The 144,179-nt window shown below is 32.2% G+C and overlaps 6 protein-coding genes and 1 long non-coding RNA gene across 12 annotated transcripts in view; 3 read left to right on the top strand and 4 right to left on the bottom strand.

Annotated features, from left to right (window-relative positions):
- LOC129953656 (uncharacterized) overlaps nucleotides 1–13,060 on the top strand; it is a 32,758-nt gene extending 19,698 nt beyond the window's left edge. The window contains exons 2-3 of the long non-coding RNA XR_008782566.1: nucleotides 12,348–12,585; nucleotides 12,645–13,060. This is a non-coding gene — a long non-coding RNA (uncharacterized LOC129953656). The remainder of the gene's footprint in view (nucleotides 1–12,347; nucleotides 12,586–12,644) is intronic.
- Nucleotides 1–44,312, bottom strand: part of LOC129953652 (hemicentin-1) — a 403,952-nt gene extending 359,640 nt beyond the window's left edge. The window contains exon 1 of one of the 2 annotated variants that reach the window (XM_056066975.1): nucleotides 43,402–44,312. The gene's annotated coding sequence lies outside the window, so the exon portion shown is untranslated. The remainder of the gene's footprint in view (nucleotides 1–43,401) is intronic. The other variant, XM_056066976.1, reaches the window with a different exon arrangement.
- Nucleotides 44,313–78,321: 34,009 nt separating this feature from the next.
- On the bottom strand, nucleotides 78,322–109,006 carry LOC129938685 (gelsolin). 5 transcript variants are annotated; one of them, XM_056046373.1, is made up of 12 exons: nucleotides 108,803–109,006; nucleotides 102,367–102,469; nucleotides 101,763–101,973; nucleotides 96,520–96,715; nucleotides 82,108–82,182; nucleotides 81,839–82,031; nucleotides 81,481–81,774; nucleotides 80,352–81,409; nucleotides 80,029–80,277; nucleotides 79,857–79,967; nucleotides 79,663–79,788; nucleotides 78,322–78,509 (listed from the first exon to the last, which is right to left on the bottom strand). In XM_056046373.1, the coding sequence occupies exons 3-12, from the start codon at nucleotides 101,822–101,824 to the stop codon at nucleotides 78,432–78,434; spliced, it is 2,442 nt and encodes an 813-aa protein (XP_055902348.1). In that variant the 5' UTR covers nucleotides 101,825–101,973; nucleotides 102,367–102,469; nucleotides 108,803–109,006; the 3' UTR covers nucleotides 78,322–78,431. The 5 variants fall into 5 exon arrangements, with proteins under 5 accessions (XP_055902348.1, XP_055902347.1, XP_055902349.1 ...); XM_056046372.1 differs by lacking the exon at nucleotides 102,367–102,469 and having other exon boundaries at nucleotides 108,679–109,006; XM_056046374.1 differs by lacking the exon at nucleotides 102,367–102,469 and having other exon boundaries at nucleotides 108,780–109,006.
- Nucleotides 109,007–114,830: 5,824 nt separating this feature from the next.
- On the bottom strand, nucleotides 114,831–116,919 carry LOC129941542 (ATP-dependent RNA helicase abstrakt). The gene is made up of 2 exons (XM_056050215.1): nucleotides 116,011–116,919; nucleotides 114,831–115,937 (listed from the first exon to the last, which is right to left on the bottom strand). Exons 1-2 carry the CDS (start codon nucleotides 116,824–116,826, stop codon nucleotides 114,903–114,905), a joined length of 1,851 nt encoding a protein of 616 aa, XP_055906190.1. The 5' UTR covers nucleotides 116,827–116,919; the 3' UTR covers nucleotides 114,831–114,902.
- A 2,442-nt stretch (nucleotides 116,920–119,361) lies between these two features.
- Nucleotides 119,362–133,702, top strand: LOC129939246 (uncharacterized). The gene is made up of 6 exons (XM_056047194.1): nucleotides 119,362–119,772; nucleotides 119,873–120,140; nucleotides 120,199–120,325; nucleotides 120,507–120,694; nucleotides 120,746–120,904; nucleotides 133,377–133,702. The coding sequence occupies exons 1-6, from the start codon at nucleotides 119,469–119,471 to the stop codon at nucleotides 133,585–133,587; spliced, it is 1,257 nt and encodes a 418-aa protein (XP_055903169.1). The 5' UTR covers nucleotides 119,362–119,468; the 3' UTR covers nucleotides 133,588–133,702.
- On the bottom strand, nucleotides 133,690–135,147 carry LOC129939247 (pre-mRNA-splicing factor RBM22). Its single transcript, XM_056047195.1, has one exon. The coding sequence runs from the start codon at nucleotides 134,995–134,997 to the stop codon at nucleotides 133,747–133,749; it is 1,251 nt and encodes a 416-aa protein (XP_055903170.1). The 5' UTR covers nucleotides 134,998–135,147; the 3' UTR covers nucleotides 133,690–133,746.
- A 916-nt stretch (nucleotides 135,148–136,063) lies between these two features.
- On the top strand, nucleotides 136,064–138,431 carry LOC129941911 (uncharacterized). The gene is made up of 5 exons (XM_056050678.1): nucleotides 136,064–136,427; nucleotides 136,490–136,769; nucleotides 136,831–136,953; nucleotides 137,100–137,261; nucleotides 137,402–138,431. The coding sequence occupies exons 1-5, from the start codon at nucleotides 136,201–136,203 to the stop codon at nucleotides 138,212–138,214; spliced, it is 1,605 nt and encodes a 534-aa protein (XP_055906653.1). The 5' UTR covers nucleotides 136,064–136,200; the 3' UTR covers nucleotides 138,215–138,431.
- The last annotated feature ends 5,748 nt before the right edge of the window (nucleotides 138,432–144,179 follow it).

Here is a 144,179-nt window from a genome sequence, read left to right as displayed (position 1 = left end):
GTGGTGACTGTTACCTATATAACTCCCGGTTTGTTCTTAGCCCTTGGCGATCCCATAGCTCTGACATTTTTGAAAATAAATGAGAAAGGAAGTGAAACTTCAGATCCACGGAGAATTCTGAAATCAGAAATACAAAAAGGAAACAAAAACTAAATAAATGAAATGTATCTTCGACTACATTTTGGCCTCGTACATACAAATATGTATATAAAAAAAAATCCAAAGCAAGCTGTGAACAATCATCTGTGATACACAACAGAGACTTTATCGATAGCACTGAGTGGTGGCACGGGTACACTGGGGAATTATAGTCCGTGAAACTGATGCTCTATACGGCCACTTGCCACACTTACTATGGTATCGACTTCTCTGCTCCTTACAATTTGTTCTTTAGTGTCAAGTAATAGTACCTATACACTTTTTCAACAGCAAAAGAATAAAGGTTTATATAGCAAGGATATACCTACATATATACATAAGCATAGGGTGTATTTGGAACTGTACACCCATTCTTACTACATAGGGACAATGGCTTGAAGCAATTTCATTACAAAAAAGAAACGCAGGACGAACAAATTTTCGTTCATCTGAAAACCAAAAAGAAAAAGAGACCAACAAAATAGGAAAAAACGTTAAATGTCCTTCGCAGGACAATAATATACTTTCTTTTCCATTCAACTTGTTTTACTTTTATTTTGACTTGTCCTCTTGTTTTAAACTGACCATCCCTTTATTTGACTTGCTTTGTCCCGGCTTGTGTGTCTATTTTTGGCTTAATGAATGAATAAAGTGCTGGGCCAGATGCAATGAGGTTCTTACGCAAAGCGTATGATTCACAAGAGACGTTGAAGTTGAAGTTCTTTTTTGAAATTAACTATAATTGCTAAGTAACTTAACGTCCATGGAAGAACATGAATATTTAAAATATTTTAATTAAAACAAACATTCCATAGTTGGCTTAGCTTTATTCCCCAGGGGTTGGCATCTTATATTTTTTTGTGATATTTGTTTGAACTTTTTTTGTCCTTTCCTTCAAATTTCACAAAATTTAATAAAAAAATGTATGTTTGTGGAACTTATTGAAAAAATAATATCCAGATTAGTATTTCTTTGTGTCCTTTATATAAAAAAATCCTAATTAAATTATTCTGAGGACAATTAAACACATGTCCTAAGGGCTAAGATGTCAATTTTTCTCAGGAAGAATGTTGAATGTTTTATTTTGTACTCTTGATAGAATAAGAAATTTGTATTATTATACTGAACATGATTTATGATTTCCACCAATTCCAATTGATTTACATAAACTACAGAATTAAGGTTACTCTACTGCGTAACAACTTCTGTAGAATATACTGATTTGAAGCAGACTTATACAAATTAACTAAGTAATGAAAAATTGCGAAATTTTTAAAATTGAATTACTATTGCAAAATTGAGATTTATTTAATATTCAAAATACGAAAAAAAACTATAAGTACACTATACACTTCTTGTAGATACTTAACGTGGTTTAGAATAGCGTCTAAAACCATACTAAAGACTATTTAAAATCTCTCACGTTTCTTAGGAAAAATAAAATGCACGACTGGGTCACACGAACTTGCTCCAGTATGCAAAGATTCTGTTTTAAAAAGTACCTATATAAGATATAAAAATATACCTGTTTGTCTTCAAAGATATAAATGACATTTGATATGTAAGAAAAACCTCCATTTTTCAATTTTTTTGTTTGAAAATCGTTAAACCGGTTTTATTTAAATTAAAGTTTACCATTTTTTCTTAAAAATATTTTTGTTATGCAGTTGTTTAGTGATTGTAAATATACGTTTTAGATTTGAATTTAGTAAAAAAAACATGTGGATCCTTTTTCGCGATATCGGATTTTGAAAAAAAAAGATATATTTTCAAAAATCTAAAAAAATATACACTTTTGATCATCAAATATTGAAATCGGTTCATTAGTTCTTGATTGAATTATAAAAACAAAATTACGGTTCTATGAGATGAGCGGTACCCTTCCGGAGCAATACATCTCGATTTTTTCCTAAAATATGTATAGACTCCAAGAATTCGACAAGATCGAACGTGGGTATTTAGCTTCTGGTTTAAATTTAGAGAGCCGATAAGTTGAGACATAAAATATCAAATATCAAATTTTACATTGCATATTCCATGCACGTTCTATTTAAATTAATTGCATCCTTTTCCCTCAAAATTAAGACAGTATTCTAGTTCTAGAGTCGAAGACGAATCATCATCATATATGCATATTATTTCGTTAGCATCTGTGGCTTTTACGGCTCTAATTTTAACAAATAAGGTGTCAAAACAAAGAGAATTTTCCGTAGCCTATGTAAATTGTATTTTATTGAATATTCATTTATAATTTGTTGACATGACTTAACTTTTGATGGTAATAAAAATATGAAATACTCGGATAGTATTTTGTTAAGGGAAACGGTTTGTGTATTTGAATGAAGTTTTCGATTACACACCATTTTTTGTCGGTAAGCTAGTTATCAGGTATTTCCTTTGTATATACAAAGGCGCGATTCATCCCAAGACACAACTCATCCTAGGACAACTCATCCCGGAAATGAAATATACTTGTAAGCATACTTAACGAAAACAATTGTTTGTGTATTCAACTAGTTCGTTCAAAGCTTTTTCCTTTGGATAGCTTTATTTTAATTTCATATAAGAAGAAGCAGGATGGAAAATAAATTATCTGGAGATAAGAAAGAGGAAGAACATGTATGTTTAGATTGTAAAGCGATCGCCTATTGGTTGTGTAGTTAGGTGCTCAGCTTTATGCAGATAGATATAGATAAAGACATGTTTATAATGGTAATGAAGGAATGTTATTGGTAGGTAGAAGGTACTTATCGAATCACATTCCTTCTTTCCTACAAGTTTTCAGCGCAAACATGAAGTTGTTACATCCAGTTTATTTTTTTCGTTAAAGTTAAAAAAAAAACAAGCATACGAACAGGGGCAAGAAATTGCTATTCATGTGTTGTTTACAGTCAGGCTCTTATGCGTTTTGAATTTTAGTTTAAGCTGTTGTGCATTTTGGATTAGTTATAAAGGGACACGTAAGCAGTAGGTTGGAAAAGTTATTCTAATAGAAAATACATATACTCTTTCTGGCCCGTTTCTTTAATTTGTACTGAGAACTTGTTCTTTGTATAGGCGAAGGCAAGTAAAATATGTGTAAAACAACAATACAAGGTAATGTTTCTTTATAGACACTTTAAAATAGATTGTTGATTAAATATATCATATTCGTTAATCCGATGCAGTGGCGTTACACGGCCATCGTTGGTATTTACAATAGTTATAGTTAATAAAATACATAAATATGTACCAAATTTGGATACAAGATAGGAATGTAATTAAAATTTTGTCAAAATAATGCGCTCTTTTGGGCACATGCACAGGAGTTGATCTGGAGAGATGTGACTAGGTTACATTCAATACAAGTAAAATAATTTAAAAAAAAAAACTAATTTAAGGTTCAAAGTTTTACCTGGAAAATAAATTTGTCTTCAAAAATGTAAATTCCATTTCATAAATCATAAAAGCTTTGATTTTTGAAAAAAAAAAAATTCGAAAATCGTTGTAGCGTTTTTTTTTTTTAAATTTTTTAGATATAAAATGTTTCAATTTTGTTCTAAAAATATTTTTGGTATGTAATTGTTTATTGATTGTAAATATACGCACTACGTTCGAATTTCGTAAAAAAATGTTGAACCGTTTTTGAGATATAGAGTTTTGAAAAAAAAATTCAATATTTTTTAAAAGTCCAAAATTGTACTTTTGATAATCTAATAATGTTAAAGCAATATAAAAGCTCGTTCAAAAAATTGATTGAAATCGGTTGATAAGTAGCTGAGAAAATTTAAAAAAAAAAACGGTACTATGAGCGATACCTTTCTGAAGCAATAAAAAAATATGTTTTTCTTACTAAAAAATACCACGTTAAATAATAAAATTAAAAAAAAATATTATAAAAAAAACCTATCGATTTGTTAGTTTTGATCTTAAAAACAAAAAAAAAAAAAAAAACGCCTAACACGAATCTGCTCAAAACCTCAACCTCCAAGTTTGAACTCAATCAAACAAAACTGACTAGACGGAATCGCGGGATCCACTTTTTTCAATTTAATATCAGTTTGATTAAAATCTTGAGTTCGAAATTTTGCACGAATGCAAAACTTGCCATATAGTTCCTATTATGTAGCAAGTAAAAACACTTTTTTATTTTTAATCAAATATTTGTTCAAACAAAATTGTACGTTTTTTTCCTCTATCTCCTTAACGGTTGAGAATATGAACAAATCTTTGAGACGGAAATTCTTGAAATTTATTAAATTGAAAAAGTTGAAAAGTGTTAATATCTTAACCGATCCTTTCTTCATTCTTCTTTTCAAAAACAGACAAAACCAAAACCTTCTGCTTATTCACTAACTATTTCATAATTATTATTATTATCATTAACTTGTAGTAAGTTATTGTAATCGGTCCGATTTGTCGAATTGAAAATTTTGAAATTTCTCGACATTTTTAAGGTCCTAGAATCGTAAGCGAATGAATTAAAAAAAAAAAAAACTAAATAAAATATTTTACTAACAAAAAAGGACTTCATCTCCAAAATAATTGTTTGCAACAAAGAACAACGTATTTGACATGTGGTAAAATTTTAAAATAAATCGAATTGGCAGTTTTCTTACAAAAAATAAAGAACTAACAAAAAACAAATCTACAATATAAATGGTAAAAATATATTTTCGATTTAAATATCATATAAATTTAAGATATTGACTTCAAACTATACAAAAAAAATGTTGTGTTCCACATTCATTACAATTTGTATAAGAATCCAACAGTCAATTTTTTTTCATAAAAATCGCAAAATTGTTGTTCGATTCTTGAAATCTCGTAAATAAATGAAGGTACGGACTTCAAAATGATTTAATTCAATTAGTAATAAGATATTTTATTAAGGTCTTTTGGTCTTTTTGTTTTTGGAATGCAAATAAGAAACTTATTTCTTTGTTTTCCCAACGTTTCGTAAGTGTTCCTTACTTCTTCAGGGGTGTCTTTATTCAATATTTTGTATGAAATCACATTAATTTTATCAATTTTGCTCCCATTACTGCATCCTTGCAACGACGGCACTGACACAAAATAGTAATAAACATAAACAAGAAAAACAATAAAACTAAACAGAATTGACACTTATATCACAGAATTTTCGCAGATACGTTTTTGATAATAATGCTAAAGCAAAGCTTTATTTTGTTAGTAATTGTTCATATAAGAAACAAAAACTTTCAAGAAATTCTAAAAAAGTTGGTAAAAACCATTTGACTAAAAATCTTGTTAGCAAAAATTGATTTTGAAATCAAGCAATTTTATTGAATGGAAAATAATGTTGGTAATTTTTGGTAATAATATAAAATAAATATAAAAATTCATTTGACAACTGTACTAACAAAATACGAATACCTGCAAAATCAACAAAAATCTTGATAAGAAATGGTTTTCGACTACAGTATTAGAAGAACAAAGAAATATATTGACTTCAAATTATTTATCTCACACAAAACATTGTTATAAATATTTTGTTAAAGTTTTAAGCAAAAAAATCGACAGCCGGGATGGGAAGTTATTAGTGTGGGTTGCACCCCTTTTTGAAAATAGTTTTAATAGGCCACTGCCATCCAGTTGTGCAATTTTTGTATTTATTTTATTTATATCAAAGGATCAATTTTTTCTAATCGCATAATACGTTCATTTGATCTATGATTTAACCATATTAACTGGCTTCGTTGTATAAACCTACTTTTACTGATGGCAGCTCTATTTTTGGTTTAGATAAACTATAAAGCTGCTATTGCGTTATCTGGTGGTTTTTTATTTCTGTCAATTTAATTCTTAGATTTAGTGCACTGTGTCCTTTCTGCACGTCTTTGTTATAATAATATAAGCTGTGTATGTATGTATATGTAAATATAATAACGGTTACCACCTAGGAATACATTCTTTGTTTCGCAATGAATTTCGCATGGCGTTAAGTTGTGATCTTTATTAGAAACGGGCTTAGAATTAATGCTACCGGAAAAGCTTTAACTAACATGCGGACCACACCCAAAACCTCGATAAAATGGTCAGGCAAATTTATCCTTGTTCGACTTCTGGCTACTAACTAACTAACGCATCGGCATACATACATACGGGATCACGATGACAGGACACACATGTGTATGTATGGCCAATATATATTTCTGTGATGTTCATAGTCACACGATGATGAAGACAACAAGAACTTAAGAGATGAGAACATCCACAACACACCCACATACAAACACTTTTATATTCCTTTGTCATTGTGTTTTTGCCTTTATTGCTTCTTTAGTTCTTTTTATCCTTCGCACGGTGTTATCCGTTTATTGTTTTCTGCCCTGACTGAGATAGATAGTGGCTCTGACTACTACTCTACTACTAAAGGCGATGGAATTGATGGCGATTGCCTTGACTTTGGATATGATATGGTATTTTGTCCAATTGCGTTTCTATATACATAGGTTCGTTTATTAGACTTTGGCATGATGGCATAATGGTGATGGAAAGATGTTATGTTTTAGTCGAGGTAATGAGAATGCTTAGTCTAAGGACAAGCTGATGACGTATCAAAATAGAGTATACTATTTGGTAGATAGACAAAAAAGGAGTTTGATCTGTTTATAATAAAAAAAAACAGAATTGAGGATTAATTTTGTTATTTTACTTATTCAGTTCGTCTTTACAATGTATAGAATGTATATTGAGTTTACCGATGGAATAAATAAACGAATGTCCTTTAGTTTGAGGTGATGATTATGGGATGATAGCGATTGTATTTACTTTTATGAAAATTACAGATCAGGAAGAGTATCATAAGGGTGGAATCAAGGATATTTAGAAAACCAATTCACACATCGAAATTAGGCTTTCATGTTTCATTAGTGATATGAGATTTTTGATTGTATAGTTTGTATGTTACGAGTATGTAGTACAAGCAATTTTAAAAGCAATGATTCTTTAAGTTTTCAAAATGTGGATATTTTGTATGATGGATACGACCTTTCTCTTTGAATATAAATGTGTCATACGCAGCTGATTCATTACCGGTTAAAAATACATTATATTTTTAGGAGTGCAATGATTGAGGGTAACTAGATTTTGTGCCGAAATATGTAGAAGTCATTTTAAATCCCAAACTAAACTGCAAATGGAAAGTAAACATCGAATAATGTGCAGAGAAAAAAAAAAGTGTTGGCACTTCAGGGACCCTTCAATCCAGCCCAATTGATGCCTTAAATGTTATTTTGCACCTCCTACTAGTAAACCTACACATTCAAAATTTAGTATCGTGCAGCGTGCTAAGGCTTAAAGAATCAAACTGTTGGTTTTTAAGGCCCCAGTAAATATTGGATTTATAAAGGGCAACAATTTCTCAATTTTTCTGACTGAATCCAACCACCATTTCCAGGAAGATATGGCCTATCTATATAACGAAAACCGTTCTATCGAACTTTTATGCAAACCCAGGCATGATATAGCCAATGTCACTACAATATGTACAAGGCAATAAGTATCCCTCACAATACTCACTGCTGTAATTGCAAAGAGCATCATGACAGGGCAACTGTTATTCACTTTCTCTGTAAATGGCCTGCCCTGGCCGAATCTAGAATGTAAAGGATGTAAAGGTTTGGAAGGGCATTCCGTAAAGATCTTGATAAACTTTCCGAGTTAAAAACAAAGACTGATTTCCTTTCTGAATGCCACAAAATAGCTCTAGGATCGCAAATTTTGTCAATATAAATAGGTCATAACAATCATAATATATGAAAAGATTTTTTGTTGCCAAAACGGAGGTTTCCAGTTCTTATTAAAATCAGGTACATTAATTACACCAGTAAAACATTAATGAATAAAGACAATATAATAATTAACCCTTCTTTGTGATAGAGACTGCATTTGAAGAAGCCTTATCCGATGTTCATAACAAAGGAGGTTGTAAGGATCAGACAATAGTAGCCCACTTAAGGCACTTGAAGTTGTGTTGAACAGATTCTATCCTATTCTTATGAATCTCGTTAAAAGGAGGCAATAACTGCGTTTCGTACATAGTAGAGTAAGAAAGGATACTGTGAGTGAGTTAGAGTTATATTCAACTTATTTTAAGATCGAAGAGTTATGTATGGATAACTGAAGGGAAGGGAAGTTCGACTTAGAAAGAGTTCTTTTAAGGGATTGTCAACTGTATATGCAAAATTACCTCTCAAACTTATTAAAATCCTTAACGAGAATATTCAAGATGAATAATTGATTTTCGCAGCTACTGTTTCCTTTGAATTCAATCTTTGTTTTAATCAAAATCAATTTTAATAAAATTGTTAATAAAAAGAAATCATAGGAGAGAAAATCTTATTAAGTCGCTCATGTATCATTGGCCTTTATTTTTTAAACTTTTGTAATTCTGAATTGGTAATCTCCATGTTTCAATTAATATTTTATGATAAGGCTGTTAAACTTACCTACTGGTATGGTATGGCCGTTTTGAATTATATCTCCAAACATAAAACTCCGTTAAAATTATACAATGAATCTCTGAAAATATAAGTACATTTACCTATCAAAAGACCAGATTTTCTTGCTGTGGCTTCACTCAAAAGATAATACTCTTTTTTTATTTAAAACGAAACATAAAACAAAGCACCCTTAAGTTTCGCTTTGTTAATTACATTTACCCGCCATTGTATTATTCCCTTTGTGGGAATTAACTCTCAGTAAATACACTTATCTTATAATTCAGGAGCCATCATGGGCCGTTATTGCTAATAAAATCTATACTTGCTATACATGCATGTTTATATAAATACATATGTGTCGCTGTAACGGTTTATAAATAATGGGGTCAGAACCATACAGAACGTGGGGATAAATGTAAAACGTGTTTCTCTTATTGCATAATTAATTTATCTTACTAATTTGGACACAAAGCTCTAAAGGTAAATCGGCAACGAACCAATACCCTACCCACTTTCACTACACTTATGTGTATGATATATTATGGTAGGCTTTATTATTATATCCTCTTGTACAGAGAGTGTCCTGGATATTTTATACAGTGCAAAAGCATCAACTGCCTTTTCACCAGTTAACAAATTTTGTTTTTGTACACATACAAATGAACATATCTACATGTTATCTGTTTTTGAGATGTGACCTTAATTCAATTTGAAACAAAATTTACGCAAGGCTGCATATCAGTTCTGCAGTTGTTCGAAACCTGCATATTATCGTTTCTCAATACACAACAAGCTTTTGTTGTACGAAGATGGACATAGGTAATTACTTTTTTTGTAATTTGTACGGTTGCCTTTTAAACTTTATTTAACATAATTTTTATTTATTTTTGTAAATCAAAAAAGAAGTTTTAAAATTATTATCTGAAACTTACACTTTATAGAGGTTCAGAGTTCAAAAATAATATGTATGTAACATTACAAAGAGGCAGTACAGAATAAAGTGTCTTAAAATATGCAACTATAAATAACACTGAATAATAATACTTAATAAGTATATATACTAAATAAGAATATAATATATGTGTATAATGCCATTTTTGAAAAGTTGCATTCTTCATCCTCAAGAATAAACCTTGAATACAAGATCGAAAATTTGATAATTTGATATTAAGTTACCTCAAATTCCTGAAACTCTTCTTTAACTCCATCTTATTTTTTTAAGCACATAGATAGTGTAAGGCTTTCTTGAAGTTTTTATTTCTTTCAAAATTGATTTTCCATTAAATAGATAAAAAATCTTTTAAGATCTTAAAAAATTAACGAAATCTACTTTTTGAAGTGGCTGAAGTGAAGATGCTCTAGAACTGAGTTTGAATAACGAATTTTAAGAATATACTATAAATGTATCAAAAACAGCTAAAGTGAAACTAGCCTTAAGCTAATTGCTAATTGAAAAACATAACGAACATTTCATCTATTAATTTAATATAAAAGCTTTAATTTTAGGTTGCAATTTACGAAAATCCTTTTTTAGTAAATTAATACGATTTTATTATAAAATGAATTTACATATAATTAATTTTATAATTTGGTAATTATTATCAAAAGTCATAATTCGAGCTCGTTGAAATCAAAGTAAATTGCAACTTTTGAGTAGCAATCTACTACTTCAGGGGAATAATTTAATTTGACTACTCAATAATCTTGTTTTGCAAAATGTATACTGATTTAAACTTTCTCAATCCTAAAATCAATAAAATATAATCACGATATAAATATTGATTGCGAAATACTTATTTGCTTATTTAAGAAAAAAACTAAACAGTAAATTACAATTGAAAAATTTCAGCTCACAATTTTTAGAACATATATTGTTCTTACTTAATCGAGTTCAACAACAACGAAGAAATACCAAAGAATTTCGAAGAGTCATCAATTTTAGCGATCTATAAAAAAGGAGATCCTAATAATTTCCCCGAAAACTCTGTTCTCAATTCTTTACGAAAACTGTTTACTCAGATGCTATATCTAAGTTGAAACAAACAACAAAAAAAGTTGTTATCAGGCTGAGTTTCGAGCTGACCTCTCTACAGATGATCAAATTTTTACTCTAACTAAGGTCTCTAAACGTTTTTTGGATAAGAAAACTAATTTCTTTGCTTTTTTGTACATTTTACAGCTGCCTTTGATACTATAAACAGAAAGCTATTACTTTTCAAACTTGCAGGTGTTGGATTATCAACAAAATTTTAAGAATATAATATGAGAAACTTCTTTCAAATACAACAGCGGTAGTTTCTAATGGTAGAACTTCTTCGAAGAAATTTAAGACTGAAGTGGGTGTCCCGCAAGGTTGCATTTTGAGTCCTTTGCTCTTCTTACGTTTTATTAACGAGATTGGAGACAGTGTTCCAGGGGGTGTATATTATGGTGATTTGCTTATTAAGGTGCTTTTATATGCGGATGACTGTGTCATTCTTACTGATAATACTGTAACTCTGCAAATTAACAATCTTAAAAAGTATTGTTACTCTTGGGATTTTCAAATAAACAGTTCCAAGTCGATGATTATCGTTTTCAGATCTCATAATCATAATGTCAGAAATTACCGTTTTTGGAACCTTAATTGTGAAAGAATAGAGGTAGTTAAAAAACTTAAATACTTAGGTTTTACAATAACACAACATTTAAACATCGGACCTCATATAAAAGATAAAACATCAGTTTCGAAATCAGCCATTAACTGCATTTGGTCAAGTTTTTTTTAATAACAAATGTAACGAACCGATATTGTAAAATTCAAAGCATTTGATGCAACAATTAAAACCAATTCCTGTCGAGTTTTAATTAATTTTTTCCGTTTTTTTTTTTTAATTTTAGAATTTCAAATAATGTTATATACCTACTCAAGGTCTTGAGACAGTGAAAGAGTTGAACTTTGTTTACAAGCTACTAACTAAAGCAAACTGAAAATCCCCATTAAAGATATATAAGTTAGAAAAATTAAAACTGAACCATATAAATAGATATTTTAAAAAAATGTATCGAAAGCATTCTGGGCTACAAATGGAACCTATGACACGATTGTACCGATTTTTGCAATGATGTAACTTAAAATTTATTTGTATATACCTATTAACTCAAACAGATTTATTTTAAAACACAAACAAAGAATGGGTAACGGTTTTTAAAAATGCTATAACATGATATAAGGTTTTATCCCTTTTTTTAAATATTTGTTTCCTGTTTGAAGTCATTTTTTTTAAAATGTCATCTTGTTTTAACTTAATCAATTTACTCGATCCTTTTGGTGCACCTTATACTAATCATCCTATTCGTAGGTATATAGATTTTGTCCTCTCGTTACATAAACTCTTTTATAGAAAACTAGTTTTTCCATAAGTACAATTCAGAAGCGCTTTAATCTTAAATCAATATTTAATGTTTTGCATGGAGTAGATTAATACCTTTTTTGTTCATCAACCAAATTTTATCGAATTCAAAAAAACACCCACCGCACCGGCCGCGGCCTCCGCCGCGGTAACCTAGTACCTAAGTCTGAACGTGTATACTGTAGTAAAAATGTTTAATTTGGGTTCTAAAATTTGTATATTCTCCTTCTCCTCGATGACCTTCTAATTTTATGTATTAAACTATGTATATACAACACCTTCCTTCATACATGAACTTATGTAGTACACATGTACGACGTACGTATATAGATATAGCATGTTAACCTTACCTTTAATTCTTTATACCTAGATGGTGGTTGTGGCGATGTTGGTGACTGGATGAGCGTTGATGAGGGTAGTCGAAGTGATTTGTCGCATGCTATACCAAATTTGGCATTATACCTACCTATTACCCTTTTATAGTTTTGGAATACATGCAAAGTATGAGGGCTAACGGCGCTATTTAGCAGCAATTAAAATTTGTCACGAAATATCCTTAATTTGTTATCGGTTGGACGAAGTTCATTTGTAATAGTACACAGACACAGGTAGGTATAATTTGACTGACCATCTCCCACATCTGGATAAAACTGTTTTTATTTTTAAGTGATAATCTATGCACGTAGTTACATACGAGTACATACATATATGAATGATTATCCTGGCAATAAGGGTATGGGGGTTGGTATCATCAAACTGGACACAATTTAACAAAAAGGGCAATAGCTATGGCGAGGCGAGGCAATGTAGTTTCAATAATATTGAGCATTTATGAGAGGCTAACCGTTATCCTGCGGCCATGTTACAACCTGGCTATGCTTATATATGCAAAAAACGAGGTCAGTTGCGGCTTGTGAATAAGGGATTCGGTTAGAACACATTTGAATATGGTCACTGTGCATAAAATGCGATCATACACGAACAAGGAACACAAATAAAACAGTCTTGTTATTGTAATTACACTTTACAAGAACAGCAGGCTGGTGTCTAATTTCACTATAATAATTTAGTTTCAGCTATAAACACTGTCAATCAATAAAAAAACAGCTTTTTAAGACCTATTTTCTTCCTTTTTTAACTAAAATAATGTTAAATTTTGTATTTGCTCCTCGTTTTTATTGTCTCCTTCTGTAAAGGTCCACGGCGGCGGCGGCGGCGTGGCGTGGTGGCGTCGCTCGAGGCGTAAGTGAAACTTAACCAAAAAGAAGCAAAAATAGCAAAGCACAAACACGTACTTGCACTACAGGTATACGCGGTGAATTGGGGGCGAGAAAAGGTGAAATGGCAATGACAAATGGGTTTTGTAAATAACATTGGTGGCTATTGTTTGTTTTGGTTGTTTTTGCTTTTGATGGGGGTGCTTAAGCCACATATAGTTTGCTGGCAGTTTATTACCTGACATTTGTAATTTGTGAGCACATAATGCCCGAATGCGTATAAGGGTACTTTGAAAATTCACGAGCTTTAGGTTCTACTTTAAGTTATGGATAATAAATACGGCATGTACAATGTATAGATACGCTTAGGGACACAAATCCTAATTTATTTTAGTCCAGTGAAAATAAAAAGGTATTTGATGAAGCAAAATAAGAGCGTTGCCAAACTATCCAAACGAGACAGGGAATTTGACAAAAATGTGGATTATTTTGATAAAAATCTAACCTTTTAAAAATAAAAAAATATGTATTTCAATTAATGTTTTTGATTAATTAATTTTTTTCTTCAATTTTTTGGTATGTAGGTATGGACAATTGCTGTGTATATGTTTTAGGATGGTGTGTGACACAATTAAATCTTTAAAGAATCAGCCAGTAATGTGATGAGTACAACATTTCCTAATCAGTAAAGTTTGAGTTCAATTGTATATGCGTTGATTAAATACATTTAAATTCCTCATGCTATAAACAGTTTCGGTAATCCGTCATTCTTTTATTATTATGTGATAATTAAAGCTTGTAGATCTTTTTATTCACTCATCAAATGCAGTTATTTTTTTAACGAAATTATAAAACAAAAATTACTATAGCTTTCTGTGATGAGTACATGCTTATTTTTTAACTATACGTTCTATTGAATCATTACATAAGTTAAAATATTGATTGTAATTGTTACATAAATATCTTAATTTATTAAGAACACGCACAGGACACTCATCACAAAAATGTATCACTTGATAAACACATGTACTCATTACATAAATATTGAAATAATTTGTGTACTTAATACCTATAGTGATCTCGAGATTTCTATCACAAGTTGCTTGGACTCATTCTATAACTTTGCGGATCGGTTTTAAAGAAAAGTACATAATACTGAGGTTTATGTATTTTTGTGGGTTGGATGTTTGTTTCTCATTTTATGTAGTGAATACAAATCATTCTGCATTCAATTGATACCTTTTTAGAGAACTCATGTTTTCTGTTTTGTTTCGTTTCAATTTGCTTTCATCGACAAGAGTTACATTTGGCATATAAATTAAAATGTAACCAACGCACGGCAACTTTACAAATTAAAAAAGGAATACCACACAAAATTATGTACAAGCATTTAACATAAAAGCCTCTAAACTGACTCTATACATTTTTCCTCAGTGTATAATCTGAATGAAATAATATGTTATTCTTCACGAGTACGAGTACTCTAAACGAAAACAACTCAAATCGATTTTTCATTTTAAATTTTAGATCATAGCATGTACCTATCGTAAATTCTTTGGCTTCATTAAAGTTAAAATCTTTCGATTCTCCCTCGGGTACAAAAAACAAATCACAGCAAACTCTACCAAATTCATATTTCTCAACTTATCCCTGGCGACCTCAAACCTAACACAAACAAAAGTTATAAGAAAATAAAAAAAATAAAACGTTGTATTCTTGTTTTTGATAATAAAAACGCCCAACACACACAAAAACATATTTATTTTCAATTATCTTCAAAGCCACCCTTTGTTCCAACCAAAAATCATACACCATCATCATCATCATCTCATCACCATCATCATAAGGCTTAGAGTTTAAAATGTAACAAAGAGAAATCATCCCAAGCAAAGCCGCAAGTCCCGAAAACAATATCCATATCCCTCCACGTGCTACAGCAACAAAGACCAACAACGCTGCTGCTTCTACTTACATAATTTTCCAATCAAAAATACAAGTACACAAAGAAAAAGGATGATATTGAAGAACTTTTTATCGATACACAGCCCAAAGGATATTGTTTAATTAATTTAATTGCATTTCAAATGAAAACAAAAAAATACGTCGCGGGCACATATTTTGTGGAGATTAAATAGCTGTATACACTAATAGAAATGTGTCTATACTGGTAAGGTAAGGTTAGGAATTAACAAAGAGAATGAGGAATTATGATTCTTGAAAAACGAAAAAATAAATCCCTTAAAAATATAGGCCGCCTCCTGGTTTTCACAGTTCACAATCTGTGTACGTTATCTATGTGGGAATTTTTTAGAATGTCAAGGTTCTTAATAATCGGTTAAGAACTTCATTAAAATTCCATGAAAGACAGCATGTGTGGCATCTATAAATAACTGTATTAACAATTAAAGAATTAAAATCAAACATGACAATTAAATATATAAATATACTTACATAAAATTATTGACATTTATTGAACTGCACTTTAGTTAATACTAAATAAATATAAAAAGACGCTTGAATGCGACCAACACTGATAACTTCCCATCCGGTCTGTAAATTTGATTTGCTTGAAAGGTTTTTCGGTTTTCGTGCTTTGTTAAATAAGTAGTCAGTAGAATTATTCTAGTTTGATTTCGAAATCTTTTAGTCGTTAACCAAATTTAAACAAATTTGATTAGCATTTTTTTAATGTTTTTTTTTTCTTATATATCCAAATACTAATTGTACGAATGAAATTACTTTGAGGTCAATGTCTTCTACTGTTCACGAGATATCGAGGACCGAACATCAATTTTTTCCAATTTTACAAACTATTCTTTGAAGATTTTAATTTTTATGAAAAAACCGACTGTTAGATTTTCATAAAAAAAATACTCAATGTTAAAAAAAAATATTTTGTATAAAATAGCCTTTATCTTAAATTTTTACCAACTTTGAGAAATGATTTTTTAAGGTTTTTATTTTTATAAAAAAAAATGTAAATTCGATTTTAATCAAAATTTTACCAGATATTGAATGCGTTATTTTTTGTTGCACAAAATTGTTTTGAAGAAAAGATCATGTTTTATTCGTAAATTTTTTTAGGTGACAACATTTTTTTTCCAGTTTTTTTTTTTTAATTTATAAAAAAACCGTTGTTTTGATTTTTCCAAAAATATATTTGATTGGTATCACGTTATGATATATAATATAAAATTCAGTTCACGTCTCTAGCGTTTTTTTCGTGAGATATTTATTGTTAACCAAAATTTTCATTTTTTTTAAACTGCTATGGTAAAAAAATCACACTCCCAACTTTCTTGAGAGCCCTTTCTGCATATTTCTGCATTATTATCTGTTCAATAAAATGTATATGAAGTTTATATCTCTTCTTGTTTTTGAGCTATCGACGACGGAAAAAACGTCGCGGAGGTACGACCGTACCTCCTCAGACATCTTCATAAAAAAATTTCATTTCGACTCTAGGGACCTTGAAACATCGAGCAATGTCAACATTTTCAATTCGACAAATCGAACGCGTGGCATGATAGTTCGTGCGTTGGACTGTCATGCCAGATATCTTGGGTTCGATTCCTGCTTATGCCATCTTAAGTCTTTTCACGGGTGCTGCCTCTTGCGAGGAATTGACAAATTCTCCAAGAGTAACTCTTGTCATGAAAAAGTGTTTTCTCAAATGAGCCGTTCGGATTCGGCATATAAACTGTAGGTCCCCTCCATTCCTGACAACATTACTCGCACACAGGAATGGTTGAGAGTTGTATGTAACTAGGCCCTAGTTCTCAACGGACTGTTACACCACCCAATTTATTTTATTTTTTAAATCGGACCGATCGCAATAACTTCATATGGGAAGTTAATAATAAAAAAAAATACATAGTTGGTGTATTCGATACCTCAGTTAGTTCTTACCTTATTTCCGATTTTAGAATGAGCTAAGCCAGGAGATGAACCCTGCGGAAAGTATTTGAAGCCGGTTTTAAAGCAGATCATCTCAGTCAAACAATACTCATCTGAAGAAAAAAGTAACACTGGTATTCGAAGATTAATGGTTTCTCTTTCCTGTTCTCGCTTGGGCTCGGGGAAGTGTCTGCATACTATTTTTAATTTTTAACAAGAATGAAAAACGGTATTGCTTACTTTTTATAAAACAGAGACGGTTTCAGACATTTAATGAGGGGGGTCATATACCTTACATAAAAATGAGTTTTATTAACCTAAAACTTACATATTTCAAGGGCTAAAGCGACAACTCAATTTATTTAATTATTTTAAAACACTGTTGTCCAGAAGATATGGTCTCACTATATAATTAAGACATCTCCTTTCATATGAAAGTATTCCAAGATTCTAACAGTTTGCTAAATATACCCAATTTAATAGCTTAAATACAATAGCTTTGATGGTTTTTGGAGTCTTAAAGAAGTCAACAATTAAAAATTGTTAAAATAAAAATATTTGATTTTGAATTTAAGGAAATAGGTTCATTTGAGTGCATACATAATAAATAAAATAAAATTAAGATAAGCAAATAAGTTTCAAGAAACTTTAGTGTAACATTTACAAGTTACAAGTTGCAGAATCTCTTTTCACTTCTGTTCTCTAGAGATTCAAACAGGGGCGAACGCAAGGGGGGGTTTTGGGGGTTAAAACCCCCTCCGAAATATCAGAATATGTGCAGTAAACAAATATCCATTATTGTATAACAGAAATCATACAAAATTAATTTCTCAAACTATGTTAAACGAAAAATTTGAATAAATTTGCTACAATTTCAAAATTCAATCAAGCAATCTACGGGAAATTTGAAAATGCGAAAACAAAAAAAAGAGATCTGTGAAAATAGAAAAAAAATTATACGTGCATAATGCATATGAAAATTAAGTTTTAGCTTTCAAGTCAAAGTCAAACTGTTTTGAGAATCGTGAAAGCAAGTCATTTTTTAGCATTTTTTGATATTTGAATCTGATTTATATTTAGTTTTTGAAAACTTAGAGTAAAATGAGTAAAAATAATATTCTGAAGTTTTTTAAACCGACAGTGAACACAAATGCTACAAGTGCAGCAGTTACGAATGCTGACGAAAAAAGTCCCCCCACAAAAAAGCAAAAACTAGAGGTGTCACAGAACAGTGAAAACCGAAATGTAAGTTATTATACTGCAGTATACAGCTGCTGTAAAAAAATATCACGAAAAACATATTTTCTTGTCTTTTATGAATAAAGTAAATCAATATCTATGAAAAAATAAGCAACTGACTTCTAAAAAAATTAAATTTTGATCATACATATAATTTATTCGAAAACTTTTTTTTCAAAACCTACTCTAAAAATAGCACCACTACTACATTTCTTAACAAATTATTACTTTGAAAAACATGAAAAAACAATCAACAAAATTGTATTCTAAATAGTGTGTTGAAATAAAATTAATACTTCGTGACAAAGTTTTTGTTGGCTATTACCAACTCACATCACCTGGTCATCGATCCATATCCTGGAATGTTCTCTAGCGAAATATTTTTCCAGGAGACCTTTATTACGTCCCACAGTGCTTCGTTGCTAGTTGGTTTCATTTCTGGAACTGCTTTGTATAAGTCAGCCCACCACATTCTCAATTGGATTGAGATTAGGCGACTGGACTGGCCACTTTTTCACATTTATTGTATGGAGTTGAAACCAAACAAATAGCCTTCTTGCTCATATTTTTGGGTCTTTAACCTCTTGGAAGACCGACAAAAGCGGAATTTATTGATCTTCATAGGATAGCATAATGTTTTTGAAAATGTCAATATAAACGTGTTGACCCAACATTGGTTCAAAGCCATAGTAGGAAAAGCAAGCCCAAACCATTATGCTTTATCCTCCATGACCTACCATTTTGAGAGTGAAATTTGAGTTGTTCTCCGCGTGATCATTTTCCTCCAAGCAAAACAATTTTGCTTTCGTCCGTCCTTAAAAATTACGCCATGTTTCTTATGGTAAAAAATGTATTAGTGGTACTATTTTTGTTACCGGCACTGTACGTACACTCTGACTGTATTTAAGACACACAATATTGAGTTTGTATTTAAAGTAGAACAAGTACTGAGCAAAAGCTATATTTGTTTGTAAGATATTATACTGGTATACAGTGATAACAAAAAAACAAAGCGACATCAATTTAAAAGATAGATAAGTAAATTGATTAGTTTTGTTACATAGATTTTTAGTCGAAAACAAATTTTTACCAATAAGTAGCATTTTCAAAATTTTTACAAGTTGGATGAATGAAATTGATTTGAGAGATATCAAGAACCAAACATCAATTTTTACCAAATTTGCGTACTATTTCTTGTAGATTTTATTTTTTTATGAAAAAACGGACTGTTGGATTTTTATAAAAAAAACTACTGAATATCGAAAACAATATTTTCTGTGAAATACAAAAAGTTTGAAGACAATATTTTTAATTTTTGAAAAGCTATTTGAGTCGAAAGTAAATTAGTATTTAGTATAGTTTTTACTGTTTTTTGTTAGGTTTTTATATTTTGTAAAAAAAACTGAAAGTACTCATACGCCGTAGTGTGTGTGTCATCATCATCATAATCATCAATTAAATTCAAATAAATCAGATTGCAATTTGACAAAATCTGTGTCATCAAAGAGGTTGTTAATTTGTTCAGAATTTAAAACAAAGCAGCTACAATTTTAAAAGACCAAATACACGCTTTCTGTCCAAAAGCAAAACAAACCTGGCTTTTAAAATTTTGCGAAACGCGTTGGGTTGAGCATTTAGACTCCCTTAGTTTGTTTTATGACGTTTATGAGCATATCTGCTGTTGGTTAGAGATCCTGGATGAACAAAATTTGAAAAGTGACGGAGTCAAACCTCACACTTTACTAACAGCAATACAAAATGCTCAATTTATTGTTTCCTTAACATTGATAAAGCCAATTTTTAGCCTTTTTAAGAATCTTAGTGAGTTTCTCCAAAAAAAAGATTGCGATCTCAGCAGCTGCGTAGAATATGCCAACCATCCTTACGAAGAAATTGTCGAAATGCGACATAATTCCGAAACAAGATTTGGTAGCATATTTACAGAAGCTAAGGAAATGGCTGATAAACTGGGCTTACAATTGGTAGTCCCACGAATTATTGCCAAACAGACAAAACGAGACAATTATGCGGGCGGTCCGGAAGAAAATTTTCGTCGGTCTATCTATGTTCCTTTTTTGGACGATTTGTTGGTTCAGTTAAAATGTCGGTTCCTCGACCATCGTGAATTAATTTCCAAAATTCAAAATATTTTACCAGAAAAATGTTGCAAACTTCATGAAGAAGACATGAAAAGAACTGTTGAAGTATTTACTCATGAATGGCCATCTACAAAGAAATAGACATCGATTATGAGGATGTAATAAACATTATGGCAAAAGTACCAAGGCGCTTGGATTTCACTTTGTAAGTATTCTGTATATATCTAACCAAAAATGTATGATATGTAGATAACTACATACGAGTATGTATGTGTATGTATTTAATTTTTATTCAAACATGTTTATTAGTACCTACATTTATAAAATAGTGCCAAAAAAGCAAAAAAAAAAAACACTTGAAATTTAAAATAAAAAAAATAATATAACATATATTTATTGAAACCCCCCCCGAAATTTTTTTCTGCGTCCTGGATTCAAAACTTTTGTATTAAATTAATAGATTTCATTGTTTTTTAATTAGAAATTAGTTAACCGAAAGTGTCACTTTTGCAGTGTTTGGAAAAGGTAAATTCTTGAAATTCGTGTTTTATTCTTAGTTTTAAAGCATCCGAAGCAAATTCGCTTCAAAAAGTAGATTTCTTTAATTTTTTAGAATCTCAAAAGTTCAGTAGAAAATCAATTTTAAAATATAAAAACACATTAAGAAAGCTTTACTTTTTATGTTCATCAATCAAAAATAAGATGGAATTGTAGATCAGTATCAGAAATTTTATAGCAACTTAATATCAAATTGATGATCTTTTATTCAACGTTAATTCTGAAAATTTAATCTGTCTCTTAGAAAAGATCTTATGACAAATTTTAAAGTATTACAAAAGTTTTTTCCAAATTCTAAATTGTGTGGAAAAATGTAAGTTGTTTTTGGCAGCAAACCGCTTTTTGGTGAATATCGTTAAATTATTAACACATCTCTACAAGAAGTCTTAAATCTCAAAGGAATTCCTACGAAAATCAAAAAGCAATCTCCCAATGTCAGGTTTTGAGATATCACTTTGTCAAATATAAAAGTATATAAGGTTTGAGGCTATCTAAATTTATGCAGTACATTTTTCAATAAAACCCGTGAGGTTTTCCAAATCAATAATCTTTTTCTTTAACATTCAGTTCAAATATTTATGTTATTTCATATATTATTCGAAAGAAAACTTTAAAAGATGTTATATTTAACCTGTCCTACAAAAATCTTAAAGAAACGCTAAGCCATCTTTGATAAAATCATTTTCTATAGAAAAAGGCAAAACGGTATGATAGTATACTAATAAGCTTTAAAATTATAAAAATGATGTTGAAAACAGATATTTTCCAAAACTGTTAAAGTATCAACTTCAAGTTTTTGTCGAAATTTCATTTTGTTTTAAATAAAGACTCATAGCTAATGAGAATTTCCAAAAACTAAGTGAGATACTAAAACACTTTAAATTGTATCTAAAAAAGAGGGATTTTAACTTTTCAAAATCATCATACAATTCATTGTAAACGGATATTTTGAATTTTAAATAAGGGTCAAAACATCGTTTTTGGTTGTTTTTTAGCATTAGATGCGATAGAAAAATGATAAGGGCAGATTTGAATTAAGGACATCTTATTCTTTAAAAAACAAAATTATTTCGTGTGTGTCATAAATCCTAGAGGAAAATGTTACTTTTTCCCTTTATTGTTGATTTGATGTTGTTCTTGATTTTGTTTGATTTTTGCTGATTAAATGTATTATTATTTTTGGAATTATTAATTTTTTGAATTTATCATTTTTTTTGTTTAAATTTTTTGTTTAATATTTTGCATTCATCAGTTCTTTTTGGAATGCATTAGTCGTGTCGGGGACGGGGAACATGGAAGGAATCACAATAATTAAAGCACAAATCACAACATCAATTCCCCTCCATACTAATTTTCACTGACTACTTAACATTAATTTCTCTTCAATCTAAATAAATCAAGAGGGGGTTTCGTTTTATTTCACCCTTCAGTGTCCATGATTTGTTATAGTTAAATTAAAATATAAAAAATGATCCAAATTTATGCATATTTTTATTTCCATTAGATAGATTGGCTTAAGCTTTATATTTTTTAATTTATTTATATTATTTTTATCAATGGAATATTTTGTGTTTCTGTGTATGCAATTTATTTTCAATTCTATACATTTTATGTACTGAATTGAATTTTATAACAAAAAATATAAATATATCCGGTAAAGATCTAATATCATTTGCTTCGTCATGTAATTATTATTTTGGTGCATTTGTGTGCGAAAATATTTATTTTCACAAAATTAAATTTATATTTAGTTAGATATAGGATGTGTATATAATCATGTTATTTAAATGCATAATCATATTTAAATTCATGAAACATTGAAGAATGTTTTGTAACCAGGGATAAAATGGTTTTATTTGCATTAATGAACATAATATGCATAAATGTGAACAGTATATATATTGTGCTTAGGATATTTTCAAAAAATAAGCAATGTACACTTTTTGTTGCTTAAAAGTAAATCTTCTTTTGAAATAGAACTAAATATATAACTAATTAAGAAAACAATTCATCCGTATTTTCTTAAATTCAAATATGGTATATTCGTACTTAATTCTTTTCATATTCGAATCTCCCTTTTGGGGTCAAAATTAACTATTTTTTTAAATTGGATTAACGTTTTGCAAATTTATTTCATTTTTTTGTACATTTGTAAACTTTTTGGAAACTAAATAGTTGTCTTTGTTTTCTATTACTCAACTACAAGGCATTCATTTGAATTAATGCATTTATTGGTAAGGTTTTGCACTTACGAATATTCCCAAAATTAATGTAATTTAAAAAACAATAAGCAGTATTTTCCAGATCCATTGGGAACTTGACACGTCCAGAGTTGCAAAAGCTTAAGTGTCTTTTTAGCTTAAGTTTGACTTTAATGCACAAGCCAGTTAGTGATTTATGAATTCAAAAATATTTAATTCGTAAGTCAGATGGTGACTTATAAATTCAACAAATTCAAATCACGAGAAACTAAATTACTTTTGGACTAAACAATTTTATTTCGTAAGCTTATTGGTAGATAATAATTAGAAAAGAAGAATTATTAAACGGCAGATGTATCAATTTATGATTGAATTATTAAAAAATTATGTAATCTGCTGCACAAAGCAACTTTTGAATCCAACAAACGATGCACCATTATCAATTATGACGCTTTTTGATAACGATAGATGTAAGGCATTTTATAGGAAAATGTCCAATATTAAAAAAGAGTTACAAGGGAGCTTTCTTGGCGAGTATGAGATTCATGGTAGTGATGTTATACCGATTCTTAACTGCAACGAAATATAATGAATCCATATCATCCAAATATATGATAAGTTCCGAGCAATTGATTCTGTGCCAACCTTTTGGCTAACTCCTTTCACAGTCCAATTTTTAATGAACTCCAGGAGCACAGATTCATTTATTTATACTTAGTCTGAACGACATTTCACTAGTCAGATAGATCATTAAATATCAGAATTCATGATTTCTAAGACTTCGTAGCTTTCTATAAAGTTTTTAGTTTGATGATAAGAAAATATTTGTAATCATACTTTCATTAGAGAAATATCACAGAATGTAAAAAAAATTGTATTCATATTTTTTTAGAAAGTACAAATGCACAATTTTGTATATTATTTCCTGTTTTAAGATCAACAATTGGAAAAGCAACGAAGTTTTCCATAATAAATGAAATAAAACACAAGTAAAATTTGTATTAATTTTCCTCGTATCCTAAGTAATTTATTAACTTCCCTTAGGAAGTTATTATAATGGGTACGATTTGTCGAATTGAAAATTTTGACATTTCTCGACGTTTCAAGGTCCCTAGAGTCAAAATAAAAGATTTTTAGAAAGATGTCTGTACTACTCTCTCCACTACATGAAGGTCACTGGAGCGAGAACAGAATGAAGCAAATGTCTCGTCATTATTGTTGGTAGCCTGGGATCGACGACGCCATCCATCGAACCGTTTCCCAGTGTTTTGTTGCCTGGGAAGCCTGGGAACACATACATGTTGATTTTGTGGGCCCGTTCGAAAAACACATGTGGATGATAGTGGTCGACTCTTTCTCGAATTTTCCATTCATCATATAAATAATGGCTTCTTGTACAGCAACAATTACTATAAATGCGCAAAAAACGGGTTTCGCTCTATAGGGGTTACCGACGACGATAGTTTTTGACAACGGCACTCAATTTACTTCATCCGAATTTCAACATTTTTGTAACCGCTTCTCTATACAACACATCGCTTCCACTCCTTTTGGCCCAGAATCAAATGGAACTGCTGAACAAATGGTACGGACGTTCAAAACATTGCGAAAATTCTTTGTAAAAACACCCGATGTGAAGACGCTCTACAGGTATTTTTACCTGATGGGGAATCACCTGCGGAGAAGCTTAATGGAAGGTGCCATCGAACTGCGCTATCTACCTTGTCACCAAATTCGTCGGTGACCAAACCCTTCTCGTCTGACAATATTGCCATAAAACTAAATGGATCAAAGCTGTCAATTTGGAAACATTAGGAAGGAGAATGTACAGAGTGGAGACTGAGTATGGTTCCATTTGGCATCGCCACCAAAACCAAATTGGCCAAAGAGAAACCTCTGAAAATGATCACCCTTCTTTGAAAGTTCAGAGGAGTAGGAATTCAGTTTAACTAATCCTATCTCTTATTCTAACCTAGGTGTTTCCCAACCATCACAATCAAAAAAGAAAAGTCATCATCATTCAGTTATCGAGACGAATCCACAAACACCACTGATCTTACATCGCCAGTTCACTCATCGCCAACTTGCTCAACATCTATACTGAAGCTGACAAAGCCGATCCTGCAAGTACTTCATCAACTTCCAACATTCCCTCGACACATGGCAGGAAAAAGTGAATTCGTTTCAGTTTCAAAAAAGGAGAACCAAGTCAAAGTCCAAATAAGTGTGGAGGAAACTGTTGTGTCTGACAGCAAAGAAAGAAGATTTTCTCCTTGTGTCAGAAATTACACCCTTTTCCGCCGCTGCCATCCGTTACCTTTACTTTTCCACCGCATCTTCGGCCACTTGCATCCTGGACATCATCGCGTACACCTGTACTCGCCACCAATCTTCTTCATTAATTGATTCATTAATTTTCGCGTATATTAGTAAGTATAAGCATCAAAGTAAAGTAATAAACCTTGAATTATATAAACCCGCGTAAATTCTTCACCGTGCGTGTGTACGTGCTACTTTCTTTTATTCGTCGTTTATAGCTCAAAAATCAGAAGAGATATCCACTTCAAATAAATTTCGTTTTACAATTAATAATGTAGAAAGATTTCTCTCAAGAAAATTGCGTGGGTGGTTTTTTTTACCATAGCAGTTTAAAAAAAAGATTTTATATAATATATTGTAACGTGATACCAATCCAATATATTTTTGAAAAAAAACAATTAAGCTTTTTTAATTAATCAAAAAAACTGAAGAACAAAAATTTGTCACCTCGAAAATTTTACGAATAAAAATGATTTTATCTCCAAAACAATTTTTTGGAACGAAAATTGAGTTTTCAACATCTAGTAAAATTTTGAGAAAAATCGAATTGACAGAATTTTTATAAAAAATAGAAAAATAAAAAAAAACAATACTCAAAGTTGGTAAAAATTGAATTTGGACTCAAATATCTTTTTAAAAATTGGAGATAATGGCTTCCAACTAATTTAAGGTTATAAAAAATATTGTTTTCAACATTCTGAAAAATTTTGAGAAAAATCGAATTGACAGTTTTCTTAAAAAAACTAAGCTAAAAATGTTGACAGTTGCTTTTTACAAGTAGTTTTTTTTTTATAAAAATCCAACAGCCCGTTTTTTCATAAAAAAATAAAATCTATAAAAAATAGTACGCAAATTTGGTGATGTTCCGTTCTTCATATCTCTCAAATTAATTTCATTCATCCAATTTATAAATATTTAAGAAATGCTACTAAAATTGGTATAAATTTGTTTTCGACTAAGAATCTATTTAACAAAACTAAACTATTTCTTTATATATATGATAAATATGGTTAATAATTTTAAAATTTTTAAGAATAATTCAACTAACAACTTTTTTAACCCAACACGAAAACCTACAAACTTTTAAGCAAGTCAAATCGACAGACGGGGTGGGAAGTTATCAGTGTGGGTCGCATCCCAGCCCCTTTTTTGTTCATAAATGTATAGCAATATTTTAAACTAAAGTCAAAGCTTAAATTCTTAAAAACTCACGAAATGCATCGAGTTGGAACTGCAAATTAATATTCAAGAGACAAAACCTGACACGAGACCCAAACAAGACTAACATTTTTCGTAACTGCTCTCAGTAACACAAAAATACTAGTTCAATTTTGAAGAAAAACATGTCCCGAAAAATATATTATGATATTTTAAAATTTAATACAAATCGTTTTATGAATGATTACTTAAATTATTTCTTATATGCATTAAGTTCAAACCAGAAATTTGTTTTCTAAATATTTAATTTTCAAATGGACTTATTTTCAACAATAATAATACTTAACTTTCAAAACGTTACAGTTTCAAATTTTAAATATCCCAACTTAATAGAATTTTCTAAATACTTATGCATCATATACATTTAAAAGTAATATTTATTAACACCCACCGTTTTATTTTTTTTGCAATTTCATTAAATATAATTTAAATTATTATTCTTTAAAAAGGATTACACAAACTGTAGGTAAAAGTTCAATGAAATTACATGTTTAATTAATATTTTAAAACCCTGGAGTGAAAAAGGCAACTCGAATATTAAATTAAAATACAAAATGAATCAAAATTAAATTGAATTAAATAATATCCTTCCGGCATTAATGCATAATGAAAACATTGACTTAATGCCATTCAAATACCCTAACAACACCAATGTTGAGCAGATCATCAATAATGTGGAAATAGCTCAGTTCGGGTTTTGGTAATTGTCCAAACGAGTACACATTTGCGCTATAATGATTGTTTGTATATGTGTTTATTTAATCAAATGCCCACACCTTAAACACTACAGTTACGTAGAGTGGCGGCTGGGGCGACGTGGCGTCCTTTTAATTTACCAAACTAATATAATTGACACAAGCTAATTATTATTATTATTATTATTATTATTATGCAGATATCAAACATGTGGTGGCTAGAGTAGGCTGCACTTTTATTTCTTTATATATTTATGCAGGTATTGATAATAACACTGACTTCGTTCTTTGCAAATTAACAACCGATATTTATAATTTGTATTGAGGTTGTTTTTTAAAAGTGAATAATTATTGAATTTAAAATTTAGAAATTATAATATCTGCATTAATGAAGCATTTTTTTATTTTTTTTAAACTTTAAAATCAATACCAAAGGACTAATGCCTTATATTACGCTATTTCCAGAAGTATCCGACCTTGACCTACGAAACGAAACGCAGACAATTTGGGGAAACTATCATTATTTCTTTACATAGTCTCCTTTTAGCTCTATACACTTTTCCAAGCGAAGTTCAACAGCTTCAATACCCTGTTTATATAGTGAAAACCGTCAAACTCCTCAATATAGCAATCAACCGCTCTGAGCTATTTTTCAAGTTTGGAAGCATAAAAAATACTAGGGGACTAAATCTGGCGAAAAGGTCGCGTGAGGAAGCAATTCAAAATTTAACTCATTGATTTTCGTCATAGCAGAGGCTTTTTAACTCAAACTATTATATCATATAACGATGACTAAATTTGTCCATGTTTACAAATTACCTGAGAGCGTTCATTACTGATTGCTGCAAAACAAATACTGAACAGCGTGCGTATAGCGTCTTTAATCTTCAAACTTTAGCTTTATAAAGTAAGTGCTCTCAATCGTAGTCATTCTTTCAAACAGCAACCGCCATCTACTTGTCAGGTAAATTGCGTTCAAATATCAATCTATGCTCTGCGTGATAATATCAGCATTCTACAATTTCTTCATCTAGCTATACGTTTTGAAGACCCTTTAAATAATACTTAAATTCGAAAAGTAATTATACTCTAATTGGGTCATAAGGTAAAACTGCACGTTGCTTGCTTCCATAGATGTATAAATATTATAAATTTAGAAGCCACACAAATTATAGCTAAGGGCCATTATTTTTCTTATCTTTTTGAATATAAAGTGAATGGTTATCTTTAAGAATAAAATTTTCCTTTAAAGATTTTGTGTGGTGCGTGTTGCTTTCAACTAGTGTCCTAAATTGTATATACCAGCAGCATGTTAACAATTCATTTGACAACACTCCTTTAATTGTTAGTTCCTCTTGAAACCATATTGTTAAGGCTCCCTTTTAAACTATAACGACTTCCTTTTCTATACGCAAATAGTGTCTTAAGCTAAGGCTCTTAATTGTTAAAGTTTTCATATTAAGGATCAAACTTACACAAAATTACACTTTGTTGTACTTTGTACACCATTCACTTGAGTTTCGGTAGTCCCATACGTATCCTTATGTAGGTTCACTATAGATATAGACCCATAATCCTTCTATTTTGCAAAACTGTATCTATGCATATGCGACCTTGATATAGATGCAAAACCACCCAGCCCAAATCCCATCATCATAAATGTACAAAGTTTACCACACCCCGAAAAATAGTGTGTTATGTTTCACCCTTAGTTTTGTGTGCTTCATCTGGAGAAATGAATACAGTATAGGTACTTCTACATACATAGCATATCTGCCAAAAAGTGGAAATTCACAATTTTCTGAACCCTATGACGATGAGAGTTTAGAGGTAGGTACTTATATAAATTTTCCTCAAGAAGAATTTTCATTTAAACCGAAGAATCCCGAATACCGCCTCTTGAATCCTTGTAAAACTCTTAGGAGTTTTTTTTTGTTAAGCTGCTAAATTTTTGTGTCAAATTTTCTTCTTTTTTCGTTTTTTTTTACGAACATCCGTTATTATTCATTTTGTCTTTTTAATACAAAAAAGTTAATGATTTTCTTTGCCAAAGATGAAGAGAATTTTGTTGAGGTAATAATAATATGCGGGAAATGCTGTTTTTGTGTCCTTCTTTTCTTTCATATAATACAAAAGGACAACAGAAGGATCGTTTGAAAATCCTTTGATGGAAATTATTTATTATATGAAAACAAGCTAAAATCCCTGTAAGTATGTAGACATAATATTATAAAGATTCTTTTTGCCAAGAGAGGACTTATCGCATATGATTACGTATAAGGCGAATATAGTGAAAGTTAAGAAAATCGTTATATTTTTCGTATCAGCTTATAACTATGGATTATAGTAAACTACATTACAGTGATATCGCTACCAAATTCTAGATCACAAAAATTCCTGACCGTTTTTGATGTTTTTATTTATTTCTTTATTTATTTTAATTCGTTAAATACTAACGGGGACAATACTTACACATAATACATATAATTATTACTTATTCTAAGCTGTTAAAAACAAACTAAATTGAAATCAATTGATTGAGGGGGCTATTTGCACCATATTTTGATCTACTAAATGTATAGCACAATTGTAATTGTTGCTATAGGTACTTGTACGACTAAAACTAAAATTTAACGGACTTAGATGATATTAATTCATTAATAATGCGAACTATAAAACAAAATTTCAAATTCTTTCTACGACTGATGAGTGTTGGAGGGTTTATTAAATCTAGCCTTTGAGAGTTAGAGGGAAGGTGAAAACGCATAAATCTTTTACGAATTGCTTAATGCCTTGTTACATAAACTGAGTAGTGAATTGAGCACACTACACAACGTTATTTAAGTATAGGTCTTACAAATGACACAAAGAGAAGCTTAAGAACTTAAGGGCCACAAAAACTGCGATCGAATCTCACTGTGAATGCAAGGATCCAATTAGCTTCCTTAACTATGTAGTTTTAATGTTCTTTTTAAGTTAACTTGGGATCAAGAATAACAAACACATCAGAAAACAGAGAGACTTAAACAACATGTATTAACCATTTAATTAAAATCAAAGGAAACTTTTGTACGAGTAAAACTCATGGTTTTACACTTGTTAACATTCAACACGAGACGATTTTTACTCCACCAAAGGGAACTTTTGTACGAGTAAAACTCATGGTTTTACACTTGTTAACATTCAAAACGAGACGATTTTTACTCCACCATTCACCAAATATTTACCAAGTCTTCTTGCAAAAGTAACAGTCAGAAATTGGTTTTATACTTTTGAAAAGCTTAATGTCATCAGCATAAATAAGGCAGATGAATTTTGTATGATCGAAACCAAGCCATTTATAAAAAATTGGATCTACTTGCTTGGAATTACTTGCCAAAAAGAAGTCTTTTCTTTTCCAAGTAAAAAAGATAGCCTGCGTTTTTAAACATTTATCTTAATCTTCCTACCCTTAAAATATTGTTAAAGTATATTCAAATAAGATTGGAAAATGGATTCAATAACGAAAAAAGTGAATCAGATGAAAATACACAGATGTCATCCGCAAAAATAGCTGTATTGCAGTTTTGCACATAAAGAAAACCAGCAGTACAAACCTTATAAAGTATTGGGGCAAAAAACAGATCATTGAGCCTGCAATACACACAAACATTTCCAAAAGATTTATGTTAACAGGTAAAGACCTTGATGACAGAAAGTTGAGCATCAAAAATTTGCGTAAAACTTCATCATGTCAACAATAAATAAAACTATACGGGTACTTTTGGCCATTATTACGAGAACGTTCGATTTTAAGAAATCCAATATAGAGCAAAAAAAAACAAAACAAGTTGACTTTTGAAGTGTAGAAGTGAATATTGAAATGATATTCGTGAAATAAGTGATTTCAAAAACTCTCGCTTTCAAACGAACGTTCAATTTGCTTCTTGTCCTTACCATTGATAAAATTGATTTAAATCATTTTATTTATTCGATCCATTTGGTGAACTGTACTGTGGTACGCGTGAAATCCAAATTGTCCAGGAGGCACAATATTATTATTATTAACGTGCACCATGGGTTTGTTTTTAATTATTTTTTCAAAACACGTACTTAGAGAACTAAGTAAGCTTATAGGACGATACTTCCACAGGACGGCTAACGTGTTTTCCAGGTTTCAAAGTTGGAATAATTTAAGCCTTCTCCATTCTATTGGAAAGTAACTTGACTTGAAAAAAGCATTAAACAATGAAAGTACACGTACCGAGTCCAATATCAAAAACATTGAAATGATCTGAACAATTGTATTTTGATTTATCATTTGATGTCAAATCTTTGTTATGAAGTCTATTAGTCGAAAGTTTTAAGCTGGTATGACAAAAAATAAAATCTTTCTGAATTTTTTCTACGCCAAGCGTATCAATCATTTCTTAAAGCTTGAGCTACTGCATTGTCAGATTCGTCCCTGGTTGTGGTTATATTGACGATATTCGAGTACAATATTCTTTGAAATGAGGGTCCTAGTACTAGAATCAGAAATGGATTTTTAAATAATTATTTTGATAGCTGGGATTATAAGATTTAGGTATATTCCATGAACACACATACAAACATATACACATTTCGGTCAGCATTCAACTCTCAATTTCTTGAAAAAATGTATTTGTTTGCCTAATATTTATTGTGTCCCAGCATGGAAAATGTAAATAAAAGTTTATGCTCAAGATTTTTTCTTTTTTTTTAAGGTGGCCAACTACAGTTATTTTACTTTGAAGAAGTGAATGTTTTTATTTTTATCCAACATTTTAGCCATTACCGGAGGACTTATTGAAGCGAAAAAAACACTGCCCATAAGCCAAGAGCGTGTTTATGTTTAATATTAAAGAAGAATTCAGGAACGATAAAATGCTTATACAACATAGTGTGTATAGAAAGGAAGGATGAATGGGCCAGCTCCACTTTTTAAACAAAACCTCACTTCCATTGTTGTATATAAATTGAGCTTATTCATCTGTTTTCTTTGATATCTTGTGTTTTGTTGGGTTTTGAAGGATCATAAGACGCACACACATATCACAGGGTTTTATTAAGTCATTAAAGTTTGGATTGTTGTTGTTGTTCTTTTTCATTTGAGACTTATGTTCGTTTTTTTATTAACTTTTTTTAATTTCAACACTGATAATATTTTGATTTTTTTTTCACTATGAAATTAATGCGTTTCCAAGAAAAGAATAAGAATGTTCATCCTTTTTAAAGAGCGCACATACGTATGTATGTATGTAGCTACATTTTGAAGATTATTTATTCACTTAGGGTTGAGGGTTTCTCGTTCCCCAAGAAAATTTAAACACCAAGTGGAATTCATAAAATGAAATATGAAAGAAAAGAGGTTCTTAAGTTTAGTGCCCATATTTTTTGGCAGCCATTGAGTTTCTTTTTTAAAGAAAGGTACCTATATAGAAGTTTTTGTGTTTTTTAAGAAGAAAAAACAAAGACTGTGTCTAGATTCATTTTGGTAGGTATGCACATTGTACAGTGTACACATAAACATCAATTGCAAAAGAATACATTTGGAGAGATGCATTGCGCATAATTTGCCTTATCTGACGAAAGTTATTAAATTTAAATAAAATGCACAACAGTGTCGCTCGAACATGCCCATGTATTAAAATAGTAGCTATATTGAAATATAAAAAGAGGCTGGGATGCGACCCACACTGATAACCCTCCGTCTGTCGATTTGTCTTGCTTAAAAGTTTGTCTATATGTACTTGTATCAGTTTTTGCCAAATTTTTTACTATTTTTTGTAGATTTTAATTTTTTTAATAAAAAAAAGGATTGTTGGATTTTTATATAAAAATTACTGAATATTGAAAATAATATTTTCTGTGTAATAAAATAATTTGAAGCCAATATTTTTCATTTTTGAAAAGCTATTTGAGTCGAAAGTAAATTTTTACCAGTTTTAGCATTGTTTTTTTTAGAGTTTTATTTTTTGTAAACAAAATTGTCAATTTGATTTTTTTCAAAATTTTATCGAATGTTGAAAACGATATTTCTTATAAGATGAAATTAGTTTGAAGCCAATATTTCAAGTTTCTGAAAAGATATTTGAGCCGAAAATCTATTTATACCAACTTTTGCTAAATTTTTTGTAAGGTTTTTAATTTTTTGTACAAAAATTGTCAATTCGATTTTTTCTAAACTTTGAAGCCTAAATTTCAAGTTTTTGAAAAGATATTTGAATCGATATTCAATTTTTACCACCTTTGAGTAATGTTTTTTTTTTTAGATTTATATTTTTTATAAAAAAAAACTGTCTATTCGATTTTTCTCAAAATTTTATCAGATGTCAAAAACATTATTCTTCGTTGCAAAAAATTGTTTTGGAGATGAAATCATATTTTTGTTGTAAAATTTTGGAGGTGACAAATTTTTTTTCAGTTTTTTTTGATTTATAAAAAAAAACGTTAAATGGATTTTTTTCAAAAAATATACTTCTTTAATATCACGTTACAATTTATTATATACAATTTAATTCAAGTCTCTAGCGTTTTTGATTCGTAAGATATTTAGGGTTTACCAAAATTTGCACCTTTTTTTCAAACTGCTATGGTAAAAAAAACACCCATTACCCAACTTCCTATGGGAAGTTACAATAACTTCCTATGGGAAGTTAAAAATGTACTTTCTCCTTAGAAAATTAAAAATTAAAGCAAGGGTACAAATATTATTTGTTTAGAAGTTATTTATTACATTTGAATGATGTTAAACAAATTTGGCTCAATGGTAGGATACAGAATTTTTTAAACAAAAATTTATATTTTTTTAAAAATCCAAACAAAAAACATATTAAAGTATTCAAATTATGTCTTCGTAATTCCTAAAAAAATATAAAAACAGAAAAATGGTTCTATGGAGGGTAACCTACTGGGAATTTTTTTATAAAATTTATCGGGCCATTTTGAGTTTTGGAAAAAAATCAATGCAGTAATTTTTGGTCTTAAAAAAAAGAATCTTGTTAAAGCCTCAATTTCCAAGTTAGAACTAAATCGACCCTACGGTTAGATGTGTAAAACGAAATTAGATGGACGAAAACGCCGGACCAATTTTCTACTACTTAATTTGTATTTGGAAAAAGGTATTAATTGCGCTTTTAGACCAAAACAAATAATAACAAACATGCAGCGCCTAAGTTTGTTTCTGAGTTTTTAAACTTTTTTTTGTTGTTTTTGAAAATTTTCGTGTTTTGCATAAAAAAGTTGTCAATTGAATATTTCTAAAAAAAATAATTTAAAGTTAGAAAAAATGTTTTACATACACATGATTATATAAGTTTATGTCAATATCTGTTTTTGTTTTCGAAAACCAATTGTACCAATATTATTAGCATTCTTTAAAAGTTTTTATATCTTATTTACAAAAATACAGTTTGGAACATTTACAGATAGAACATTTCCTTATACCTTCATTTATTCACAAACTGTCAAGAGTCGAACATCAATTTTTACCAATTATGTAGTATTTTTTGTAGATTTAAATTTGTAATGGTGATTTTAATTAAAATTGAAAACAACATTTTTTTTAGTTTTTATTAGCTTGAATCCAATGTCTTTGCCAAGGCATTCAAGTCAAAAATTAATTTTTAATGTTTGGTTGTATTTTAAGTTTTTCTAAATAAACCGTTCATTTTTTAGTTTTTAAATATGCAAGTTGTTATCACGTCATATTGTATAATATAAAATTTAACTTAAGTCGTTAGCTTTATTAGTTCGTAAGATATTTAAATTTCTATATTAAAAATAACAACCCAATTTTGAAATTCTATTTGCATATTTCTGTATTATTACCTGAATAACAAAATTTATATGAAGTCGTTATCTCTACTGGTTCTTGAGATATGAACGACGAAAAATAATATCTCCAACGCATGGATGTTAAACGTTCGAAAGTTGATACGTCCAGGATACCATTTTTCGTCGCCCATCTATCAAAATTCTAAAACAGCGAACAGCCTTTTTCCCCTTAAGCAATTCAAACTCTATACTCGAAAATTATAAGGAGTGCTCATAAGCGTTTTGCAAATATTTAGAAGTACTATAAATAAAAGATATTCCTTCTTGAGTTGCACTCCTAGAATGTTTAATATCAGAAGGCATTCTGATATTAAAACATTTTGAAACAATGTGCATCAGCATATTCTTTTATATTGTCTCCGAATTTTCTTAACGCATGTTCTGTGTAAATTTGTTAAGAAGAATATGAACCAGAGATCATTTTTTAAAATACCGAAAACTGTTTTCTTTGTTTTTAAGTAAAAGGATACACACAGAAATGTTAGCATAAAAGTTAAATTTTATTTGCGTAACTATACCATTTCAAGTTTAGTAGTAGTATAGTTAATTTAAGCTACGGGTACAAACTTTATTACTACATAACAGTTTTTTTTTAAGTTATGAGATGCTGCGTTAAAGTTGTGCAAAAAGCGCTTTTTTCAAACTTATAGATTTTTCTTTTATGTTAATTAAAAACAAATTTGTAAATTTTAAAAACTTAGAAAGTGAAAACAAAGAAAACAAAAATGGGCAGGTATATATTATCAATCACCACTTTTCAAGTGAGTCATTGATCCAAATCTATTCTGTATATTTTAAAGCATATATAAGTTTTATGTTTTTAAAATATTTTCTGCATTTTTAAAAAATTATGTTCTGTTGTTTAAGGGTTATATATAGAACATCAAAATGAAATAAAACAAGGATGACAAATGGACACACAATTTTAATTAACGCGAAAGATAATCCTGCTTAATTATAATAAATATAAATATGATTTCTGGAAAACATAGGACCGCTACCAATTTTCAATTACTTTTTCCAACATTTGTGGCCTTTTATTGGTCATAACGCGGTCAATGTCGCTTTTCTAGTGGTCAATCGTTTCGGGTGTATTCGTATAGACTATAGACTTCACATATCCCCACAAAAAATAGTTAAGTGAACTATCTTGGAGACCAATCCACAAGTTCGTCACTTGACACTATGCAGTTACCAAACATTTCCTTGAATAAATAAATTGTGGCACGAGCAGTTTATAGTGTGTTGCTCCGTCTTGTTTAAACCACAGCTCGAAATTCAATAATAATGACACTACTGCGGTCACCCAAGATTATGTCGGGCATATTCAGAACAGAACCATGATTTCCAAATTAAATGTGCACAATTTGCAAGCGTTATTCAGGCGTTAGTTTAAAGAGTTTTGCCTGTTTTATGTTTTATTGTGTATATATGTACATTGTACATACGTATATTGAAATGTATTAAAAGATGTTTCTAATGAAATGCTATATTTTCAAATTAATATTTTAGTGTTTGTGTTAATAAATTATTGTAATTTATTGACTTGAAAATGTTAAAATATAACTATTCGACCTTTTCGTGGTTTATCATATGAATTTTTGATAGTTACATGCTATCAAAATACTATGACCGGGTATTAGATTTATTACAAACTTCTAAATATTTGTATTTAGACTATCTATTTTTGGCTTACCTATTACTCAGTAATGCTATTAATGGATAAAATGTAGTTATATGTACATAATAATAAAGTTGATAATTATTTTTGTACTCAGATCTTTACACAATATTTTATGTGCTAAAATATTTGTGTGTGTTGTCGCAAGTGCAATAATGTTATAAAAACTCACTACCTTTCAGGCATTAAGTAAATCAAGAGTATTAATTCCGTCCATATTCTCTCTATTAGTTAAGTTTCTAGTAATCACATGTGTTCATTTTTCAAATGATCGATTTAAAAATATTGTAGTGTTGACTGCAAAATATCAACATTCTTCTCCTTTGGCAAGGTTTTTATCAACAAGTTGGTGTACTTGTTGTTATTTTTATTTAAAATTTTTGTTATTATTTCGGCAAATTCTTGGCGAAGTTCTTAAATAAAATTAAAACTAGGTCTAGTAATTCTGGGGTCATCTATGGAACTTCATTTTAAAAATATTTAGAAGTCGAGCATTTCTTCACACCTAACTATATCTGTAGAACTCTGTTTCAAATCATTTTAGATTTCGGTTGAATAGAACTAAATTGTGACGTGTTTTTTTATGTATACTGACTCAAAATACTGACATTTTACGAACAATAAAAAAAAACTCTGTCAGTTTACGTTGGAGATGACATTTATTTAGGATTTTGTTTTGATAATCTTTTTTTTTTAAATAAAAATTATGTTTTCGTGTTTTATTTGATTTCCTTTAAGATTTGCGTTGTTTAAAATTATTCTTTTTTGATAAGCATACATATGTACATACATTTGAAATACATACATATATGTTGGTGTTTGTGTTGCACTTAATATCATACTTGAATAAAAATCAAAAGAAATGACATGCAAATGAAACAATAAAACATATTATATTGAAAAGTTTCAAGAAATCGTGTTTTTAGTACATTCAGCCCAGCCAGAAGATTATTGTAGAATGTAGAGATGAAAAAGGCAACAATATAAATAAACGTTTAAATATTTCTTGAGATGCATATAATGTCAAAACGGGTGTCTTGTCTGATATTAGCAGATATATTGATTGATTCTGTCCATAAAAATATTGTATGTTTTTGAATCATAAAGTTCTTATATTTTTATGTGCAGACTTTACAGTCGTGATTATTATAAACGCTTATATGAATAAAATCTTCGCATTCTTTGATGTTCATATATGGAAAACTAAAATAAAGTACTAGTAAAAAAATAACACTTAAATGGATTTAAATAATTATGTAAATTTTACACTTGATAAGACTGTCAGCGTCTATCTCATTTTACATTATGCAGCTTCTATTAAAATATCCTTGTGGTCGAAAACTCGTAAGAAATCCGGAATGAATCTAAAAATTGGACCTTTCGAAGAAGTAAAAACATTGCCGGCTACCGAGTTCTAATATCCTAGAACCTCCCCCCCCCCTCCCCCAAATTCTAGGGCCTAACAAATTGAAGTTCTATCTCAAACTGAGATCTTAATTAGAGTTCTAACTTTTGAGATCTAGATGTAGAAATGAGTTGAAACTCAATTGTTTTGTAATTTATAAATAAACCAAGTTTGGTAGACGAGAACTTTGTTAAGAAACTTGGTGAAGTTAAATAATAAAACATTTTCATAACATTTTCCAATAAAGGAACTTTCAGACTAAAATATTTAATATGTGTCTGCAGGTTTTAATATCAAGCTTCAGAACTATGGGACTACACAAACCATGGACAATTTGGAAAGGAATAACTTAAAATCGAGCGAGCATTTCAAACATATGTATATTACAAACAAATAAACAGAACAAAACATAAACATTAGTTCACAGAAAAATAAAGATGAAAAATAATTTAAATAAACAATTTATTTAATAAACTGAAATCAATGACAAAATTGTCTACGGCTTAGTCAAAACTAACAAACATTTAATGTTATTATTCGATAGAATGTCAGAAAGTTATGTCAAAATGTTTTACCGCTATTATTATTTATTATTCGATCGAAGTTTATTTTATCAAACCGAGATCTTAGTCCCTAAAACTCAATAATAAAATTCTAAAGATCTAAGGAAGTTGTAGAAAATAAAGAAACGCTCGAGTTTTAAATATATATAAAACCAAATTTTAAAGTTAAACAGAAAGTTATTAGACCGTGTTCCAGATTGATTTTAGAACTTTGTCAAGGAATTGGCTGTAAGTGTTTTAGTTGAATATCTATTTTAAGCAGTATTTTCGGGGGGGGGGGGGGGCATATTCAAACCCACTCAGTTCTGCCTGAACGTTATTTTTTGAGTGAAACTTATGTTGAATTTTTTTTTGAACGTCAGACACTCAGTTCCCGAATATTCCCTTGGCGTAAATTAAAAACCTACTTTCATTCGGTAAACGCAAAGTTCTACAAAAAGTTGATTGTATAAACGTTTAGCATTTTAGTCGGCCTGATAATCAGCTCTACAAAAAGTCTGACGTATGCAAGCACTCCGACGCTTAGTGTGGTTGTGTAGCAGAATTTTAATTTAATAACCATATACTAAAAATCTATTTTCTAGAATATTAGTATATTGAGTTATAAAAGTTACGAGGAAAAAATGTTTTATTACTTTAAAAGAGATTTCCTCCACTTGAATTTTTCATAACCATGTCGAATTCCTGATACAGTAAGATCATTACCAAATGCATTCAATAAAATATTTCCAGAAACAAAGAAATTCAAATTCTTGACACGATAGTCACTCGCGGGTGTTTTTTTTTTAAATACTGATCAAAGATTAACTAAGTAAGAAGATCGTAAACTGACTTATGTTAAGATGAGGTGAGATTTTTCTATTTTTTAAATTCTCTTTTTAATTCTAAATTTAACGTAGATTGCTAGGTTGCATTTTGAAGCACGTTTTTCCTAAACTCACCACGAAAATCCTAGAAGTTGTGACTTTGGAATTGTTCGGAAACTTTAGACCGAAGACATATTTTTGCCTTACATTAAGGTTTGTCTAAATGCAGAAACGCATTCAAATGTTTAAAAATTGAATTCAGGAGACATCAGGTAAGTTTCATTATCATTATCATTATGATTATTGTTTTTGTTTTGAAAATAATCTTATCTCACAATTCCAGAAGTGAAAAAAGTAAACATAAATTTATGTAGATTTCGTTTATTTCTTTTTTTTTAATTAACAGTAAAAACTAACATAAATGATCCAAACACAGTTTTTTTAGAACGTGTCAAAAGTGGCCGTGAGATTGTTTCCAAAAACAAGTAGAACAACGTGGTTTTTGTTTTTAATTTTTCTTTTTTGTATACTTTTTAATACATAGCTTCATACAAAAACTAAATAACACAAGTTAGAAACCCTTCTCATCTTCATGACTCAGCATTGGAAAATAAAAATACTAAAACATTTAAATTGTTAGTATGGATGAAAACACGATTTTGATAAATGATTTGGAAGACAGCCTAGACAAGAAATTACTGCAGTTTGCTGAGCTGCTTAAAACGGATGTGGCTGGTGCGATTGACGAAAAACTAAGCTCTAGAAATTCAATATTATAAATATAGTATTATTTCTAAATTTGCCCCTATGAAACTTAGAAAAAAATTAAAAGCTTTAAAAATAATAATGAAACAGATAAATAAATATAGAATATAAACATTATTTAAAGTACACTATTGATGAAATATAAAATGAGCTTTTCCTAAAAATATAATACACTTTGTAATATATATAAACCTTTGAAAAAAATAAAACAAAAAAAAAACGTTCCTAAATTGCCAGAAAATCTCATCTCAGTCTTTTTGTACTTATGAGAGCCTAACAGTGCCTATAGTCATATCCTTCACTATTAATTAACCACAAAATTGTAACCTATAGATAGCAACTTACCGTATTGAGTATTACATTGTTTTTTTTAGCACTATATACTTCCCAACCTATTGCACATCAAGGGCTCTTCATAAGAATTTGCTACGGGCCCCGCGCTTGCTTACTCCGGCACTGGTATAGGTTTTCATTTTTTTAAATAAAACTATCTATAAGGTTTTTTCAAAAGATAAAACAACAACGTTTTTTTTGTAAAGTGAAATAAGTTTTAAGTCAATATCTTTTTTTGTTTTGAAAATATTTAAGTCAAAGATCAATTTTACTCCATTTAATATTGTTTCTTTCTGGGTTTTTATGGTAAACTAATATAAATTCAATGCTTCTTAAAATATCAACTAGAACTAGAACTATTTTAAATCGATATATGGTCGGTAAAAATGTGACGAAAAAAGAACGTACGAACCTTTGTACACATGCACACACGGACACCTCATTATGTTAATTATAAGTTGTAAATTGAGGACTTGTTTAAAAAAGTAAAGAAGAAGAAAACTTGGGAACTTGTTTAAAAAAGTGAAGAGGAAGAAAACTTATTTTTTTTATTAAGTATTAAATTATTTAAGAAGGTAACCATAATACTATGCTGTCCAAACAACCTGTTAAAACTTTATTATGTTTTAAAAAATTCAAATTATAGCATCAATTCAATGAATATAATAAAAGACATGCTAGTATACGACCTAGCTTTTCTTACCTAGATTATTAACTTTTAAAAAGTACACAACAAATTTCTTCGTTGCAGAAAAATTGAAGAATACATGCGCCCTTCTTAAGAATATTTCAATTTTATGTAATTTCAATAAAATTCAATTTTGTATTTTTATGTAAAAGCAAGGTTCTCGTAAAAAGAATTACCGCGAAGAGGAAACAGGAAATGACAAAAATTAGTTATTGTTTGTCCATTTTGATGAGTGATATTCTATTCTTTTAAAAAATACATTATAAAAAGAACATTAAGTTTTTTTGGCAAACATAAAATTGTAATAGTAAAGGTCAGTATTATTAATCATTCGATTTTTAAAATCTTTTTTTTTTTGCCACATAAAGAAACTATATATATGGCAAGTTTTGCATTCGTCAAAAAATTCGAACTCGCGATTTTAATCAAACATATATGTCATATGTTTGATTAAAATCGATGGTAGAGAAGTCGAAAAAATGGGTTTCCCGTTTACGTAGTTCTATTTGTCTATCCTCGCTCTTACAGGCGAAACTATTATGAAATTAAGGTTCTTAACCGATTGTGTACGTTTTTTTTTCATTTCACTAAGACTAAAAATAAGTACGTTTCAATTCTTCATAAGAATGGTAGGTCCCTTCCATAGATGAAATTACTTTCCACAGGCATGGTTGATAGTTGTCACTAAGCCCTATGTCTCTACGGACTGTTCCTCCACCTTATTTTCAGAATAAGTTAAAAATGGATTTTTTAAACAACTTAATTATAAAATTTATTAATTTATAAAGACAGTATTTATTATCGACACCATTGAAACTTTTTTGAAGACGTATAAGTTGGTAAGTTTACAGCTTTTTGTTTTTATTTACATTAAATTTATTTAAAATGTTGTAAGAAAATAATTAATATTTAAATTTGTAAGTCAAAAATCAAAAATTCGAATTTTCTCAAAAACAAACCTATAGTTTTTTTTAACTGTCTTATTTTTTTTTAAATTTTGTATTTTTAATTTTATATTTAATGATCGAAAATTATATTGTTCATATTTCTGATTAACAAAAAAACGTATTGAACATTTTTTGCGAAATTCGATATTTCGAAAATGGGTCATCAGATTTTTACGACATTAAAATTAAATTTAAAACGTAGTTCTAAATAACTGCGTACTAAAATATTTTAAAACTTAAATTATACAATCCTGTCTATATAAAAAAATAATTTAAAAAAAACCCTTAAACGCTTGAAGCACAAATTTTGAAAAATTATTTGTTTTAGTAATCAAATGTCGTTTGAATTTTTTGAAAGCAAACTTTTTTTGGAGGCACATTTTTAAATGTTAAAATACAGGAAATATGGTTAAGAATAAAGGATTATGAAATAAAATATAAAAATTTTAATAATGTAAAAATAAATTCAAAATGCAAATATTATAAACATTGTATTAAAAAACTGTGAAATATTAAAACCCAACTTATTAATCGTTCCTGTGTATATTATAATAACCAGTTCCCTTGCCTTTCTTTTTTCCATTTGTCATTGAAAAATATAAATACAAGTATTCATGTTCAAGATTTTTTTAATGAGTGTTCGTCCCCAGGGTTCATGATATTTAAGAAAAAAAAACATGCCCATTTCCTATCATAATGATAACATATCACAAAACATCTAATCCCAATAGGTGGAAGGTATAGAGTATATAGGAACAGGATTTTCATAAAGAATGGAAACGAGGACAATGAATTAGTCTCGTATACCTACTCGTACATATTATATTTGTTACCAGCCAATTTTATATAAAATAACAACAAGATGCCAACAGTAAAACGATAAATAGCCTCGTATTAAAATTATAAGGGTATATCAAAGGAACAGGATTTTTCCCCAAAGCCAAGGATGAAACTCACCTTTAGAAATCCATGACACTGTGAGTAATTTCCCTAAAAGTACCTGAATTATAATTCCAATTATTGAAATTTGAGTATATTCTAATTTTCTTTTGATAACGATTATTTCTTTGTTTCATCAAATGAAAATATTTCTTACACAAAACACATACAACAACAACTGACCGTCACTGATCGATGAACAACATTCTTTTACTAGTAAGAACAAGAACTTCTTAATAATTATAATTAATTATTTAATATATCACCAACACCATGAATTGCGTTTAATTGATTTTAACTCGTGCAAAAGAGCCACTTCTTGATAATGAATTCATTTACTCCAATTAATTGCAAGAAATTATTTTTCGCAATTGCGAAGAGCAACACTTGTTGTCGCAAACTAATCCAATAATGTATATGTAATCCAAGTGAGCATTTAATTGATGCAACAATTTGAATGTGTTCTTTGCCAATAACAACTTAAGTCTACAACCAACCGACGGTTAACAAGCAACAAAAACCAAAACGAGGGATGACTAATTCGAAGTTGGTTATTAATTTAGACCCACTGAGAAATAAATTCCACAACGCTCCAATTTGGAATTTATATCAAAACACAAATCTTGAACCAGATCCAATTACCCAAGTTTGTTTTAATAATCTCAATTCCAAAAACGATTATACACGAGTATGTATATTTCTTTCGAAAATTTACGCGCCCAGAAATATTTTCGAAATAATTTCTATAATCCACCCGTAGTACAGGATTTCAAAAATTATGTTTTTTTTCTTTGTTTTATTTTTATTTTTGTTCCTTTAAGAAGAATATTTAATTCAAACCGCGCTCCCAAAAATTCTTAGAGATCACACTACCGATTGAGGGAAAGCGTCCGAGTTGACTGAAGATTTCCTTTCGAAAAACCACTCGTTGATTCAGTGGAAATGGGAACCAATGTGTTATGGGGTTGATGGGAGAAAGTAGAAGATGATGGTGTCTAACGCAGGGCGCACGACAACGGCACGACATTTTCAATGTGCTTTCCTGAGGGTGAATTTTCCGCTTTTCCGTAGGTATGGTACTGTGGATAACAACGAAGAAGGGGAAGACATTGACTTTGTGGATTGAGGGAAAGCCAATTCTCTTTTTCGGAGGACTTAGTAAAAATTGTTTCCCCTTTTTGGGAATGTATGAGATGAGAGGGGACGCATTTTTTCTGTGTTTGACATTGAGATTTGTACTAAGAGCGTTGCTTGGATTGACAAAGAGAAACATTTTATGAGGATATACCTATAAAGAGTATTTTAACATGACTAAGGGCGACAATTTTTGAATCAACGGAAAAATTAGAAAACGTTGTTATGTGATTGAATTTGAATTTAAGTTTTAGACTTATATTTCGGTTTTTTAGTAAGGATACTTGTCAACTCGCCCACACGTAAGTCACTTCAAATGCTACATCGACATCAATTCTTGAGTCTGGTTGATTTTTTATTAAGGCTGACAATGAGACGAGACCCGACGATACTAGCCTCGTCTCGGTCTCCTCAAATCGAAAAATGTCGTTCTTGTGCTGTTGTAGGTCTCGGTCTAGTATAACTGATACTCATCGATAGTATCTATTATTCAAGTGTGCACTTGCTCCTGGATGCTCCACAATCTCAGCTTTGCCTTTTCAGCTCTTTAACGTATATCTAAGACTTAAAATTAAAACTTAAAACTAAATAAAAACTTAAAAGAATAATCTTATCCATTTACAAATAAAATATGTACTTAGTATAAACACGAGCTTTAAATATACTATCCAAAGAGCAATTGAAACCTATGCGATGTAATCAAAGGTTTATGTGCATGGTTATTTGTAAACAGTATTATTCCCTAAAATTAAGTGGAGATGCTTGTATACTCGTATCTGGCGCCAATTGATGTATAGTTTGTTCGTTTAGGAAATTAAATGGTAATAAGTAATAGATATCATTTAAACTTGTATGTGTTTGGGGATCAGTTAAGAACCTTACTAGTGGATTGTGATGAGAGCTGAGTCGTTCTATTTGTTTGGGAAGGATATCTATTTGATAGACCATCATTGGTGTTATTTTTTTGTTTCATATATGACTTTATTAGAGTAGTATTTTTTGTTAGACTTTCTAAATTTTCCATGACAAAACCGCAACAGTTTTCTTTCAAAAGTTTCCATTTCCTTGGCTACAGAAGTTGTGATTGTGAATCATATAGCAAAACCGTACAACAGTATTGGTCGTATTAATGTTTAACTCTTGATTGGAGTTAAGTAATGGTTTTAACATAACTGAGACCATTTTCGATGTATTAAAAACTGTTCTTGCATGTTTATTGGAAAAAAAAAACTATAATAAACATTGTTGAATGATTTTCAAAACAAAAGGTCCCATCGGAAACCTGAAAATTGGTCATAAATGGGGATTACAACCCCGAATTACGCATTGGTTATACACTTCGGTAATCAGACCGATTTTAATATACGGTGTGGCGGAATGGTGGATTGGTTAAGAAAAAGCTAAGAACCGCAAAAAAAAACTAAATGAAGTCCAAAGTTCTGCTTGCGGATCGCTGCGCAACCCCCGGCGCTGGATGGCCCACTCCACCTAACACCCCCTTAGATCCAAATAAATTACCAAATAGCTGCAAGCTCCGCTACTCGCCTTAAAACTCTATTGCATCACAGACTACACTATTCCCCAACTGCAATCCAACAGAAACTTCCCGATTTCTATACCTTCCAGATCTTTTTGGAGGATAAGGCATTTATGGCAGACGATTCAGTCCATTTTTACACAGATGGATAAAAACAAAAAAGTGGCTGGGATGCGACCCACACTGATAACTTCCCATCGCGTCTGTCGATTTGTCTTGCTTAAGACTTTGTAGGTTTTCGCGTTGGGTTAAAAAAGTTGTTGAAATATTTTTCAGAATTTTAAATTGCCAACATAATTTTTCATACAAAGAAATAGTTTAGTTTGAAAATTTGCGTACTATTTTTTGTAGATTTTATTTTTTTATGAAAAAATGGACTGTTGGATTTTTATTAAAAAATCTGCTGAATATCGAAAACAATATTTTCTGTGAAATAAAAAAAGTTTGAAGACGATATTTTTAATGTTTGAAAAGCTATTTGAGTCGACAGTAAATTTTTAACAAGTTTTAGTATTGCTCAGGTTTTTATTTTTTGTAAAAAAAACTGTCAATTCCATTTTTCTCAAAGTTTTTCCGACTGTTGAAAACAATATTTCTTGTAAGTTAAAATTATTTGGAAGCCATAATCTCAAATTTTTGAAAAGATATTTGAGTCGAAAATCAATGTTTATCAACTTTTATTAAGTTTTCGTTTAAGTTTTTTTTTTTTGGTAAAAAAAATGTCAATTCGATTTTTCGCTAATTGTACTGAATGTTGACAACAATACTTTAAAAGATAAAAGTAGTTTAAAGCCAATATCTCAAAGTTCTGAAAAGATGTTTTAGGCGAAAATCAATTTTTACCAACTCTTATAAATTTTTTTGTTTATGTTTTTATTTTTCGTAAAAACATTGTCAACCCGATTTTCATCAAAATTTTACCGAATGTTGAAAACAATATTTTTTATAAGCTTGAATTAGATGGAAGCCATAATCTCAATATTTAGAAAGATATTTGAGTCGAAATTCAGTTTTTACCAACTTTGAGTAATGTTTTTTTAGGTTTTTATTTTTTATAAAAAAAACTGTTAATTAGATTTCCTCATAATCTTACCAGATGTTTAAAACTTATTTTCCGTTGCACAAAATTGTTTTGTAAAATTTTCGAGGACACAATTTTTTTGTTCAGTTTTTTTATTTATAAAAGAAACCGTTAATTGGATTTAAAAAAATATATACTGGTTTGGTATCACTGGAACTATCCTATGGGAAGTTAATAAAGGAGTTGGTACAGGGGTGTACTTTGAACGACTGAAATCAAGTCTTTCATTCCACCTTCAAAATCATTGTAGCGTGTCCCAGACGGAACTTTTGGCAATAAAATAAGTACTGTCCTGGCTTAAAGAAAACGTGATATCAACATCTGATATCCGTATTTTCTTAGATATTTATGCCGCTATAAAATGTCTGGAATCTCTATACAAACTCTAATACAGTCCATAATTGTCGATCATCTCTAATGGAGATAACATAACATCACCTTTGTTGGGTGCTGGGCCATAGAGACATTCCAGGAAACTGTAAGGCAGATGAACGCGCCAGAAATTATACAGTACAACCCATTCTACCACGTTTGGCTAATGCTGGCATACCAATCGCTATATGTAAACTATTGCTAATGCAAGACGTTATGAAGAAAGCAAACATCAGTTGGAACAACATCACCACATGTCAGGCCACGAAAAGCATCTGGTCTACAATTGATTTAAAGCGATCAAAGTGCTTGCTATCTCTAAGCATATCACATATAAGCTCAATAATCAATATCATAACCGGGCACTGTCTATAGAAAAGCACGCCATATTCTCAAATGATTTTTGCAGAAGTTGTACGGATGGCGAAGAGAAGGAAACAGTTCTTTACCTACTTTGTGCATACAAACATACCCTGCTCTAGATCAAAAACGTGAGAATTACCTAGGAAAATTCAGCTATAACAATCTCAATTGTATTAACATAGTCAGTCTTTCACTTTCGTAAGAGCCTAGAAGAAAGCCTCAAAACTTCTGTGGTATCACAATGGGCCATTGAACTGGCCGAAGAGTGCCCTGCTCCTTCCAACTCGAAATCCCTTTTTTATAAAAAGTGGAACAAAAATAAATGTTTTATGTTCCTACATTAAATACATTACGAGTTATGTATGTTTCAATATTTTAAGGTTTAAAGTTATCAAGAACAAAATATATACATATTAGCCCATTAAAATGCGGATAATGAGCTATAGTAAGCTAGAAGTTTTTTTTCACCTTCCTTTTGGTGTTTTAACATTGTGTAAAAAGTCTCATAAAATATCGTGCTCGTGTTGTAAGTTATGGGTAGTCAAAATTCTCTCTGACTGCTCTAGGGCGCGTTTAGAAGTTTTCTGTTTATACAACTTTGGATTAACTATACACACATTTTTCTTTTCTCTTTTTAAAGAAGTAATCCTTTATTGTGAATTCAGATGATTGCTCATAAAACTTATTCACCAAAATAATTCTTTAATTCTTCACATAAAATGCGGCTGATTTACGTCCTTGCAAACTTCAATAAGTTGAATGGCGACTGCATCCCCCAAGCGACTGATGTTCTTTTCCACTCGTTCTCTCTTCCCTTTACATTCTTCGATGCTGTGGGGCTTGAACCTCACATCCTATCCTGATACTTGATTCCAAATTCATTTTTTTTATGTTGTGGGTGTGTAGTTCGTGCGTCGTCGTCGAGGTCGATGCCGTCGTCATCGTCATCGTCGTCGTCATGTTTATCCTTTGCAAGCAACAGCAATAATTTATCTGTATCCAAATGAGTTGCAACAGAGAATTGAGAAGTGCACGATGACTGTTGTGATGTGGTGTTGAAGTAGGATCAGAGGAGCACCCTCATGCTCAGCCAATCGTTCTTGAATCCCTTACATCACAGTTGTGTTATACATCGGCGTTTGTGTGTGGCATATGTTATGTATTATATATGTATTGTATACGTACATGTAGCACCTACTCATGCATTGCGAGGATAATTGATAGAATGAATCCTAAAAAATTGTTTTTTGTATACAAAAATGAAAAATGAAAGCACGTTACTGTTATAGTTGCAAATTCAAAGGTTGTGTAACGGAAAACGGTGCTGTTGAATGTAAAAAAATGTTGCTTTGTCATTTAAGGGTGCACCGACATGACGACAACCTTTGTTTTTTTTGCACGGTGTAACGGTTTCTGGTCTTTTGTATGCATAAAGATAGACAGAATAAATGTGTATATGAGTACGTTCAATAGTATATTGTATACTTACACATCCCTGAAGTAAAGAGATACAATATAAATCCATGACTGCGGAATTAAAATTGTGTGGCGATGATGATGTTAAGCAAAATATATGAAAACAAGATAAATTATTCAAAATTATCTATAGGTACGGTAAATACAATAGAAACCATTCTTCTTTAAAAAAAGAAATACCGAGTGAAAGCAACAACTATTTGCAGAATCTTATACAGAAGCAATACAACGTTACACTTTATTTCTAATTAAGTGTTTTTTACCTACGTATCTGGATATCGTCTCGTTTTTTAAAGGTTTCTCACAATAGGTAGGTACATGTATGAGTAATTTTTAATAATTTTTAACCTATACAGGGTGACCGGTTTAAGGTTCATCAAAAGGCTATAACGATTAATTTGGGTTATGACAAAAAAATATAGAAATAGAGAATAAATGCGTAGGACTGTCATGCCGGAGGACTTGGATTCAATCCCTGCCAGTACCATCAAACATTTTTTTCACAGGTACTGGTACTGGCAAGGAATTGACAAATTCTCCAAGAGAAATTCTTGTCATGAAAAGTGCTTCCTCAAATTAGACGTTCGGATTCGGCTTCAAATGTAGGTCCTCTTCCTGACAACATTACTCGCACACAGTAATAGTTGAGAGTTGTAAGTCACTAGGCCCTAATTCTCAACGGACTGCTGAGCTACCTAATTTATTTTTTTTACTTTAACTGAATAATTGATTTACTTCTAAGACTGTCTAGTATTTTTAATTTATGTTTGGTAAAGACAATAACTATTAATAGAAGATGAGTTGGAATTTGGCCTTCATAGCAAGAACATGTTTTTCACTTTTTTGAGTGCATCCCCATAAGTTACAACATATTACATCTGTGTTAATTAAGGGTGTACATGCCCAAATAAAAAATCAAATATTACCTAAGACAGATACTCTTAAAAGGCAATAGTGGAAAAAATAAAAAGTCAACCATCACCGTGTTAATTTAGATTTTATTTTATTTTGATTGAAAGTTGTTTTAAACAAGTTGTGTAGTTAAATTAGATATATCTACTGTGGATGTTCAAATGGTAGACATGTGAGGACACAAGCGTCCACAGGATTTTCTCGAAGCCTACCTCTGTCTTTCAACTTTTATCTCACCTCCACACGGTTAACATCGGGTGCATAGTACCTCAATTGGAAATTGGGTTCTAACCCCAGTGGAAAGTTGTTGGGGTTAGCAAACGAGAGAGGGTGAGAGAAGTGTTTTCACTAAGGCACCTCTCCTCATCCAGACGGCAGCGGAAGAATTCCCGAGATGGAATCATCAATGCCGTTTACAATGCCAGTTAAGTTAAACTACTTAGGGAACGCCTTATAGCTCTTCTACGACAAATTTGGAGCCCATGCTTATAGGAAGCGGTTTATCCGGCTTCCCGTCCATATAGTTATTCTAAGGACCTGGCCCTCCAGGTTGGTGGTTGTGCTATTGGAGTGACTTCCTGACACGTGCCAAAGTCTTGAGTTTCAACAGTTTGAGCGACCGCATTCTGACAATCCGCATCACAGCTTTTTCGCCAACATAAGCCTCATATGCGCGCACCAATAGGCAAGATAGATGAGGCACAATTTGGAGATAAAACCTGCACGCAGTTCACACGTCTTGATATCTACAAGGGCACATGGAAATCGCCTGATCAATCAGCCAGATTGACCACATTGCGAGTTACGACTGACACTTCTACAGTATACATAGTATGTCCAACATCGACTCTGACCACTACCTCGTTGTAGCCAATGTTCGGCTACGGATATCCCGATCCAAGCAAAAACAAGTAAGTACTATGAGAAGGTTCGACGTAAGACGGCTAAGCAGGAGCAGCATTGTCTTGCAGCCATCGGCGATGCCGCCTCTGATGCGCTAGTTTTCACACAGTGAAACCAATGCTAGATTGACGACAATTTTCGGTAAGCGCACGGAGCTTAGCAACAGGCATACAAATTTTTAACATACATAGAAATCGGCGCAGCACAGAAGAACCAGATCTGCTCGCGAGCTCCAGTAAAACACGGCCGTTTAAGATGGAAAAAAGGATAATGAATAGCGTAAGATTAAGGAGATATAAAGATATCACAACAGGAATGAGGTTCGTAAATTTTATTAACACTCCCAAGACTACCAGCCACGAACCGAAGAATGTAAAGCAGGGGAACATCGTAGTAGTACCGCAGTTTATGCTGAGAACAAGAAAAGTCTACTGTAAGGGAGATAGAACTACTCAACCTAGGCGACACGCAGAAGAACAATATTTTACTAATTGAACAGAAAATAACGTTTTTGACTTTTTGATAAATATCAAATTGACTTCTTAGAAGAAATTAAAACCAAAAAAACATTACTGAAAGTTGGTAAAAATAGGTTTTTGCCTTAAAAAAATTAAAGATATTTCGTTCAAACTAATTTCATATTATAAAAATTGTAGCTCTTAACATTCAATAAAATTTAGAGACAAACCGAATTGACAGTTTTTTACAAAAATAAAAACCTAAAAAACATTACAATGCTTTGGCTAAAATTGATTTTCGACTTAAATATATTTACAAAAATTTGAGATATTGGCTTCGAATAAAAAGTAAAATTACTGAATGTTGACAAAAATATTTAAAAAAAAAATAGTTTAAACCCAAAGTTTCAAAGTTCTGTCGAAAACCAATTTTTACTAACTTTTGTTAATTTTTTTTTAGATTTTTATTTTTGTAAAAAAAACTGTCAATCGATTTTCTAGACGTACCGACGACACGCACGTACGGACTATTCACTCATAGACATCTTTCTAAAAATCTTTTATTTCTACTCAAGGGACCTTGAAAAGTCGAGAAATGTCAAAATTTTCATTTTGATAAATCGGACCAAAAACTTTCTACTGGAAGTTAATAAGAAATAAAAATACCCAGACAGACGAAAGGGGAAGTTTTCACTCTGGGTCGCACTTTTCAGCCTCCTTTTAAAAAGGTTTTGTTTGTGCAACAGAAAAAAACGTATTTTTTCGACCAGCGTATTTCAAGAAATCGTAAAATTTTACTTGTTCCTAATAATTATGTGGTATGGCAATGAATTCATGCATCTCCTTTAGAAACCTTTTTTCAATTCAATAAGTTTTGTAATACCCACGCCGAAGACAAAATTTCTTTTTTCATATGTAATTAAAAACAGATAAATCTACACCAAAAACAGATGAAATACAAAATCATTAATCGAACTTTTTGTTTTATTTAAACTTGTTTAAATCGAATGTGTTGTTGAGGAGAATAGGATGGTATATGGAAACACCATCGGCATCGATCGCAAAATTATTTGTTAGTTTCTCATAAGAATTTTTTCCTTTTTTAATTTTCTAAATTAGCTTAATTAACTTATGTGCATCCTGATTAACAAAAAAAGGTATCCTTTAACAAATCTATCTGAGAACTATTACGGTTTAGGCCGTTTTAATGGGAATTCATTCCTTATAAAGTCATATAACATAATATATACGAATGGGGGAAATAGTTAGACAAACATTAATAAAGGGTGTTAAAGTTTTGACCAATGCATTTGCAATTTGGTTTTGTTTCAAGTTATTAAGAGATTTAAGTTGTATTTCATGGAGATTTTAGGTGCTCGAGAAAAGACTTTACTATACTCAATTGCCTTCTTAAAACGTAGTAGGATGCTTCCAGGGACAAATTCTTCTGGTGAATTTTGGTCCCATCTACATTGACACAAGCATGTGGTGGAGTTCTAAACTGGAGCTATCTAGTTAGGGTCCGAGGTGGCTGGAGACATATGTTGGTTGAAGCTCACGTTCGCCCCAGACTGTAGGGCCACCTTGAGTAAGTAAGTAAGAATTTCATGTATACAAACATTTTCCGTTGATTTGTATCATTCACATCAAATTTGTATATGAGTATTCCTAATTGATAATATGGTCGACGAAAAACAACCAAAATGAATATTAATACCCAATACCGAAAACAGATTTCTTAAAACTATAATAAAATAATTCTTCTTATAGTGTGATCAAGAACTATTAAAATTATTTAATATTCCAAAACAAATGTTGAAACCTTGATTGACATAAATCGATGTGATAGAATCACTAAGGACAAATATAAACAAATAATTGAATTCAAAAACTATTAGGTAAATATTAGAACATGCATAGGTACAAAATAACATCTTTTTTTATTTACGTACTTTTAGAATTCGAAGTTGCAGCCAATCAACATTATAAATTTAGAATCACCCTATCCTACAATATATTTTCACATATTACCAATCGTGAATAATGATTATAGGTAAAAACTCATTACAGGAATCTCTGCTTTCGTTATCCCATAAAACACACAATTGTACACATATAACTTTAAAATGGTTTCAAATCCGACTTTTAACGATTCTGAACTTTACAGTAAAGGCATATAGTTTATTTGTTTCTGGTCAATCTTGGCAGTTTATCTTATTTTCAACTTTTATACCTTTTAGCTATTTCTGTGTTTTCATTAAGAATTAAAGAAAAGAGTATTTTCAACTTCATTTAGTGTGTGTATAAAAATAAATCTTTCAATTTATTTCAAGGAGGGATATATTTCCTTTTATAATTATAGCTATAATAAACTTGTTGATTTGTATTAATATTTTTCTTGGGTGAAGTTCACATTATCCAATAAAACTTTAGTAAATGTTTTGTATTGACTGGTACAAAGGTGAAGTATTTTTGCAGCTCCACTGTGTTATTACTTATTGCTTAACATTTATTGCGAGAAAATAAATTTGATTTTATTATTTATGGAATTGAAAAAATTTTAGTATACACCCAGGTAATTCAGTAATGTGTGTGGTCGAACGTCTTAAGTTTTAAGTTTTAATTTTATTTCATCAATAAGATTACAATCTTTATAGACTAGACACTAAATAATATAACTGCTGTTAGATGCTTATAAAATTAAACAAATTCAATAAATATTACTTAATTGATGTATAATTTCTACAATAAATAAATTTAAATTCATAAAAAAAATGGGAACAAAATAAATTCTTTAAATTATAAGGCCTTATAAAATGCGTTTCTTTTAAAATGCTTCTAAAATATTCAAGAACTGAACCTACCAAAGAATTGTAAAGAGATATTTAAGTATATTAATCTCAGAATTCTTTCGTGTTTCTTATATAATAAAATCAAAGTGAGAAAATTTTTGTGTAGGTATTACTCGTAGATTACTCTAAGATCTTTCTCCCTAGTAACTCGTTCTTAATTTCTGTGGTTGATGTTATAATCAAACACAATTTGATCAGAGTTTCGGGAGGACGATAAATCTTGACATTTCGAAACATTTAACAAAAGGTGATTTTGCTTGCAATAATTATCAAGCCTCAATAGATCATCCCAAAGAAGAAAACAGTCAGTTTGACAAGAGAACTTACGCTAAAGTTTAAGGTAGTCCGCGAAAAGAATTCAGTTTAAATTTTGAAAAATAGCCGGTATATCGTTGCAGAACACAAGATGGAACCGAGCAAAATTTTGAGAGCGAACTATTTAACTATTTGAATGATACCAGCTAAATATGATTCAATCCATTTTAATAGAGAAGATTGAATGCCCAAAAAAAACCAAAAATATTACTTCGAAACCCACCATCTTTTCATAGATTTCAAGGCCACATATGACAGCATCTACGAGCTGTATATAGCCTTGTCTAGTGTAGGCATCCCTACCAAACTCGTCCGTTTGTGCAAGATGACCATGGATGTCGATGTCAAAAAAGGCCTTAGACAAGGTGATGCGCTGTTAACACTACAGGCACTATCTTTCAAAATTTTGTTTAATTACTGGCATATATTGATGACTTTGACATAATCGGAAGAACTCAGTGTGATGTTACAATGGGTTTAACGGTTGATGAGGGCAAAACAAAGTACATGCTGTCATCAAGAAAGGACTCACAACACCAACGTCTCGATAAAAACGTCACCATCGAATAACCTAACTTTGAGGTAGTGAAGGATTTCGTCTACCTAGGCTCCGCTATTAACACAGAAAACAACACCTGCGCTGATACCAAATACAGAAAGCTCTTGATAACCAACGGAGATCCAAAGGGGAAGATCGTAGGGGAGATTATTTTGTTTTAATTTTCGTAGGAATTCCCTTGCAATCGTATTTCGTTAATAGATATAATCTCAAACTTTGTTGCTAAAAATAATACTAAGGACTGAACCAAGAATCGGAAATCCAGCCTTTTTGCAATCTTACAGCACAAATTCATCAATTTTTGGCCAATAAACGATTCAGCAGGCTAGGGTCAAATAAGTCATAAAGCTTATATAATTTAGTTGTTAAGGTATAAAGATTTCTAAAGATTTGCTAGTAATTTAACGATATTCACCAAAAAGCAGTTTACTGTCTAAAATAACTAAAATATTTGTTTCCACACAATTAAGAACTAAACAAATATTTAGTTATGCTTTTAATTATTTTCATAAGATATTTTCTGAGACAAAGAGAAAATATTCAGGTTCTTTAGAAGTATCCTTAAATAAAAGATAGACAATTTGATAATAAGTTCCCTTTAAACTCCTTTTTATTTTATTTTGACACACATAAATAATATAAATGTCAAAAACATAGCAAAAGTGACACTTTAGTTAAACTAATGGCTAATTGAAAAGAAAATAAACGTTTTATATGTATTAATATTATCTAATAACATACAATTTTGAATATCTCGAGAACTGATGTGAAAAGAGATTCTAAAACACTAAATTTTCTTCTCAACTTATTTCTTTGACTTAACTTTTTTTTTAATTAATTTTTAGAGAAACTACGTACATACTTCAATGCACCTCTTTTTTCTTAAATTCAAGAACCAAACATTTTTCTCTTAACAATTCGTAAGATTTGTTGTCTACTTTAAGACCAAAATATTTTCAAAAAGTTCACGCCCAACAGTAATTTGTTTAAAAATTGAGAATTACCTCCAAAAAATTGAGTCCGAAAAAATTACGTCATTATTTATTTTCTGCATTTTCAAATATTTTTGTAGCGTTCTTCGCTTTTATAAAATTGCTGACAAGAACAGAATATATCATTTTGGAACAAAGTTACGTTTCAACACAATTTCATTTTTTGCGTGAAATGCACCAAAAACCCTCTAAACTATTTTAATTTAGCTCTTATATATGCCATATTTAGAATCCTGTCTAAATTGCAAAGTTAGACCACATCTTGCTGGACAACAGTGTTCTAAAATAATCTAATAACTTATGTTGTCTCTTTACCCCTTGAAATATGTAAAAAATATATAAGGTTAAGTTACACATTATTTAATTTAGAGAAATATTAAAGAACATTTTTAAGGCGTGTTCAAAAACTCATCCTTATGTTAAGTGTATGAGGAGTGACCCACAACCCACTATTGAAAATCTGGATTCGACCTTGTTTGTAACCGCTGTTTCTTGATGCTAAGAAAGAAATTGAGTAGCAAAGCGTTGATACCGATGTAAGAATTTATTCCGAAAATCGTATTCACGTTGAAGATTTATATTTTTTTTTGTTTATGTATTGGTATCTTTATCATTATTTTTTATTTCATATTTTATATAAAACTTAAAACTAAATTAAAGAAAAAGGAACCTATTATAATACTTTAGCTAATTAAAACTAACCAAAACCAATAATACAACTTAAAATTATTTAAAACTACTTAAGAACTAGAACTAGTGCCACCCTGACTATCCCTAACCTAATCCTTAAACCTATGTAAGCCGGTCAAGACCAAACGCCCTAGATAACTTTAAATGACGTTCTCAATTTGAAACCACCAAAACTGGTTCTCCTACCTCACCCTATCTCTTCGGTCCCTATCGGAAAAGGTCCTACTGAACCGAAGGCGCTCCGTCTAGTGCAAGGACGTCTCGACTGTAAAGAAGTCGCCTATCTAAAGTTGTACGGCTGCCGTGGTAAATTAGCATAACTGCCCCCCCTTCCTGTATCAGCTCTCGATTGTCTAAATAGAGAAAAGCGTCGGGCGGAATGTTGCCACTTAAACGTGCACTTTCGTATTACTCATTGTTAGAGTAGTAAGCCCCAAAAATTAAGCTGTTAGTCGACGACATCGCTCTCGCAATGTGACCCCTACCAAGCTTTAGCAAGAAATTATCTATTGTTTGTACTGTTAGCTCTGTTGTATAGAACCTGGTTGAAAAAGTAATCTTTGTACTCCGACTCTGGTGTTCTGTGTAGTCCAAGGCAACGTCGCAGACATTGTCTCTCAAACACCCGAATCTTTTCCATATGAGATGGGAAAACGTTGAACCATACCGAGCACCCATAGGCAATCATCGGCGGATGAGGGCCATGTAGCAAATCACCTTTATCCTGCTGTCAAGACGGCTGCTAAAAAACAACCGTTTTGTCAGGGCAAAAGATCCCCTGGCTCTGGCCAGAGTCAAAATACAAGTACTGATCCAACCAGATGCCAAGGTACTTTACTACACTTTTATTCGCCAATGACTGTCAATTTAGTCCAACGATCACTAGATTTTTCCAGTTCTTTCTCGTACAACGGAGTCCTAAACAGAATAGTTTCACATTTCTGAAAGTTTATTTTCAACTTCTAGTCAACCCAATATTGCTGAATCTTGTCGAAGTCACCCTGCAAAAGTATCTTGATAACCTCAATTTTTGAAGGCCGTTCTATAGGAAATTAGGTCGTCGGCGTACGCTAATGCCTGAGTCAGACTTGCTATCAGATCACTTTTGTAAATGATGAATAAGATCGGCGAGTTAACAGCTCGATTATGTATATAATTTATGCGGAGTTCAAAATTTCCCATTATCAGTTCAAAATTATTCTTATCACAGTAATACAATTTGTATACATTATTTTGTCTGTTTTAAAGATTTGTCAACCTCCGATTATACTTTAGAATAATTTAGAATAATCAATTGCCCCCATCAAAACGTATCCACCAAGTTTTAAAAAACGGATTAGCCTAAGCCTGTGTACCAAAATATAATTGGTATTAACTTTTCATTAAATTATATGGAATAAATTCCAAACCAAACGAAACCACTGTGAAGTGCACCTTATATTGCACTAAAAGCGTTATTAAACCCGACGGAAGCTGACCTTCCTGTTGGATGCATATGAATGTTACAATGACACTATGTGACATATCGTGCTGCTGCACCACAGTGTGTTGGTTCTGCCTTTAATGGTTAAGTCAAAGAAATTGAAATGACCATGTTGTGAAGCGGTTGGTAGGTATATGGTATGCCGTTTGTATACATGAATATTCAAATGATACTGAGTCCTCTGTAAGTGTAGGTGCGGTCATGACAAGAATATTACGTTACACTCCTTTCTTCTTTTCGCCTCACCTGATGTTTGACATCCCATGATAGGTTTTTTCTTTATTTATAAAATACAACGCTTGACACAGATATTAGAGGGAGGTTATACTGCATAAACTTTGAAAGTATGCACAATGTCTTGGTATATATTGCAAGGACTTAGTTAATTGAGAAAATTCGTGGAAGTTAGAGTTGAGGTGGCAGGTAAGCCTCCATTCTCCAGAAGTCCAGTCCCCAAGGCCGGCTGGGTGGAAAGATTAGGGAACGATGGAGTTTCAAGAAGACTTTCATGCAAACGTTGGTTATTAAGGTGCTTAACAGATTATTGCCCTTGTTCATGTAAAAAAAAAAGTTGAGGTGTGTCTATAAACGACCAAATAGCAACTTTAGCCACATTTTCCGCATGTTCACAACCTCAACCTCCGAGCGCAGACCAAATAGTGGAACGTTGACGCTGCTGCCACCACATCCATTGGCATTATTTATCACATTTTAATCTCACGGGATGCATAATTGCATAATTATGTGAATATGGGACGGGGAATTTATATGCAACACGAAGGAATGGTAATTTCTAATTGAACCAAGGCATTGCTGAGAATTGTGTTATCGTTTCCCGAACGCGTGACATTTCATTTAACCAAATTATAATTAAAGTTGGCTTGTTTCATCGTTCAGGCTGGTTGCGTATATAAGACTTGTTTGTGGCTAAAATTTAAAAGCTGTGATTTCTTTGAGCATTAATTACTGCAATTTACATAAATGTCGCAAACAGCATACTTATAAAATATATATAATAGAACCCACGACAGGTTGAGGACAATTTTAATTAAATTTTACATGGTGGGAAGTTATAGTTGTATTGCTTCGGCTCTTGGGATTGGATAAATTATTAAGTGATTTTTCAGACGTTTAAATTATTTTTGATTAAATAGGCAAATGAGTTATAGCTTTTAAATAATCATATGCAATATTGATACAATATAGTAAATAAGCATAAATATCAAATTCTCATCAAGTATTGCTTAAAATACAGAACATATCTGAAACACATTTGTCATCCCCCAGTATACATATGTATTTTCTTATACCATTCAGGTACTGAAGGGGTTATAAGGTGCAGGTGCACCAATTCGTAAAGTTCTAAATATCAAAATGGGATTGAAAAACGGATTTGGCCGAAGCATTTCACATTCGCGATGTGCGGTTTGAAAAGAATCCCTATACTTAACAGTACGTCTGAATTTGAGCTCAAGGATAAACTTTTGAGCAATCCTGGAAGGGCGAGTTTTACGGCTAAAGTGTTTAAGGGGTGGAATGCAACTGGCTAATTTGATAGAACAATGTTAGTATAAAAATATCGTTAAAACAACGAAAAACATGAAACACTACGGTTTCCGAGCGATGTAAATATTTTGATTATAGAGCTATCACATATCATTTTAGCCTTTTTTTTAAATTTTCAGATATGCTAGTTATATTCGAGCTTTGGATGGATGAAGTCTTTGTAAATTAGAGCCAGATCAGAATTGGTGACTAATTTCTTGCACTTTCGGAGGAATCCTAAGCAATGTCGAATGTGTAACGGTGGGCTACACTTTAACGACAGGAAACAGCATTGAATTTTTGAAGCATTTAATCCTGCGGTTATAACTTACCGTCTGCACTTACTTCACTATGAACTCTTGCGCATTTTCTAAAGCGAGTTGTACTGTAATACACATAAATAAAAACGAAAAAAACTTAAATCAAATGAGTGTCGTTTCATGAAGTCTGAGGTTCAGTCTGTACTTTGCCGATTTGTTTCAAGTTTAACCAGGGACGTATTTGGGGGAGGGTAACCGGGCGGAAGCTTCGGGGCCTCCACAAACGGCGGGCCCCACAATAGAGACCTCGGAAAATTTTTGTTTCAAATTCCAACTAGTACACACTAGTAAACATCATTTCCTTTGATATGTATTTTTGGTTTGCTCTTTTACCTTTACCTTTAGCCTACAATACTTTGTACATGATTATTTAATTATATTAATCTTAAATAACAGAGATCTTTGATCTATATTTGTTCACTCCAATCAGGCAATCAGTGAAATATCAAAATTTAAAATGGCCCTGATAAGAAGCACTTCCAATTACCTAACCATCTTGAGGGAGTAATCAAATCTCTTAATGGCTGAGTGCTCTTGCCCGCAACCTCGACGCACGTTTGGCTATTCGATTCCGTGTCTCGAATTTTTTTTTCTTCTATATGTATGTAAAATGTAAATATAAATTAATTGCTGTTTATGAAGAATCTGTGTTCTTCAATTCTTGGAAAAATCAATAATTGTTGACTAATTGGTAATTTGGCTGTTGATTTCGGGCAGAATTTATACACGTTTTTCACAGCCAGTATGGAGCGGCACCGAATTCTGATTGAGAAATTATCAGAGAAGAAAATTGGCCAGTTTTTAGTCTTGAAAAGCTCAGCAACACTGGTTGGTCTTGTCGAGCTAAAGCTACAAAAGCTAAAGTCAACTGCTATTCGGAAGTCAAAGAAGTTTTAACCAGCACATCTTTCAATAAAGAGCAAAAAGACATCGTGAGGAATAAAGCACATTCTACAGAAGATGAGTGGTCACGAAACCGCTTTGTTTGCAATATTTTGGAACGATATCTTGGAGCGATTCAACGCTACAAACAAGATGTTGGAAGACCCAAAAATGATTCTTGAATCGGCAATGCGTGCGCTAGAATCATTGAAATCATTCGTGGAATCCAAATGAAATGATTTTTATATATTTTTATAAATACGAGGAAGCAGCCAAAAAAAAATCCCACACTAATGAATATGTACAATTACGCACCCGCATCGCGTTGAGAATGTTTTTGGTTTAAAAATTGCATTGGAGAGCGCTCATTTTCAAAATTAAAATTATAAAAATATGCTTCGAACCACGATGGACAAAACTGTCTATGGAAGCTTTCTCCCCCGAGCATTGAAAGCAATTTACTCCGAGAGCTGGATTTCAAAGAAATCATCAACGATTTTTCATTCCGTTCGTTAACCCTAAAATTTATTTTTAGATACTTCTTTTTTCCGTTTATATATATGTATATATATATATATATATGCATTTGTTTCAATAATAAAGGAATCGACTTGGTTTCACAATAAATTACTTATTGAAAAACTCGAGTTAAGAAAATGGTTTACTTTATTTTAAAAAAAAATTTGTGGCGGGGGACTCCACTTCTTTATAGCCCCGAGGCCACTGGATCTCTAAATCCGGCCCTGAACATCTTACATTACTTAAAAATGGTAAATGATTCTAACGCAGCTAAATACTCGATAGATTTTACAAAGCAATTAAAACGCTATAGTTTTTCTCATGGAGCTGATTAAGTAAAAAAAACTGCAAAAGGTAACGTCGACGCTGAGAGTAGCCATAATGTGGCGCCCAGTAAAACACCCACTGTGATGTTTTATATACAAAGAAAAAATTTTATTGTTTTGAGATATATAAAACTTAACTTTATATTTATAATACTCGTACACAACATACAAATATATTGATTTATGATACAAGTCTTTCATGCCTGTCACATATAAACAGAATCCACATCCAATTGACCACAGAAAAACCCTTTTCGCCCTACAAACCATAAAAACCTACAACAAAAATGTTGTATTTCCCAAAGTAAACATGAGGACATGTGAGACCGTCAAGAGCTTTTAATTTTTAAAATTGCAATTTGAGTTGTTTGTAAATTAAATTACTTTCCACCTGGACGGAACGTGACTCTCCCTTGAAGGTGTGAGTCTGTGTGCAACAAAACTGCACCATCAGATTCTTCAATCTCTTCTCAGGGCTGCAACACGCTTTCCATCCTCGGCTTCAGAAATTCAAAACCTATACTAACTAGAGTCTTACCAACGAACATTAAGCAATGCAATACACGTGCAATTTTTTCCACACATATGCATATACGTATGGAATATGCATTGTATGGAACTACTGTATGACGCGATTCCTGGAATGAATAAAATCGCACCATTAAAAGTTTTACATACTAAGTTCAGCTTTCCCATGACGCTTCTCTTTTTGGTTGCATCATTTTCGTTGGAAATTGGATAGAGACTATGACCCAGACATCGTGTCATCCTAGACAGGAACGAATCGCCGATATCTATATCAACTTTTTGTTGGTAATGTATACCTACTTCCGCAGTGTTCAAACCCAACAGTATTCCACTTTGATATGTACTTTCATGTCGGCTTTTACATTATACCTTTGGGCTTCAGTTGAACTCAACAATATTCCCAAAGTGCATATATACAGATTGTATGCATTTATGTAGAAGTGAAAATTACTTTCAGATTCATTTTTGTTCTTACTTAGTGAACTATTAGTTTGTAATTATTTTTTAACTTAAACATACTTAATACATTTTAATTATACTTATACGTAAAACCAAATAGCAGCGATTATGACCTGTTACTTAATGCGTCTCAAATTCTCAAATCTCTGATACTTTTAAAAGATTGCACATTTAAATTGAAAGGACAATTTTTAATAGGGAAAAACTTCTGTATTTAATTTTACTAGGAGTAAAATCTAGTTCTAATTCCTCTGATCTGCGCTATAGTTGACATAGAAATCAATTTTCTAATCATTGCTTATAAAATCCTTTCCACCGCGCCGCCACCTTATTATATGAACGTCTAAATCCGTCGTGAAAAACCAAACTGTCTCACACTGATTCGAAAGATTTCAGGCCTTAAAGCATGTCTTGTTTTCTCTTAATGACTTAAGAACGATTATAGTTGAAATTTACATTCGATAAAAAAGTAAATGATATGAAACGCAAATCTGTGGAAACAGTACTTTATAAAGTAGTCAGTATAATTGAAAAATCAAGTCAGTACAAAGAATACACCTTATGTGCATTCTTAGACATTGCAATGGCCGTTAATAATGTCACCAGCAGTGCTATTTGACAAACCCCCACAATCTCCGCCAACATACAACCAATGTAGTCAAATGGATTAAAGCTATACTCAAAACAAGAATTGTAAACGCAGAGATGACTAGCAGCAAGTTACAGGTTATGACATATAGAGATACTCAGCAGGTTTGGGTATTATCTTCCATTCTTTGGTTATCAGTCATTAAGGCAATATTAAAAGAATTAAGTTTAAGTGGATACGCACACGAAATCGTTATGATAACTTCAGGGAAATTTATATCAACACTTCTACAATAAGATCTTAATATGCTCATTAATTGGCCCAGAAAGTGTGGACTTAACGTCAACCAACTTAAGGCAGAACTGGTTCTATTCACGAAAAAAAGAAGTATTCCAACTACTATGGACGCTTCCTACACATTACTTGTACGGCAAAAGAGAGAGGGAGAAGAAAGAAACTACAGTTGCCTTCTATACCTGCAGTAGAATCGTTGATAGAAGATGGGGCCCAAGCCCTAAAACCATTCTTTGGATGTAAACTGCCATTACAAGGCAAATATTAATATACGCATGTTTGGTATGGTGTCCACCCCTTAAAGGAGTTACCAATCAATATGACAGAAATTCAAATAACGCGAAACATAAAGAATACTATTGAAAGAGCCATTGGCACCCAGACAGACTATTTTAAGCACTGCATAGGTTTTAACCCAGTAGCACAAAGAGAAATTCTCACAAGGAAGGACTGGGTGGAAAATAGGTTCAGAAGAATAAATCATGTATTTGTCTTTACGAAAGGTTCCAAAACGTGGAGAGAAAGATCGATAAACAAGCTAACAGTTTCTGAAGCCGCTAAAGGATCTTTTTTCCCAAAATTTGGTAGATAAATCCATAGACATATTTATCGACGGCCAAGCAGAATTCCAGGTCATATCTACCATATGGTATCAATGATATAAAGACCAATAAAGCAGGTTAATAAACAAATCCACCAAATTTTCATTAAAATCGGAAATAGCAGGTGGGCAGCTCTTGAAACTTTCAGAGTTTCTATGGCCAAAGTTTTCCAAAGCTGACACAAAATTCCTTTTGGATCAAGGTAGGCCTCAGCTATCCTTACTAATAGGTATCCTAACCGTCCACAACACACCATTAACATGTACGTACAATCGGTATCGGCTCATCTGATTTATGTGGAGGATGTGAGGATGAGGAGACGGACAAAGATACCTTCCACTTTCTATGCGAAAGTCCAAGCCCATCCAAAAGAAGAATAACAATATTAGGAAATTACTTTTTCGACTACTCGTCCTTGCCACCTAGAGAAATTCTTAAATTTTCACAGGAATCAGGATGATTTAAGGAGGCACCCTTAACCTAAATAGTTAAAAAAATTATTTCTGAAGTATTTTTTTTTTTCTAATAAAACTATTGCTTGACAAGAGTTTGATAAACAGCATATTTTTATGAGACCATGAATTAAACTGTATAAAATCCAACATTTTCTAAAATTAATATATTAACCCGAATCTTAAAGCAGATGTTGTGCATTGTACATTTTTTATTATCATGCTTTACTTTCATTCTCAAGTCCCACAGTACGGCCTTTATGGCGCTTCGAACAACCCAGTGCGGCACAACCTGTGGTAATAGTGCCTGATATGGGTTTGGTGGAACCAATTTTTGCCTCCCCAGCTGAGGTTTGTTGCTTAATATCGTGCTGATTGGCTTGATCTGGCCAGCATCGTAGTCGCAGTAGCACAATATTTGTACACCACAAAGGGCCGAGCATACTGGACATGCACATGCTATGCACTTTGCATGTTCCTACAACATTATTGCATTCATATTGCACCTTTTATTTATGTTTAGTACATCAAATATAGTAACTTGCCCACTCGGTATCGCCTCTCCGTCTGAAGCATGTGGTCACTAATTAGAGGTTTGAAGTGGGTTAGGTAAATCCATTGTTTGTTTAGTGATTCACACTTACTCGTATATAAATGTCCGTGCGGCCTGGGTTCTTGATTATTAAAGAACATAATATCGTTGGTTGAAAAACTCAATATAAAAGCGCAAAATTACTAGACGACAAACTTAATACACGAATCATGAATTTATAATGAAGAGTTGATAATTTTGTTTGCTTTGATGTTGAAGAATTAGTTAATATAAGTACATACGGCTAAATTACATATTTTTATATTTTAAGCTCTTTGAAGTGCTTTATTTGGCTAAATAATACAAAACGAGGTGGTAAATGTAGTTACATACATATATATGTATGTATTGTGTCTTATATTGTTTGGAAATTTAAGATGGGATGCAGCCACAATGATAACTTCAAATGTCGATTTGTCTTGCTTAAATCTTTAACAAAATATTCATATTAATATTTTGTGTGAGATAAATAATTTTAAGTTAATATCTTTCTTTGTTCTGGTAATACTTGAGTCGAAAACCATTTCCAAACTGTTTTTTGTTGTTGTTGTAGGTTTTCGTATTGCGATTAAAAAAGTTGTCCGTTGAATTTTTCTAAAAAACAAAAATACATTACATTACATTTCACACTACTCTGCACATAAATGTAGAGAACACAGCACCTTGAGCAACTAGGCTATGTAAGGTGATAACAACACAAGACATTAATACAAGAGAGAAAAACAAAAATAACTTAGTCATATTCAGCATAAGAAGAAATTGTTTGATTTCAAATTCTATATGTTAAAGAGGTTTTTAGTCAAATTTCTTGAAATTTTGTATTTCCTTGAAGTCCATATCGAAAATTAAACAAACATTTTTTTACCAATTTTGCGTACTATTTTTTTGTAGATTTGTATGAACAAACTGACTTTTCGATTTTCATACAAATTTAACTGTATGTCGAAAACAATATTTTTTATTAGATGAAATTAGCTTTAAGCCAATATTTTTAATTTTTAAAAAGATAGTTGAGTCGAAAATTAATTTTAACCAAGTTCTAGTAATGTTGTTGTCTCAAAATTTTAACAGATGTCACTTACGTTATTCGTAGGTATTCTTCTTAGTTGATGAAATCAATTTTGTTTTCGTAAAATATTCGTCGCTAGTATTATTGGCTCGTGAGATATTTTGGGTTAACTAATTTTTTGGAGACTCCTTTCTGCATCTTTCTGTGTTATTATTTGTATAACAACATTTATTTGAAATCGATATTTATAAAGGTTCTTGAGATATGGGCAGCCAAAAAAGTTTCTCGAACGTACGAACATATGTACACATGCACAGAAAGACAGTTCCTTTATTTAGATTCTAGAGACCTTGAATCGTCGGGAAATGTACAAATTTGCATTTGGACAAATCTGACGGATTACAATAACTTCCTATGGGTAATTATTAAAATATATTGAAATTTTATAATTAAGAATTAAGATATTAAAAATAGTGAGACTAAATAACTATTTTTTAGATAAACTTAAAATATCAATCAATCAATACTACTGGATTTAAAACATTATATTTCTTAATTTATTTATTTTTAATTTTAAAGATTTTTTATGAAAATAGTTTTGTAGCAAGAGCCTATTGAATTTAATTCTGAAGTTATGCCTAATTTTTGAACTTATATTATGTATGAGAATTTACCAAAGTATTTTGATATTTTTGGTTCTATACAAAAACAGAATAATAACAGTTCTGTAAAAAAAATGTCTCCCTTATTTCCTTTTTCTTTCAATATTTATGTATATTCAATAGCCTACGTTACTACTTGACTGACGTCAAGAAACCCAACCAAATCTGATAAAATTCTATAAACGAACTTCTTTTTACTTTGTCTTCAGTCTATTCAATTTCCTATATACCACTATGGAAAACTTTTAATGCTACATAGGTATAAGAAATTATAGTATCCTTGTGAATTTCTACGTTCAATTCTTCCTAATTCAATTTTCCAACTTTTAATATACAAAAAAAAACATCGTCTCGTTCATTTTGATCTTTACAAACATGAAAATATGGCATTGAGTGCAGAAATATGTATTTACTACACAGCTATGTCTTAATTGCTGCCATTGACATATACAAACTCCAAAAATGTATTTATATTTTTTCCCTTTTTGGGAAATTAATTTTTGTTCAAATGAAGTTTTTGTTTCAAACTTAATTTCATAGGTGTATGAGAGGAGATCAAGAAAAATTAATATTTTGGGCTGTGATGCTCATTTTTCTATTACCATGATAATTGTAAGTATTTTATGTTATAATTCGGACCCAGTAACGCTGAGTTATCTAAAATAATTAATTTACACACTATTGAAATTTCTTTGCTTGTGCGGTAAAGAAGTCCTGCAGAAACTTTGAATGTTATACAAAATGATACAATTTAATTCCTAATTTATAAGCTTGACTTTATCTAATTAAGGTGATATAATACACCAGAATCGACTGACAAAAGCAAAGGAACATGAGAACGAGCCCGCCGATAATTGCTTTATTTTAAATTTCCTTCATGGAACAATGTGTTCCAAAAAGGGAAATCATCAACGCTCAGCCATGAGGACTGGAAATTTTTCATCGTATGGTCTAAACTAACCTATAAACCAGGAATAACTTCATTATAAGCTTCAAACGCTGCAGTTTGACATAGCATGTAGGGTTATTTTAGTAGCACCAGGAAATGCGGTGACATTTTATTACACTTGTCGTAAAGTTTATAATGTGTCTGCCTTAACTAGGGCATTTGATTTTGCAAAACGTCAGAAATACAGGCTTTTCTTGTAAATTGCTTGTAGTAAGCACACTGCACAGCACACACACGCCATTTGTTGGATTAATTGTTTGGGTTTGACATGAGTTCATATACGTAAGCAGACTCATTAGTTATTAAAGTTGGCTTGATTATTTAAAGGAAGTAGTTATTATTATTGCACAGTAATGGCTAAGGCTAGTACTTTTACTTTTACTTTAGAATCAAAGCTAAATCCTTTTGTTTCTGCATAAAATGGGTACATTTAACTAAGGAAGACTAAAGCTTTAATCTGAATTGCTAATAATTGGCTCATTTGTGTTATTATATCAATTTTTCACCTGGAAACGGTTTTTCGAGTTAAAGTTAAATCTATTCTTTTAGTGTTAAAGTGAAAAAAAGAACAAGTAAAATTAAACTTCTAATAAATATAAATTTATAATATGCCAAATCAACAATTATTTGGACTTCTCATATCTCAAGAACCAGTAGTATCTCCTTTAAATAATTTGTTTTTAACTCAAAATATTTCAAGAACCAATAACGCTAGCGACTTGAATTAATTTTTTAAATATAATAATAATAAATTTTTACATAAATTCAACTCACTTTTTTTATAAACAAAAAGTAATGTCAGCTAGAATATTTTACAAACAAGAAATGATCATATCTCGAATTTAATGCAACAAAAATAATGTTTTTGATACCTAATGGAATTTTGAAAAAATCAAATTAACGGTTTGTTGTTGGTAAAAAATGATTTTAGACTAAATATCTTTTCAAAAACTAAAAATATTGGCTTTAAACTTATTTCATCTCACAGAATGTATTGTTTTCGAAATTTAGTAAATTTTTAATTAAAATGTACAAAAAAATTACAGTAAATTGGTTCGATTCTCGATATATCGTAAATAAATGGAAGTATTGACTTCAAAATGTTTTTTTTTGTGATAAATTTTATAAGAAAAATCCAGTATGTATTCGTTTATATAAGAAATATTAACTTTCAAGAAATGCTAGTAGAATTGGTAAAAATTGTTTTTTATATTCATTATATGCTAAATATTTTTCGTATAAACATTCAACTGAAAACTTTTTTACCAAACCACGAAATCCTTCCAAAAAAACTAATAAGAAGTGGTTTTCGACTGAAGTATAAGGAGAACAAAGAAAGATATTTACTTTAAATTATCTGCTGTCAGTGTGCTTTTGTTGGTGAAGGTTCCCTCTGTGCTGTCGATCGTCTGTTGCCTGTGCGCTCCTTGTTAAAGTCTTGTGTATAATCATATTAATTGTCGTTTAATAAAATACTTCCACATATTTATAACAACAATAACTAAAACAAAAAAACTAATAGTTTAAAATATAATTACTAAAGTGCAAGTGTAAAAAAAACAACAACAACAACACCTACATAAATAAAATCAAAAAACCACTCCACACTAGAACAATATAATAAAAACAAAAACATGCTAAGATATAAGCAACGAACTCAAAATATGATAAGCCAAGCGTAACAATAGCACAGTGAGTACCATTCTTTCTTTCCCCTTTTTCCTACAGTCGCACGGCGACTATCCTTGCACTGAAATCGTTGTTACGGGCGATTTCAATGTACACAATTCTTCATGGCTTCAACATTCGGGCCAGACAACACCAGAAAGAGTGTGTGTTGAGATCTTCGCTGAGTTAAACCACCTTACTCAGCTGGTCAACGAGCCCACTCGAATATCGGACGTGGTAGGTCGAGCAGAAAACACTCTTGACTTGTTTCTTACCTCTGACCCTGGTAAGTACACTATTAGTGTTCTATCTCCTCAAGGCACATCTGACCATTGTGTCATATCAGCAAATTTCTCGTGTAAAAATTCTCCAATTAAAGAAAGAGCCCCTAAGAGAACCGTTTTGCAATACGAGAAAGCCAACTGGGACGGTGTCAATAATTATTTTATGATCTGTTACTGGTCACTATGCTTCCTCGATAGTGACGTTGACGCCAGCGCTGAGATGATCACAAGTTTGATTCTCCTGGGAATGGGAACTTTTATACCGAATAGGGTTAAAAGCATCAGACCTAAGGAAAACGCATGGTTCGATGCGAACTGTAAAGAGGTTATTAGGATCAAGAAGGTCAGTTTCCGCACTCGTACTGTAGCGAGAGTCTTAAAAGATCTTAACATACTTGAATCTACTAATCCGGATGGTATCCCCGCTATTGTTCTGAAGAGGTGTTCTTCAATGCTGGCAAAACCACTGCGTAATCTTTTTCATCTGTCCTACTACTCAGGTCTCATTCCGAGCGCATGGAAAACCGTATTTCTCCAGCCTATTCGAGGCGAATCTTCCTCACAGTCTTATTACCGACCGATTGCACTTAGGTCCCTTCTTTCCAAGGCCATGGAAACTCTGATTAATTATCAGCTCAAGAAATATCTCGAAGATCGAAAGCTTCTTAATGACCGACCATACGGTTTTCGTAGCAATAGGTCCACTAGTAAGATTATTGCACTTGATATTTCAAAAGCATTTGATAGGTTTTGGCATAAGGCTCTCTTATCGAAAATGCGTACTTTCGGTTTTCATGAATCCCTCCTTCATTGGATTAGTAATTACCTTTCGAATCGTTCAATACAAGTTGTATTGGATGGATTCAAGTCTGAAATCCACAAAATAAGCGATGGTGTGCCCCAGGGCTCTGTTTTATCTCCAACACTCTTTCTCATTTTTATTAATGATCACCTCTCTGCAACTAATCCAATAAATTGTTTCGCTGACGGTAGTACTCTTAGCTTTTCATATTCGTTTTCAAATTCAAATCCCTTTTCTTCTGATGTGGAACTGCCATTTATCCATAAATGCAACGAGGAAACTGAATATCTCAATATTCTCGGTATGTATATCACCAACCACCTTGTGTGGAACGATCACTTACGCGATGTCGCTAAAAATGCTGCAAGATGTTTGGGTTTTCTAAGGCGATGCAAGAAGTTTTTCTCCCCCTCTTATCTGGCTGTTATTTACAAGACTTATATACGTCTAAAGCTTGAGTATAACTCCCATATCTGGGCTGGTGCCCAGATTGTTTGGTGATATTACCATCATAAGATCATTTACGTCACTTGAACATCGTTGAAATGTTTCTTGTCCCACCCTCTTTTACAGTTATTTTAATGGTTTATGCTCTAGAGATTTTTCTCATCAAAATACCCTCGAGCCCAACTTCGGTCGTACTGTTAAGTACATAGATTCTTTCTTTAGCCGTACTACGCGAATGTGGAATTCCTTACACACTCTGTGTTTCCCAGCCATTGCAATATTCAGGAATTCAAAACCAACCCCTCTCTCCCTTTCCCTGTATCTTTACATAATAAAGAAGTAATATCCCCTTAAGTGTGCGCTTATGTATCTCACACGAAATATTTTTATTAATATTTTGTTAAAGTTTTAAGCAAGACAAATCGTCATACGGGATGAGAAGTTATCATAATGTGGGTCGCATTCCAGTCCCTTTTTAAAATTTTAAGTGGGCGTTTAATTTTTTTAAATAAATAAATTGCAAATACATATTTATCTCGAAAATAAAAAGAAAGTGCCTTCGAATTTTTTTAAACAAAGTAAAATATATAAACTCATTAATTAACTGCAACTTTAATTAATTTCCTTAATTTAATATTGATTTCCTTGTCATCAGATTTTAAAATCAAAATTTTTAAGCCATATCAATGTTTTTAAGCCTAAGTTAAAACTCTAAATTACTTTCTTATTTAGATACTATTGAAATCATTTTAGTATATTACTTAATTTTTAGAAATTTTCATTAGTTTTGATTCATTATTTGAATTTATATGAAGTTTCGAGAAAAACTTGAATTTGATACTTAAATAGTTTTGGAAAGCACGCTTTCGACTTAATTTTCAGTGCTAATTTCAAATGCAAACTATAGTTTTAAAAACTTTCTTCAGTTTCAAAAATAATCATTTCCATAGTTATTTTCATAGTTTTTAATAAATTTCAAAAAATTAATAGACGCGAAATAGTATTCTAAATATAAAACTTTCTAAGAACCTGTTGAAAACCAATTTAACAAAAATTGTTAACGTTTCTTTAAGATTTATGTAAGACAAGTGAAATCTAGCAACTTTTGAAGTTTTTTCGAATGTTATATGAAATAATGTAATTATTTCAACTGGATAATGAGGTCGAATCTCAATACAGGATACCAAAATCCAATGAAAAAGTGCAATTTAATGCCAGTAAGAAAACCTTGTCGACCAGTCTTATATGTGCACCACTTTCCATGATTGTCTTTATTGAATGTTATGTACATTCAAATATAGAGATATGAAGATACGACCGAGATGAAGTTGGTGAAAATTTCTTTTGTAAATTAATTATAGTTTTTAGTACCACAACACATTCCAACTATCTGTTAGCAGGCTGACAAATATACAAAACTAACCGACCCGTAAATGCATCGAAGAACTCCCATGACATCGTCATCTTTTAATGCATTCCCGCCAAGTGAAGAAATTGTAGCACTTTGCCAACGTAAACCAAAATAAAATTTCGTACCCATCTCCATCTCGTGGGAAGCATATGTAAAACTGTGGCTGTGAATAGAAATGTTTGGTGTTAATTGCATTTTAAAGCCTTTAAATTGTGCTTTTTGTGGCAAAATTTGGCTGGCGCGAGTGTCGAGTGTCTAGAAACAGCTATTACTATTTCAATGCAAAAATATGGCGTGATGATAGTTCTTTTTCTTCTTTTTCTTTTTGGGGTTGTTTATGTTATCACTATTAACATTTCCAACACCCTTATTGTAAAGTGGTCCAAGGACTCTGTTTTTGATTCTGATACTTTTTTTTCAACTCTCTGGTAAATTGTTTTATGTATTTGTCATCGTAGTCGGCTGTAATGTGGGATGATAGGAGGTTGGTGTGGGTGTGGATGTGGTGCTAGAGATGGGGTCAGTCCGGAATGACAAACCGAGAATGTGGCAATATTTACCCACTCATAAATTTTCTTTGGTTTTGTTATTATCGTCGCGGTGGCGAGGTGGCTAAAATGGTTTCGAAATTATCGGCCATTCTGTGCATGCTCGATGCTGTGTGTAGACACGTGAGGTTTTTTCTTTGTTGGAATGGGAATATTTTTGTGGTTTATGATGGCGATGAAATAGAATAGAGAGCAATACGAATCAACCACTAAATGATTATATTTTCAGGCAGCTATAAATTAATTAAGTGGCAACAGATGGCAATTAAAAAAATGTATAATTAAAATAGGTGGATAGGTACATTTCTCAAATAATTTCAATGTGGTTTATGGCGTCATATGGAAATCATTTTTGATATGAATCAACATCAACTTTGTTCAAGTGGTAATCAATGAAGGAAGTTTAGATAAAATATGGTCTTTATCTCTTGTCGAACACTGTTTCTTCTTTTTTTGATACCCTGGGAAGGAAGAGAGAAAAATAATCTTTTAATTCTTTAATTGTTTAAGATTGGGTCTGGTCCTTTCATAAATATATATGTAGAATCAGATGAAGACAAAAGTAGCAACATAAAAATTGGATATGAAAATATATTTACCTAATTATGTTTAATTTTTAAGAAAGAGGCTGGTATGCGACTAACACTGGTAACTTCCCATCCCTTTCTTTCGATTTGTCTTCTTTAAAACTTTGACAATATTCATAACAATACTTTGGTAATAAATAATATAAAGTAAATATATTTCTTTGTTGTTCTAATACTTTAGTCGAAAACCAATTCTTATCAGCTTTAAGCTATTTTTGTAAGAATTTTTCTAAAAGTAACTAACTAACTAAAAATTACCAACAATATTTTGCATATGATGAAATAGTTTGATTTCAACATCAACATTTTATTAGGAGATTAATAGTTGCACATTCTTACCAATTTAAGTAATATTTCTTAAAAGTTAAATCATTTTTAAGGCTTCAACTCTTCAATTATTCACAAGGTATAGAGAATCAAACATAAGTTTTTTTGCGTACAATTTTTTGTAGATTTCAGTTTTTATGAAAAACTTACTGTTTAATATACAAACCAAAATTGAACCGAATGTTGAAAACGACATTTCTATATAATGAGACTAGTTTGAAAATATATTTGGTTCGAAAATCAATTTTTACCAGATTATGAAAATTTTATTCTTCGTTGCATACAATTATTTTGGAGATAATATCACTTTTTATTCGTAAAATATTCGGGATGACAAATATTTTTTTTTTCAATTTGTTTGATTTGTAAAAAAATCGGTATGTGAATTTTTTAAAAATTATATCAGCTTGATAACACGTCACAATATATAATTGGTTCATAAGATATTTTGAGTTAACCAAAATGTTCTAAAAATTTTGCTGAAGATTATAGATTGCAGTAATGATATCTTTAAAATCAGTGTCAAAAAAGTGAGTACATGGCAAAATAAGCTATCGAAAAAAGTTAATAAATCATCCAAAATACAGAAAATTAAAGAAAAGAAAATAGAAGTTTTCTTTATATAAGATTCTTTTTCGTAAGTAAAAGTTATTAAGTTAAAAACTGGTACCACAAAAAAAAAGATTACGCTTTGTACATAACTTTTAAATTTCGGCATATCTTCCAAAAGTATCAATATTTTAAGAGCCCTTTATGCTAAAGATTCAATAGCCGTTTGGGATGGAGAATGGCTTTCCGAAGATTTCAGTTCTTTAATGGGCCTTCTTAAAAAAGGATGTGCGTTGAGTACTCTATTATTTACTCTATTTATTGAGGATTTAGTGGAGCATACAGATGGAGAGGTTAACTTTGCAGGAGAAAAAGTTCCGGGCTTATTGTATGCTGATGATATCGTACTTTTATCGGAATCCACAGAACTACTCTAAGAAATGATCGAAATTACATTTTTAACAATTTTTGTACATTTTTTTGATAAAAATGACTTTTTTTTCAGGCAAACTGAAAAGAAGTCTATTTAAAAGGTCCTTATTAGTGACGACTCGTGACATTTTTCTTGTGTGATTCAATCGGTAGTTTTTGATGTCCTTATTTCGGGATACAGCGGCTTCCTCACTTAACTCGCCTATTGAAATAAGTACATGATACTCAATCACGGATCCACCATGCAATAACACTTTGTGAACTGAAGTAGGTAAATATAGTACCATGGATATGCTTCGATTATTGCCCTGAACTTATCTGCATCGATATAATGACTTGAATTCAAAGCCCGTAAAATAGTTGCACATCTGTCAATCAAAAAACTCGAATAAACTAATCCAAGCATGGATTGGGTATAAACCAAAACATAAACTGTTCTCATTGTCCTATTTTTGAAGGCATTATTCATTGTTGTTCATTTCCTTTGGTGTCGCTCCTTATATGTAACATTTTAAAGATGTTGTTTCGTTAAGTGCGTTCCAGACTTTTGAATCAACCTTAGTTAAAGGTAAGTTATTAGTGACTGTCCATTCTTTATCATTAATAGTTATAGTTAAAAGCTGCAAGGTCTTTATTTGGTCGGTATAATATTTTTCTTCAAAAACAAATACAGCAGTAGTTTCTTTTTTTAAATTGAAATCTAATTGGCCGACAGTATCGTGTTGAGGCAGGTTGGTGATTTTTCCAAACCACAACATCTTGTCATTTTTTAATGTAAGCTTCAGTGGAAAGCTTTGTTTGTACTACCTTTGGCCTGTAGTTCCATTAAACCCCCATTTCCCCTATAACTGTAGGCTTTTATATGAGTCCCTGTTGAGAGTGACAAAAACGTCTTTTCCGAAGTAAGAATTCTTGTTGCCGTTTGGTAAAGTAAAGCCTGTAAATCTACTTCGGCACCTATCTCGGTGACACTAATTTTGTCTGCATCAGGATAGCAGTTCTTTTTTTCCTTCTTAATAATTTTGTAGCTAGGCATTGCATTTTTTTTTAATCTTGGTGTTGACAAAACTCTGAAGTAAGTACTGGTTCTTTTTAAGCTTTGCTTCTACAAACAGCGATAGTACTTCACAAGGCGTTGCACTCATTGTATTTTCTTTTATAAATGACGTTTCACGCAAAGCTGTAGCAATTGATTCATCGGTTCTCGGTATTTCAGCCACACATCTTCGTTTACTCCGCGCAGAACATTCTTGAAAACTTTTTTTAGAACCACCTCGTTGTTGTGATGTACTTGGACAATCTTCGTCAGGATAACTTAAAAAGACAGTCTCAGATTTGTCAAGCCAAGGTGAATAATTTCTTATAATTGAATTTTGTCGGGCCTAATTGTTCTTCCGAAATTCTGTTAACTTCCTTCATACGAAATAAATCTGGTCATAGAGGTGATCAAATTCAATATTATCAACAACTTGATAAGGCCAACTGTGATTAATTTTTTCTTGGCTGGCTTGTGTTGACAATGTTGGATTATTTTTTCGACTTTCAAACCATTTATCAAATAAAAAAAGATAAAACGATCAGTTAAAACCCTTTTTTTTTCAAGCCGAAAATTAACAAAATATGGTTTTTAAATTACCATAACTCGAAAAAAGGAAAAAAAAAACGGGAAACAAATTTTCTTTTTTGAAAAGCTAGAACACTCTTTTACATTTTAGTACCTCTTTTTTAGTGGGCACTCTAAGGCAAACCATCTAAATCTTTAGTTTACTGTTAACTGAGCTAAATAAAAAGTTACAAAAAGTACATCGCGTTGGAATCGTATTACATTAACACCTTAAGTTATTAAAAAATGTATGTTTTTAGAAAGGACTTACCTTCTTATTTAATATCCATAACAAAAAAATATTGCTCACCCTTAATTTAAAAGAGTTATCACCATCACAAGTTCCCTTATAAAAAAGTGCGTACAAATTTGTTTTGGTTTTGGTTTAACGGGATTTTTAAGAACCTGATTAAAACTTTGAATTCTTGATTAGTGACATTTATTTTTTTAATGTTGGCCTGTGGAGGTTTTGTCCAATTATTCAAGAAATTCATCGAACCAATTTGAAGCTGCACATGTAATCCAATTGTAATCATTATTTGTAAAACTGAATTTTATATATAAATAAAGTTATTTCTATTCTTCTTCTATTAAATATTGTTTAGTTTTGAACGTTATAATTTGCAAAATTTTACAAAATTGTAATATAATTTGAAGTTTTAATCTTTGCAAAAGTAATATAGTTAAAGCCTAAATGCTTTAGCTTTTATACAACTCTTTTGAATACGCACAAACATTTTTGAAAATAAATAAATTGTTTCCAAGGGTATTATGCCATCTGTTGGTGCTAACTACTCCCTTAAGATGTTTAAGAAAGAATTATCCAAAATCGATAACCAGTTTCTCTTTCGCCCACTTCAACTAGGAAAAGCTGAATATTTTTTGAGTCAACTGAAGATATCCAAAAGTTAAAATTGTTATTGGATTAGACAAAAAAGTGCGGTAGTTGGTACTTGAAACTTAACTTTTAATCATTTCGTAAACTAAAAAAAACTCTTAAAGCATAACTTTCCATAATCAAGTCGATTTTAGTTTTGAAAAACTGCTAACATTTTATAACAGAAATTGAATTTTACCTAAAAAAACTAAAATTGTTTATTTAAACTATCCAGTACTTGACAACACTCATAAACTACGATTAAATTGTCCGTTCAGTTCAGTTTTCTCAAAAACAACTTTTTCTTTATGGTGAAAACACTTTACAAGTGGTAGAAAACAAGACTAGCAGTTCTTCTTTAGCATCAACTAATGGCACAAAATCGGCCAATATTTGGAAAGAACTTAAGAAGGATTTTCGAAAATATTTGTGTATATTCAGTTAAAGCGGAGTGTATATTTGTATTTGAATAAAGTTATGATAATTAATGTACGTACTAAAACCTTTCACCGGAAAGAAAAGTGAAACTAAATTGATTTTCATAGTTTTTTTTTTTAAAGTTTATTACATTTATTTTTTATAAATACGTCTCATTTCATTCTTCAAATCAACTTATTGCTAAAATTTAACAAAACCGCTTATTTTTAAATTACTTAATTTACAAAGCACTGTTCTCTTCGGCGGTGATATTTGTCTCCAAAAAATTCTTCAGAACTTCATCATAGGTGGGTCTAAGCTAAAAACGATTGTAATTTTTGTTCATGAAAACAGTTACATTAAATTTGGAGTAAAATTAAACATATAATGTATATAATTACATTCCAAGAAAAAAGTATAATAAAGGAGGAAAACATGCGAAATTTAAAAAGAGAAACAAAAAACCACCTGCATATTTATTAAAATACACTACGCTACGCATTTTTATAGGTGGAGGATTTTTCAGTTTCCTGTCCACATTCACACAAATATACTTATAATTTTTTTAATGTAGCGAAACTCTTTTAATATAAAATAAAATCCAAATGAGCGAAGAGGTTAATTGAAAATACACAACAGTTACGTAATGAGGCTAATTGAATTAATCTCAAGAGAGTTAATAACTATAGTTGGATAAGTATTTTATTTAATTAATTTTTTTGTATTTTTATTAAATTTATAAAGGAAATGTGTACATTTTGAGGTTATGTCGAATGTTGTATACTTTAATTTATTTATTGAATATGCAGTCGAGGTATTTGTACAGCTGATCCTTGATACTTAAAGTATTTTGGTATATATAAAGACGTTTTCCGGGAAAGTTTTCAATTTTGAATTTATTTTAATAATATTAAAATTTAAGAATTATTTATAATTTTTATAAAAATGAAGGACACACACAAAAAAACTTGAAAAATCACGACCATATAACCATGTCTATTGTTTTTTATGGACCAAAGATCCAGAAACGTACATGCTACTGTTAGGCATTCCATATTATTATAGATATAGTTAATGAATAAGAAAAAATACAATATTTACTTCTGTGAAAGGTGTTAGGCATTTTTTTTAACACGATTTCTTGATTGTTATATTTAATTTACAGTCTATAGACAACATTATATTGTATAAAGTATAAGTGTATGTAGCTTTTAATCATAAAGTCACTTTATATTATGCGATAGAAGTGTTGAAACCTGTCACCTTATTGAAAGTAAAATTAAATTAAAACAAAACAAGATAATGACAAGATAGTTTTTATTGAAAACTAATACGAAAGTTAGCAGTTATTTATTATAGAAAAGCTTAAACTAAATTAATTACATACAAGAAGAAATGTTAGTATTTCGAGACGATAACAAATAAATAGTTTTAAGGCCAGTGACCAACACAGACGCATTTTAATTACCAACCTTCCAAGCTTCATCATTCCATTCAGGGAACATACGCTTAAAGCACTTTGGTTCAATTCCTTGTTTAATCAAAATGATAGTTGCAGTTTCAATAGTTCTTGAAGAGGGTTCCGTTTTGATATATTTCTAAATGAAAATATTGCTCATGTACTAAAAACTAGATGTTTAATTGTAAAGCTTATAAATTAACTTACCCTAGCCATATCAAAAACTCCATTTCGCTCTTCTTCGGTAGTTCCTGAACCGATCCAGACATAAATTTCATCCCCACCATCCAAAAGCATAACATCGTCAACATCAAGATCCTAAAAAAAGGTAATTCAATAAAACTATAAACAATTATGGCAGCTTCTTATGTTTTCTTACATCCTGTTGAAAATCTGGAACTTCTTCGACCTTTATTCTGCCACTAACCAAAATTCTGCAATGGAATAGGCGAGGTTCCAAAATTGGATAACTATTTTTACCCATGGTACGGTCGTAGATACCTTCGCCATTTAAGTCATCCCAAAAATCATCTGGCTCAGCACCTTCTTGAACAAGTTCGTTCTCAAATGATGGCCAAAACTTACCAATACGGGTCTCTGCCATAGACTTTTCGAACTCTGAAGCAGCCTTCGTTTAAAAAGGAAAATTTATTTTATAGTTTTAAGTAAATTCTGCATATACGCAATTTTGAAATCCCTTACCAATCCAACCCAAATGTAAACTTTTTTCTGAGCAATTTTGACCAGAGCGAAAACATCATCGGATGCTAGAGAGGAAGAATCTGCCTCAACTTCATTGGCTCGCACATCTGTTTCATCCGTTCCACTGACACGGAATAAAATTGGCTCACTTGGTGCTCCAGTGTAGGAAGTTATTAACTCGCCCTTGAACATTTTTAAAAAGTGTCTTGGTTCGTGTCCTTGGATAGTTGTGACTACAACGGCATCCAGATCATCACCGATTTGCATGCATACTTTAACTGCTTCATCAAACGACGGTGAACCAGCTTTTGTACCTCTCCAGGCGTATAAGACGGAAGATTTATTTCCATCTGGCTGAATAAAGTCATATTGTATGGCGTAAGAAGCAAAACCTAATAAAAGTTGGTCTGGTAGTGGCAAAGGAACCTCTGTACGGCGAACCTCATCTTCATCAGGGACCTCAACAAACTGAATGAGTCTGACAATCTCTCCTTTGCCCTGGTCTGGCATGAAGCCTAATGCTCTTCCACCGCTCTTTTTCAACGATTCAACTAAAGCATCATCAAATTCAACATCAGAATCGTCGGAGCTATAGCCCATGGCAGAGCGAATAAGACGAGTGTGAGTTGCTCCGGTGTCCTTCCACGTTGCAAAGTATTGCTTAAAAGGAGCTGACTCAGCTCCCTGCACTATACGGTGAACCTGAGTCCAAGCTGGATACTTTTTCAACTTCAAAAACTCAGTTGCTTTATTCATAGCTTCAGTTTTTTCTTTCTGTGTAGCTTCCTTGCCAACCCAAACATAAATTCCAGATCCTGTGTCCAAAATAAAGCAGTCACGGGTGTCTAACAATTCTTGTTTCAAAGGTTTCGATGCTACTGAATCAATTTTAACGGAACCTGAATCATCGGTAACCTTGTACAAAGTGACCGATTTCTCATCAGAGCTTTCAAACACTCCATCCTCTTCGGCAATAGATTCATCTGGAACATCATCAGGTGAACCTGATCCAAGGATAGTAAAGAATTCATCTATGTCTGCGTTACTGCTGTGTTCATCTATGATTATTAAAAAAAGGATAAGGATCATGAACATCACCTTTAGGGATAAATATTTCAGATTAACTTACCAATAATATCAACCTTAGCTCGTCCATTGTGATCTTGATCCCTTATTTGATTAGCTGCACTTATAGCCTTGAGTTTTTCGACACGTTTTGCTTGCATACCGACATAGACGAAAATTTTACTTCCAGCATCAAGTATGAAGCAATCTCCTTTATTCATTGAAGACACCGAAAGATTCACTTGACGGACACGAACATTGCGCTTGCCTTTGACTTGAAATAGTCGTTTTTCACCCTCTGCGTTGATTTGTACATTTTTGAAGCCCGAACCAATGCCACCTTGTTCATAACGGACACCTTTTTTTTTTGTTTAAATTAAATTAATTTATATTTATAGGTAGAAACATTTGCGTATATTTACCGTCTTTAAAATAACTAAGAAATAGTTGTGATTCGTGGTCTTGAACTTCACGATGTTGAACTGGGGCACCATTGAGAATGTCATCGAGTTGAACTGTTAGAATGGCTGCAGCTCCTGCCTCATCAGCAGAAGTTTGTGAACCAAGCCAAAAGTGAACATCCCAAGAGAGACTTTTGCTCTTGGATTGTTTTGTCTATATAATGGTTTTTATAGTAAAAGTGGATCTAAGAAGAATGTATTTAATATATATAAATGCAAGTTTAACTTACATTGAGAATAATATAAGAATCACCCTCATAGAATTTTCCATATTTATTTTTAGGATAAGGCACAGGCTCAAATTCCTAGAAGTAAAAGTACAGATAAAGATAGTGGTTTAATAGTTGGGAAATATGGATAAAAATGAAATCTTATATTAATATCAAATACTTCCAATTCTGGTATTTTGAGAAAGCTTCTTTAAAGGTACAAGGTTAGTTAAGGTTAAAGTGGCTGTCTGTGATGAAGGCCCATTGCGATACCGCATGAATAAACCAGTTTGAGTCCCTTACGAAAAGTGAAAAACTCATTATGTAAATATGATTAAGATCGTTCAGATCATTATTAAAGAATTCTCCTAGGTTATGCAAAAGTCATTTGAGAATACGCCTAGCCTATGGCCACTTGATGTTTGCCTTCTTGATAGGGTCTTGCTTCTTCAATAGTTTACATGTAACTGGTATGCCAGCTTATCCAAACGTTGTTGAATGGGTTTTATAGTGTACCATTTCGGGTGAGTTCATCTACCTTGCAATTTCCTGGAATGTCTCTATGGCCCGAAACCCAGCAAAGAAGAACAAAATTTTGTAGGGACAGAGACAGCGATCAGCTTATCATATGCAAGATGAACGCTGAACGACTTTATTTAGTTTGTCGCAGTTTATAGCTTTTTCTAAGGCAATCCACCATAGTGCCAAATCGTACATTAAAATCGGTCTGATTACCGATTTGTATAGCCATTGCGTGATTCGGGGTTATAAGCCCCATTTATCTCCCAATAGCTTTAGGCAGGAAAAGAGAACTATAGTAGCTTTTTTGACTCGTAACGTTTCTAATTTAGTTTTTTGTCTATAAAAACATTCAGGTCTGAGAACTTTAATTAGTTACCTTCAATACAAAAATAAGTCTGCATCAGTTTTGTTTGGGTTGATACAAAGTGCACACCGATCAGCCCAAATTATTAGCTTGTCTAAGGTATTTTGTAAAAGTTCTTTTAAAGTGTTAAGATGCTTTCTTGAAACCGCTATAGCAACGTCATCAACATAGGCAATCACTATGAAACCCTCTGTATCCAGGCCAGTTAAGATTTCATTTACCACCAGGTACCAGAAGAAAGTGGATAGAACACCACCTTGTGGTGTCCCTCTACTAACGAATCTTCTAATAGAAGAGTTTCCCAGTTTTTGAGTTCATTATTCTGCTAATCAGCATTAAATGAATTAACTCCCCAAGCGAACCCTCTACGAGATGTTAGTGCAATCTATCCACGTTGTTAAAAGCACCTTCGATGTCAAGAAAAGCAACCTTAGTGAACTCTCTGATGGGGAGAGTGTTCGATTGTTTCCATCGATTTGCCTTTAAAGTAGGCATGTTGGACATGTACAGAAGTCTAGTATCAATACTTGTACTTAGATAAATATCAGTCAATCTGTGTAGGTCTTAAGAAGGAATGATAACAGACTTATAGGTCGTAGATCTTTAGGGTTGACTTGTGAGCATTTTCCTTTCTGTATTCGAGGGAATATGGACCAGATATAAACACCTGTTCAACTTTTCCTCAAGGATAGGTGCATTTATGTCTGAGGTTTTTTGTAGTTCGGCTGGTATTATGCCATCTGGTCCTGTAGATCTAAAAGGTGCGAAGCTTTGGAAGCTTGTCCCTTGTATTCACACCTTGTGAATATGTTACATTATAACTTGAACGAAGTTAATTTTTTGAGAGCTACCAACAAAGTGAGTATCCAGCAGTAATTTTAGCTATTCTTCACTTGAAATTGTCCAAAAGCCATCTTCATTTTTCAGACAGCAATTATTTTAGCCTAGAGGCTTTGAAAGTTACTTTTAATGGTACAAGGACAAAAATTAATTTACCATTTTTAAAGATTTCACCTTTAAGAACAACTTAAAACTTGACTTTAATATAAATAAATAAATATTTATTCTTTAAGCTATGATTTTATTACGTGCTTTGATAAATTCATTACCGTTCATTTTTCAGGTTTTCGTTTTCAATAATTAGATTCCTCACATTTAATTAATCCATATTTTATTAGAAATAACATTTTTAGAGATAACTTGAACCAGCCCTCGCAGCCACATATGGCTTGCAAACTATTTTCTTTCTGGAAACAAAGCCAAACCATTTTCTCAAGGATTCGGCTATAGATTGAAATAATCTTATATGCATTTTAAAAAAGATGTGTTTTTATATAATATTAAGTCAAAGAGATAAGAATTATGAAATGAATGTCATAATTTCTTATACCAACCTGTCTATGATGGTAAGCCCATAAATGCTTACACATTTCATATGCATTCTTTTTTCAGGTCAGACTCATCATTTACTATTATATAGGGAGTATAAGCCCTGCATCCAACTGCCGTGCGTGAAATAAAATAAGAGATAAAAAAAAAACTTAATTAAAGGTAAAACGGAGCACGCGTTGCAAGCCTTGATGTAGATCCCAGTCCGTACTGAATTCCAATTTTTAATTAAATATTTTGTAGAGATTTTCCAACCAAAGCCTTATGTACTGAAATTATTTTTTTTTTCTTACGACTATTTAATTTTAAATGTGGTTACCGTTTTGCACATTTACAAATTACATTGTTTTTATAACTAAGTGATAGATATTTTTAAAAGACGGAAACAATAAATACATGCACTTTGAATGATCAATCTTTTGAAAAAAACTGATCATATTTGTACTAAAATATTTTAGTGTTTTTGGGAATTTTTTTTAAATACTGAAGAAAATGCCCATAAAATCGTCAGATAATCGTTAAGAACAAAGAGAATGTATTTTCAAAGGCATACATTTTCCAGTCAATGGATAGAACATTGTCTGAGTTCTGCGTCTGACAAACTAAGACAATGAAGTATTAAAATGAATAAGTTTGATGTTTCGAGTAGTAGAAATTCACAATTTAAATTAATTTATTTGATTATTATTTCAGATAGGTTTCGATGCAATTCGCGTGCAAGTATAGTTAGTGGAATTATCTGTTTGTTCTAAAATAAGTCTTCATGTTTTTGCATGAATTTTATTGTTTTTAGGATTGCTGATGCGTGAATTATTAAACTTCCCATAACCATTTAAAACACTTGTCGCCAACATTGAAATTGGCATATGTCATGTTGTTATTCTTCTGTTCTTTCCTGGTTTTTATGTCACACAGTTATAAAGCGTTCACAAAAAGTCTCGTAATCAAAGACATCAATACAGCGATTTCTGTCGTTTTTCTGGTAAACGAATAAAAGTCGAAAATTAAAGTTTTTAAAAAACCAGCACAAACAAATTTCTTTATACCTATTTAACTGATATTACCAACTTCTTTAAAAAAAAAATTAGGTGGCACAACAGTCCTTAGAGAACGAGGCCCAAGTGACTTACAATTCTAAAACATTCCTGTTTGCGAGTCATTTCAGGTATGGAGGGGACATACAGTTTTTATGTCCAATCCGAAAGGCTATGTTGAGATAGCACCTTCCATGACAAGAATTTGTTTTGGAGGATGTGTTCTGGCAGGGATTGAACGCACTAACCATCATGCCACCACCAACTTTTAGTATTTTAAACAAATCTGTTGGCATTAAAAAAAAAACATCGCTGTTACTATTTCAACATATGTTAGTGTTTTTTTTTTAGGTTTATCGTCGAAGGGAAAAAATTAATTTTGTTATGTTTCCAAAAGTTTAAAAATTGCCTTTTTAAGATCGTCGTCGCTTTGTTAGAAAAAAAAACAACAAAATTTTGGTAACAGTTGTGAGAATGAAATTTAATAAATCATTCTTGGCAACATGGCTTATGTACCTATATGCCAACGAATGTCCTTTGGGCTATTAACAATCAACCTCTTCGCCTTCCCGTTGAATGGTTTTTCTTTTAACTACCCGTTGTATCCTTTAGGGATACAGCCCGGATTTATTTGTATGATAGCAGGACACATGAATTGAATACTCTCATGCAGATATGCGATTTTAAATCTGATTGAGCTGAAAACGTCTGCTTAAGCTCATGCTTTGTTTCAGGTTCCAGCATCATGCATGAGTGGGAAATCAGGATACAGGATACGGGTCGAATTCGTTAATGAACGTTTTACCCACATTGGGATTGACTTACTATAATAAAGTAACAATCAGCTATGTGCATTTTTATTTAAAAGGTAATTTAATATAAAGCACGTGTAATTATTCTTGCTGGCTGAGCCATTTTACCTAGCTAGCAAAGTACTCGGCTTTGTTTACGTGAGATAATAATAATGTCTCCTTTGGGTAGAATAAACGCTACCAACGGTATTGATTGTTTTACTTCAGTACTGGTGTTTTTTGAAATATTATTGAAAAAAAAAAATATTGCGAAATTACTGCAAGTCCATCATCTCGAAGTAACTGTGATCTCACTAAAAATTGCTTACCTCAATCAATTTGATGATTTGAAAGTTTGAAGAAAATTTGTATTGCATATTTTTAAATAAATTATGTTTGAACAGCGTAAAATTTTCGAACTCACGCTTTTATTCAATTAATTATTATTATTATTATTATTAATTTCAAATAAGACGTCGAATTTTTGAATGGAAAATGTTGACACTTTTTAACGTCCCCAGAATCTAAATAAAAAGTTTTCAGAAAGATATCTGTATCCCTTACATGTTTACGTTCGAGTAGCTTTTTTCGTCGTCTATACCTCAAGAACCAGTAGAGATATCGACTTCAAATAAATTTTTAGAGATAAAAACACAGAAAGATGCAGAAAGAACTCTCAGAAAAATTAAATCCGTATTTTTTTACATAGAAAATTAAAAAAAATCCATATTTTGGTTGACCCGAAATATCTCTGGAACCAATAACGAAAGTGAATTAAATTTTATATTATAACGGGTTATCCATTTTACAGTTTCAAAAGTAGCTAGAACCCGACATCTTTCAAACTAAGTTGATAAACTAGTTTTTTCATTCTTTCAGTTGAAAGTCTGACATTTACGAAAATGGATCGCTTAATTATGGCACAACGTATACAAATTGTTAAAACCTGCTACAAGAATGGTGATTCTGCCTCAGCCACATATCGTGCTGTAAGAGGAGATTATTGGCTACATAATCGTCCAACTATTCAAGCAATTGGTGAAATTGTGAACAAATTTGAAGAGACTGGATTATTTGCAGATATTGTATTATGCATCATCGTTCCGCTCATACCACTGAAAATGTTGCTGCTATTAGTGAAAGTGTTGTCAAAGACCGGAATGAGTCGAGTCCTCGTCGTTCTCAGGAATCTGGACTGTCTATTGGACATTATGGCGTATTTTGCATTCAGATCTAGACCTACATCCGTATAAAGTCCAGCACACACAACAACTGATGACCGGCCGATCATTCACAACGTGCGTCGTAGGTATGTCGAACAATGTGCTTGAACAACATGCGGTGGACGGCGATCTTTCGAACTAAATTTTCTTTAGCGACGAAGCCCATTTCTCACTGTGGGTGGGTAAGTTAATAAACCAAACTGTCGTATTTGAGGTTCTTGGAACCAAGTTATTATATAGAGCCCATTACATCCATAATAAGTCACTGATGTTTAGTGCGCTCTTTTTATTCCGAATGAGTGATTGGACCTTACTTCTTCGAAAACGACGATGGAACAAATGTCACCGTCAATTCGGAGCATTGTATTTAATAACTTGAACGTTGGTCATATGGTAACCGATATTTTTTTGACTGCTATTGAAGTATTATTATGGTTAGTGCGTTGGATTGTCATGCCAGAGGTCTTGGGTTCGATACCTGCCTATGCCATCTAAAGTTTTTTTTCACGGGTACTTTGCGAGGAATTGAAAAATTCTCCAAGAGTAATTCTTGTCATGAAAAGTGCTTTCTAAAATAAGCCGTTCGGATTCGGCTTGAAACTGTAGGTCCAATTCATCCCTGATATGAGTACTCGCACACAGGAACGATTAATAGTTGTGAGTCGGTAGGCTTGCAACAACTCGTGTGGTGGCCTTTTAAATGACGTAGTAGTTCACACATAATTTCAACGTTTAAACTTTATAATAAACATCATGAAAAAAAAAACATTTTATATGTGATTTATTTGCATTTAATTTTGAAACCGTAAAACTTAAATAACTTTGAAAAAATTAAACTACTTTGTTTTTGTAAAGCAAAAGAACTTTTTAAAAATAAATTTCACCTCGATTATTTTATGATCAAAAAATGATTTTATATCCAAATAATTGCACGCAACTAATAATAACGTTTTTAAGTTTTGAGAACAATTGAATTTATCGCTTTTTTTATAAAAAATAAAAACAGAAAAAAAAAACATTACTAAAAATTGATTTTCGACTCAAATATCTTTTCAAAAATTAAAAATATGGGCTTCAAACTGATTTCTATTACATATTATAGGATGCCTTCGACATTCAGTAAAATGTTCATAAAAATCCAACAGTCAGTTTTTTTTTCATAAAAACTAAAACCTACACAAAATAAAAACCTAAAACCTACCCAAAATATAAACTTAAAACCTACACAAAATTGGTGTTTGATTCTCAATACCTCGTAAATAAATGAAGATATTGACTTCAAAATGGTTTTATTATATGTGCTACATTTTCTTAGAAAAATCCAATCTATATTTGTTTACATAAGAAATAAAAATTTTCAAGAAATGTTTCTAAAATTGGTTCAAATGAGGTTTCGACTTTTTGAACAAAACACGAAAACCTACAAAAACAACAAAAAAATGATAAGACATGGTATTCGACTCAAGTATTAGGAGAACAAGGAAAGGTATTGACTTCAAATTATTTATCTCAATCAAAATATTGTTATGAATATTTTGTTAAAGATTTTATCAAGATAAATAGTCAGACGGGATGGGAAATTATCAGTGTGAGTCACATCCCAGCCTCTTTTGTTAATAATGTTGCCTACAAGTTTGAGATAAAACTTAATAAATTTAGTGGCGCTACAGAAACAGGTTTAGTGGTCTACCTATGTGGGAGACTTTTCTGTGATATAGGAGATTAACAATTTGTATGCCGAATCCGAACGGCTACCTTAAAAAATAACACTTTTGACGGGAAGCATTACGCTTCAATACGTTAATTCTTCGCAAAAGGTTGTTTGAGTTACAATGATAACATAAGGTACTATAAAAGGAATTGCAACGTAGAGATAAGCCTATTATAGAAGGTGAACTTTGTATCCACAATTACCTCAGCTTAGACCCTCCCGAAAACATTAATGCAGGGCTGGCACCTACGACACTCAGCTTAAATTAAATAAATCCATAAATCTAGATTTGAGATGTTGACTATCGTGTAGAGGACTTACCTCTTTCAACGAAAAAAAAGGTTGATAAGTTGCATGTGCTTATTCATCTTTGTACAAATTTTGCTGATTTTTAATAAATCATTATAATGCTGAATACTAAGTATATTATACATTTTTTAGCAAAATGTGTGGTTATATTTATTAATTATATTATTTTTTCGGAACCATCAGCTTATGAAATATTTCTTTGGCGTCATCAGTATTAATTCATTTCTATTAGCAACTTCCTATATACATATGTAGTTGCTATCATTTTTGTGTGGCGACACCAATGAAAAAAGGCTCAATAATATTACCAACCCTCGCACTGACTAAATATTTTGTGGGTAATAAATTTTAATTGTGTCACTTTCGTTTTAGTACGGATGTAATAGAACAGTTACCAGACGACTGCAATAATAATTTCACAATCATTGAAATATTGCAACAAAACCGTTGGATTGCGTAGTTTTTATTTTCACTTAAACCGAAATTAAATAACATTATTTCACACAGTGGTCAATCTTATATGAATGGCAACAAATATTTGCGATTTAATATTTGACAAGTTGTATTTGAAGCAATATAATGGCACAGCCAATACAAAATTTTGTTCATGAAAATTGTCATATTTGACTTTAAGACAGTTGAGGCTTTCGTTCAAAATCTTTAAGAAATAGGAAATTTTGAAAAAAAAATTATAAAATCTGTATTTTAAGGAAAACAAAGTTGCAGATCTACCTGGAACCCCAAAGTAATCCAGATTGAAACGTATGAAAAGATAATTGATACAGTGCGTTTTCATGACGAACATTATTTAAACGTCAAAAGAATCTCGGATTTAGTTTCAAGAAAGCGAACATGACACTTAAAAAGGTTTGAATCCATGCTAAAGCTAATTAAGTAAAAAATAAATAAATATAAGGTGCCGCAACAGTTCATAAGAAACCAGGGAAATTTGAACTCTCAAACCATTCCTGTTTGCGAGTAATATAAGGGTTTCATTTGAGAAAGCACTTTTTATGGCAAGACTTAATATTTGAGGATGAATCAATCGCTCCCAAGAACCAGTACCCTTGAAATTTTATTTGGCACAGGCATAGGAATTGAACCCAAGACCTCTGGCATTATAGTCCGTCGCACTAATCATTATGAAAGGAACACTAGTACGTGAGAGTAATTTTAAACAACGTCAACGTCATGAGTAAAGAATTCGAATTAAAAAAAAACGCAGCCAATTTTATTGCGTCCAAATCTTGAACTCCTTTGATCCACTGTATTTCCTCCACTCGGCCATTGTGTATAACTGATGTTTTGTGAATTTTCGAGATAGCTCGACTGACAATACTCGTATCTATATGTATGTGTAATAATATCCTTCATAGAATTGAGCATTTACTATTTTTTTCACATATAAAAATGAAAACGCACTGCAAGGATATTTAAATCTATGGCTTTTGCGATTCCACAATGTTCATTGTCCATTCGCTCTTACATATGTTAGTCAATACGTATAGTGTCCTATACGGTTTATCTGATGGATTATTCGGCCACAAGGTATGTTTTACAATGTGCTAAATGCAATAAATTTAAAAGGTTTTTTTGTTGTTAGTTTTTAATTTTGATATCAAATTGATGGGACACTAAAAACTGCACTAATAAATCGCAAATTTAATACAATTATCATTTTGCGAATTATTAAAATATTGGGTGGAGGAGGGGTTATATAGCTGATAAGTTATGAGTTGTGATATAGCTAAATTGTAGGCGCATTTTTTCCATATTTATACATATATTTATGAAGGTAGTATAAGATAGATTGTAAAGTATCTAATTATGGGTATAATAAGCTACGATAATTCATTTACCTTAATAGTGGTACAAATATGGAGGCAAACAAAATCAGTGCTAAATTGATATTTGGTATGAGAGCTGCTATAAATTTATTATTAATATACGCACTGTACATATACTTATTTGTTTTTATTCATTTAAATAATACAATTTTTGATTTTCAGGTTTTTTTTTGTGTTCAAACTGCAAAAAGTGAGTTAGTTATTGTGCACTCGATGTCGAAACTAAATTTTTAAAAATTTTATATTAGCTTTCGTGTTGTTGATAACTAAGTTAAAAATAAAGGCTGGGACGCGAACCACGCTGATAACTTCCCATCCCGTCTGTCGATTTGTCTTGCTTAAAACTTTAACAAAATATTCATAACAATAATTTGAGGGAAAGAAGTACCCGTAGCATGATGTTAAGTGCGTTGGACTGTCATGCCAGAGGTCTTGGGTACGATCACTGCCTATGCAATCTAAAGTTTCTTTCAAGGGTACTGCCTCTTGGGATTAATTGACAAATTCTCCAAGAGTAATACTTGTCACGAAAAGTGCTTTCTCAAATTAGCCGTACGTATGCGTCTTAAAACTGTAGGTCCTCTCCATCCTGACCACAGTACTCGCACAAAGGAATAGTTAAGAGTTGTAAGTCACTAGGCCCTAGTTCTCAACTGGCTGTTGCGCCGCCTAATTTATTATTCATTTAATTTGAGTGACGTAATGTGAAGTCAATATCTTTTTTTTTTTCCTAATACTTCAATCGAAAAAAATGTATTATCAGTTTTGTATTGTTTTTGTACGTGTTCGTGTTTCTTTAAAAAAGTTGTCAGTTCAATTTTTCTAAAACATTACCAACTATATTTTGCATATACAATGAAATAGTTTGATCTAAAAATCTATTTTGTTAAAGAGATCTTTAGTAAAACATCAATTTTTACTAATCCTAGTAGCATTTTGTGAAATTTTTTATTTCTTATACAAACGAACACAGATTGGATTTCTTGAAAAAAGTATTTTAGGCTTACAAAAAAATTTAGCACAGAATCTTGAAGTCAACACCTTCTGAAGATATTTGGAATCAAATTTCAGTTTTTACCAATTTGACTATTGGGTATTTATAAACAATGTATGAAGAGTCAACTATTTTGAAGCCAATATTTTAATTTTTGAAAAAGTATTTAGTTCGAAAATCAATGTTTACCAGATTTTAGTAATAGGTCTTAATTTTTTTAACTATTAATTTGATTTTTTTTTCAAAATTTTAGCAAATGTCAAAAACGTTATTATCTGTTGTAATCAATTATTTTCTAAATAAAATCATTTCTTATTATATATGTTGGGTTAACCAATTTGATTGTATTGCTATAATAAATAAAATGCACGACTGGATCGCACGAACTTGCTGCTTTATGCAAAGTTTAAAAGATTACCTATATACGATTTGAAATAAACCTGTAAAATAAGTTTGTCTTCAAAAATATAAATGCTATTTCATTTGTCAAAAAACCCCCATTTTTCAATTTTTATGTTTGAAAATCGTTTGGCCGGTTTAACTTAAATTTTTTAATATATACAAATTTTCCATTTTTTCTTCAAAATATTTTGATCTGGTGAAAAGGGAGGGGGTTACATTTAAAACAAGTAAAATAGGTAGTTTAAAAAAAAAAACATAGAAGATTCAAAATTTTACCAGAAAAATAAGTTTTTCCTCAAAATTTTAAATGCCATTTATGTATATCAAAAAATTCTTATTAATTTATTAATTTTATATTTATACAATTTTTCAACTTTGTTCTAAAAATATTGTTGGTATGCAGTTGTTTCGTAATTGTAAATATACGCTCTATATTTGAATTTCGTAAAAAAGTGTTTACTCGTTTTTGTGATGTAGAATTTTGAAAATAAAATCGAAACAAAAAAATTACACTTTTGATAATCAAATATTGTTAAGGCAATAAAAGAGCTCGTTGAGAAAAAAAATTATTGAACTCGGTTCATAAGTTCCTGAGAAAATTAAAAAACAAAAAAACTATTCTATGGGCGGTACCTTTCCTGTGCAATACAAAAGCAAGAGTACAATAACTCAGGCGACAAGATATTATAACGGATTTGTACAGAACAGTTATAAACAAGCATTTTTTGCTTTAGGGGGGGGTCTATCTCCCCCCTTTAAGGTGGGAGAAGCAATTTAAAAAAATATTATTTAAAATGGAAAAAATAGTTAAAAAATAACAGTAATACTTACAATAAAGAATGATACATTTTTTAAAACCAACATTCTGTTCTATTAAGTCAAAACTATTCGTAGTTTTCGAAAAAAATAATTTTGAACTCAAAAATTGAGTAAAAACTGTAAAAAAAAGTTTAAAGTGTAATTTTTCAATACTTTAAAATTATTTACTATTGTTGTTATTTTAAAATTGTTTGCTCTTATTTGTTTTAGAGAAAATTAACTAAAAAATATTTTAATTTAATTATTTTTTTGCTTGAGTGGTCTTATTTTGATAGTTATAATGGTAGGTGCGACTTTGGGTGTATACAACAGTAGAATGTGTGCAACCCTCCTGCTAGAGAACACTATAGGATTTGGGGTGAGTGCAAGGTGGAGTGGGTGCAAGTTGCGGTGGATGCAAGATGTAGTGCATGCAAAGTTTCTTTTGCATTTAAATAAGCTGGATTTAAGTAAAATTAATTTATCCTAGGTATATCTTAATCCATATTCGATTATTACTACCAAAATAAGACTACGTAAATACTTAAGAAAGTAAAATGTGATTTCTATAAATTCTTTTCTTTTTGGTAAATTTCAATTTTCTCAAGAACTAGAAAACATAAATTCATCTCGTTTTCAGTTTTTGATCAAAAACAAATAAGGCAATAAATTCTAAGAAAAACATTAGTAGATAATCTTAAAGTTTTGAAAAAAAAATGCTTAACGCAAATCTGCTCAAAACCTTAACTTCTAAGTTTGAACTCAATCGACCCAATGGTTTAGGCTGTAGGAGCGTGGACGGCCAAACAGGACAGACGGGCGGAATCGCGGGACCCACTTTTTTCGACTTCCCTACCACCGTAATATCATGTTTGTTTAAAATCTCGAATTCGAAATTTTGCACGAATGCAAAACTTGCCATTCATTTCATATATGTATATACGTCGCAAGAAAAAACCACCACTGAATTTATTGAGAGTCCTTTTTGTGTTTGTATCTTTTTAACAACAATTATTTAAAGTCGATATCCTAACTGGTTCTTGAGATAACGAGAAATGTCAAATTTGGAATTTGACAAATCGGACCAATTACAATATCTCCCCATGGGACGTTAATTAGAAAAACCCCCTAAATTAAAAAAATAAAATTAGAACTCAAGGAAATTGAAAACAAAGTACCTGTGTATGTACTACTTTAATAACGTTGTTGGATGTATTTCTTATATATGAATATGTTCTAATAAACAATGATTAAATTCAAGTGTGCAGGCAATTTCATCTTTATAACATAGTGTCAATATAATTTTAAGTGCTAAGTTAAGTAACTTCTTATCATAGCATTATGAATATTGTCCAAGCATAGAATTGAACAATAATGAATTTCTCCTGATAACTGACTTCCAATCGCTAGCTCCAATCAACTGCGAAATTTGCCATTGGAATTTGGAAACATAACGTATATAGCTTGAAAGATGTTGTACATTGGTATGTATGCATATTCAACAATATTAAGGAATGACTCAAATAATGAACCATCCTATAATAGAAAAATAACTTAAAATAATGATACGCTTTATTTTCAATTTACAGAAAATTATATTTATTTATTTTTTTTCTGCTAAACAAATGTGTCCCACATAAATGTTGGAACATCGTTAAAAGATTTTGCACACGAAATGTGTTATTCCATTTAAATAAAAATAATGTACAGTAAAAGCTCATAATTACGTTTCAAGTAATATACAAAAAACACTGGAATAAAATTTTAAAAAAACTATAGTTAAGGGTTTAATAATTTACTAGCTACCAGTTTGCTTAATATTTAGAAATTTACCAACGGAACCTTTTTACTCGTTTTGCTCTCTAGTAAATTGGTAATTGCTTTTTAAAAAAAAACTAGCATCCAAACACTAAAAAGTGACAGTTCCTGAAAATAATCCAAGCAAACACGCTTAAACGTACCTATTAATTGGACTTCCTAACTGTTAACTGGACCATTCCATCCACTGCTCTTATTAGAACAATTATACAGCTATCATATAAAGTAGCTATTCCGTGGTTTTAATTGTAGCAAATTGTTAGGAGATAGTACGTTGTTGAAATCGCTTAAAATTCCTTAACTCATCTTTTATTGATAAGTATGACTTTAACATTTTACTAAATCGTTTAAAATGTTGTGCCATTTGAGTTTATTAATTTCTTTTATGTATTTTCAATAAACTGCACACAGAAAAATGTTGTGTTAGAATTAGCATGAAAAAAGAATAATAAGGTCTAAAAAACGCAGGGGGCCAGACTTTGAGTCACGGGGGGTCTGCACACACTCACCATAAAATCCATTCAGAAAAAGGTTTTTTTTATTACCTTGCGAAGGCTGGTGAAGAAAATTGGAATTGTATTCAAATTTAATTAGAAAAATAATGGATATCCCAAAAAGTCACAGTTTTATTTACAAGGTTTTCTTATAAATCTACTGTTCATCGACTCATAGTCTAACACTATAAACTTAGAAAAACATTCCAACAGTTTTTTTAATATGCTACAGTTAAGGGGAGGGCAAATTTACTTTAAAAAACTTTACACTATTTTGTAAATTAATCACATCCACAGTACTCGTTTTGGGTAAAATAGTACTTATGGAATAATGCGAAAAGTTGCTATATACATGTGACTACTTAGTTTTGAAGTCAGACATCAGTAACTGCAGATTTCAATCAGTCGAACTCCGCCTTTACTCTCAACTCTTCCCGTTCCAAAGAAAATTCACTTTAAAAGCAAATTTATTCAGCTTATTAAGATTTTAAAAGCCCTCTATTCTCTTTTTATAATTTAAAATAATTCAACTCAGATTTGACTATTTTCCATATTCTTCTTTAAATTTATAAGAAAATATAATATATGTTAAGTTTATTATATGATTCGCTTTAGAGAGACAATTCTGTATTTATGCAACACATGTCAAAAATGAGACCAGACAGAATTTATCTCAGCACTCAGCGTCAGCTTGTACATATATATGTATGTATGTCCGTATAAAATCAATAATTTACCTCAACTCTCCAAATTTCCAGTCCTGCTTCCTTGCCAGAGTTAGCGAATGCTGGATGCATAATTCTTCGTTGAGATGTTGCTTTATCTTGTATAATTGATGGTGATATGCTTCCTGTTTGTACAGCTCCTGCAGGACGATTTGTGACAGTACCGGCGGAACAAACTGTTGCTAGTAAAACTCCAGCAAGTACAATACTAAATAACAACAAATAAAAAACAACACATGCGAAACGAGTTAGTTAAGTATTTAAATTGATGTTCTGCAACAGCAGTGTAAAAAGTTAATAAACAATCTGAAGAACTTTTTTTAATGTGTACAATTTTTATCCGAAAAACAGAACAAATATTTAGATTACGTTATTAGATGGAACCAAGTTTAAGAATGAATTTTTGGAGGTATAAAATTCATACATATTTTGGCATCGATTTTTATTTTTTTATATTACGAACTTGTTTTATATCAAAATGACATCATCAGAGGACTTTTGGAAGGCTATGAGCAAACGCAAGCTATATATAAATGTATCTTTATTCAAGAGACCAAAAGGCAATACCTTAGGTAGGTATAAAATACTTAGCTGGGTTGTACAGATGAACGTATGGCATGAAATGTTTATGTTTAAATTCGAAATAAAATTAAGATTAACAACTTATTAAAAAAAATATACCTCATAAAAATTATATATAGTTTTTAAATTGATATATAAAAAAGAGGCTGGGATGCAAACCACACTGATAACTTCCCATCCCGTCTTGCATGAAAATGTGTCTATATGTATCAATTTCTACCAAATTTGCGTACTATTTTTTGAAGATTTTATTTTATTAAATATCAAAAATAACATTTTCTGTGAAGTGAAATAAGTTTGAAGCCAATATTTTTAATTTTTGAAAAGATATTTAGTCGAAAGTAAATTTTTACCAACTTTTATTAATGTTTACATATTTCATAACAAATTTTCTTAAAATTTTACCAGATATCAAAAACGTTATTCTTCGTTGCATTCAATTATTTCAGAGATATAACCATTTTTTGTTCGTTAAATATTCGAGGTGACAATTATTTTATTTATTTATAAAAAACCGTTAATGGGTTTTTTTCTAAAAAAAAAGTCTTTATTATCACTATACAATATATTTTGTAATACAAAATTTAATGCAAGAAGCTAGCGTTATTGGTTCATGAGTTATTTTGGGTTAACCATTTTTTTTTTTAATTGCTGCGGTTAAGAAAACATCCACTCAAATTTTCAATTCGACAAATCTGACCGGTAACAATAACTTTCTATGGGAAGTTAAAAACCGTTGAGGTGAACAATAATTTCGGTCCTTTTTTTGGTACAATTGGTCATTTTTATTTTCAGCTTTGGTCATATATTTTTTTGAAGTGGCAACCATAACCTTAGGATTATCATCACTCTAATTATGGCAGTTTTGTTCATTGATGTACCCAACCTTCATCGGGAGCCTAATCGCTATAGCAAATTTTATTTGTTTTAACAAACAAAAATTTAAATATACACAAAGACTATAAACGCGTTAAAATCTAACGTGATTAATTCAGTTTTTTTTTTATAAAAATACAAAGAAAAAAGTCTCGTTTGTTGTTATAATTTTCCTATAAACGAATACGAAAGTGAGAATATGAACCCAGCAGAAATTCATAACAATACAAACCATTTTATTACACAAGAATTAAACAAAAACAAATGAGGTGCACAAATACACGTCAGGCTTGCCAGATTGAATTATTTCAGACAACAATTCCAATATAACAGCTAATAGCCCAATCATAATAAGACTGCAAATATCTCAAATTTACAAATTTACAACACATTTTCACCATCATTAAAAATGATAAATAAAACCAAAAAAGAACCTTGAAGGCTACCCTTTAAAATAATTAGTTTATTTTTTGTAATAAGCCAAGCTGTCTTTTGAAACATTTCGAAAAGAAAGCAATCAATAAAAGAAGTTAAAGTTATTTTTTTCTAGATATAAGTTTTTTTTAAATTACCCGTGTTTTGTTGGAAAATGTATCAATAGTATAGTAGGATTTTACATGAATAACAAAAACAATATCCATAGTATGAATACTACCGATAAAAGTTAAAGTAGAATCTTACGACGGATGCGTTGTTGACATTTACACGAGTCTCGAATGGATCTTGTGTGATTTCGTTCTCAAATGTTGTACGATTGATATTGCATTCGTATCTCGATGGCAGTGTACGTTTAGTAGATGTGCATTTGGAATCATGTGTTTTCCATTGGCGAAAAAAAATAAATCTGTTACTGTTGATAATATTTAGTTTTATTTATGAAAATGGACTAACTGGGCTTATTTTTATTAAATTTATTTATCTCAGTTTAGATTAAATAAATCTTTTTGGTGTTTTCAAAACACAAGAAGATTTAAAAATGATTGACAGCACTTTCTAAGATGCAAATGGTGTTTTGATGTTTCTTGCGAAGTGAGAAGTTTGACTCGTGTTAAACAATGAAGAATTGAATAGTTCAACAACATATAAGAATGTTCTACCCACTTTATGTGCAATTTTTTGTAATTTTATTAAAACAAAACCATATTTTTTTTACACAAACATGTAAATAAACAGACCAAAATGCATTATCTGTAAAACCAACTCCTCCACACAGGTTTTTCTTCACAAATTTTGAATCGACTCCGATCGCCGACCGGAATCGAGTCAAATCAAGCTCATTTCAACTCGATTCAGGTATATAAAGAATTGAGACGAGTTTCAAGCTCGCTTTAATACTACATGTTAATGTAGTAGTCTAGTTTTTTTCTGAAGTTAATTTTAACTTTTGGTTTTCACAAATCTTTCTTCTATTTGTGTGTTTTTTTATTATTATTCTGACAGTTACACTAATTTTTAAATACACAAATCTGGCTACTGCTGATGCGTTTTTTTTGGGAATTATCTACTATACTATTTATAGAATGACAAAAAACAAGGGCATTGTCAATTAGATTTTTCGAAATTACGAAATGCATAAATGTTAGTAACTTCAGTTGTTCTTAAGATATTTAAGTTGAATATCAATTTTTTGAGGCAAATAAATAGTATAAGGTTTACTTAAAGTATTTTCTTCTTTGAAAATTGATTTTCTATTAAATACAAAATTAAATACTTGTCTGAGCGGATTTGATTTAGATGCTCTAGAATTGAGATTTAAAGACGAATTTCAGAATTATAAATGTCCCAAAGAAAACATAACATAACAAACGTTTCATACATATTTACTTTAATATAAAAGCTTTAAATCTCTCTAGAATTCAAGTGTGTAAAAAATCTGGAGCGTGTAATTTATGAGAGCCACACTTAATTTATTCCAAACTTATTTGTTTTTCTTAATTTGTTTTTACTTAATTTTAAGGAAATAAGTGCATTTAAGTACATAATTTCATAATAATTATGTACTTAAATGCACTTATTTCTTTAAATTCAAGAATCAAACATTTTTCTCTCTACAATTTTTAAGTGAACTCCTCTAAAATCAAAATATTTTCTAAATGTTCACGCGAAACAGTAGTTTTTTTGAATTTTGTAGCTCCAATTTACTAGTAAGCAGACTGATAATGATAGTAATAATAGACTCCCAAAAATTGAGTCCGAAAAAATAGATAAAAATAGCCAGAAAATTCTTTATATCAGATTCTGTTTTATTTTCCTACGAAATAAGACATTTTTCTTCCAATATTTCCCATTTTTCCGGTTTTTTCATCTTTATTTTTGTAACATTCTTGGCATAAATGGAAATTGCAACAAGACCAAAATATATTATTTATGGAAAAAAGTTACGTTTCAACACAATTTTTAACATTTTTGCGTCAAAAACTCTCTAAACTATTGTAATTTTGCTCTTAAACATGGCATAGTGTAAAAAAAAATAATCCTATTATTAAAGTTGCCACTCAAGCCCTTGAAATACGGTAATGTAAGATAAAGATACATATCATATTATTTAATAAATACTTAAATAACAAAACACTAGAGAGCATTTTTGAGCAGTTTTCAAAAACTCGTCTTTGTTTTAAGTGTGACATCGTATAACATCGCAGTTTATAAAATAAAATGTCATTTAACTCGGTAGATTTGTTGTTTAGGTTGTTAAGTTATTGATATTTTTTAATCTGAAAATTAAATTAAAAACAGCCAATGAAATGTTTGAAAAACATTTTTGCGTATCTCGATGTTACTTTCTATAAAACTTTTTTGATAATTTGAAAGCAATGTTGCAAGTTTTTGAGAGAAAAAAGGTATCAAAAGACAATGACAACGGGAATGAAAAGACAGTAATACACATAATAGATAAACACCCGTGTGTTCTTTTTATGGAAATTATGATGTTGTCTAATTTAATAATCTTCACAAACATTACAAGTCAATAATAAAACTAAGTTACAACCGTGCTATTGATTTGGGTTAAAAAGCTGGCACAACAATGTTTGAGTTGATTTTCAAAAATTTGGATATGTACGCATATACATATAAATAATATTATTTGCATAGAACTGAAATTTGTTTGTTGTTTTAAAAAATATAAAATCAATTAGAAAAGATAGATTTGTTAATACTATTTTACATCTAAATGAATGTTAAATCAAAACGTTAAAGTTTAAATTTTTGTATCTTTTTTTGAAACACCCTTATCAACAAAAATGTTTATAAATTAAAACCACTATTATAACTCAACAAATAGTTTAAAAAAAGGTCTCGAATTTTGGTATTCCCGTTTGCGAACCACCTAATTAAAATCGCCCCAAATGTCATCAAGATGTAGAATTATTTGAACGTTAATTTGTCGGATATTTTTAAATCTTTTATATTCTCTAAACCAAAACAAAACTTCATCATTTTCTGTATTATCAATTTATACACTTCTTGATTGACATAAACTACCGGCGAATTTCATAGCAGATGTTCGTTTGCCAAAGTAAACAAAATAAAATCAATGTTTTCTATTCATATCTATACATATGTACTCGTAAATCAAAATAATGAGATATCACACTAATTTTTAAAAATCACAAAAAGTGTTATTTTACCTTTAAAAGTTGTAACAAATAACAGAAAACTTTTGTTTGCTTAAGACGTTAAATTACAATTGCAAACAAAGAATTAAAGTAAATAGGTCTAAATATATTTTTATAAACTCTTATGAAACCAACAGGTAGTTATTATAAAGGTAGAGAACGTCAAGCCGGCTTGATTACCTGAATCGAACTGCCACTGACACTGGAAACCCGTTCCAGGCCATTTTTCTCCTTGGATTCATTATTAATTTAATGTTATGTGTATTTGTTTGGTTTAGTATAATGTATCGCAGAAGTTGTGAGACACTCGAAAGTAAAAATCCCTCGTCGCGCCCGGCCTTTTGCGCTGCTGTTAAACTGCGTTGCGATGATTCACAAGATCGCTGAAGCGCTGAAAGATAAAATGAAAAATAAAAAATAAATAAATAAGAAAATAGATTAACTGCGGGTATACAAAAATATATCTAAGGAACATCATTTTACCGAGAAAATAATGTGTGTATGTATGTATGTACATACATAATGAATATATGCCTAATGGTATGTCACTTAAGTTTATTACGTTGGCCCACGGTTACCGCATTCGTTTTGTATACAATATACACAATTGGTGTTTGACATTAAGACAGAATTTGTCTTTATTAAACTGAATTAAACGAATTAAGTATAAACCTATATTATTTTTGTTTTTCAAAGCCAGATGAAATTAAATGAGTTAGTTTTGGTGAGTTAACGCCAAATTCAAAAAAAAAAAGGCTGGATGTGAACCACACTGAAAACTTACCATACCGTCTGTCGATTTGTCTTGCTTAAAACATTAACAAAATATTCATTACAATATTTTGTGTCAGATAAACAATTTGAAGTCAATATCCTTCTTTGTTTTCCTATAAGAAAATTTAGCACAGATTAAATCATTTTGTTTTTATTTTCATTTATTATCGAGAATCGAACATCCATTTTTTACAAAAAAAAAACTGACTTTAATACAAATTTTCCTGAATGTCGAAGACACTATATACAAATATTATGAAATAAAGTAAAATTACTTTTAAGCCTTTATCTTAAGTTTATGAAAAGGTTTTTAAGTCATAAAATTAATTTTTACCAACTTTTGAAATGTTGTTTTTTAGATTTAAATTTTTTGTAAAAAAGTGTCAATTGTATTTTTTATCAAAATTTTACTAGTGATGTCTAAAACTATATTCTTCGTTGCATACAATAATTTTTGAGATAAAATCATTTTTGTTTGAAAATATTCGAGGTAAAAATTAATTTTAAAATAAACTTTTTTTATAATAACATTATTTTAATCTCACATCACATTATAAAAGGTGATTTTTTTGAAAGCTATAGGAAATTTTTTCAAAAAAAAATACATAAGATTCAGAAAAATGCACGAAATCTTTATTTAATTAGATAGTACCGACCATATTCACTCCAAAATCGACAATTCTACTTATTTACGTAGCCCAAATAGCAGCTTCAGTTGGTCGATTAAACTGACCATAAAATGGTAGAAGCGCGCGATTATTTTTCTTAACAGGGCGCGCATTTTGATCATAAAATTCAATAATTTTCAAGCATTGTTCGTTTGTAAGACGATTCATGGTTAAACTCTAGACAAAACTGAAGATGTTTGACAGTGAAATAAAACAAAAAACGTGCGTCAGCTGTTTAAACCAGTGTTGCCAAAAAGATAATAGCTACAAAATCACCCTTTATAATATACAATTTAATTCAAATTGGTAACGTTATTAGTTCGTAAAATATTGTTTGATTAACCAAAATTTTCACTTTTTTATTAAATTGATATGGTAAAAAAGCAGCCCTCCCATTTTTTTTGAAAGTCCTTTCTACATTATTGTCATGTATTACAACGTTTATTTGAAGTCGATATCTCTAATGGTTCTTGAGATATGATAGACGTTCGAGTACACACGTACACATAGGCAGCGCTCTCAAATCTTTTACTTTGATTTTAGGGACCTTGAAACGTCGATAAATGTCAAAATTTTCAATTCGGCAAATTGGGCTGTTTACAATAACTTCCAATGAGAAATTAACTAGTTTTGCCGTAAAATTGGTTCTAAACGAATTCAAAAATAAAAGCTATTTCTTAGAATGTTTGAAAGAAATTTCTCTTGAAAAGGATATATGTATGTATGTATATACGTTAAATAAAATATTTGTTGATTGCAGTTTTTAAAAACTAAGCCTTAGCTAGCATTTTTTACCATTCTTAAACCTGTTATAATCTTCACTTTTAAAATGTTTCGTTGGTTGCATTTTAACATTTTGTACAGCTCGTACTCGTATTCGTTTTCAAATTCTCATCTTTATTCTTTGTACGTGGACTACCAATGGCAGCGTATGATAAGCGTCCAATAGAAATAAATGGAAGCATTAAGCTTCGAAAACTCAATGCTGTCTTCTGTCGCAAAAGCGTAAATTTCTCCAATACCACTATCCATCGACATTGCCTAAAATGTTGCTAAGTGTTTAGGTTTTCTATAAGACGATGCAATAATTTTGTACCTCTTCTGAACTGGCAATAATTCAAAAAGCTTTTACTTGTCCAAATTTCGAGAATTATTTTCATATTTAGGCTGGTTCCCAAATAATGTACTTGATGATAAATAAAATTAAAAAAAGTGCTTTGAAAATGATAAGCGGTCGTTCTATTACTGTGACATTTGCTTCCTGCCTATAAATATTTTATTGATATTTTCACAAACAATGCTCTAGTGAAATAGTCAGTTGTTTTCCTCCCTTCAAACAATTCAACCATAATACCCGTAGTTAAATATAGGGGTACTTTCTTTTGCCGCACTATACTAATGTGGAACGCTTTACCAGGCTCAATATTTCCCACTCATTACAATATGCAGACATTCAGAAATAATGTGCATCGGCATCTGTCGTCCCTTCCTAATGGCTCGCACTGTGTTCAATCATCATAAGAGTATTCATATGATATATTATTAGACGCACTGCAGAATTTTAATAACTATTAGGTAATACGCATTATTTTTAAATATTATAGAAAAAAAATTCTATAAATCTGTTGTTTTATTTTTATAAAAAAAGTAGGAAATAGTTTATATTCTGCATACAAATAATTAAAATGCATTACAATATTCGAAAACCTGATTAAAATAACTCAAAATTGAGATTTCGCATGAAACCTAAAATGCGTCAGTGAAGACTTATAAACACTAACGTTTTTTTTTATAAATTCTTACTATTCTGCTAGTATTCCAGAAATGACAAGACCTAAGGAAAACAAGGTCAAAGCCAATTATGTAGGAAATTCAATTTCTTGCTACAAAAGAAAGCCTCAGAAATACCCCGAAAACATTTATAGTTTTAGAGATCTTAAATCGTTTTTAAATTAAATTAAATCGTTCTTAATTTTTTAATAAAAAAAAAACACATATACAAACTTTTTGAAACTTCCCAAATTCGTGAAATAGCGTTATTTGTCGATCAAACTTGCGATGGTTTTCCAAATCTATACTCCCTTTCTTAATATTCATAAAAAATGTAATAACTGTAATAAAATGAAATAATAAGTATCTACATATGTGTTCGCTTATGTGAGTACGTAATAATTTTATATATTTATATTTAAAAAATACAACCTCTATTATTGCTCTAATAACTAACAGACATCACTTCCAATGCAATAGATTCAGTTGATAAATAGAAATACAAACAACAAGAAACAATATGACTAAATTTAAGCCTCTGAAAAGTCATTAAATGAAAAACATTGAATGCCCACAAGATAATTTTACAATAGTTTCAAGTTCAACAAGACATTAAAATTAGATTTCCTCATTAAATAATAATTGCACATTCGAATGTACATACATACGTATATCATATTAATGTTGACATTTTCTCCATACGCAATCTATGTATGTTTAAAAGTTTTATGTCCAATGACGCAAAGAACTTTGTATCCATTATTTCATGTCATTGGTTAACGAAGATTTCTATATACGTGCGTAATTTACTTCTTGAAAGAAAATAAATCACTTATAGCACATACTTCAAAATTTTCACATCACTACGGACAACTGCCCACAGTTGACTTTGTATTTTTATTTAAAACAATTTTGTTTGTTTATTGTACACTCCCCTTGCTCTTTCATATGAAGCTTTTCAAAAGATTCTTTCTATTTTGTCCATTCCAAAAATACAATGACATAAAATATTTTAAGAAATCTTCATAAAATACAATTCAAATTTGCGGCACGTTTAAACTTAATATCTATTACTTTTTTGTTCAACAAATACACTCTGGCGTATACTTAATTTAAGCTTAAAAATAAATAATCTTCGCATGTTTTGAGCTAAAAGTTGGGATCCATTTGGCCTTACAAGAATGTTCTTGATGATCTACTGTTTTTAAATAATTTAAAAAGACTCTTGGTTACACACCGAAGTTGTACATACAGACATGGACATTAAAATAGACACAGAGACAATAATTGCTACGGGTAAAACAAATTAAAACAACAACATGCATTAGAAGAAGTTTTAACCGGTACCAACAAAAAAATTAGACTTTCTTATGCAAAATAACATGGGTTTTGTTTTTGTTTAGCTTGTTGATTGTTTGAAGATGAACCGTTCCTTAGGTAAGACTGTGTTTTTGGTGGACATTAAAATAGAAACACATTGAAACACAAACCTTAATATGTAACTAGCATCAAAAATATTCTTTTTATATTTTTGTTTACTTTTATAAAAGAATAAGTTCACTTTAGGAAGTAAATTCAATTATTTTAATAAAGAATAAGTTCACTTTAGGAAGTAGATTCAATTATTTTAATAATATTACTATTCTAAGGAAAACATGGGTCGCGGTAAGCATTGTTGCCTATAAGAGAAAGCAGTTATTTTAGTTCTACAAAATGAAAATAGCCAGAATAATAAGCATATCTCTCAAGTTGATTGCAAAAGCAATTTGAACGCTGAGAGCCAAAAAACAGAGGGGTAATCAATAAGACAACCGCAAGAGAAGACTGGAAAATAATTTGTGCCTCAAAAAAAAATTCTTACAAGTCTTCAAGGGAAATATAAACAAACAACAGCTTCCAATAACTTCCAGAACTGTTCGTAGAAGAATTGTTGAAGCTAACTTGCTCGGAAGGGTCTCAAGAATGGTGCCCTTTCTAAGAAAAACGAAGTATAACAACGTGGTTTAAATTCGCCAACGATCATTTTGATTGGAGTGGGCCAGAAGGAGGCAAAAAGTGGAAGAATGTTTTGTTTATACATCCAGAAAACAGCCAAGAATGGTGGCGGCAGTATCATACTATGGGGTTAATTTGGTATGGCGTTGGACCAATACATATGATTGCGGATAAATTGGATTAAAAATGGAGGTCAATATTATGAAGGATACGATGCTGCCTTAGCACACATTCAAATCTGCTCAAAAGTATTTTAAGGACCAAAAAATCAGCGTATTGGAGTGGCCATTCTAATTTCCTGACTTAAATGCCATAGAACATTTTGGTAGAGATTTAAAATGCGCGGTTGCGAAAAATTTAACAATAAATAAAACCGAACTGTGGAAGATGGTTCAACAGGAGTGGTACAATATTTCAATTGACAGATACCGCCGATTAATTGACTCAATGTCACACTGCAATTAAAGCTAAGGGCCAGGCTACCAGATATTAAAATAATTTTGAAATCCAGGATAGCCTTGTATTCTATTTCATCTAGTCCACGAAATTTGTCGCATTTTTTACATTTATGAATTTAAAATATTTTAAGTTATAATAAATTTACTTTAAATAATCTGTAGTTTTCGTTTGAAAGAAAGAAAATACGAAAATGAAAACCAAAGTTGAAAACAAAAAATCTTTTTAAGGCAATACAAAATTTAATTTTTAAAACTCTGTTTGGTGTTTCTATTTTAATGTCCATATCTGTATGTAAACACTCTTGTTTGCATAATAAAACAATCGTTTAAGACTTTTCAATTCTTTTCAATTATTTACTTCACATACTTATAATAGAGTAGTAGAACAGAAGTACAAATATTTTTGAAAACTTTCATATCAATACAAAATTTTTGAAAAATCATCCACTTACCAGCGGATGCATTTATTATATCATCAAAACAACTCATTGTCATAATTTACTAATTAAGAAATATTGTTTTACTATAATTGATTGATCAATTTTGGATGATACAAAATTTCACATGGTAAAAATAAAAGTAAAGTCAGTCTAAAAAGCAAAACTATGATGCCAGTGAAATTTGTTTATTAAACAACAAGAAATTTATATTCATTGCGGAAGACTTTCTCCATGTTTAAAAAAAAAAGAAAACAAAATTAAAATAATTTAAATGTTTTTTTTGTATCATTCGATCATGTCGATCATTCTTAACAGATAAAATATACTTTTATCACTCTTATTGAATAACTTAGTTTCTTTAAGGTGAAGGTACATATGTATATTCAAACTTAAGTTTAATAACACCTTTTTTTAAGTAATATGTAGATGCAGCAATAATTTTCTAGCGTTGTTCGTATGCAAGACGATTCATGGTTAAATTATAGACCAAACTGAAGATGTTTGACAGTGAAACAAAACACGAAACGTGCGTCAGCTGTTTAAACCAGTGTTGCCAAAAAGATAATAGCTAAAAAATCACCCTATACATATAATTGATATGCAATCATTGAATCAAACTACGAAAGACGTCTTGAGAGTCAAAAAGCTCTAAGGCAAATGTTTAAGAAATCTTGAATCTTTTATTACGACACAAAATTAATTCATAACTCTTATGATGAGCAAAGAAAGTTGCGACTTCTTAGCGTTAATTTTACATTATGATATTGTTTATTTTCATTCAATCTATTTATATCTTCTTGAAATAGATCTTTCAGATACGATCCGATCATGTCATGGAAAAGATCAAAGTTTAGATGTATTATGCTTAAGCAAACATAATTTAAGAGTTAATTTCATAAATTTCTTAAGCTTTGATTAAAAAAAAAAACTATTGTTTCCGTTAAAAGCAATCAAAATAAAACCTTAAACATTTTTAGATAATCGTACATACGTGCATAGGTTTATAATATTGTACACAGAGTATTGAAAAGCATAACTTTTAGCTTCAAAGTAAAATCAATTTAAAGTTTACGTCACTTAATAATTTCATACCAATGAACTGATATTTAACTCACACTTATGATTTATAATTCAATGAAATACTTTGCAAATTGTTCACTTCACTGAAATATCCCGATTATTAAATTTATCCCCGAAATGAGTACAATAAAAACACAAAGTTTGTAAACATTAAAAAAAAACTTAGGTTATTATGTTTTAAATACAATGTTGTCGATTATGATGATGCACTAGGCATGAACACTTTAAGCAAACTAAATCCACCTCACCGGTTAGATTGAGACAGAGAGTTTTATTAGTAAGCCTAAAGATCGTAAGCGAAGATCATACTTAATGAAGGCTAGGTACACGACACACACAAGTTGGAGGGGATTCATTCTGATCTTAAAAGGCGGTAAAATGGCATTGTTACGAATCTGACCGGTTGATAATGGCAGTTCAATAGAATAATTATTGATAAAATGATTTTGTATTCCTCTGATGCTATTGAAAATCTACAGTAGTTTAAGAAAAACTTATTAAAAAGTTATAAGGCCTTAGCAAAGTTATGAATTAATATTATACAGAATAATACAAATTAAGATGTTATTGCTCCTACTTCTTTTTGTGGTAAAATAAAACCAAAACAGTTACTTGACCTTTTATGTTATATTTAAAAATAATTTAATTAAAAGCGTTAAAGACAACACTCCCCAGATGTCACTATCCATGACTAATACTTACTTACTTACTAACTTAGTTTCTCAGACCTGTTAAGTCCGTTGGGAACCACTTAAGGGGCATAGGGCCTCTACGCGCCATCGTGTACGGTTCCCTCCACCTCTTCCCTAGTGACGCTAATTCCGCCTCGACTGTCCTGTGCCATATGCTTCTCGGTCGTCCAGCTCTTCTTCCTTCTTGTGTGAGCGGATTCCACTGCATTGCTTGGCCTGCCTTTTCCCCGTGTATGTCCACACACTTTTCGAAGTGTATGTCCAATCCATTGCCACCTACGTCTTCGTATTATAGATTCTATAGGTTCTTGACCTGTCCTTCAATGAAGGACCTCATTTGATATGCGGTTTGGCCAGAAAATCCTTTGGATGTTACGCAGACATCTATTAACGAATGTTTGCAGATTTCTTGTTATGGCTGAAGTAACCTTCTAAGTGCTGCACCCATAAAGAAGCACAGATTCGACATTTGTGCGAAACAGTCGTAGCTTTGTTCTTAAGCTGATAGAGTTATTCCTCCAAATTATTGAAAGCATACCAAACGCTGCTTTTGCTTTGCCGATGCGGCAGATGACTATACTTCCAAGGTATTGAAAGCTCTCCACTTTTTCCAGCGGTTGTTGCAAGAAAATATTTATTTAAAAGGATTGTCGGGTTTTGAGGCTGATCATTTTTGTTTTGCCGGAATTAATTTTCAGCCCCACAACTTCTGCTTTTTTCTCCACACTTGATCCTTGATCCTATGAAATAGGATGTCAAAGTCCATTGGATCCCTCGCAGCACATCGCTTATCACCAACAAAATCAATATTGGCGACAGATTACAGCCCTGTCTGACTCCGCTTTAGATTTCAAAATCATCCTACCATCGCGTAGATCGTGACACTTGGATCCATCATATGTTGCTTAATAAAAGTAATTAGTTTTTCTGGGATGCGTCTCCTCTGCAAAGCTTACCAGATATACTCCCTGTTAAGGCTATTAAAGGCCTTCTCGAAGTCGATGAACAGCTGGTGCAGTGGTGATCGATATTCCAGCGCGGAATGATGCTTGTTCGGCATCGAGTGTGACCTCAAGGTGTTCTCTGATGCGTTCCAGTATGACTTTTGCTACTATTTTGGCAACGACAGGTAGAACGCAAATTCCTCTCCAGTTTTCGCACTTTTTAAGATCTCTTGGGAGCTTGACGATAATTCCCTTCTTCCACTCATGGGGGAAGCATGGTCCAGGCTTCTTTTATGAGCGGATGAAGCAGTTCGATTGATGACGTAGGCGCTTCAGAAGGTATCGGCTGCACATTGTTTGCAAACACTCGGTTTAAAACCCAGTTCCTTCCACCTTCTGACTTGCTCATCCACCGAACTTATCACAGTACCGTCTACCTCTTTCACCAGGTGTTGCTTTGACCTGTGTGTACCGGTCAGCTCTTTGGTTATTCTGTAAACGGTCCTGCTGTCGCACCTGTTTGAAGCATTCTCTGCTTCTTGCACCAATGCGTTAATGAAGTTACGCTTGTCGAAGCGCACACTGCGATGAACCTCTCGAGTGATGGGACTTCTACCACTGTTTTTTGTTTCTGAAATTCTACCACCTCCAACTCAAAATATAACACCTTTTACCATTCGTTAAAAACAAAATTGGGTGGCGCAACAGTCCGTTGAGAACTATAGGGCCTAGTGACTTACAACTCTCAACCATTCATGTGTGCGAGTAATCCTGTCAGGAATGGAGGGGACCTATACAGTTTATATGCCGAATCCGAACGGCTAATTTTAGAAAGCACTTTTCATGACAAGAGTTACTCTTGGAGTTTTTGTCAACTCCTCGCAAGAGGCAATACCCGTGAATAGACTTAAGATGGCATAGGCAGGGATCAAACCCAAGACCTCTAGCATGACAGTCCAATGCACTAACCATCATGCCACGGGTATTACTTTACCATTCGCTGGTTATGAAAATTATTTTTCTATTATATCATTGTATTGCTGTATTGACATATTAAAAAATTGTTGAGGAACATATATTTTTACTTCTGTCATAGATAAAAAAAACAAAAGGATTTCATTAACTTTCAGAACGCACTTGGTGTCGATGAACATCAAATTTTAAAAGTTTGTCAAACTCAGTGACTTTCTTAAGAAATGGTATATAGAGCAGTATAATCCCTTATTTGATTTTTTTTTATTTTAAGTTCATTTGAAGAGCCTAATCCTAAGTCTACCAGTATTATCAATTTTCTAGAAAATACAAACAAATTATTTTTTTTTTTGAATTATATTGCCTTAAATTTAAAAATAATTAATGACTTGAACAGAATATTTCAATCTGAGACAACACAAATCCACATCTTAGTCGAAAGTATGAAATCTTTTAGGTTGAACTTAATAAAAAATTCCCTAAAACAGAAAATATTGACATAAATACGGATGTTAAATATCTTGAAAACTATTTGAAATACTCTCAAATGTATTTTGGGTTACATTTTGAAGAATATACATATACTAGAAAATGAAATTGATGAAAATTTAATCATGGAATTAGAACAAGTTATGTGCAGCTATTATGTTGAGTTATGTGTAAAAATTCAACAACGATTTACTTTTTGTAATGATAAAGTTAATGTATTAAAATATTTAGATCCGAAAAAAAGTTAATATTAAAAAGAAAAGAGACGTTTTGGTCAAGGAGAACATTTTTAACCCCCAGAGGTGTTGGTTGACTCTTTTTCATGCAAAACGAGGACTCCAGCTCGTTTCTTCTGAAAGCCAAGTGTTGTTGCTTCCTTCTTTCCCACCAACTATTCTGTCAGCACCTGAAATGAAAACATTTTTCACAGCATTCCAATGGCCTTCGATGTCATCATGTACTGTGCTGCTGATTGTTCTCATTTCTTGTGGCAGGGGGTCCCTTATTTGTTGACGGGTCGTGGGATCCTTTAGTCTGGCGATATGGAATTTGGAGGCTCGTGTTATTCCGTTGCATCTTTGAACAATAGCTGGACGGAATCTTAGGGTACCTATCATTAAGTGGTGGTCACGGGCAAGTCCCATATCGGCGCCTCTTCTGTTTCGTACATCCAAGGGACTGCTCCTAAAGCGTCGACTAATCGCGAAGTGGTCAATTTGGTTTGAAGACCCTTATTGGCTGTCCATCGACACCCAGCTAATTTTATGAGTTTTTGTTCAAACATAGTGCCACTAATCACAAGGCTATTGGGTTGCAGAACACTTGTATCCAGGAAACTAATCAACTATCATTACTCGGTAATTTCTCTTAAGAAAACTCAGGCGACAAAGTTTAATGAAAGATTTGTATAAAACAGTTAAAAACAAGTATTTTTACTATGGAAGTGAAGGTCTTTCTGTTGCACCTACCATTAGTACTATCAAAATAAGACCACTCAAGCAAAAAAAATAGTTAAATTGAAATAGCAGTTGTGGTTATATTAAATTTTCTTAAAAGCTAAAAGACATAAAATCATCTAAGTTTCAGTTTTGATCGAAAATTAATAAGAGCATTTAATTATTAAAAAAAAGTTATTTATAAACTTATGGCTTTGAAACATTAAAATTGAATTTTTTTTAACTTTTTACTCAAGTTGTGAGTTTAAAATTAAGTTTTTCAAAAACTATGCTAGTTTTGACTTTATTTAAAATCCGGCTAATAGAACAGAATGTTGGCGTTGTCCCAAAAACAAATTTAAATCTCTTGGATAGAAAAAAAGGGCCACAATGTTTCATGCCTTTCGTTGTTTTATTGATATTTTTACAAACAAAGTTATATCGAATTAGCCATTTAAATTCCAACCTTCAAATAATTCACTCCTATCAGTTTTCCTTTGAGCTCAATTTCGACGTTATTGTTAAGTATAGAGATTGTTTCTTAAACCGCACATCGAGAATATGGAATATTTTGGCCAACTCTGTTTTTCCCTCCGATTTTGATGTTCAGAACTTTATGTCTAAACAAATGAAGGGGTTAGTGGATTTCTGTTCTCTAAAGCTTTAAAAGAAGCTTTTTCCTGGCTTAAAGAAAACGTGATCAACATCTGATATCTGATATATTTCCCAGATAGTTAGACCGCTATCAAATCCTCTGGGCTGTGTACCTAAAAACTCCAGTGCCAGTCAATAACTGTCGATCATTTCTAATGGAGATGGGATCTGGCTTATATAGACATTCTATGGACTTGTTAGATAGATGAACTGGCCAGAAAAGGTACAGAGCAGCACATTCTACCACGTTTGGATAATCCTGGTAGACCAATAGCTGCATTTACATATACTATTGCTAATGCAAGAAGCTATGAAGGAGGCAAACATCATCTGGGATAACATCACCACGTGTCAAGTCACGAAAAACATCTGGCATATTTAAAGGTAATAAGCATATCGCATATAAGCTCGATAATCGATGTTATAAATGGGGCACTTTGTAAAAGGAAAGCACGCCCCGAGGCTAAGCGTTTTCTCAACTGATTTTTGGATGAAGAAGAGGAGGAAACAGTTCTTCACCTTCTCTGTACATGTCCTAACTCCAGAATTAGCAAGAATTACCAAGGAGAATTCTTCTATAACAATTTAACGATCTCAATCATATTACTATAATCATTCTTTCACTAGCTTTGAAATAGGCAGTTGCATTCCTCTCCTTAAAGAATTCAGCAATAAAGTAATACCCTTACTTCTGGGAATGCTCATCAGTTTTCCCTTGAGCCCAATTTCAGACGTACTGTAAAACACATGGATTTTTTCTTTAGCCTATCTTCAACAATGTGTGATTCATCGGTTTCTCGTTTCTAATCATATCCTTCTTTTCTAATTGCTCGCACTGTGCCTAAACATTATAAGGGTATTCATAACCCCTTTAGAGTACGCCCAACATAAACAAAAATGTGGTATAATAATAGAACATTAAACTGGCCTAAATGTGTCCAACTTCATCCCAGTCACAGGCCGCCACTTCAATCTAACCTAACCTAATACCAATGTGCACCGTTATCACCACTTAAATCCTTCCCTATTTTCGGTCAAAACTTACCTGAGATTATATTTTTGAATCTTTTTGTTTTGGACTCAAAAATCTAAGACTGCATTTTGGTTAAATTTAAACTTCTTTTATTTCGGGTTTTTCTATTTCTTTGCGATCTCAGAACATCCGTTTTCAAACAAACTTTTAATAGAACAGGAGTGTAAATTTAAAAAATCAAAAACTATGTTCTTTGGAAGTTTCCAGGAAATAAACACGACTCAAAAAAAATTGGGAAATTTCGTTTCGATTTTCGAATCATATTTTTTTTTAAACAAATCATTTGACAAAGAAAACAAATTACACAAAATAAGGTTGAAACTAACCTCGGAAAAGCTTTTCAGTTATGGAAATATTATACCCTTTTATTTTAAGATCATTTAAACTGTTATCTGTACAAAAACAAAAATTAAAATCTAATAATCAGCTGCAGTATTTGACAAGTAATCTCGTCGACCAATATTTGAAGCTTGTTTGCTTTGAACGGCTTCCAATTTTGGACAATCAGTAATCCTGTGTCCCAAACCACCACAATAACTGCACCCATGTGAATCGCCAAGGTCCAAATATTTCTCCGATTCTGGACATAATTCAGCTAGGAATGGCGGCACCAGTTGTTTGGCTTCAATTAACAAATGCTTGAGATCAAGCAACACAGACTGTTCGGTGGTTTTGTTGACAAAAGTTGTAGATAGACCCCTGGTATTAGATCGACCAGTACGACCGATACGATGGACATAGTTCTCCACGTCGTCGGGCATATCGTAATTAATAACATGCTGGACATTCGGAAAATCTAAACCTTTTGAGGCGACATCAGTGGCAACTAATACATCCTTCTCTTCGTTGCGGAATGCTTCAACTGCCCTCGAACGCTCTTCTTGGTCCTTGCCACCATGAATAGCTACAGCCTCCACGCCCTTAAGTAGAAGATACTCGTGAATGGAGTCGACGTCTTGCTTCTTTTCGGCGAATATTAGTACCGGAGGTTCGGTTTTTTGCAAGCACTCCAAAAGATACACTACTTTAGCTTCCTGCTTGACGTATTCTACTTCTTGGGTAACATTCATTGAAGCAGCTCCAGCTCGTCCCACATTAATGGTTACTGGTTGTACCAATGCTGAGCGAGCGAAGTTTTGAATCTTTTTTGGCATAGTTGCTGAAAAGAGCAAAGTTTGTCGTTGTCCCTTGAAGAAGGAGAAAATTGTACGGACATCCTCCTCAAAACCCATGTCAATCATACGATCGGCTTCGTCCATACATAGATACCGACAGACATCGAGAGTTACGATTTTCTTGTCGAGCATATCCATAAGTCGACCGGGAGTCGCCACCATAATGTGAACACCCTTCGAAATCACGTCAGCAGCTTCAGAAACTGGCATCCCGCCGATAGCGAGACAGCTTCTTATCTCTGGAAGGTTGCTTCCTCGCAGTTGTTGGCAGTAATACTAAAAAATTTAATTGGTATGAGTATGTTTTAAAATTATCGTTACAACTTTGTTCAAATCTTGAAGTACTTACCACGATAATGTCATGAGTTTGTTTAGCCAATTCTCTGGAGGGACATATAATCAATCCATAAGGACCTTCGTTTTTAATAAATGGTAGGCGCACCTCCTGCTCCAAAACAAACATAATCAGTGGCAGAACAAAAACCAGTGTCTTACCAGATCCAGTAAAAGCAATTCCAATCAAATCTCTTCCTGATAGAACTGTTGGGATTCCCTGAACTTGAATGGGGGATGGTTTCTTTATATTTTTCTTATCCAATCCACTTAGAATGTGCTTATTGAACTTCATTTCCTTGAAACTACGAATGGGTGGTGGAATATCAGTGCCTTCTACCAAAATACGCATTTTCCGACGAATAGCTTCGTATTTTTCTTCGGGCATGGCCAATATGTAGCGCGGAGGTTTCCAACTTGTTTTAATGGGATCCGCATATTGAATACCTTTTGCCAATTCAGCGACACCCATCAGCGCTTTCTTTTCGGCCACAGACTCAAGAATTTTCTCTTCTTCCTTGAGCTGCTTTTCAACGGCACTGACTTTCTTTGCTTCAGCGATTTTTTTTAGTTCTGTGTGTTGATCGAGAAGACTAATGTTATATTTACGACCCCATATTTCTTCTTGAGTCTCTTCATCGTTTTCATTTTCACTGGATGACTTGGGAGCATTAGCTTCAGAAGCCAGCTGTACAATACGACCCAATTTTATGAGTTGATTTTTCTTGCGTTCTTTTACGGGGACGTAGGGAACGTAGCCATCGTCTTCGTCGGAAGAATGTTTTTCTTCCCGACGGTAGCGTTTAATGGGTGGTTGAGTTTTGTCAGACATTTAATAAAAATAAATTAATTTCTTTTTCTTTTTTGTTTAGCTAACAAAACTTTGTTTGTTTGTTTACAATATGTGAAACTGACTGTGAGAGGTTTTCATAATTTGGTCGGTAATATAGTGTAAGAGGCCAGTTTATATGTTTGAGGTGTCAACGATGTTTATATTTTTTCTGAAATTATTCGACTAATGTGGTTTTCCATTGAACCAAAATATTGATGTGCCGTCTACGGGCCGGCAATATTTTTTTCTTAAACGTTTTCCAATGGGAAAAGTATTGATGTTTTTTCCCGACGAATTGATTCGTTTTGAATTCGTCTTTTGAGAAGAATCTACACAGATTTTCACACTCATTTGAACACATACTAAAAACTTGACAGTTTTGCAAACGTCAAATGAAATTATTGTTTGTGGAAAAAATAATTGAAGAGAATTCAGCTTATTTTTTCGGCGATGAAGCACCACATCATTTTTTTATTTTTGAATTGCCCAAAGGGGCCTACAGAAGCCATATATTTTCCATACAAATGCAGCAAAAATTTTGTTTGGTTATCATCCCATTTGAAAATTTTTACTTTTTGGTAATTGTTTGTTTTCGGTTTTTTGTGCTGTTTTTCTTTCCGACATGGGAAACATCAATTCGGGATTATTACTGTAAATATTTTAGTATGCTTCTGACAGCTGCTACACTAATACACTTACAAAAAGATATTGCTACGTTTTTTCTTTCCATTGGAACCAAAAAATATTGATTTTTAGTAGCGACGGGCCGTCTATTTCATGTGGTTCAATGGAAATCGACATAAGAAAAGTCTTAATAAAAATAACTGTCTAAGGGTCAATGCCAACTTTTTATATAATACTTTAAGTAATATCAACTTCGCGTCTATATCTATTATTTAACTCTACAGGCCCTTTGTATGTTAACGAAAATATGTAGAAATTTTTGTAACATGATTTTTGTATTTTATATATTTTGGACCTTGAGGTTTTAAAATTAATTGTGGCTTTTGCACCAAACCTACAAGAGCTTAATAATTGAAATAAATTTTCTATAGTAATATGAACAGTCCTTATCTAGTATGTCACTGATACGAAAACTTAAACGGGATGACACCTATAAGTTTCGGTGACATTAGCTGCGTTTTACTGTCGCCAATGACATATGGGCCATCCTTTAAAAATAAAACGATGTAGATTCAAGAAAGATAAGTTCATACATCTGTCTCTTTTTTCTAATGTTTGTTTACTTTTTAAAAATAATACATTTCTTTTCTCATAACTACAGTTCACAATACCATTACATTTCAGAGAAAAAATGCCCATCTACCTCTCATAATGAAAACTATTTTTAATTTTCTGAAATTGACCCCGAAAACAAGATCACAGATGTTTGTTGTAGTATGTGTAACGAGATATCACGTATGGATAATTAATGATAATTAAAAGCGGCTATAACATCCTGCAGTTTCCAGTTTCTTTTTGACTTTAAATGACATATATGACTTTTAAACTGGCACGAGTACATTTTGGCGCGCGTGGCAGCTATTTTGTTTTGGTGACATCCGTCAAATCTTTTGTTATTTTTCAGTTGTTTATGCCAAACCATCATGGAGATTAACACTATTAAACAGCACGTTCAAATGATAAAACTTTATTATCAAAATGAGTGTTCGTTAACGCAAACGTTGCTCGCATTGCCGAATTTTTTGTTGAAATGCTATGTTTACAAACAAAATTGCCATACATAGGAAGGATTACAGCAACCCACGAGATGTTCACTAAGTAAAATATGCATCCCCAAAAAATTACCAGTTGGTGTGGATTTTTGTCTGGCGGCGTAATTGATTCGTACTTTTTTGAAACCTACGTTTTTGAGGCGGTCACCGTCAACAGCAAGTCCTACATAACGATGATAACTAATTTCTTATGGCCCAAATTGAACCATATGACCTACATGTGGTTCCAGCATGATGGCGCTACGTGCCACACAGCGAACGCCATGACATTCACACTCAATATTATTGAAAAATCCGCTATAACGGCACATTGCGGCTACGGTGAACGTACACAAAATTGCTTCATAATAATACAATATTAATATTTTTCTATATTTAAGGACCTTAAGCAATTATTCAACATTTTTAAGCTAACTAGTAGATGACAATCCTTAACGGTGCCTACGCAAAGTGTTTTTCTTGAAGCCTTTTAAATTATTTGGCTCGTTTATAAATCTAAGATGTATGAGAATTTTCTCAGATGAATTTACATTACAGGAGAATAAAATATAAACACAATTCATTTTTTTTTATCTCATCTCGCAATCAAATTAACTTTGCATTTCTTTTTATCCTTTTTGAATTCGTCGAAAGAGAATTCTTGAGAAATCAAATCATACAAATTCTGTTCTGAGATTTCTAACAGGGAAATTGAGAAATTCTGTTTATATTTGTAATGACACGCAAATTTTTAAGATCTCAGAAACATAAACTAGCCAATTTATCATATGTCAGTTTGACGTTCCAACTTGTGATTATTGAAAATTGAAAGTAAACTAAGAGCAGCACATTTCTGGAGCGTCTTTAAATTTTAATTACTTTTATAAAATTTATTGCAATAAAAAAAAACTTGTTAAATTAAAAATAATGTCTATCAACACAAATTGGAATGTCGATTATTATAAAGCCGAACACGAAAGCGAGGAACATTGGAATCTAAGAAAGCGTTTCATGGAAGTCCACAAGCACAAATTCACTGAAGATGAAATTGTTTGCCTGGCACAGGTCTTCACAAATGTCGAATTCATGGGCTGCAAATATCCAGACGAAACTATGCGTCTAGTCGGAGAACTATCCCAAGAAGTAGCAAAAGACTTCCGCGCCGAACGCTCGAAAAAACTCCAACGGACATTCGTTAAAGCTTCCGATGCTGCCGAAGCCAGGGCCAAAGGTAGACGAAAGAATTAGATTATAATTTACAGTGAGTGTATTTTTTTATCGGGCAAGATTAATGTTTTCCTTTGATATATCTTTTGTGGTGTATTTTTTAGTAAGAAGAATACAACCAGTAGCAGGTGAGTCAAGTAACAGGAAAGGGGAAGCAAAGAGAAGACAAGGATTTGGAGATAATAGCTCACAAAAAGGTTCCGATGATCCTTCAATAAACAAGAGCACACAACAAAGCGCCAATCTCATGAAAAATATGAAGTACGGCAAATTTGTTGTGTACCTAATCGGTGGGAGAAATTGTTTACAAGTTTCAGGCATGAAATGCTCAACTCAAGTCACCGAAAAAGAGACGAATGTCAATGGAAAGAAGTAAGAGTACAATTCTTGACTACGATTAAAAGTTAAAAAACATTAATTGAATTTTCAGACAACTAGAAATACGCATTGGAAATCAATTGGCCGCAAAAGCAGTTAGTGATAATATAAAAACTGCTAAAGCTGAAGCATTCGAGACGGCTATGAGTGACCTCCGGAAACACTGCTACTTTATTAAGGTATGTAAGATTTTTTCTTAAAAGCTTTCAAACGTAGATTTAAGTTAATATAACAATCAAGCATCCGAACACGAAACAAGAATGTACCAACGTAATCACAAAACAAAACCTCTTCCTTTTTTACAAACAATACGCATTTTTAAATGTTTATGTATTTTAAATATTCTTACATCCCTTAAAGCTCAATCCGAACGCTGAATGCATCAATATAAACAAATCAAATGATCAAATCGTAGCCAATGTCAAGCAAGCTGAACTCACAGAAAAAAAAATCGACAGCTCGAATATTGGCTACAAAATGATGAAAATGATGGGATGGTCAGGTGGTGGGTTAGGTTCCAGCACTCAAGGCCGTGAGGATCCTGTTGGGTTAGTTTTGTACATATGAATCATAAAAAGCGTCTAAATTTTTATTTTCAGTTACCTCTTGAAGAGTAACCGCTCCGGACTGGGTTCCAACAACAAAATCGACCGAAAACATTTTCAACAAATATTGTACAACTACCTCGAGTCGGACGATATAAGAGATTTGCATTTCGAACCAACATTCACAAAAGAAGACAGAGCTACACTTCATGAGTAAGTATCAAAATAAAAAAAGGAGACAAAATTGGTTCGTTGACGGAAATCTTGAAAGAGATTTAAACTTATTTATTATATACATATAGTACTGTGCAAAACATTTGCGACTGTCACCGCCTATCAAAAAAACGAACATTCGTATGTATAAACGCAGTCTATGTACTTTGGTATAGAACCAAAGAGGTTCAAAATGATGGAGTGCCACTATCACTGCCACTTGTTTACTGAAAATTTCGAGGGGTGTCAGATGGAGGAGAGTGTCTAACGCTGCTGAGGGTGTGGCTCTCAATACCCCACTTGTGCAGAGACATACAGTGCGTTGGACTCTGCTGAGTTTGTCGTAGCATGTGACTTTCTCCAGTGCAGTCCACCATACTGCAACTCCGTACATAAGTATTGGCCGGATGACCGATGTGTATAGCCAGTAGGTTATGCGAGGTTAAAAACCCCATTTGCTTCCTATGGCTTTCTTGCAAAGGAAAAGAGCTGGTGTAGCTTTTTTAACTCTTTCCTGTATATTAGATTTCCAACTTAATTTTGTGTGCAATGTCAGTCCAAGATATTTATCTTCATTGATAAAAATTAGTGGTACACCTTTTATTGAAGGAGGTGCAATTACTGGGATTTTGTATTTCCGTGTGAAAAGGACGAGGTCTGTTTTTTGAGGATTAATACTATGCCCATCTAGTGAGCATATTGAGTGCATTTTGGAGGAGGTCTTTCAGTGTATTAGGATGTTCCCCTGTGACGGCGATAGCAACATCATCGGCATATGCAACCACTCTGTAGCCTTCCCTCTCAAGGTCACCACTATGTTCCACAGGAAGGGGACAGAACACCGTCTTGCGGAGTGCCTCTACTGACAGACCTTTTTGTGCAAAAATCCCCCAACTTAGAGTTGATAATCCTGCTTTTTAGCATTAGATTAATCAACTCACAGATTGAGTATTCGACGTTTAGGGTCGTCATAGCAGAAGCGATAGCGGATGGGTCAACGTTGTTGAAGGCCACCATAGTATATTCCTTTTGCTCTAGGGAGTATTCGATAGTTCTTCCTAAACCCCTATTTGGACAAAACGTCCAGGTATCCATTCCATCCAGAGATGAATGGGGAGACAAAAAAACTCCTGGATAACATAAGTATTCATTTTTATACAGATGGATCCAAGACAAATGAGAGAGGTGGTAGTGGTGTGTACTCAGAAAAGCTTAATCTAAGCATCTCATTCCGCCTTCCTAATCATTGTAGCGTCTTCCAAGCGGAAATTTAAGTGATCAAAGAGGTTCTCTCCTGGCTAAGAGAAAACGTGATATCAACTTCTGATATCCGCATCTTCTCTGACAGGCTGCTATTAAATATCTTGACGGTGTCTCAACTTAATCCCAAACGGCCCTCGATTGTCGATCGTCTCTTATGAAAATGGCGCAGAAATTTAACATTCACCTATGTTGGGTGCCAGGCCACAGAGACATCACGGGAAACTGTGAGCCGATGAACTCGCTAAAAATGGAACCGTCATGCCTATTTCACCTGAAAGGGAGTAGATAGTTATACCGATAGCTGCATGTAAACTTATGCTAAAAGAAACAGCTTTTGCGATATGGCCTTCACTGGACCTAAAGCGCTCTAAAGACTTGTTATCACAAAGCAGACTCCAAATTAGCTCCCTAATAGGTGTCCTAACGGGACACTGTCTTATAGGCAGACACGCAATACGACTTGGTGTAGCCTCAAATGACTTCTCCAAGAGCTGTATGGATGAAGAAGAAAAGGAAACAATCTCTCACCTTCTCTGCACTTGCCCTGCTCGAAGACGAAAATATCATCTGGGAGACTACTCTTTTGATAATCCTTCGCTTTATAAAAAGCTCAAAATGGTTCGACTAGTAAGAATTAATTCTCCAGATTCATGTGGTATCACAATGGGCCTTTTATTTTGGCCTAAGTGTGTGGATTCTAAATCCGCAGCCACGTTTTCTTCCGAAGAAACCCCACGGCATCATCAAGGGAAGTAAGGATTGAACTAAGGTTAGCAATTGACTCATCAACTATCAGACGCCACGCACTGCAGGCCGGATTGCGTGGTTTTCAGATAGCAAAAGAGCCATTTACTTAAAAAAAAATGTGAAAGCTCGTTTTGCTTTTGCAAAAACTTATCTCAATTGGAATCCTCAATATGGAAACGCTCTTGATTTCTGACGAATCAAAGTTCAATATGCACGGATCGGGTGAAAAACAGCATTCAGGAGGCCGAGAGATGAGAGAATAAATCAAAAAAAATACACTTAAAGGACGGTCAAACATGAAGGTGGTTCAATTTTGGTCTTGGCCGCTTCTCTGGCTAAGGAATCGGGCAGATTCAACAAGTGTAGGGCATAATAAAGTCTGAAGACTATAAAGACATCTTTGTAACACCATGCTGCCTTATGTCCATTGGAAAATGGAACTTCCAACACGGCAATGATCCCAGACACAAGTCGAAGTTGGCCATAAAGTGGATTACAGAAAAAAATTGAAGTTTTACCATGGCCAGCTCAATCCCAAGACCTAACACCAATAGAGAACCTGTGTAAAAATTTGAAGAGAAGAATTGAGAGCAACATTTTTAAGTTCAAACGTAACCTATTCGCTGAAATTCAGAGGCACTGGAATGACATTTCACGAACGGTTATTAATATCTATAGCACAGATAATAAATATACAGATGTCTCACCCTTATGGCGAGAAATGATATATGAAACTGAAATCAACCAAAAAAAGAGCTTTTTCAAAAAGTTCAACACATTCACTAAATGAATACACGAAAGCTATGTTGCTCGTCTTCTTTACTATGAATGAAAACTAAGGCAAAGAAAAATCTGAAATCATTTTTGTATGTTCTTTTCCTCTCGTAATCCTAATGCACTGCACAGTAAAACATAATACACCAAGATCATTCTTCACAAATGAAAACAAAACTGTTTTATTTTGATTTTTTGTGTTGTGGTGTGGCTGGTGGTGATGCGTTGAAAATAGGTGCAGGAGAGTTGATCGCTTGTCGACGACGAGAAACAAAAAATATTTACAGTTGTCTTTGGAAATAGAAACAAAGCTAGGACAAGGTTGTCTTTATAGCTCGAGTTCTTATTATCGGATATGTAAATGCTAGTTGCGTGCATTCATGTGAATTATTTTGTATGAATTCATCTTTTTCTTCAATTTTGTAAAATCTCCACAAATACATTTTTCTGTTTTATATGTTTTTAAACGTAATGGATTGTTGTTGACTGGTGTCAATTGGATGATGAGGTACCTACATACATATGTCCAATGTACATGTATGTACCTCAATGTACATAGGTATTGTGTCAACAATTAAAATAATATTTTTTTTCTAGTTTAAAAAGAAATGATCTTATTTTTTTATTCAAAAATATACATAACTTCCTCAAAAATGGACAAGTAGATTTTGTGCAGCAAAAAATGAAATATGTACTGTTTTCTGTTCAAATAAGGGTCTTCCTGTAGATTTGTATTGTCTGATTTCTATGTTTCCTTGACATAACTGTATAAAAAAAACGTGTTCCTTTTTGATTATTGTAATGGGTCCGATTTGTCGAATTGAAAGTTTTGACATTTCTCCATTTTGGGAAAATGTCTGTGCGTGTGTACCTACGTTCGTACGTTCGCGACGTTTTTTTTGCTGTCCATAGCTCAAGAACCAGAAAAGATATCGACTTCAAATTTTGTTATACTGATAATAATGTAGAAAGATGCTGAAAGGAATCTCAAGAAAATTGCGTGGGTGGTTTTTTTTACAATATGAGTTAAAACAAAAGGTGAAAATTTTTGGTTAACCCTAAATATCTTACGAACCAATAACGCTAGAGACTTCAATTAAATTTTATAGGTATATTGTAACGTCTATGTTAGGAAGATGGTTGGGCAAGTGTAATCCAAGTTGATCTCTGAGAAAGTTAAAACCGCAGGACGAACGTTCGCGATAAAATAAGTTTCGCAAAAGTCTTGGTGTTTTGATTTATACCTTCCATTAAATCGATTTCTCTTTCGAGAGAATTCTTTTCATCAGACCAAAGCCTTTTTTTTACTCTTTTTAAGTCGACTAATTTTCTGTAACATGTTTATTTTAGATTTTCGATTTGTCATATTTTTGTATTTCTCCAGAAAAGTACCGTTATTTTGTTTTTAAGTTTTCTCCAGAACTAATGAACCGATTTTTTTTTCTGCACAAGCCATTATACTGTCTTAATAATATTTAATGATCAACAAATTTATTACTTTTTATATTTAAACAGACTCTTTGGATACATGAGCAGGTTCGTGCGATCCAGTCAATTTCAATTTGACAAATCAGACCCATTACAATAACTTCCTATGGGAAGTTAAAATTAGAAAACACAGAAACTAAATCATCTGCACATTCACTTGCCTACACGATATTTTCTTATAGCAATACATACAAACAACTTCTTCTATTCTACTTACCGGACAACTAACAATCGACATTCACAAAAAAATAAACAAAAACAAGATCCAACATTATCATTATCACCCCTTTCTTCTTTTACGCACCAAAACGCGCATAAAAAAAATATATACGTACATTTGTTTGCAACGGACCAAACTTTGTTTTTGTATTCGTTGGCAAACAAAATAACAAATGAGAAGAGAAAAGTTTCTAGAACGAAAAAAAAACATGCATGGCAAAAAGAGCTTTCTCAGCTTTATTTTTAAAAGCTCTTGTCTGTTAAGGCTTGTCTGTTAAGAGAAAAATGTGTTTCATTTTTTCCTGCTGGGATGACACATCTGTATAAATTTATTATCTGTGTCTATAGCTTCGATGCCCAAAAGATAAGTTAACATAAATACAAGTTTTTGGGCACTACTTAAAAATTTTCTTTAGAGTTCTGTAAAGGTGGCTGTCAAAATCAAAAAAGCATTGTGTGTACATCATTACTTTGTATTTACAATGCTTCACGATAGTTTGAGTACATATATAAATAGATTTAGTTCAAAATAAAGTCAATACTTTTATTTTTGTTTAAACAAACACAAAAGTGTTCGTACAGATAATAAAAATGTTTCATTACAAACTAGCAGTACGTTGCTATTCTCCAAATGTGTCAATTCAGTGTATTGATGTTTTTTTGGGTTTCCAGAAATTAAAACAAAAAAAAAGTTAGAAAAAAGAGTTAACCGTGAGTAAAACAAAGATTGTCCTGTAACTAGGATGATCAGCTAGCTAGAACTAGAAACGTATTACAACACTAAATAGCACCCAAAAACGGTTCGAAGAACCATAGTTTGAAATAGATTTAAGTCGTGTAAGCCCAGAAAAAAGCCATAAGTGAACAAAATTAAAAGAATAGAAGCAACTTGCGTTCGCCAAGGAGTACATTAACAAGCCTTCCGACTTTTGGCAAAAGGTAATTTTCTCGGACGGGTCCAAGTATAAAATTGTTGGGTCGGACGGTCGCCTTTGGGTGTGGAGAATGCCAAATGATGCCCTTAATCAAAAATGCACTATAGAGACTGTGAAGCATGGTGGTAGAGGTCTTAGGGGTAGATAAGCTGGAAATTTTCGAAGGAATTATGAATCAGTTTGTGTACATTGATACCTTCAAAAGAAATTTAAAATTAAGTGCCGAGATGCTGGGTATTTCATACAACTTCTTCTTCCAGCAAGCTAATGACCGCAAACACACCGAACATAATGCTCGTTTGTGACTCTTATTTAATACCACACACTCCCTTTTCGTGATAGTTAGTGCGTTGGACTGTCATTCCAGAGGTCTTGCGCTCAATCCCTGCCTGTGCCATCTAAAGTTTTTTCACAAATAACAATAACTTATCTAACGTTGACGGCGAAGTTCTAAACAAAAATTTCACTGAACTAAATAGTTTAGGTCGCAGCTATATAGTTGATGATAGCGAAATGAATTTTGTTTCGGTTGACAACCAAATGTCAAAGTTTAATTTCTCGGTTGTTGAGGAAACAGGTGTACTTGAAAGTTTGATAGCAATAAAATCCAACTCTGAGGGGATTGATGGCAAGAATCCAGCTTTTTAACAGTATTTTTATGACAGGCACGTTTCCATCAGCCTGGAAACAAGCTAAAATCATTCCAATACCGAAAAATCGGAGTTGTGATGAATTTCGACCAATTGCAATCTTACCTTTTATCTCGAAAGTCTTGGAAAAAATCATGAACAAACATAAACGCTGTTTTTTATCCGAACAAAAACTGATTTGCTCTTATCAGTCTGGTTTTAGAGCTAAGCATAGCTGTACAACAGCTCTAATTGACGTTACTGTAGGAATAAACGCAGTTGATAATTACAATCTAACCCTAATTATTCGTTTAGATTTTTCAAAAGCTTTTGATATGGTAAATAAAAATATATGCATAAAGCTCCTTAACAAATTTAATTTTTTATCGTCATCAGCTAAATTAATTTACTCATACCTATCTAAAAGATCGCAATCTGATTTTGTGAACAGTATAATCTTCTCTTCCAGTGCATAGAGGTGTTCCCCAGGGTTCTATTCTGGGTCCCTTGCTCTTCTCAGTGTGCATTAATGATCTTTCTACCTGTCCCCTAAAGTCGTCTGTGCACATGTACGCAGACGATGTACAATTATATAACAGTTTTCCTATTGGAATGCTTGATAATGGTATTTATAAAATAAATAATGATCTGCAAAAAATTGCAATATGGTCGCAGCAAAATGATCTTTGTCTGAATACCAAAAAATCAAAATGCATTCTTATATCAAGAACACTCAGAGATACATCTTATTTCCCTGTGTTTTACACGAGCAACACCCCGATTGAGTTTGTAGACTTTGCAAAAAATCTAGGGCTTACATTTAATCGTACTCTGACCTGGAATATTCATATAAGACTCACTTTAGGAAAGGTATATGATTACTCTGGGCTACCCACCATATTACTCCGCTGAATGATATGGCGAAGACGTTGTAGCTTCCAATTTTACTTTTTCGTTGCGAAACCTATTGCAATTGTGACTATGCACAAAAGAACAAACTTAATGTAGCTTTTAATAGTATAGCACGGTATGTCTTCGGAATAAGAAGGACCACATATCTAGTTATTCGAAGTCAATGCATGATATGACGCTCGAAAATCTCCTTGTTGCATAATATCATACAAATTCGCCAACCTGAATATATTTTTAACAGAATTCAATTCAATCGATCTCATAGGTCTGGAAATCTTATTCCTCTTCGTTTCTTATATCTTGTATCTGAGCGCCAGTTTTATGTCCATGCTGTTCGACTATGGAACTCTCTCCCAACTCATTTAAAAATTGTAATCTGCACTACTCAATTTAGTAGAATGTTAAAAGAATTTTATAATGCGACTTGATGCATTATTTAGGGGCGATGATGATGGTGATGATCTTGATGGTGGTGGTGATGATTGTGTCATAATCCTGAACTTTTTTTTATTTTTCCTTTCTTAGAATTTATTTTGATATTCAATTTGTATTTCCTTTAAATTATCAATTAATTAACTTATTATTTACTGAATAGTAGTAGTAGTACCCGTGGCATGATAGTTAGTGCGTTGGACTGTCATGCAAGGGGTCTTGGATTCAATCCCTGCCTGTGTCACCTTAATTTAAAAAAAAAAAAAATAATCTTCGCGGGTACTGCCTTTTTCGAGGAATTGACAAATCGTTCAAGAGTAATTCTTGTCATGAAAAAGTGCTTTCTCAAAACAGCCGTTCGGATTCAGCATATAAACTGTAGGTCCCCTCCATCCCTGACAACAGTACTCGCACACAGGAATGGTTGAGAGTTGTGAGTCACTAGGCCCTGGTTCCCAACGGACTGTTGCGCCAACAAATTTATTTACTGAATATGAAATGAATTCTTAATGTATGCAACATATAATATTTTATATTCTATAGAAAGAACTATGTACTGATATTTGCTCTAAATTAAAAGATATTGTATCTTACTGAGCAGTTATAACAATAAAATGAAACTGAAAGGGGTAATGCCTCTTGCGAAGAATTGACAAACCCTCCAAGAGTAATTCTTGTAATGTTTGGATTCGGCTTTAAACTGTAGTTCCTCTTCATTACTGACAACATAACCCACACACAGGAATGGTTGAGAGTTGTAAGCAACTAGGCCCTAGTTCTCAGCGGACTGTTGCGCCAACTAATTTATTTTTCAACTAAGAACTCCACCCAATCGTACATGTGTGGGATTGCACTCAAATAAAATACGATATTCGAAATAAGGCCAAATTAAAACATGCTTTAGAATAATAAAAATAATTCTTACACTGAGATACGTGTTGCATCCATGCAAACCGTTTAAAAGATCAAATATTAATACAAAAATTAATAAAGCTGCTCTTAGAGCTGTACGCCAACTTTTGTGGAAAGAATCTTATAACTTTTTTCGTTCTCTGTTTAAATGAAAATATTTAATTTATGTTGAACTAAACCGATCTTTTGAAAAATATTTTTAAAACATACTTACCAAAAAATATATCACTTACCGTTCACGAGCAATGGTTCTCTCTTTACTTATTTCATCGTTGTACGCAAACGTTTGTGTAGCACTGTGTATATTTGAGGGGATAAAGTGCCAATGTTATAACATTGCTGAGATTATTGTTGAGTCCACTCGAATATCGGACGTTAATGTTCAAACAGAAAACACACTTGACTTGTTCCTTACTTCTGACCTTGATAAGTTAACTATTATTGTTCTATCCTCTCAAGGCACATCTGAATGTTGTGTTATATCTGCAAATTTTCTTAAGAGAGCTGTTTCGCAATACGAGAGGGCCACCTACAACAGTCTCAAAATTTAATTTCAGGATCTTTAACTGATCACTATGCTTCCTCGATAGCCATATGGACGCCAACGCTGCGGATAGTTGTATTCTATTACAAAATTTAACTGGGTTAACAGTATCAAACCAAAAGATAACGACCGACAGGCAGTCAAATTTTGTTAGTATTTATTTCTAAATAACATGAGGAATTGTCCATCTTCCACAGTTCTTACTCTCGTTGTCAATAAACTTGGACTTGAGACCAATTTTTTTTTTATCGCACGTAGCCAGCCCTTAAGATCTCAACACACACAAAAAGTTTTTCATCTATGCAACTCTTCAGGTCTCGTTGCGAGTAGATAGAAAATACAATATTTTCAGGCCATATGTACTAAAAACAATTAAATCCTCACCACTCTAATTATGGATCGATTGCACTTGAGTCCCTCTTTTCTAGGTCATGGTAACGGTGATTAATTAACAGCTTTAAAAAAATTTCAAAGATCGAAGACTTTTTAATGACCGGCAGTTTGGCTTTCAAAGGAATATGTTCACTGGTGATCTCATGTTTTATCTCACCAAACAGTGTAACAAATTATTACATCGTTTTGCAACGTCTGACGTTTTTCTTTCTTATCGAAAATACGTGCTTTTGGTTACAACGAATTCCTATTTTGTTGGATTAGAACTTCCTTTCGAATTGTTTTGGACGGAGTTTAAGACCCACAACAAAAATTTGGTTTGCCCCAAGGGAAAATTTCCTGTCCGCAACTTCTAATCAATTACTTGTTTTATTGACGATAATATTTGTATTTGTAAGTATTTATTTTAAAATCGCTTAAAAAATAGGACATAAGTCTATATATAAAGTTTTGCAGTCTTTAAATTAATTTAAAATGAAAAAGATGAGGACTTACCTAATAAATATCATCAACGAAAACTAAAGATTTAAACCTATTCACGCTTCTTATACTTCTCATCGCGGTGGGCAGGGAGTTCCAAAGGCGTGTACCATGGACAAAAAATTGACGCTCTGTAATGAGATATTTAAATCGAGGTTGTATAAAAACAAAAGACCTTAATGAACTAGGGAAGTTCATCCTGTTATGTAGATATTCCGGTTGTTGAGATTGAATGATTTCATGCAGATAGCTCACCAATTGGAAGTTTAGTAAACTGTCAAGACTACAGTCAGATATATGTACGTTGTGCAAAGTTCAAATGGTCATACTGTCGCGGATTATAGACGTAGCGGGTAATGTTATAATATGCAACATTTAATTTGCGGCTAGTGACAGAGTCCAAGTTGCAAAACACTTCACATGCATATAACATAACAGCTAGTAAAAGAGTTTTGGGAAGTAGCAATCTAGTTTTAGTAGGGATGAAACTTCGAGTGAACTGAAGAGCACGAAGAAGTCTTTTCCAATAGCATTATTAAAGTGGTCGTTCCATGTAAGGGTACGATTGAAAATGTTCCTTAAATTTCTGGCGGTACTGCCATAGCCAATGACTTCGCCTTCAAGCTTTAAGGGGTTTTGGACCGAAAAATCAAAGGTTTTGCGATAGATGGGAGGAGCTGTTGATTTGAGAGGATTAAAGCAAAGATGGTTCTTTTTGGACCATTGCAGAATGAGGAGCAAGTCCTCATTCATTAAATCTACGGCATCATTTTTTGCTACAAAGGTTCGACTTATTAGGAGCTGTACATCATCAGCATAAAGATGAATCATACAATTTTTAACAAAATGTGGTAGCTCGTTTACACATAGTGAGAAGAGGACTGGTCCGAGGATAGATCACTGAGGCACTCCAGCTAAGACATTTGGAAAGGAAGAAGAACGTTCACTTGTCACCACGAATTGTTGTCTTCTAAGATACGAATGAACAAGCTTAGAGGATTTCAAGGAAAAACCAAAAGTTCTTCCCAGCTTTTTACACAGAATTCACAGAATTGGATGGCTAACAGTTTCAAAGGCCTTTTAAAAGTCTGAGAGCTTTAGCAGTGTCATATAATCATTGTCCATTGCGATTCTTATTTTATAAGTCACGAAAAGTAAGGCTGATTTGCAGCTGCGCTTTGGACGAAAACCAGATTGACAGGAACCTAACAGGTTGTTGGTTGTTAGGTATTTTTGTATATGCTTCAAAATAGGCTTTTTGAACGCCTTTGAAAGAAACGGAAGAATAGCAATGGGCCGATATTCGGTAGCAGTAACTGTTTGCTTTTTAGGGACGGGAATAATTTTGGCCTTCTTCCATTCTTTTGGAAACTTAGATGTTATAAGTTTACTATTAAATAAATGAGTAATATAGCGTAGTAAATATGGTAGTAACAGTTTAGCGAACTTAGATTCCATTAAATCCAGGCCTGTAGCGTTGGATTTGATGGATATTATTGCCTCCACAATATCTTCCTCTTGTATTCTAATAAAGTTGAAGTAGCTGTTTATACCAGTTAATTCCTCATCAAGGAGAATCAATAGCTGAAGTTACATCCAGGGACGGAGGTGAGGTGGTGAATTTTATATGAAAATCATCACAATCAATGCCGTTATTTAACCTCTTACATGGGTTTCCTATGCCGATTTTCCGCAAGTTATTCCATAATTTTTTTCCAAATGTAGAATTTCCAAGGATGTGTTCGTAGTAAATCCTTTTTGCTGTTCTGATCATGATGGTACCTTAAGCTTTTCATATTAGTTCCCAGAACCACATCCCTCCTCTTCAGTTGTGGAACTGCAACGACTTAAAGTAATAAGCTAATTATAGTCTAACTTGCACAGCTTTCCGCAATGAGGAATAAGAAACCGCGTGAAATTCAATGCCTTGAAAATGCAATGTTCTCTTGTGCATGCATGCATATCCTCGGGTATTCTGAGACAATTTAAAAAAAAAAAACCTTGAGAACAACTGCAATCATAATGCTGGCGCTCAAGAAACTTACTCTTGCCTATTGTTAGGTATTCAAAGAAGAGCTTTGAAGATGCTTGGTGACAATAACATCATAAACTTAATTACAACACTCGAACATCGTCGTTAGTTGTTTGTCTTCCCTTCTTGCTGTTATTGTACCGTGGTACGCTCTAGTGAAACAGCCAGTTGCATTCCTCCTCTTAAACAGTTTAACCATATTACTTGAGCTTTTATGAATGCTTTTGATTTGCAATTGCATCTAGGAAACCCTTAACATCAAAATTACGATCACTCGATCACGAGAAAAGTTGATCGAAAAACGTCTTCAACCTATTTGTTTATAACATTGATTTTTTGATATGAAGTGGTCATGTCCTTGACACTAAAATGTGAAAAACTTTGTGTATATTTTCAACACCCCACCTCTCTCAAAGGCTCAGAAAAAAACTACACAGACTTTGCCAAGCCAAATCATGATACTTATTCCAACGCACGACCCACTTCCCAAAGTTGATGACTACGAAGCACATTTTGTACATATAGAAGTATTAATTGTGGCTCTGTGTACTTTTTGATCCCGAAAACCTACCAAAGCACAACTGCGATAATCAAATTCACTATTCTTAAAATTAAAAAAATAGTAACAAAGTCCTAGAAGCTACAGCTAAAGGATTGATCTCAAAAAGTTATAGACAATTTATTTTAACTTTTATTTTGTTTTCTTTGACAGAATTGCCGGGAAAATGGCCCTAAAATCATCAAGTCATGGAAAAGGTGAAGCCAGAAGCTTAGTAATCAGCAAGAAGAACATTTCAAGTGAAGAGATTCTCAGAGAAGTCCTCATCAATCAGAAGCCGAGCTTTTGCAATAAATATTGTGTCCAAGTGCCGCCAAACAAAGCTAAAGAATTGTCTCTGCACACTGATCATCTTGATTTCTAGATCGCCCACATTTCTTTTAGCTTCCACTTTTCTTCAACTTGTCAGCACCTTCGCCAACTGGAAGGACATACTTTTTTTATACAAATAAAACGCATTTACAAATAGTCGAAAAAAATTGTGTTTCTTTTATTTTTGTTTCTTCTATAATTGCGATTACATTTATTTTTTTACGGCTCCCAGTCGTGATGGGTCCTGGCTGGGATAATGCATCGGAGCACCTGGTGGTGGTGGAATAGACTCAAGAGCAGATGAACTCGTTGAAGGGACAGGTATTGATGAGTAAGGGGCGGCGAACGCCGCGGCTTGAGAATACATCTGGAAGGATGACTGAGGTATAAGACTTGGGGGTATTTGGTGGAGCTTCATACCAGGCGGAAGTACGGTCACCTCTTGCTGTAAGTTGAAAAAGTCGTTCGGATTAGCTTGAGCTACTGGGGGTATAGCCGGAATGTCGTAACGGCGGTCTGTTTTGGCCATGTTGTTCTGCTTTGCCTGCGAGTGGGCCCATTTGATAGAAACCTTCCTGCCGTGCATCACAAGCTTGTTGAAGGTCTTCTCGGCGGCCATTTCCGCAGATGAACGTTTTGTGTACTGAATAAAGGCACACTGTTGCCTTGGGACCAGCGCAACAGAGCGAATCTCACCGAACTGATAGAAGTTATCGCGAATCTGCGGCTCAGTGATGTCCTCACTCAGATTGCCCACATAGAGAGTGGTGATGTTCTTATCCTCTGGGGGTTCAAGCGTTGGAAGTGTTGCTGCTCTCTTCATGATCTTTTCTGCCACTGGATCGTTACGGCCATAGTAGCGGTCTTTGATGTTTTGCTCGCATAGAGGGTCATCTGGCTCGTTGGGCTTGTCGTGACGATAGGGACACTCTTCGCCACGTTTGCACTCACCCTTAACCCAAAACGAGCAAATATGGGGCCTATTCCGTTTGTAATAAGGAGCTGTGCGTGCCAACTTCGAAAGCATCTCGTTGGCGGCCAAGCCTTTGCCAACTGCTCCTGCGGCTTCGGTGCCATCTGTGTCTGCAAGCTCCTTGTCAATATTCTGAATGTAATATTCTTTATTCACGTCACTCTGTGGCATCTGATCGACGATCTTGAGAGCAGCGTCTCGAACTTGTATGGGTAGGCCGTACTCCAAGTCAAGAAGGCAGGTTTGGCAAACATTTTTAAGACGCGCACAAGTCTGGCAAATCTCAGTTTTCTTGAAGCGCATCCGTGCACCAGGACACCAACGGAATATAGTGAAGGGACGCGTGCAAATCTTACATTCTTTTCCGAATTTCTCTTTTATCATGCGAACGTATGGATTATCACCCAAACACGTCTGGCAAAGAATTGGGAATTCCGAGTCCTCCCAGTTTTGTCTGTTGTAAGTGTTGGTGGTTTTGGACATAGCCATGTTGAAAAATTTGTTTGTTTATTTTATTTGTTAGAAAGATTTAAACAAATTATTAAAACAGCAATTATTTTTAATTTTACTTCTTTTGTCACAAAGTAAAATGGATGCTGCTGAACTTGACACTTGACACTTCTTGAAGACTTGACGTCTCACAACCACAGTGTTAAATTTGTTAACATCGGTAGGGTAGTTAGTAGGTAGGGCAGTGCATAGCTGTGTTCAATTGGCAGCAGTGTAGTCTGTTCGTTTTCTAACTATTGTCAACAATCTTAAACTGTTTTAGTTTCTAAACGTTCAGATTGTAACTAGACATCCACAACTCAGATCGGGAACTGTCAACGTGCATGATTTCTCTACAAATAATTAATTGTTATTTCCTTCGTTATTTATTTTGCGATTTAAAGAAATACATTTTCTTTTCAATATTGGTAAATGGAAAATTTAACAGTTTCTTCTTACAATTGTTGATCCTAAATCATTGCTTCAAATTTCAATAATTTGTTTCAATCACACTGAAACAATATTTTTTGACAAAACAACTACAGGTACGGATTGTTCAACAACAAAGCAACCAATAGACTACTCTTTGAAAAAAGTTTGGCTTTTTGTTCCTTGAGAACATTCATTCGAGGGACCTAGTGTTCCTTAAAGTTCGCCTCAATGTCACCTAATACTTAACACTACTATCTCTTTTGAAGATTCAGCAGTAAGTTGGAGAAACATTTGAAACTAAATCTTCATTCCATATTTTAAACTCCAAAATAATGGATGATTTTAGTTTCTTTGAAAAAAATCTTATTTAGATTTCGTTTTCAAATTAATTACTATTTTGTCTTTCGAAATTACAAGAGGTAAAGCAGTTGGATACAATTTCAAGTGAGATTTTATATCGGAATATGAATGGACTACCAATCCATATCTAATATTTCATTGGTGAAAACATTTCGAGATATATTCAAAAACTACTTCGTTTAATATCGGATTTATAACATGTGAAAGCATACCCTTAAATATATGTTGTGAGCACTGAACGAACTCATCCGCCATCTTTCTGCTGTGTCTGCTGTCAGTTGTTGTGTTTGACACAGACTAATTTTTCTCTGTTGTTTTTATTTTTGGCCCTTCAGAAGAAATAAATTTAAAAATACGAATTTAACAATACAAAACTTAACGATATCAATCCAAATAAAATCAAAAAATAAAATGGAAAATTCGCAAGACTTTTTGCGATGTAAAACTCCCACCTCCCCAGAAACAATCGTCGCCCTCGGCAAGAAAAGAAAACTTTCTACATCATCGAATGACGACGACCAACCTGCAGTAAAATACCTAGAATTGGACGAAGTTTTTACTTTGGAACGATTTAGTGATGAAGTTCTCTTTGAGATATTCAAACATTTGAATACGCCTTCAATATATGCTTTAAAAAAGTATGTTTTACCCAATTCCAATTTTAAATTCCAATTGATACATAAAATACCCTTGCTTTCAGGACATGTAGACGCTTTTGGGGAATAGTGCAAGATCACCGTCTTTGGAGAGATATTGACACATTGGCACATAGAAAGACTGTTGATTCCCTGAGAGAGATTTTAGAACGAGCTCATAAAAAGACCAATTCGATCAAAATAAGTGGATTTCTGGGAGAAGCTGGACAAGAACGAGATATCAACCATGAAAACGAGAAGCAGTGTCTTCTTAAGCTCGTCATACCCAAATGTGAAAATCTCACTGACCTAGAGCTTCAGTCAGTGTTCATAGATTTTTCGGCCGTAATATTAAAATTGATTCAATAGTTTTTCTAATTCAGTTTTGTCTTTTCCTTGGTGGTAGATTCAAATTCAAGACTTTCCCAAGGACTTGAGGCGGTTGGTGTTTCGAGATGTTTATGTGCGTTGGCCTGATAACGCACCGACAGTCTTTCAAAAACTAGACAAATCATTGCTCTGGTTAGAGGTAAGATTGTAATTCGACAAAAAAAATCTCATCAAATCTTTCAAAATATGGTTCTTTAATTCTTGACGAAAAGTCCTATAACCGATTGCCTTAGTGATATTCTTGAAATACACTTATGCATATGATTCTTTTCTTGTCTACTGCAGGAGCTTCGAGTAGAATCGTGCACATGGTTTCACCCGTATGATATTATGCTCTTTTCAAAGTGTCCATCATTGAAGTTCTTAAGTTTGCGAGGATGTCAGAATTTATCAGACTTCGTCCCTTATGGAAGCATGGCCTCACGATTTGGTTTCAAAAAATTGGAAGTAAGTCTTTTGCTACAAAACAAAAGTCATGGCACACTAATGTGAAACAAAAAGCTTGCTTTTCCCGTTTACTTGCCATAAACTGTTTTATTTTATTGCTTATGAAGCAGCTTACAATACAAATTTGACTTAATTTTTAGCACCTTGACGTCAGGGACACACCAATCACAGACTCTGATCTACAGTGCTTTAATGCTGTTCTGACACTCAAGGAACTACTTCTGCAGTGTCCTGTTCGCTTAAGGAAAAAAGTAGCTGAAGATAGCAAAAGTTCCTTAGACCAATTGGTCAAATCGAACCATTTTTCGAATTTTATATCTTGTATTTCATCTTCAGGATCATCCAGCTCATCATCGTCTTCACTTAATTCCACTTTAAGCGACACTGCTGAATGTGCCGAACCGCCAGCAGAAGACCAAGATGATGCTAGACCAAGTACTTCAAGGCAACGAAACCCAAGAGAACCGGCAAATGTATTAATGAGTATTGATTTGCAGAACCACACAAGAATGGTATACGGAGTTTGTGGGTCCTTGAATACTGATTTCAGAAGACTTCGGCACCCCGACAATCCACAAGGGAGTTTTAGCAGTTTTTGGGATATGATTTATCGTCAAACAGGTCCCGATGGTAGACATTTCTTGCCACAGAAGTCTCAAATATCCCCGATATCTAATCGAGGCGTATCGTGTTTCGGCCGCCCCACCAATCCAGTTGATCAAAATATCATTTGGATACGTATCGGTGATCGACCCAATAATAACTCATTTGAAAGATTGTATCTAAGACATTACCAGCGAGTTACAGACGACTCTTTGCTTCATCTAGCTCAGTGTTCGCCGAGATTGGTTTATTTGGATGTGACAGGATCTGGCGTTACTCAAGAGGGCATTGAGCAATTCAAGGCCAGGAAGCCAAATTGTGAAATTATTTTTGAAGACTTTGATGATTAACTTTAATGGTCTTACTGGAGTTTTATCATTCTACTTAGATTTAGGTTATAAGCATAAAATGTATGTCTTTATGCAATTATGAACAATTGATGTATAAAATATTAAATTATTCTTTTTAAATTTACGTAAAAAGCGCAAAAACAATTTATTATGTATCGGAAAGAAAAATAAAACAAAATTATGTATGTAAGTCCCTCAAAATTATTCTCTTGTTAAATTTAAAGAATTTATAATTTATTACTTTAAATCCCAGATTATACAATCCCTATTTTACAAATTATCAGCTCAAGCTTCAGGGCCCGATTGAGAGGTCCAGAGGGCTCGGGACAATAAAGGAGCGGAGGGCCCTTGCCCAAATTATTTCCAAAATAAAGTATACAATTTTTTCTCACTCGAGTTTTTCAATAAATAATTTCTTGTGAAACCAAGTGGATTTCTCATATAAATATAAACGGATTATAGAATTATCTGAAATTAAATTTTAGGGTTAACGAACGGAACCTTTCGAGCTTTTTTTACCGACAAATCGTTGATGGTTTCGTTGAAATCCAGTTCTCGGGAGTAAATAGCTTTCAATGCTCAGCAGAGAGCTTCTATAGATGGTGTTGTCCCATCGTGCCTATTTTTTATAATTTTCATTTTTGACAATTGCAATTTTTTACCGTCAAATCCAAATACATTCTCAATGCAATTTCGAGGTTTGGGAATGTAGCTCTGAAATTTTGATTTTCGAGAATTTAGTATTAAAATAGTTCCGGTAATTGATCTGTTCCATAGTCCTTTTCCTTTTTGTATGAGTCAATCAAAGACACAAATCCAACCAACTCATTACCAAGACTAGGCGCTAAATCATCCGGATACACTTTCACCAATGCCTCTACTGCGCAATGTGCAAATATTCAGCATCCATCTTTTTGATGTGATTCAGGGATCCAAATCTCGAACGTACATCTTCATAGGCATGCAATCTTTCAGTAAGAGAAACGGATAGCTGGTCAATCACTGGGATGAAGGCGGATACTTTGTATTTTTCTTTGGGTGAAAGATTGCGTCTTGTGCTTTCCGGTAATTGAGAGGATTCAACCTCACATTTCTCGTTCTGGTGCGGGTGCGTGATTGTACATATTCGTCAAGGGATATTTTTTTGGCTGCTTCCTCGTATGAAAATAATTTCGCTTGGATTCCACGAATGATTTCAATGATTCTAGTGCACGCATTGCCGATTCAAGAATTATTTTCGGGTCTTGCAACTTTTTGTTTGTAGCGTCGAATCGCTCCACCTTTACTACCTGTTACCTGCCAAAGGAACCGCTACCTAGGTATCATTTGTGGAGATAGTTCTTATCTGTACTAGAGGCACACATATACAAACTTTCAGCTTTTACGATAAAAGGTATGTCTGACCGGTCCGGGCTCTTGCTCCATTAAACGTGCATTTAAGGTATAAAAGCTAACATAATAATTCACAAACCAAAAATAAATAAAAATAAATAAGAATTCGAAATTGAAAACTGATAATCCATTATAGTGTTAAATTAATATGATAAAAATTGCATTAAATACTGAAAGTACAGTTTTAATTTGTTTTGAAAAACGTGAGCATCAACAAGTTTCCTTATATATTTTGGTAAAGAGTTTCATAGGCGTTTGGCGTTGACACAAAATTGGGCAGGTTCAAGCAACATAAGGGACTTCATTTGTGATCAACTTAATTCTTTGCACGTAAATTTTGACCAAGGCAACTAGTTAGTTTTTCTAGTGTGATGAATTTCAAATTCAAAACTTAACTTCGCAAACCTCTCCTTAGAGTTCATAGCACAAAAAATACCAACAAAATTACTGTCTACAAAACACTCCTTTTTTTAATTTTTTTTAAAATTCATTTTTATTAGTTCATTCTTAAACATATCTTAAAGCTAGACGAAAATTCATAAAACTAGCCTAATTATCCTTAACTTACAACTAACTTAATGGTACCATACGGACACTCTAAGTTAAACTATAACACTAACTACTAATGTCTTTCGGCCCTAAGATCTATTTTAACTTCAATTCAATTTTATTTATTTTGTATTAATTAGAAAATTTAAAAAAAACTAATATCAATATCCTTTTTATTTTTGCTTAAAAACTACTTAAAATAAGGTCCCTTATATAAAACTTAAAACTATCTTAAATTACCTATTCTACCTATAAACTACTTAAAACTAGAACAACCCAGCAGCAAATCTAACGTTTTTTGTTTTTATATTTTATTGAATTTTTTTATGTTTTTTTTTTTATATTCCACGTTTTTATTTTTTTATTTTTTTATTTTTGTTTGTATTTTTTTTTTTTACAAAACACTCCTCAAACAAGCTACAAGTCCATCACGGTTTGTATTTTGTATTGTAGAGAAATAAGTAATATTTATATTTTATATATGTAGTACCCGTGGCATGATGGTTAGTGCGTTAGACTGTCGGCCCGAAAGGTTGAGGTTATTAGAATTCTCTTGCAGCGTGATTTCGACAAGATTCAGCGATATTGCGACGACTGGAAACTGAAAATAAATGTCCAGAAGACGGAGACAATTCTGTTCCGGACTCCGTTGGCTAGGTCCACCAGGGATACGTACAAGAATTGGCGCAAGATGGTCATCGTTGATCTTCACGGGCAGCCACTAGCGAGCAAAAGTGTAGTGAAGTACCTCGGTGTCTGGTTATATCAGTATTTATATTTCGACAGACATATAAATGCTTCTCTGACCAGGGCCAGAGGAGCCTTCGCTATGACGAAACGGCTGTTTTTTAGCAGTCGGCTTGACCCCAGAGTGAAGGTAATTTGCTACATGGCCCTCATATGGCCAATGATCGTTTATGGTTGTCCTGTGTGGTTCAACGTTGCCCCTTCCCAGATGGAGAAGTTTCGGGTGTTCGAGCGGCAGTGTTTACGACGCACGCTGTACCGGCTTATAACGAACAGCCGAATCTTCTTATGTGCATTACTTTTCCAACGAGGCCGGGGCTCTAATCAACAGAATTGACAATTTCGTGATAAAACCCGTTCGAGGTCACATTGCAAGAGCTATGTCTTCGACCAACAACTTAATTTTCGGGGCGTTCTATCCGAACGACGAGTATTTTGAAAGTGCACGCTTGAGCGGCTTCATTCCACCAGAGGCATTCCTCTTTTTAGACAAATTCGGTCTGATACAGGATAGATTGGCAGTTCCGTTAATCTAACACGTCAGACGAAGAACCGTGGATGGGCGACTCCTGTACAATCTGGACGTCATGGCACAAGGCGGAGCAGAGCTCCTTCGGTTCAGTAGGGCTGTGTCGAACGGGACCGAACTGATAGGGTGAAGCAGGAGAAAAAGTTTTGGTGGCTTCAATCGGCACTTAATAATGGGTAGTCGGGATGGGGTTTTAAGCCTTGGCCGGCTTACATACTTGTTTAATAGTATTAGGGTTTAGTTTTAAGTAGAATAGGCATGGTGGCACGAAAAAAAATACGAAAAAAAACACAAAAAAATAAAAAAAAACATTAAAAAAATAAAATAAAAAAAAGACAACAAAATATGAAAAACAAAAATGTTAGATAGTTAGATTTGCTGCTGTGGTTGTTCTAGTTTTAAGTAGTTTATAAGTAGAATAGATAGTTTTAAGTTTTATTTAAGGACCTTATTTTAAGTAGTTTGTAAGTAAAAAAGGATATTGATATTAGTTTTTTTTTCAAATTTTCTAATAAATACAAAAATAAATAAAATTGAATTGAAGTTAAAATAGATCTTAGGGCCGAAAGGCATTAGTTTGAAGTGTCATAGTTTAACTTAGAGTGTCCGTATGGTACCATTAAGTTAGTTGTAAGTTATGCATAATAAGTCTAGTTTTATGAATTTTTGTCTAGCTTTAAGAATGAATTAATAAAAATGAATTTTAAAAAAAAAAAAGTGCGTTGGACTGTCAGGCAAGGGGTTTTGGGTTCAATCCCTGCCTGTGCCACCTTAATTTAAAAAAAAATAATTTGCGCGGGTACTGCCTCTTGCGAGGAATTGACAAATCCTTCAAGAGTAAATCTTGTCATGAAAAAGTGCTTTCTCAAAATTAGCCGTTTGGATTCGGCCTAGGTGGGTCCCTTCCATTCCTGACAACAGTACTCGCACACAGGAATGGTTGAGAGTTGTAAGTCACTGGTTCACGACGGACTGTTGCGCCACTCAATTTTTTTATATTTCAAATTTTACAAGGAACTTTTTACAAAAAACATTAAATGGAACTGTGCAGAAAATAAATAATTCATGGAGTAATAAAGTTCAGTTTTCAGTTGAATTAAAAAACATCATCAATTGTCATTGTGACATAAGTTCACTTGATAGTTAGGGAGATTTTTCTTGGCTAACTTTCCAGTCAACTTACAAATAAAGTTGCCTTAAGTGGAAGGCGATTTTTTGGCAGATTGGTCAATCAGATACTAGACACTTGCCTTACTTTCAAGTTCCTTATAAATCGCCTGAACCTGCCCATTGTCTTCTGATAGTAGGGAGGTAAGTCGCAAAATAATAAGTTTATTTATACTGCAAGAATTTGGAAATTGAAGTCAAGAAAACAGGTACTGTGGTTCATGTGTCTTTATAAATTTGAAAATGAGAGAGTTCGATATTCTATAAAATGTACAAACTGCATGTTGTATAGACATGTGATGAGACTTAGCCAGAAATGTCTTAAGACCATAAGTAAAGGGTGATTTTTTAGCTATTATCTTTTTGCCAACACTGGATTAAACAGTTGACGCACGTTTCGTATTTTGTTTCACTGTCGAACATCTTCATTTTGGTCCATAATTTAACCATGAATCGTTTTACAAACGAACAACGCTTGCAAATTATTAAATTTTATTATCAAAATGAGTGCTCTGTTAGGAGAGTTCATTGCGCGCTTCTTCCATTTTTATGCGGATGGACCATTTGAGGAGCAGTCAAGTTCAACATTGCATGAAATAATCTTTAAACATTAAATTATATGGACCGTACTTACCAGTCAGAATAGAATTGGGTTCAAAACCGATTCTTAAGGAACACCTTTTAAAACTGGCAAAAAAGACGAGATTTGGTAATATACACAGCCTGCTATCGGTCACTTAAATAACTTTGTATCAGATTTGCTGCAGACATTAATAAGTTAAAATGTAGAAAAAGCTTGCGAATGAGAATTAAGTGGTTAATTGTGTAGAAGGCTTTTGAGAAATCCAGCAAAACTAAGAAACCTACATTATCGTGATCAACTGCTTGCCGTATATCTTCGGTCAAATTCATAAGGGCTATTATGCAGTTAAGTTATGAACGAAAACTAGATTGAAGAGAAGGCAGTATGGCTATTGGACGAATGTTTGACACTTAATTCTTTTGGAACTGGAATAATTTTGGTTTGCTTCCAAACCTTTGACAAACTCCAGTTGTAAGCACTGAATTGAAAATAAATGTTATGCAAGTCAAAATAAGTTCAAGTAAGGCTTCAACAAAAATAGAATGTACATCAATCTTACAACCAATACAGTTCTATATTATATAGCAATTTAAATTTAAGAGCAAGAAAATTTAGTATTCCATAAAGACTTGGTTTTTAAGCTAAGCTTGTTTTCTTTGGAACATAAGCGACGAAATTTCAGTCTTAAACCAACCAAACCCTCCCTGTGCCTTCTATAGTTTGAGGTTGAGAGTTGTAAGTCAATTGAACGGACTATTGCCACACCTAATAATAATCTTATCACTTACAAAAACGACTTCAAGCAGTGAATTTGAGGTGGTAGTGAAATAGGCTGGCAAGCACATTTAAATCCAGAACCAAGAGATTAAACGAGTTCATAGTACTAATATGGTAACTTTCAACTAAAAGGTTTCTGTTAATTTCCACGCACAAAATAATCTTTGTTCACATCAAAGTGATTTCTTTCATAAGAGTAACAAGAGTTATAAAAATTCAAC

The sequence above is a fragment of the Eupeodes corollae genome, chromosome 1, assembly GCF_945859685.1.
Source record: "Eupeodes corollae chromosome 1, idEupCoro1.1, whole genome shotgun sequence".
NCBI lineage: Eukaryota > Metazoa > Arthropoda > Insecta > Diptera > Syrphidae > Eupeodes > Eupeodes corollae.
The sequence above is the reverse complement of the archived record's forward strand: the minus strand, read 5'-3'. Positions and strand labels throughout refer to the sequence as shown.

Excerpts from the sequence above, each read along its gene's own strand:
- LOC129938685 (XM_056046372.1), bottom strand. The coding sequence starts at position 101,824 with ATGAATCCAAGGAGAAAAATGGCCTGGAACGGGTTTCCAGTGTCAGTG. Across the intron at positions 82,032-82,107 it reads ATTCTTATATTATTCTCAAT|ACAAAACAATCCAAGAGCAA; the intron begins GTAAGTTAAACT and ends ACCATTATATAG. Across the intron at positions 81,775-81,838 it reads TCTTAGTTATTTTAAAGACG|GTGTCCGTTATGAACAAGGT; the intron begins GTAAATATACGC and ends CAAAAAAAAAAG.
- LOC129941542 (XM_056050215.1), bottom strand. The coding sequence starts at position 116,826 with ATGTCTGACAAAACTCAACCACCCATTAAACGCTACCGTCGGGAAGAA. Across the intron at positions 115,938-116,010 it reads AAACTCATGACATTATCGTG|TATTACTGCCAACAACTGCG; the intron begins GTAAGTACTTCA and ends TAAATTTTTTAG.
- LOC129939247 (XM_056047195.1), bottom strand. The coding sequence starts at position 134,997 with ATGGCTATGTCCAAAACCACCAACACTTACAACAGACAAAACTGGGAG.
- LOC129941911 (XM_056050678.1), top strand. The coding sequence starts at position 136,201 with ATGGAAAATTCGCAAGACTTTTTGCGATGTAAAACTCCCACCTCCCCA. Across the intron at positions 136,428-136,489 it reads TCAATATATGCTTTAAAAAA|GACATGTAGACGCTTTTGGG; the intron begins GTATGTTTTACC and ends CCTTGCTTTCAG. Across the intron at positions 137,262-137,401 it reads TTGGTTTCAAAAAATTGGAA|CACCTTGACGTCAGGGACAC; the intron begins GTAAGTCTTTTG and ends CTTAATTTTTAG.
- LOC129939246 (XM_056047194.1), top strand. The coding sequence starts at position 119,469 with ATGTCTATCAACACAAATTGGAATGTCGATTATTATAAAGCCGAACAC. Across the intron at positions 120,326-120,506 it reads AACACTGCTACTTTATTAAG|CTCAATCCGAACGCTGAATG; the intron begins GTATGTAAGATT and ends CATCCCTTAAAG. Across the intron at positions 120,695-120,745 it reads GGCCGTGAGGATCCTGTTGG|TTACCTCTTGAAGAGTAACC; the intron begins GTTAGTTTTGTA and ends TTTTATTTTCAG.